Consider the following 121,896-nt stretch of genomic DNA (forward strand, 5'->3'; position numbering starts at 1 on the left):
TGTCTAGTGTCCATTTTATTATTAGTCCAGCCACAAGAACTCAGGAGGGGTGAAGGGGGGATTCCCCCTCCCCCACAGGGGAAGGGTAGGATGGAAAGAAGGCTGGGCCAATACGCAGATAGCAAACATCATGTCCCGGCTCTTCTAAGTACATGTGTGACCCCCACCAGGGTCACTAACTCTGCACACTCTTAATTTCTTCAGAACTCAAGACACAGTATATTAGCTCAAGCACAAAACCTTGAAGCTGACAGATAAAACCTGAAGCTGATGCTCATGACAGGCCTGGCTCTCTTCCAATAAAGAGGTAGTCTGCCCTAGCAAGCTCTCCTTTTCTTGGTAAAGGGATGGCTTAAAGGGATGGCTCAAGCAGACCCTTATCAGGAATGAGGAGAGCTTCCGACTCCCAGTTAATCAGAAAAGACTCACCAACCTTTCCTCTACTCTCTGGCCATAAAAAGAAACAGCCAACTTCCATTGGGGTTGTCCTTCCCTGAACTCCAGAAAGCCATCCCACTGTGCTAGCAGCATTTCTTCAACAAACTCATTTCTCTTCTCACTTGGCTGAGTCCGGAAATTCTTCTTATGACCCTCTCTAGGACCATGACACTGGCTCTTCCAACTGCTTGTGTGACCCCCACCACCAGCTGGGGCACTAACTCTGCACACTCTTAATTTCTATAACTTCACAATTGAGGAAAATGAACAGCATCGTTTAAGAAATTTCTGATGTCACAAGTGCAGCCCTAAAAAGCAAAAAAAGAAAGGGATTTCTAAAATAGAGATAACTGACCCCAGCATCTTCTGACTAAGCGTCAGCTCTTTGGAAAATGGAATGGACCAAAGTTATCCTGCCCCCAGAATAACTGACTCATGACAAAGCCATTGTGTAAGGAGCTAGAGAAGATGATTTCTGCATATTTTCTGGACATCAATTTTGCTGATCATCCTTGTACCTCTCTATACTGTGTTATAAAGTGAAGGTCTTAACAGCAATTTCTTTTCCCTTTCTCTTACTCATTTTGCACCAATACAACCAATTTCATGATCCAGAACTGCCCCCCTGGCTGGGCTAGTCTAGTTTCTTTGGGATCTACTGTATTCTAAACAAAAACAGTATACCTCTACTGTAATTAAGTTTTCATTTTTCTATGCAAAACTAACATTTATTAAAAAACTGCTATAAAAGACCAAGTTCCTATCTGTCCTACCTTCAGAAAATTTTTGCCTTGCTTACATCCTTTTTGTAAGTCACTTTTTACTTTAAATGTTATATCCTGTTTGGAGTCCACAACAAATTCATTTATAAATGTTTGGGGTCTATTTTGCAAGCCTAGTCCATGCATATCACTGCTCAGAGTATACCTCCTAAGTTTTGAAAGGAAATTTCCCCTAAGTTGTGGTTGTCATGCTCTCTATAGGTGAGGCATATACAGAAAATTTTCATTACAGACACATCTATGCATCACTACTAAAAAAACAAACAAAAAAGACTAATTAGTTCATTTGAGACTAAAATAAGTCATTCTAATCAAATATTCCATTAGTTCCTTATATCTGAAAAAAGATGATATTGGATTTACAAAGAATGATTCTCCTTTATCCAAATCTTGGTAAAGAGAAACTAACATTAGAATACACTTATTCATCCCACTCCTCAACACCTGAGGCTTGGAGACTCACTTGAGTGCTTGGGGAAAATACACATCATACAACTCAAGGATGAGCCTGTGCCCCTCTCCTTACATCCCACGAAAAATCTGTGCTTCACATGCTTTGGTTAAGTGCTACTTCACTCGTTTCGATAAAAATAGAGTTTAATTTAGTCTTGAAAACTTGCTTTCTCCCAAGTATTTGTGTGTATGTGTGTTGGGGCCTTGGGTTGCGGGATCCATGGCCACAGTACATGCGGCCATGCAGAAATAAAGGGGGTTCAGCCTTACTCAAAGGCAGGGTGCAAATCTGCATTGCAGTTAATTAATTTAGCCTCCCAATCAAATGCTCAGAACTACAAAGAAGGCTTACCAGTCAGTTTCCAAGAACCACAGGATAAAAAGCTGAATGAAAAGGCTAAGAGATTTAGCAAACAAACTGTTTGCCATTTGGGAGTAACTTAAGGGCTACCCCAAAGCGCGCCTTGATTGAAATCCATTAAAAGGAACCAAACTACTGACCTCCAGGAAGAGAGCTTAGACGTTCCACCTACCCAATAAAGGTCCCAAAGCCCTGGAGGCCTCATGAATATTCTGTGAACTTAACATGCCAAAAGAGGAGGAGAGGGGTCTTTGCTTCTAAATAATAGCAGCTCTCCTGTGGTTATGCCCAGCCTTCCAGGATTCCTTTTCAAGCTCTTTATTGAAATTGCTCAGGTCTTTAGCTGATCTCCCTTGAGGGCTCAAAAGCCTTAAGCTAATTACATTTGGCTGAGATATGCTTGATGAGATGGGAAAAATATAAAGCTTTTGAAAGGGTGAAAAAATCTCTAACCATCTGCTGGTGGTGTTGCTGAAAAGAACAATAGGTGAAAAGAAAGAGGGTGGCTAGCTAGTAGAAAGGTACAGGATTTCTTTAATTACTGGGTCAATGAGGCTATTACTGCTTGGAATGTTGGAGAAGGCTGGCCAAAAAGGCTCAGAGGACTAAGCAAGGCAGGACTTAGTGAAAGACAAAGCCAAACAGCAATGCCAAAAAAAAAAAAGGGATTTTTTTTTTTTTTTTTGAGTGAGAAAGGGGAATTTGGTCATCTTGGTTTAACAAAGCATTTCTAGTTAGAAATCACAGGTAGTTTGTGGAAAGGAGGGAAAGAGATGCTCTTAAATGGGAATGAGGTTTCAGCCCATCATCTGTACTTCTCTTTGGGTTATCTCTCTGTGGTCCTCCAAGGCAGTTTCAGATGCAGCATTCTCTCTGATGCCGTCAGCCAGACACGTGCTTCTGTTTTACTTGGCAATTCAGGTGAGCAGCCTGCGTTGAGCTTTCAAATCAATGCCCCAGGTGTTGATTCAATATGGCAAACAGCTTATGTGTATTGCCCTAAAAGCCCTGTTCAGCTCTACTTTTATTAAAAAAAAAAAAATAACCAATCCCCTCAAATTCAGCCGAGAAAATGTTAGATTTTGGAAGATGAACTGACTTAAATCGGATTGGGGACTGCTAAATCAAAGTTGATTTTTACTTTGTGGACAGTAACTCCTATAAGTTGTGTAGCAGTGGATGCACCAAAAAAATTGTGTTTTTTTCCCCCCAAACTTTACAGAGGGAATGCCATTTTTTTTTCATGTTACTGTCTTGATTCTGTGTGCTGGTAGGTCAAACTGTTACATTAATGGCAAATGTTTTCATTTTCTTCATCATTTCCTTTTTGTCAGAACCAGGAAAGCATGACACTTCCCATAGGAGACACATTTTTCAGATGCCCAATTCACTTGTACTCTCAGGTTGACTTTGGAGTGCCCCAGGTCTGCCCCCCAATGAACAAACTGTCCACTGCTTCTGCACCTTTCTAACCCAGGCACACAGCCTGTGTGTGTTCCCTCTTCCACATTGCCTCCTAGACCTGCCCTGTGGGAGGGAGCCACAGTGTCAGTGGCTGCAAGGATGGCACATGGGGGAAGAAATGCTGAGAGGCACCAATCTCAGACAAACTGGGATTTGAGTTGGGAAGAGGTCTCCATCCATCCAGTGTTCCAGCTGCAGGTCTGGGAGTCTAGGATGCTGCTGAAAGAAAGACCCTTTCCTCTCTCAGTGCCTGAGGTGAGTCAGCTGGTGTGGCTAATGAATAAAGGTTTTGTTAGTGGTTCTCAAAATATTGTACCTGGACTAGCAGCATCAGCACCCTCTGGGAACTTGTTTAAGATGTAGACGCTTAAGATATAAACTCTTGCCTGCCCATCACCAAAGACCTACTGAATCCGAACTTGGGGGATAGATAGGGTTCGGTAATTTTAACAAGGCATTCCGATGATGTGGATCTCCTAAGACTACTATGTTCCCTCCCTCCCTCCCTCCTTTCTTTCTTCCTTCCTTTTTCTTTCTTTCTTTCTTTCTTTCTTTCTTTCTTTCTTGCTTGCTTGCTTGCTTGCTTGCTTGCTTGCTTTGTCTGTCTGTCTGTCTGTCTGTCTGTCTCTCATCACTGCCAGGTTAAACACTTTACCCTCCAACAAAAGTAAGGCAAAGGTCTAAGGGATTTTTCAAAAAGAACTGTCTAAATTTGGATGCAAAATACTGGAGTAGTGGTAAAACTCAAACTGTAGTCCAGAGATCAGTAGCATTACCATCACTCAGGAGCTTGATAGAGGTACAGATCACAGGGAGTTCCTGTTGTGGCTCCACAGAAATGAATCTGACTAGTATCCATGAGTATACAGGTTCGACGATCTCTGGCCTCACTCAGTGGGTTAAGCATCCAGCTTTGCTGTGAGCTGTGGTGGGGGTCACAGAGACTGCTCGGATCCCCAGGTGGCTGTGGCTGTGGCTTTGGCTGACAGCTGCAGCTCTGATTTGACCCCTACGCTGGGAACTTCCGTATGCCACAGGTATGGCCCTAAAAAAAAAAAAAAAGAAAAGAAAAGAAAAAAAAGAAAGAAGAAAAAGAAAAGTACAGATCACAGGCACACCAAGACCCACTGTATCCTACTCTCTGGGGACAGGGTTGAAAAATCTGTATCTTAACAAACACTCTAATTCTTATACACTAAGTTTGAGAGCCATTGTGCTAGAAGACCATCTGAATAAGGCTATTGTCAGTTTGGCTTGAAACTATTAGAAAATATAAGGGACAAGGAGTTCTCTGTTCCAATTCTGTGGTATTAGCCAGGGAGAGCCCAATTAGAACATTTGATGGACATGAATTTTATATCGCCTCCATTTCCAAAAAAGTATTGGTTGGATATTTACTTTAATTATTACTTTTCCCAGGCCAGAAAATAGAAACCAGCTCTTTCTCTTCCTTCCATCCTTTTTCCTTTTCTTTCTTCCTATCTCTTTCATTTCTTCTTCTCTCCTTCCTTTTTTCGTTTTCTTACTGCCTTTAATTCCTTTTTTCCTAATCTAGAAATTCATAACTATTCTACTGGCATTTACTGTGGTCACAGTGCATGTATTTATCTGAATGAAATTTCAGTTGTGCAACCAACACAGACTGATGTTAAAAAGGGATGGGTCATGATCATAAAAAAGCTGCCTATTTTAGCAAAATTATAGAAAAAAGGACAACTTGATGGTAATTCCCAGCTAGAACATGGAAAGATATTGGAGCCTCCCCTTTCTTTGGGGATGTTTTAAGACAAACTTGACTACAGAAACCATGTTGATGGTTAATTAGTTATCTATTCCTCTTGTAAAAAATGACCATAGACTGTGTCTTTTTTTGTCGGGGGCGGGGGGCACACCCAAGGCATATGAGGGTTCCCAGGCTAGGGGTCTAATCATAGCTACAGCTGCCAGCCTACAGCACAGCTCATGGCAACACCAAATCCTTAACCCACTGAGCGAGGCCAGGAATCAAACCCACAACCTCATGGTTCCTAGTTGGATTTGTTTCCACTGTGCCATGAAGGGAACTCTATAGACTGTGTCTTAACATAACACAAATTTATTATCTTATAGTCCTAGAAGCAGGATATCTGAAATGGGTCGGATGGGGCTAAAATCAAGGTGTTAGCAGAGTTACCTTCCTAATGGAGGATCTGGGAAGAATCCACTGCCTTAAATATTCCAGCTTTTAGGAGTTCCTGTCGTGGCGCAGTGGTTAACGAATCCGACTAGGAACCATGAGGTTGCGGGTTCGGTCCCTGCCCTTGCTCAGTGGGTTACCGATCCGGCGTTGCCGTGAGCTGTGGTGTAGGTTGCAGATGCGGCTCGGATCCTGCGTTGCTGTGGCTCTGGCGTAGGCCAGTGGCTACGGCTCCGAGGCTCCGATTAGAGCCCTATCCTGGGAACCTCCATATGCCACGGGAGCGGCCCAAGAAATAGCAAAAAGACCAAAAAAAAAAAAAAATTCCAGTTTTTAGAGGTTACCTGGATTCCTTGTCTCACATGGCCTCCTCATCCATCCTCAAATCCAACAACACAGCACTTACAGCTTTTTTTCTTTAGGGTCACACTCACGGCATATGGAAGTTCCCAGGCTAGGGGTCAAATCAGAGCTATAGCTGCCAGCCTACACCATAGCCACAGGAACATGGAATCTGAGCCATGTCTGTGACCTATACTACAGGTAACATCAGATCCTTAACCTACTGAGTGAGGCCAGGGATTGAACTCACATCCTCAGGGATACTTGGTTGGGTTTGCTACCACTGCCAGACGATGGGAAACTCCATCATAGTGCTTTCAAATCTCAGGTACTCGTGGCTTGCTCACTTTCTCACTCACACACACATTGTATCTGTATTTAACTTGTCTATTATTACCCTATTTAATGATATATAATTACTACATTTTATGCAACTTTTATTTTCTGATTGCTTAAGGTTAATATTTTGCCAATGGGAAAAACAAGAGTAATGTAACAGTATGTAATGTCTATATTCATTTTAAAAAGTGTTCCTTTCCATTGAAATTACATATTCACATCTTAATATATTAAGATACCTATACCTATTGAGCCTGAATATTATTATTTTATGAGCTACGCTCAAAATCATAAGAAAAATGAAGGACTGATGAAATAAATTTTTTGTGTATTTGAGAAACTAAATATGATAAATGGAAAGTAAATATTCTCCTTTGAAACATCTTTAAGAAGAAATGCCCAATTTTTTCTCTTTCCTTCCTATTTCTCCATAGTTATTTTTTCTGTTAGTTTCAGTTAAAATCCAAGACTAGTAAATTATGACATTACTGAAAAATGAACAGACGTGCTTCTATGTCAAAAATGTAAGCTCTAACTATGAGATGATATTTATTGGTTAGAACATAACTGATTCATCTCAACATTTTCTCTGATGGTTCACAACAGAGTAAAGCAATCACGCACAATCAACTCTCACCCCTTGCTATTAAAATGCTTTCCTCCTTTTCTTTTCTTTTTCTTTTTTAAATCAGTGCAGCAGATGCCGTAAAATAAATGTAGTGAAACATTCAAGCAGCAAGCTCCCTGTTTCCATCTTGATTATAAAAACACATTGAAAGGTAAATCCTTACAGTGAAATAAATGAAAAAAATAATTAACATTCAAAGTACTCTTTACACCACCTGTTCTTTACATACTGTGCTGAAATGAAGACACCTAATGTATAAAGCATAATGAAAAGAAACTGAGTTTCATTCTGAAACAGAAAGACAAGGAGCATTTAAATGTGAAATCCAAGTCAGAATGGATGTATCTTCTGTAGAGTCAATGGGGTCTAGAAGTTCCTTCATCTGTTGAGACAAGTAAAGTGGTTATGTCTAAACCCAAGGAACTATTGTATCCAATATATATGACATATATGACATAATAGTTTGTGGCTATTTCTTATTTTAAAAAATATTTTATGTAAATAGGTGTCGGACTTCTATGGTCTTTGAAAGCTGGTACTCCAACTAATATCTGATTTTAAGGTTATATTAGAATTTGGGTTGACAATATTTTGGTCTTGACAAATGTGTAAATGAACATACCGACACATCTGTATTATTATAATCCCTAACTATCCACCCCAGTTCATATATTAAACCTACAATTGTTAGTTCTGTTACCTAATGGCCTTTCCGTGTTCTTCAGGTGAAAAGATATTGATCCCAGATGGTCAAAGATGAAGGAAGGAATTATAAGCAAGGTAAATGGTAAGTACTGGAGGAATCTAAGGGAATAGTGATGGCAAAAATCAATGATCAATTATGATGATTATAATATGAATACTGTATGGTGGGAGTTAAAATATATTTAGAATATACCACAATATGGACTTTATTGGGATGAGGTTAATTAAATATAAGTATGCTAATTTTTTTTTGTTGTCATGGAGAATAAAAATAGTGATTAATATTAAAATTTGGGGAGTTCCCGTCGTGGCGCAGTGGTTAACGAATCTGACTAGGAACCATGAGGTTGTGGGTTCGGTCCCTGCCCTTGCTCAGTGGGTTAACGATCCGGCATTGCCGTGAGCTGTGGTGTAGGTTGCAGATGCGGCTCGGATCCTGCGTTGCTGTGGCTCTGGCGTAGGCCGGTGGCTACAGCTCCGATTCAACCCCTAGCCTGGGAACCTCCATATGTCGCGGGAGCGGCCCAAGAAATAGCAACAACAACAACAACAAAAGACAAAAGACAAAAAAAATATTAAAATTTGGTAAGTCTCAATGATGCCTAAGAGTCAGGAAAAGAGGCGAGCCCTGTGCTGGTCCCCACTGACCGTCTGGAGGGACTTTCTAGACCACTGTGCAGACTGGAGGAAACCAGGCATGACTGAGAGTACTCCCTGAGTTGAGACAGGGCTGTGAGTCCTAGAAGGCCAAAGATCTAGGGTTTGCAGCACAGGGGACTGGAGATTATCTGATTCTGTGTGGGTGTTACTCCTTTGACTTTCTATAACTAGACTATTTTGCACATCTGTATGGATAGAAATTACCTTGTAGAAAACTTGTAATAATAAAAATGAGACTTGTTTATAGCAGTGCAAATGCATTGTTTGGTGGAGTAGTAAGAGTACATTTTATTGCACTACATGATATTAACCAGTCTTCCAAATTTCAGTATTCCTGAATTGTGACAGGTATATTCAGTATTCATGATTGTATGTGTATTATGGAGATTATATATTTCTCTTTTAAACCAGTTTCGCATCTTATAGGTCCCCTCATTAATTAATGATCTAAATAAAATCCTATATGTGTATTCATTTTATATTGGAGAGTCATGATTTTATTTTACTGAAAATTATTTAATATCTTAGAGAAGGAGGTGAATATAATAAATATATCACCAAACATTAACTGTTATACTGTCTTTAGAGGAGGATAATTTTCTGGAATATTTAAGGATCGTACATGTAAAATAATATTATGTTTAGATGCATATAAAAATTACTATTTTAATTAGTTGTGATAAGAATTAAGGTACTTCAGTGTTCTTAGATTGAGAGAATCAGTGTTGTTAAAATGACCATACTATCAAAGGCAACCTATAGATTCAATATAATCCCTATCAAATTACCAATGAAATTTTTCACAGAACTAGAAAAAAAAATTTTAAAATTTGTGTATAAACAGAAAAGACTCTGAATAGCCAAAACAATCTTGAGAAAGAAGAACAGTAAGGAGGAATCACACTCCCTCACTTCAAATTATTCTACAAAGCCACGGTCATCAAGAGAGTATGGTACTGGCATAAAAACAGAAATACAGATAAATGGAACAAGATAGAAAGCCCAGAAATAAACTCATGCTCTTATGATCAATCAATCCATAAAAGAAGGAGGCAAAAATATGCAATGGAAAAAAGACATTCTCTTCAATAAATTGTGCTGGGAAACTGGACAGCTACATGTAGGGGAGAGGGACTGGAACATTCTCTAATATCACACACAAAATTAAACTCAAAATGGGTTAAAGACCTAAATGTAAGACTGGATACTCTAAAAATCTTAGACCAACACTTTTTGACATAAATCTCAGCAATATCTCTGGATCCACCTCCTAGAATAATGGATATAAAAACAAAAATAAACAAATTTAACTTACTTTAAGTCTTGCACAATAAAGGAAACCATGAACAAAACAAAAAGATAACCTATATAATGTGAGAAAATATTTGCAAACAATGCACCAACACTGGATTAATTTTCAAAATATACAAACAATACATGCAGCTCAATGTCAATAAAACAAACAACCCAATCAAAAAATGGGTGGGAGACATAAATAGATATTTCTCCAAAGAAGACCTAGAGATGGCCAACAGGCACATGAAAAGCTGCTCAACATCACTAATTATTAGAGAAATGCAAAACAAAACTAAAATGAAGTGCCATTTCACACCAGTCAGAATGATCTTTATTAAAAAGCCTATGAATGATAAATGCTAGAGAGGGTGCAGAGAAAAGGGAACCATCCTACAGTGTTGGTGGGAATATAAATTGGTGCAGACAGTATGGAAAATAGTGTGGAGGGTCCTTCAAAAACTAAAAAGAGAGCTACCATATAATTCAGCAATCTCATTCCTGGGTATCTATCTCCAGAAAAAATGAAAACCCTCATTAAAAAAGACACATGCATCCCTATATTCATAGCAGTACAATTTATAAGGGCCAAGACATGGAGGCAATCTAAATTTCTACTGACAGATGAGTGGATAAAGATGATGTGGTGTATGTATACAATGGAATCCTATGGAGCCATAAAGAGAATGAGATGATATTTATAGCAACATGGATGGACTTAGAGAACAACGTACTAAGTGAAGTAAGTCAGAAAGAGAAAAACAAATATATGATATCGCTAAATATGTGAAATCTAAAAAGATGATATAAATGAACGTATTTACAAACAGAATAGATGCATAGACATAGAAAACAAACTTATGGTTACCAACGTGGAAATGTTGGGGGAGGGATAAATTAGGAGTTTAGGATTAACACATACACACTACTATGTAGAAAATATATCAACAACAAGGTCTTACTGTATAGCACAGAGAACTATATTCAATATCCTGTAATAACCTATAATGAAAAATATCTGAAAAAGAATATATGTGTGTGGGTATAACTGGATTACTTTGCTCTATAGTTGTAAATCAACTGCACTACAATAAACAGTTGTTTAAAAAAGAGTATTAAAAGTACTTCATGCACAGAGAGTTGCAGAACACTAATGCAGCAGTGAGGTATAAAAAAGTTCAACACCTAGAGATAGAATTCTACTTAAGGGAGAGATCTGTTTCATCTTTGCAAATTACTTTGATAAGCCACAAGGTATAGGCCTTGGGACAAAACCAGACAACTGATACAAAATTAAAAATAAAATTGATACAAAATTAAAACTAAAAAAACAAAGGAGATCCAGGAACCAAGCTGGATGCTAGAGAATTATGAGAAGAGATGGTCTCTCAAAGTTCCTCAAATGGGGTTAGACTAAGAATTACAAATTTTGATCCAAATATTCCCTTGAGTCTATACCTATCCTTGGTTTGTGGTCCTTCCGCCCCAACATGTAATGTGGAGGTTCAGGGCGACGTATTCTAAATCTTAAAAGACAAGATGATCACAACAAGCTGAGGGATTTGGCCACATTTAACAGGCTGGATATATGTTTTCTTCTTGAGAAGCTACATATGAAATTTACACATGTTTAATCTAAATTTATATACATACATATGCATACTACATTATGGGAACCCAAACTATCACTGTAGCAGTGAATATACTTTTCATTCTTCTATGTTTTCAAACTTTAAAATTATAGATCAATTACACTTTTATTGGTGGGAGACATGTGAAGAAAATTAGCACTCAGAATTAATTTTTAAACATGTTAAGTGTTGATATTGTATCTTTGCTTATCTTACACAGTGTAATTTGAATGAATTGGTTCTATATGTATACATGAAATACAAAGAGATATGCAGAAGACAAATAATTTAGCTTAAAAATGTATAATTTTTATATTCAATGTATTAACAAATACAAAGAATTTCATTAAACCTTCACAATATTCATAAAACCAGGCACCGGCATTATTCCTTTATCTTATATTCTAAAATAAAATTGTGGTTGACAAATTCTAGCTACAAAATATGATTAGGAGAAAAGGCCAATAACAGAAGAAACGATTTGAAAATGAAACTGCCCTAAAAACTACATTGTAGGGCTGCCAATGTGAAACATGAAGCATTACTAAAGTTGACTTCATTTTGAAAAGATAAGATACAAAGAATTTCTGAAAAATATTAAGGTCCAGTAAACTAACTATTCAAGATGATGTTTTATATAATATTTTGCATGAATCACAAAGGTGCCTGAACCATGATTCTCTATAACAAAGCACACAGACTGGAGTATGAAAGCCTGAGCGTCAAGGGCATTGTGTGCCATTGTTGGTGTGGAGGCTGATGTTCATGACAGGGGAAAGGGCTCTGTCAGTGATGTAAGAATATAAGAATCCCATCACTCATGGAAAACACCAAGGACTGTGTACTGGTACTTTGTAGACAAAATAAATCCCTAATGGATTTGATAAGTGGGAGCAGAATAGAAAGTGATTCGCCCTGTGTTCACTGAAAGATGAAACAGTGGCCAGAGGAACTACAAGAAAGGAAGTTTATCATGTGCACTAAGAAGGAGGGCGTTGGAAATCTAACCTGGTTCTGAGCAGAGTTTGTGTGTCAACCTAATTTGGGCTAAAGGGCACTTTTATCCCATTTAACATATCTTCAGGGAATAATTAGCTGTCCCATTATTGGTTAAGCCCTGAAATAAAATTAAGTTAATTTGGCTGATCTTTTCGTCTGGTCTAGGGCACCTCTGCATTTTTATCAATAGAGTACAATGAATAAAACTGAATAAAATCTAAGATTTCAGCTTTCTCAGTGTATTGATGACCGTTGGCTTCCACGTCATGACCCCTTGTTTCATTGAGACTGTGTTTCTTCAGAGCCAATCTTCTGAGAAAACTTATAAAGTTGGAGAATCTCATCACTGCATTATTGAGTTCATGCCCCTCATTTTACTGCCTAAAAACTGGAATTTATAGAAGATAAAGAATTGCCAAGAACCATATAACCAAAACCAGAAGCCATGGCACTTTGTGTATTTAGTCCTGCTCCTCAGAGGCCAAAACATGAGCCAAAGGATGATATTTGTTGCTGATTTACTCTCTGCTTTCTACCTGCATACCTGTCAATATTCTTCTTTTTTTTTTTTTTTTTATTTGCCATGCCTGTGGCATGCAGAAGATCCTGAGCTAGGGATCAAACCCATGCCACAGCAGTAACCTGAGCTGCTGCAGTGACAATGCCAGATCCTTAACCCTCAGAGCCACAAGGGCACTCTTGAATATCCATCTTTTTCCAAGAGGACCTTAGACCATAATATACCTTAAATCTCCATCAACATTTTGATCGACTCAAGGTAAACAGATAAAGGATTGCTATTCCGTATTATACTTACTGATTGAAATAATGGAGATGCATTTGGAGAGAAAAGTCCAATATCTTCATAATGAAACATAAGTTAAAATTATGTGATATAATAATGATACAATGTTGGTCCAGTTAAGATTTTTTATCAAGTATTTCTAAATCCAACTAGAAATAAACATCTTTAGGAAAAATATTTCAATGCTGGCTCAATTTATATCTTAGGCTAAAGACTGAGCTCCTTTCTAGAGTAGATGTCCTATAAGGTTACTTTCTTATTTGGTTATTAACCTAAATGATGTTACTTTCCTGGATTTCATATGTGCTGCAGATCCTGCTTGGAAAGCATGAAACCTAGCCTCATTTAGGAAGAGGCAGTGTGGCTATATGAGAGAAGCTGCCATATGTGGAACTCCACTTTATGCCCGTTGAAATTTTTGTATTTCAGGTCTCCTAGGGACATGTCCATTGTGCTATTGTGTAATTTTATCAGCATGAACTTCTGCTGCATATTTTCCCTCCTTTCCAAAGCCTATATTTTCGTAGAGCTAACTTCAAAACTTAATGTTACAACATCTGTGTCCATACTCCTGGGAACCATGGAAGATGTATCCTGAAATTATCACATTTTCTCATGTTACAGAATGCTGTGAAATGATAGAAAAGGCTTATACATTTTTCCTGGTCTGGAATTTTTTGGGAAAGGAACCACTTTGTTTTATTAGAAGGATTCTCAAAAGAGAATCAGTATTTCTAAGGCTGTAAAGAACATCCCTACAAATGTAAAATAATTCTCATTTGTATTTATTTGTAGCTAAGAGTCATTCTTAATGTTTTATGTGCAACTTTGCATTAAGAGACCCTGTGAATATAGGGAGTTCCTGTCATGGTGTAGCTGAAACAAATCCCACTAGGAACCATGAGGTTGTGGGTTCAATCCCTGGCCTCACTCAGTGGGTTAAGGATCTGGCATTTCTGTGAGCAGTGGTGTAGGTTGCAGATGCAGCTCAGATCCTGTGTTGCTGTGGCCATGGCATAGGCCTGCAGCTGTAGCTCTGATTGGACCTGTAGACTGGGAACTTCCATACGCCAATGGTGCAGCCCAAAAAAGCAAAAAAAAAAAAAAAAAAGGAAAAAAGAGGACAATGTACCAGTTGTTTGATGTTTCTCATATGCCTGTCTTGAGGGACAATGGTCAAAGTAAATAATTTCTGCTATAGATAAATTAACCAGGCAGATGCACATCCTGTATTTTACATTTTACAAGTACACCTGAATATGTAACAGAGCAGGACCCCATATCCTCCAGGTAGCTCTTCTCTGAAGTACTCAGATAGTAGCATCTCATGCCTATTTCCTGAGTTTTTCAGATGCTAAAAAACATCATCAAAAGGAAGAAATGAACTACTTGATGACCATGAGTCATAGCCCCAGACCTATTGTCACCTAAAGATAATGTTACCCTTGTGACACTGCCTTGTGACCTCGCCATCAATCAATCAGAGAATTGTGCACAAGTTGATCACATACCCTATGACCTCCTCCCTCACTTGACCTTTAGAAGTGGCTTTGTTAAACCCTTTGGTGAGTTCGGGGATGGGGGGAGGTTATTAAGCCCCAGGGGCCACCTGTCCTTGTATGATCCTGCAATAAACCTTTCACTGTTACCAAACTCTGACATTTCAGTTTGGCCACACTGTGTATTGGGGACAAATGGACTTGTTTTGTTTGGTAACAAAGGGAGCAAGGCCACGTATCTGTACCTCCAGCAAGGGTTGTATCATTTTTCTATTATCATCATCAGACATAAAATTCTCCAATTATATCATTTACTTCACTTGCCAGGAACATGGTGTCATGAGTCTGAACTAGGATTTGCAATTAGAGAAAAGGTCATTAGAGGAATAGATATGGAAGAATACTGTGCTCTAGATATAGTGGAAATTTTAAAAAGATGTCAAAATCACTAACATGACTTTGCAATTAAACTGCATCAAGGCTGCTGCCAAATAAGAGTTCATAACTTGGAAGCTGTTCTTACTACTGACCTGATTTTACAATTGAGATCATGTCTGCCTTTCATCTGGAAACAAAATTGATCACTGTGTTCTATAAACAAGGCCTGTCAAGTTATTACTCTGTCACTACTTTGCAAACATATTTAAGAACAGTATGATTTATGACACAGTACAAGAAATTATTTCCTTTTTTATTTCATATTTCTGCTTCATTTAAGAGATTGCTTTATATTGGAAAATGAAATTCTTTAAGTTCTTTATTAAATAATAAATTTCTTTGATAATTTTGTAAAGATTTTTTTTAATGTCTACTGTTACTCCAATATATTGGCTTCTTGACCAAATGCTGCTTTACAATTTACAAAGTGTACAAGTCCTCCTATGTCATCTGAAATCATTATAATGCTTACTTTTTTTTTAACAGTATTCAATATTATTGTATCATAATATTAGTAGACAAAGCTTATATTTTAGGAGGTTCACACAATGTTCGTATTTTACATAAATTGCTTCCTTACTAACAACCACATGAAGGATGACAGAATGAAATCAATACAAAATGGGTAAGTTCTTTGTTTTAAAGCCATTTCAGATTTTCTAAGCCTTTTATCCATATAATCCATAATTTCCATTATTTAGAGGCTTTCTCAGAACTATGATTTTTAAAAATTGAATCAAAATGAATAATAAAATTATGTTTATACTCTTTGAAAGGACAAGAATGGTTACAAGTACCTTCTTTTGCTATTTGTGGATTTAAGTCTGCTTTCAAAAGTAGGTTTAGGATTAAAAAAAAGTTTATTTTCTACTCTCCCCCCACCCCTGACAGACCACAATTGCATGAGGATAACTTTGATGGTTGAATTCTAGGAAGGAATTCAAGGAAATTCTCTATTTTTGACAGGCTAATTTAAGAGCAGTCCTACCTTTTTCACCTTCTTTTTCTTCTTGGTCGTCTGTTAGTGGAACCACTTCCGGGTGATCCACAATCGTGGCATCTTCTTGGTTTGATAAAAGCTCTAAATAGAATGAAACAGAAGGACACACAAGGATATTTTAGTTGGAATCATGGAGAAAATACAGTGACTAAAGCATAGAGAGTTAAAAGTTCTTTTTTTCCTCTCCAAGTTTCAACAGGCACATGAAACAGAACACAACTGCCATTTTCCAGTAATCACTGCCTAAGGCACACACACACACCCTGCTAACACACACCAGTTTATATAGAAGTCATGGTTCACAGTTTCACCTCATTCTCAGATAACAATATATTCTGGTTTCAATACCTTCTGTTTCCATATATGAGCTCTGGGACTCTGCCTCAATTTTTATTTCATTCTTCATTGAATCATTTTCTTGTCCTGTTAAGAACAGTGATTGAAAAATAAAAGAAATGTGATATGCATGACCATAGCTTTATCCCTGGTTTGAAAAGGCAAAACATTTCAGAAACCAGGCTTTGATCATGCCTGGAGAGGTAGAGAACAGTTTTGAACCAAAGTGGAGGGTAAATATATCATTGTGCAAATCATCAAACTTATATCAATTATTTTATGAAAAATATCCAGATAAGGTAGGCAAACACTGCTTCTTTGAACTAATTGGTATAATTAGTACTTAGCTTATCAATACAATGCATATCAATGGATACAGTCTGGAAGTTTTAAATCTTAATTTCTGGGCTACAAGGGTCAATTACATTCAATTTCCCTTTAATATATAGATACTTCCTATATTTAGGATTCCTAGAAAATTAAAACACAACTTGTATTTTCATTCTTCTATCAACAGAGCATAAAAAAACTTGAGTAATGTGAACACACAGGGATGGATCACCTGACAGCTCAACTGTTCTCATAAAACACGTACTAAATACAGCAAAGGTCAGGAGAGGATTCACAGCAGACTCTTGATTACTCTGAGGTTGATTATCTAGAAATGGTTTTTCTTTCATACCCCCTAGCATCTCTTCCTCCTCTCCCCTGTGGAGTTTAAAACATCTAAGTGCTCACTAAGAGAGGAAATTGAAATCTGTCCACTTTGTATCAGTTTAATGAAAGATTTTATATTAAAGATATTTAACTGTTAAATTAAAAAAAAAAATTCCACAGTTAGAGTTGGTTTCAGGCACAAAGAGGAAGCAGAGGAGCTAGGGCTCTTTGCCTGGGTCCATCCCTGTAGGAGATACATCTTTGTTCCAAGTTGTCTCTACTTCTGTAAGAGGACCTTCTTTCCCTGGCTGTGGCCATGTGACACATGCAGTTGCTCCTGTGGGGCAAGTGTAGTACCCAGTCCATTGACACTAGGCCCATTCATATGACTTGGCTTAAAATGGCATAGCAAAAAAGAAAAAAAAAAAAAGGAAGTGTGCTACATTTGAGGAGAAGCTTCAGATCCACTGGGGGTTTCCTCCAGCTTCCTTGGTCCTAACAGAATGTTTTCTTTCCCCAGTTCAGGCTGTAGGAACACATGTGGAGAAGAAGCAGAGAGACATGACAAACGTTTGCTGTCATAAGTTAATGGGACTTTTAGGGCTGTTATTGCAGCAAAGCTGCCTTATACAACCTTTTTTTTCTCTTTTTTTTTTTCTAGGGCCTCTCCCACAGCATATGGAGATTCCCAGGCTAGGGGTCTAATCGGACCCATAGCCACCAGCCTACACCAGAGCCACAGCAACATGGGATCCTAGCCCTCATCTGCAACCTACACCACAGCTTACGGCAATGCTGGATCCTCAACCCACTGAGCAAGGCCAGGGATCAAAACTGCAACCTCATGGTTCCTAGTAGGATTCATTAACCACTGTGCCACAACGAGAACTCTACAACCTCTCTTTTTTATAGAGTCCTCTTTAATTCAGCTATTCTTAAACTGCCCACTATGTTACTTCCCCTTCGTTCATGAGGTGACCGATACAAAAATTTTTTTTTTATCTATTCCTCTTGAAATCAATTTTAATCAAAAGGATCTGATAAAATAAATGCATAGGCATATTTATATATCTGATCATGGAAACTAAAAATAAATACTAAGGCATATTTATATATATGATCATGAAAGCTAAAAATCTCAAGCTGTGTTCGATGCCTTGTTCTCATCACTCCTAAAATTCAACCAAATGCTTATATTTGATGATTCTGAAAAATATTTCTCTTTTCCCACTGTTCCATCCCTTCCTCTTTTCCTAAGGGATGTATTATATCTCTCTTAGATCTATCGTTTTCTTCTTCTGTAATCTATATTGTGAATTGCTAACAGTGATTTTTTTTTTTTTTTTTTTACTTTTTAGGGCTACACCCATGGCACATGGAAGTTCCCAGGCTAGGGGTCAAGTCGGATTTTAACTTGCCATCCTACGCCACAGCCACAGCAACTCAGGATCTGAGCTGCATCTGGGACCTACACCATGGCTCACGGCAATGCCGGATCCCGACCTACTGAGTGAGGCCAGGGATCAAACCCACATCCTCATGAATAACAGTTGGATTTGTTTCTGCTATACCACAAAGAGCGCTCCCAACAGTAATATCTTTAAAAATATGGATTTAATCAAGATATTTCCCATGACGATAAACCTTACACATTTGCATTTCTCCTTATTTCTACTCAAACTATTGTCCATGGATAAGCAACACTGAAATGGCCTGAGAGTGTTTTTTTTAAATAAAGGATTTCAGGCCTTGTCTCAGACCTACAGAATCAGTCTGCATTTTAACAAAATCTCTAGGAGATCTCTATGTACATTAAAGTTTGAGAACCACTAGTCTATGGGATATAAATATATACACAAATTACTGATCCCATAAAAAATGCTAGACTTTGCCTAGACAATTCATATATATTTTTTCTAATCATCATATCAACCTTGTAAAGTAACTATTTTGATCCTTATTTTGCTTTCAAAAATCGTAACTGGGTTTATCTGACTACAAATCCCTTTGTCCTTTACGTTTTGCCTAGAAATATCTTTATTTTGTCTTTTAATTTTTAATTGACATATACCTTGCATATAATAAAGCACACATCATAATCACATAGCTCGATGAGCTCACCATCCAGATCAAGAACATTTCTAGCACAGTGGCTCCCTCTGTTGGTACCTGTGTATACCCCTTCAGAGGTAAAAGGAAAATTGCCTCTTTTTGAAATTCATATAAACAGAATACAGTATGTGCTCTTTTGTATCTTACTTTTTTATGCTTGTTTTCTGTGAGATTAATCCTAGTCACTGCATGCATCAATTGTCCATTCTTTTTCATTGATGTATACTATTCCACTGCATGAATATAGTATGTTCTATGAATGGTGAATTATTTTCAGTTTGGGACTGTTATGAATAAAAGAGCTAAAAACATTCTTATACATGTATTTTGGTGGACATATGTACTCATGTCATTTGTAATATAAACCCATGAGTGAAATTATTAAGTTACAGGCAACACATCTATTTAGCTGTACTATATCTTGAAAAACAGTATTCTGAGAACAATCTGTTCCCATTTATAGTCCCTCTAGAAATATATGGGAATTCCATTTGTGCCCTTTATTCTTTGGACTTTGTTTTGATATTACTGGTCACAAAAATCTTTATATAGAGGAGAAAGCCATGCAAAATCTTACCCCTCCCAAACCTATTTCTACCCTTTTCACCTTTGGATACCAGACAGAATGATCACATCTTTGCATACTGAGTCCCTTTGCCTATTCACCTAGTTATTATTCCCCTCATCACACTGTAATATAGCTATATCTGTGTTTGTTTCCTTTATCAGGTATGAGCACTGTGAAAATAGAAATTGTTTTATTCATATTTCTCCTCCTAGCATCTGCTAATAAAGAGTGATTGGTATATGTCTATTTAATTGGTCCTCTATTATAGTACTCATCAATGTCTATAAATAGTATTGAGGGACTATAACTTACTTCCTATTGTAACTTTAGCAACAAAGCACTAAGGTTACTAAGCACTTCATACACTGTGTTCATTGCAAAGAAACCTTGCAAGGAGAACTAAATGCCTTAGGCAAATAACAACCTCTTTGGGCTTCAATTTCATTATCGTTAGAAAAAAAGGTCAAAAAACTAGATAATATCTTAGATTCTATCTTTGGTATTATATGAGGATATGTCTCCTGGTGGTTTTTAGTCACCACTGACATTTGTCTACTGGACGGATGATATTAAGGGAAGCATCACTGGTTTTTCTTAAAAAATATTTTGAAATTTATTTTTAATTTTTTAAAGTATTATTGAAGTAGAGTTGATTTACAAGGTTGTGATCATTTATGCTGTAGAACAAAGTGGTTCAGTTATACATGAACACACATCCATTCTAAGATACTTTTCCCACACAGATTATAACAGAATATTGCGTAGAGTTCTCTGTGCTATACAGCAGGTCCCTGTTGGCTGGTCATTCCACACATCTCACTGTGCATATGCCAGTCCCAAACCCCTAGTCCATGCCTCACCACAGCCCCCCACCCCCCAACCCTGTCCCCTTTGGTAATCTTAAACTGGTTTTCAAAGTCTGTGAGTCTGTTTCTGTTCTGCAAGTAAGTTCATTTGTATTCTTTTTCTAGATTCCACATATAAGTGATGTCATATGATGTTTGTCTTTCACTATCTGACTAACTTCACTTAGTATGATACTTCCTGGTTTTTGAAAGAGCCTCATTCTATATCACCATTGATGGGGAACTGATTGTGACATCTCCTCCCAGTCATTGCGGGGAACTTAGCTCATTATTTGTGACCTGGCTTTGTCTGTTCAGTGATGGCAAAGAGCAGAGTGTTCCCAGAGTAGAAGCAGCCACTCTACTGAAGTGTCTCTTTGGTCCCAGGAATCCAGTGGAGCATTTTCAGAGGAAATCCATCAGGAATAGGAAGACTGCAATTCACCAGGACCTGGGGACTGCCTGGATTGGGCAGGGAGGGGAGGCAGGCAGCAGGCTAAGGCTGTGATGAATACCGGGGATTTTTCTTCGTGACTAGTAAAGTCTGGCATGTCTCTTTGAGGAGAAGAGGCCACTGCAAAGCCTTTTTGGAATATTTCTCTCCCTTGCCTTCTTCACTGGTCTCAATCTTAATCTGTTTTCACCAGTGCACTTTTACATATTTTGGAAATCTTCTCTTGAAACAAAAATACGTGTATTTTCTTCTAATTTTTCTAAAATTAAGATGGTGAAAACGGAGGAAAGAAATGAGGTTCTCAGCTCTGAAATCCCAGAATAATCATTACTTGCTCAGGCCAGAGCCACACCAGGATGTTGCATCTTGTACAGGAGGAGGTCTGTGTGAACTCCCTGCCCTGCACCCAGGGCTGCTGTGTGTTAATGACCATTCTGAGGGCTCCAGCCCATCTGCCTTTCTCTTCAGCCACTCAGACACAACACACTGCATCTTGCTTTCTTGACCCCATGGGTGCATGCTTTATGTTTGCCTCTCCACATTCAGTCTGGTTGAATTCTACCCACTGTCCTTTGCCCTAATCCCTCCTGGCAGAGGAAACAAAAGAACATAAAAGATCCCACAGTGTGTGTGTGTGTGTATATATGTTTTATACAGTGAACTCAATCATCCATACTAATGGGAGGGGACCATTAGAACAGATAATCCAAAAATCCATTCACTGCTCTTTAGAAATAGATCACATGATTATTTCTTGGAGCCCTGGTAATTAAGTTTGGCTCAAGCTAATGCTTTAATTAATTTGCATAAAAATTGGTTTGGGAACATCAGTCTCGAATTAAACATTTCTAGAGGATAAACCTAAACTCGCTCATAAATGGACTGCTTTTGAACAATAGCCACAATATAGTTTTATTGTTTGTAGGTTATTAGATGCTCAGATCTTCCTAAGAACAGAAGGAAGACCTTGTTTCTTTGGTTCTTCTCTTAAAGAGAATGGAAATTATGTCCTTTTGTTAAACTTGAAATTTGATTGCTGTTATTATTCAAAATTTAACCTTGACTATATCTAAAAATACAAGATTAATAGTAAAGTTAAACCCAAGTTACTGTGAATTTGACTATTTTCTAGTTACTCTTGGTTTTTTTCTAAGGCCAATAAAATTTAGTTTTCTACTATAAATTATTTCTAAAATTATTATTTTTATAGTTACAAAAGAAAGGCAGTTTTCTTATAGAAACACATATATAAGTGTTGAGAATTATGAATAATTTTAAAATTAAAGGATTACCCCTGTTAATACCATAAACTGCTATAATTCTCTTAATGTATATATACATATATATGCATGTATATATATATGCATACAAATTTATCTGTATATACATATATGTCTTTGTGCATGAATATAAAATATATATACATGCACATATACATATATACACACATACATATATGTGTACATATGTAAATACATAAATTTATCCTGATAGTAAAATGAATTTACACTTTGGTTCTTGCTTTTTTAGTTTACATTTTTATAAGCATTTTACACTGTCATTACACTTTCTTCAGAAATCTTGTTTTTAAGATTCATTATATTCCATGTTATGAATAAATTTTTTCTTTGTTTTTGCCATCAAACACAGTATTGCAATGAACACTTTTGCGAATACATATCTCTATACTTTTGGTGGGTGTTACTTTAAGATAAATTCTTAAAGCATAATTTTTGGATTGAACTGTAAACATTTTACCTTTTATTACATTTTGTCAAAATTGCTGACAAAGAGGTTATGCCCTTTAATCTCCCACCAAGGGTGTGTGAACAAGTTTGGTATCCTCCTCATACCAATTCTGTGTATTTTCAGTGAATACACATCTGATATTCAATAGGAGAAGATACCAAAATAATGTTTTATTACCATTTCTTCAAGAAATGAAGAAATAGGTCATATCTTCATATTTACAATGACTGTATTTCTTCTTTTGTGAATTAAAATTGAATTCTTTGCCCACTTTTCTCTTGGGTTTTTTTTCTTATTGATAGTTGAGGTCTTTATATTTGTAATAAGAAAATCAATTCTTTGTCATTTAGACTTAGAAAACTTTTCTTAGTTTTACTTTAGTATTTGATTATAGCCTTTACTTATCACATCAAAATTTATATGTTCAGACTTAGTCACTTCCCTCTTTTATGACATGCATGGACATATGCACACATACACACACGTTTTATAACACATATGCATACAATTATATGTCTGTATGTATCCACAGTTGAAAAAGCGGTCCTTATTTCAAAACAAAAAGTATACCCTTTGGTCCTTTTAGTGTAGTATTTTTATTTTTACTTATTTTTTTTTATTTTGTGCTTTTTGGAGTTGCACTTGCATCATAGGGAAGTTCCCAGGCTAGGGGTTGAATTGGAGCTACGGCTGCCAGTCTATGCCACAGCCACAGCAATGCCAGATCCAAGCCGTGTCTGAGACCTATACCACAGCTCAGGGCAATGATAGATCCTTAACCCACTGAGCAAGGCCAGGGATCTGACCCACATCCTCATGGTTCTTAGTTGGATTCGTTACTGCTGAGCCACGATGGGAACTCCCTAGTGTAGTATTTTTATAGTTTCATTTTTATGTTTCATCTTTGCCCCTTTTGGAATTTAAGTTGGTATAAGGAATAATATTGGAATTTGGCTTACTTTTCCAAATGGCCAACTAGTTGTCCTAATGCCATTTACAGAGTTATCCATCTTGAAAATGTCAGCCTGAATATATACTGAATCCCAGATCTCCTTGGGTCTATTTCCAAACTCTTTATTCTGTTTCATTGATCAGCCTGTCCATTCCTGGAGTAGGACTACGCTGTAAATCACATTTTTCAAAGATTCCATATCATTTTTAGTCTATTTATTCTGTCATTGACTGATAATATCATATCCGTGAATTCCCCCATCACGTTTCCAATTGAATTTTGTTCATATTGTATCTTTCTATATCTTCTGACACATAAAAACCCATCACTATTATATTTAATCAGGGACTGAAATTTTTATTGATATAAAATGACCAAGTCTCTCACTTGAGACTTTTTGCTAGAATTCTAACTGGCTAGATTTTAAAGTGGTTTTTCATGTTTTCTCCTGATGGTCATTTCACAAATATTTTTTATCTAACTATGTATTTTTAAAGCTTTACTATTTTACTGAAATTAATTCAGTCTGAGTTTACTGCAATTAATTTCAATCTAAGGTTTTTACACTTAATAAAGTAACCTAATTATACTACATTTACTGTCATAATTATTTGCCTTGGTTTCTGTCATTTTTAATATACTGTTTCTATTATATTGCTACTTATTATTTTTATTTGCATTACTGAATATACCCTCATGTTTGATATGATCTTCAAAGGAAATTTAGAAAGTAACATTTATTCCTTTAATCGTATTCACAATTATCATAAAATGTTTTACCCCAAGTCTCAGAGTGTAAACAAGGGATATCTGCATACTCAGTGGGTTGTATTGCAGGGGAGGAACTTTGAGCTTAGAGAATTTGAATCTTTGATAATGGACAGAAACCATGTCTGCTCTTTGATGTGGAAGGAGGCACTATTCCTATCTTCTAAGGCTATATGCAAGCCTGCTCTTTGCTCTAGAGCAAGACAGTGTCTCTGTCTTCCAAGATTGTTCACTCTACACATGTGCCTTATTTATTGTACTTTGTTTACTGTGCTTTGAAAATATTGTGTTTTTTGCAAAGTGAAGATTTGTGGCAACCCTGCATGAAGCAAATTAATTGGCACCATTTTTTTTTTCCTCAAAGCATTTGTTCACTTTAAGCCTCTGTGTCAAGTTCTGGTAATTCTCGAAATATTTCAAAATTTTCTTCATCATTATATTTGTTCTGGTGATTTTTGATTAGTTATCTTTGATGTTACTCTTATCATCGTTTGTAGTACCATGAACTGTGCCTGTATAAAGTGGCACACTTAACTGATGAATGTTGTATGTATTCTGTTTCATAGACTGTTCCCCATCTCTCTCCTTCTACTTGAGTCTCTCTATTCCCTGTGACACAACAATATTTAAAGTAGGACAACCAATAAAAACTAGAAACAATTACACTTAGTGAGGCAGGCATGTCAAAAACTAAGATAGGCCAAAAACTAAGCCTCTCACCTCAAGCAGTTAGCCAAACTGTGAACACAAAGGATGAGTTCTTGAATGAAATTCATGTAAGTACATGAATGATAAGAAAATGAAACAGTCTTATTGCTGATATGGAGAAAGTATTGGTGGTATAGATAGAAGACTACAACATTCCCTTAAACCAAAGCCTAATCCAGAACAAGGTCCCAAATCTCTTCAATTTCATGAAGGCTGAGAGAGATGAGGAAGCCACAGAAGGTTGAAGCTGAAAGAAGTTGGTTCTTGGGGTTTAAGGAAAGAATCCACCTCTATAACATAGAAGTACAAGGTGAAGAGCAAGTGCTGATGTAGAAGCTATAGCAAGTCATCCAGAAGATCTAGCTAAGCTAATAAATGGAACTGGCTACAATGAGCACAGATTTTCAGTGCAGATGAAAAAGGCTTCTACTGGAAGAAGATGCCATCTACGACTTTCATAATTATAGAAGAGAGGTCAATGCTAGCCTTCAAAGCTTCAAAGGACAGGTTGACTCTCTTGTTAGGGGTTAATGCAGCTGGTGACTTTAAGTTGGGGCCAATGTTCATTTATCATTCTGAATTATGTTCAATCTACTCTTTGGGTGCTCAACAAATGGAACAACAAAGCCCGGATGACAGCACATCTGCTTACAACACGCTTTCCTGAATATTTCAAGCCCACTGTTGAGAACTACTGCTCAGAAAAAAGATTCCTTCCAAAATATTACTGCTGACCGACAATGCACCTTGTCATCCACAAGCCCTGATGGAAATCTACAATGTTGTTTAATGCCTTCTAGCATAGCACCCATTCTGCAGCTCGTGGATCAAAGAGTAATTTCAACTCTAAAATCTTATTATTTAATAAGTACAATATATAAGGCTATAGCTGCCATTGACAGTGATTTTTCTTTATTTTTTTCTTTTTCCTTTTGTCTTTTTTTGCCATTTCTTGGGCCGCTCCCACAGCATATGGAGGTTCCTAGGCTAGGGGTCGAATTGGAGCTATAGCCACCCGCCTACACCAGAGCCACAGCAACGTGGGATCTGAGCTGCATCTGCAACCTACACCACAGGTCACGGCAATGCCAGATCCTTGACCCCCTGAGCAAGGCCAGGGATCAAACCCGCAACCTCATGGTTCCTAGTCAGATTCGTTAACCACTGAGCCACAACAGGAACTCCAATAGTGATTTTTCTGATGGGTCTGGGCAAAATAAACTGAAAACCTTCTGAAAAAGATGCACCATTTGAAAAGCTATTAGGAACATTCATGATTCATGGGAAGTGGCCAAAATACAAGCTTAACAGAAGCTTGGAAGAAGTTGATTCCAACCCTCATGGATTACTGTGAGGGGTTCAAGACTCCAGTGGAGGAATAACTGCAGATGTAGAGGAAGTAGCAAGAGAACTAGAATTAGAAGTGGAGGCTGAAAATGTGATTGAATTGCCACAATCTTAGGATAAAATCTCACAGATGAGGAGTTGCTTCTTATGGATGAACACAGAAAGTGATTTCTTAAGCTAGGATCTAATTCTGGTGAAGATGCTGTGAATATTGTTGAAATGACAGCAAAAGGTTTAGAATATTACATAAGCTTAGCTGAGAAAGCAGTGGCAGGGTTTAAGAGGATTGACTTCAATTTTGAAAGAAGTTCTATTTGGGTAAAATGCTATCAAATGGCATTGTATGTTGTAGAGAAACCATTCATGTAAGGAAGAGTCAATTGATGTGGCAAACTTCATTGTTGCCTTATTTTAAGAAATCACCTAGAACCACCATATGATCCAGCAATCCCACCCCTGCACATATATCCGAACAAAACTATAATTCAAAAAGATACCTGCACCACTATGTTCATAGCAGCACTATTCACAATAGCTAAGACATGGAAACAACCTAAATGTCCATTGACAGATGAATGAATTTAAGAAGATGTGGTACATATACACAAAGGAATACTACTCAGGCATAAAAAATAACAAAATAATGTCACTTGCAGCAACATGGATGCAACCAGAGATTATCATACTAAGTGAAGTAAGTCAGAAAGAGAAAGCCAAATACCATATGCTATCACTTATATGTGGAATCTAAAATATGGCACAGGGAGTTCCTGTTGTGGCTCAGTGGTTAATGAATCTGACTGGGAACCATGAGGTTGCGGGTTTGATCCCTGGCCTTGCTCAGTGGGTTAAGACTCCAGCGTTGCCGTGAGCTGTGGTGTAGGTTGCAGATGTGGCTCGGGTCCTGTGTTGCTGTGGCTCTTGTATAGGCGGGCGGCTACAGCTCCAATTCGATCCCTAGCTGGGAACCTCCATATGCCATGGGAGTGGCCCAAGAAATGGCAAAAAAGACAACAACAACAAAAAAATATGGCACAAATGAACCCATCTAAAAACAGAAGCAGACTCACAGACATAGAACAGACTTGTTTATTGCCAAGGCAGAAGAGGGAGGGAGTAGTAGTGGGGTTGGTAGCTACAAACTTCTACATTTAGAATGGATAAAAAAATAAGGTCCTACTGTATAGCTAATCTCCTGGGATAGACCATGATGGAAAATGTATATATGTATAACTGAGTCACTTTACTGTACAGCAGAAATTGGCAAAATACTGTAAATCGACTATACTTCAAAACAAAACAAAAAAGAAACAAAAATGGCCACAGCCCACCAACCTTCAGCAACCATGACCCAATCATTTAGCAGCCATTGGCATTGAGGCAAGACCCTCCACCAGCAAAAACATTACTTGCAAAAGGCTCATGTTATAGCATTTTTTAGCAATAAAGGATTTTTAAATTAAGATATCTGTATTATTTGTTTTAGACATAATTCTATTGCACACTTAATTGACTACAGTATAGTGTAAACATAACTTTTATATGCACCAGGATATCCAAAAATCTGTGGGATTTGCTTTCTTTCGAGATTTGCTTTACTGAAGTGGTCTGGAAGAGAATCCACACTCCTATGTGTGCCTGTACAAACATCCTTGAAAAGACCAACCCAAACAAAGGCAGTCAGGGCCTCTGCTCACAGAATACACAGAGACACAAGCGCTGCATGGAGATTTGTCTTCCAATCCTCCTTTTCATGCCTGGTAATTTTGTCAATTACTCTGTTGGATGCAAGGTGTGTTGCATATAATTGTAAATATTCTGGCGTTTCATTCTAGGATCAGTTAAGTTATTCAGGAACAGTCTGATCCTTTCAAGTCTTGCTTTTAAGCTGGCTTGGGGAGGACAGGAACAGCATGTAGTGCACTGCTAGTTTTGCTCGACTACAGGGGGCAAACCCCTACTGAACCTTCTATACGTTTCAGGGTTTTCCAGTCTGGTTGGTGGGGGTAGGCACTCCTTTCAACCCTGTGGAAGCTCCAGATATCAATTCCCTCAAGTCCTTGAGTGTTCTTTACCCATGTTCTTTACTCTTGTGCATGCACAGGTCAGTACTCCACTGAAGCCTTGAGGGATTCCCTCTGTAGATTTCTAGAGTGTTCCCTGTGTGAACTGTTCTCTCCTCTTCAGTCCTCAGCCCTGCAAACCCTAGATATTTGGCTTTCCAGGACTCTTAGATCCATCTCCTCAACTAAGGGAGTCTTCTGGGCTGTACCTGGGTTTCTCCTCTCTGCACTGTGTCCTAGAAAATCTCTCCAGACATTCAGGAGGAACCACAGCAGGGCTCACCTCATTTCCTGACCCTCAGGCATCACTAAGACCAAATTTCAGCGCTAATCAGTGTTTTTATTCTTGATGACAATGGAAAAATATCAGCATACTTCAATTTACCTCATCCCAATAAATGCCATTATTGTAGTATATTTTAATTCTAAGCATATCTTAACTCCCATGATACAGTATTTTTCTTATTATAATGAACATTATTGATTTGTACCACCTATACTCATTTCCATTTATCCAACAATTACTATTTACCTTGCTTTTAACTCCTTCCTTCCTCTTTGATCTTCTATCTGGGATCAATATCCTCCTCCTTGAGGAACATCAGAATTTTCCTGTGATGAACTTTTCTTCATTTGGTCCAAAATGTTCTTAATGAATCCTTATTTTTGAAACATGCATTTTCCTGGGTTTATAATTCTTCATTGGCAGCTATTCTGTTGTATTGTCTTTTTCTTTCCATCATATCTTTTGAAAAGTCAGCCAGCAGTCCATCTGTTTGATGATAGCTTTTGGATGTTCTGTTTATCTTCGGCTTACAGCAATTTTACTATGATGGGTGTGGCTGTGAATTTATTCTGTTTGTGGAGTTCAATGGACTTTTGGAACATGTGGCCTATTACCCTTCCTCACTGTAGGAAATTTCTCACCATGATTTCTTCGAATATTGCTTCGGCCCAATTCCCTCTCTCCTTTCTGTCCAGGATTCTAATTACATGTGTGATAGGCTTTGTCATTTTTATCCTCCATATCTTTTGCCCTTTTTTTTTTTTTTTTTAAGTTTGCAACTCTGTTTCACTCCTGTTTTTATGTTGGATATATTCTTCTGACCTAACTTCTAGTTCACACATTCTAATAAACCACCAGGGTGGAATCTTTTGCTTCTAAACCTTCCTTTCTTTTTCTGTTTTGAATTTCTGGTTCTCAGCTAAAATTTTCAAACTTGTCTTTATTCCCTTATAGTCTTTGTGTTTTTTTGTTTTTTTGTTTTTTGTTGTTGTTGCTATTTCTTGGGCTGCTCCCGCGGCACATGGAGGTTCCCAGGCTAGGGGTTGAATCGGAGCTGTAGCCACCGGCCTACGCCAGAGCCACAGCAACGCGGGATCCCAGCCGCGTCTCCAACCTACACCACAGCTCACGGCAACGCCGGATCGTCAACCCACTGAGCAAGGGCAGGGACCGAACCCGCAACCTCATGGTTCCTAGTTGGATTCATTAACCACTGCGCCACGACGGGAACTCCGTCTTTGTGTTTTATACTTTGTGTTCATTACACTAAATATTTAGCCACAAAGAACTTGCCACTCTTGACTCCTTTTTTTTATTTCACATTACCTTGTTTCTTGATTTTCTCTGTTTTTTTTTTTTTTTTGTATGCATGAGCTGAACATTGTATTTAACAAATTCTTTATGTAACTGCTTGGAAACCTAACTCTTTTTATTTTTTAATTTTTTTTTGTCTAGTAAATCTTTTACATGTGTTTTGTTCAGGTATCTGAAGGAACTAGCAATCTGAGTTTGATTTGGAGATTGAGATGATTCAAAGCTGGGCTGCAGTCTCTCAGGAGGCTGATCTGCTATTTCATTCTTCCTGTGGGTACATTATGTGTACCCTTTGGGGTTTCAACCCAAAACTCATGGTTTTATCAGGGCCCCTTACCGTTTCGAGCCGTGGGACTTAAGACATCTTTTGCAGAATCAGCAAATGCCCTAAGGTAAAAACAGTTTCAAATTCCATCTCTGTATGTCCATTTTTTCCATATTCTCCTATAACCTAGCCCAACAATTCTCTATCCGTTAGCTCTCTGACGTGTGTGTGTGTGTGTGTGTGTGTGTCCCCAGGTTGTCTAGGGGGAGTTATAGTTTAAATTGTTTAGATTTTAATTGCTAAAAGCAAAAGTGTCTCCTTTTTCTTTCTTATTTAAAAAAATATACTGTAATTTTTGAAGGTAAAAGCAACCATTTAAGTGATTTTAATACTAATTTCAAAACAGTTATTTCAACATTTTCATACATTTAAATGAGTCTCTTATCACATAGTCCTTCCCAACTGTGACTTTCCTAGTCTTGAATTTTCCTTTTATTCTGTATTTATTGTTTTTGCACAGGCCTTTTGTAAACTTATTCAGAAAGGACACTTGGGTGGCATATTTTCTTAATCTTTCCATTCCTGAGAAAATATCACTCTTGACTTCATGCATGAATAATAACTCCACTAAATATAGACACTGTGTCCTTTAAAGCTCTGGAAATGTTATTCCATTTTTTCCTAGGATTTAGATTTGTGGAAGAAGAAGGCTAAGGCTAATCTGACTTTGATGATTTTGCTCATAACCTGATTTTGAATTTCCTAGATGATTTAAAAGCCTCTTTATTATTGATCTTCAGACATTCCATGAGGCTTTGTAGGTTTCTGTTCTCATTTGAGTTTTCATTATCTTTGCCTATAAATATAACATGGACTCTTGTGTTTTGGGTGGAGAAACTCATTTGCATTTGTAAAACTTTTTTTCTGTTCTTTTTCTAAAGACTGCTTCATTTCTGTTTGTTCTATTATGTCTTCTTGGTATTCCAAAGACATGGAGATTTAATTCCCTGAATCACTTCTCTACATATATTCATACATCTGTTCTCACATTTATCCTTACTGGTATTTTACTTTCATTTCAGTAGTTGCAAATCCAGTGCCTATAAAGTTTAGTCAGGTAACAAAAATAAATGAAGCCAGGAGTTCCCATCATGGCTCAGCAGTAAGACAACTAGTATCCATGAGCATATGGGTTCAGTCCCTGGACTGGCTCAGTGGGTTAAGGATCCATTGCTGCCCTGAGCTGTGGTGTAGGTCACAGATGCAGCTTTGATCCTGTGTTGCTGTGGCTACGGTGCAGGCTGGCAGCTTCAGCTCCAATTTGACCCCTAGCCTGCCTGGGAACTACCATATGCCTTGGGTGTGGCCATAAAAAGCCAAAAAAAAAAAAAAAAATGAAGCCAGCTTGGAAACAAATAAGAAAGAAGTAATGAGGATTGTAGAAAGCAAACATCCCTTCTAAATGTGGTGGCTTCCAATCCTAAACAAATATGGCTGACTCTTGAACTACATGGGTTTGATCTATGCAGTCCACTTAGAGGTGGACGTTTTTCAACGAATATGTACTACATGATCTGTGGTTGGTTGAATCTGTGGATGTGGAATTACAGATACACTGGGCTGACAGAAAAGCTTATCACTAATTTTCTACTGTGTCGGGGAATAGGCGCTCCTATCCCCTGAGCTGTTCAAGACTCTAGATTCCATTTTTCCATACAAACTAAAATCTGGGTTTTAGAAAATGCAATATTTGTCAGCAAAAAAACACACAAAAAAACAAACAAAAAACAAAACAAAAAAAAACCCCAAAACAGAAAAGGATCTCATAACTTACCGTTGGAATGATCTTGGTCACTCACTTCACTGTTTTTTGTAATATTGTCATCCTTTGCAGAATCTGACACAACAAACAAGCAAAACTTCTAGTCAGTATTTTTCACCAAGAAAAACGCTAACACTACAAGAGCACTAACAGAACAGATCCATGTTGGGGGGAGTGGGGATGTTATTACTTTTTAAAAAATACTATTAAAATACTTAAATACCTTCATCAGTAAATAAGCATTTTTTAAAGTACTGCATAAGATGTTTACACAAAGTTTACAAGGTAAAAATAGTAAATATTTGGTTGGAACATTTTTTGCAACAAAGAAGAAAATATAAGCAGGCTTTATGCATCAGTGAAAGTCTTAGGAGAATTGTGCAAAAGGATATGAAAGGAAGGCAAATAGAGAAGATTAAAGGAATATAATTTTAATGTTCTTAATGCTTCCATTACTGTAGTTGTTCATATATGGGAGCCTTGAGTCCTTGAAAAATCCAGATGTAAAGCTTTGAAATCCAGTGTAATTAAGTTCACCTTCCTCAGTAACTGCACCAGTAGAACAACAGCAAAGGAGGAATATGAACTTTCTGTTCTATGCAACTTCATCCTTTCTCAAGGATAGCACATTTACACATGGGATCAGCCTAAGGTCATCTTTTTTTTTCTTTTTTTTTTTTTAAATCATATGATGTACTTTGTAGGGAATAATATGGCTAATAGGATTCCAATGACTACAGACTCTTGTAAAGTTAGAAAGGGTCCCTTGTTGGATGTTGGAAAACTCTCTGCAGGCTCTTCAAAAACTACTGGAAAGAGCATGTGAGTAGGTCATTAGGAAGACAGAAAATAGATCTTTCATTCATTCTGCAAATATTTATTAAGGGCCAACTCTATGCCAGACACTGTTCTCAGCCCTGGGGTGTCAAGTGTAAACAAAAGAGCAACTCTCTGCCCATGTAGAGATTGTAATCTAGCAGATATTTTTCATGCAGTTAACAGGGTGGTAATCTGAAAGCATCTAAAAGCCAAGAGCTAATCTTGTATGTATGTGGCTATATGAGGGGATGGCAGACCATACCTTTATCACATACAAATGTGTTTTTAACTGAGCTCACATTGCTCAGTTGAGTTTTAACTCTTGAGCAGAGCTGAATCAGGTGGAATCTAAAATAAATAATTCTTTCTTTGTTTCTCTTACGCATTTTTTATTTGCCACACCCATGGCATGCAGAATTTCCCGGGCCAGGGAGAGAACTCACACCACTGCAGTGTCCAAAGCCATAACAGTGACAACACTGGGTCTTTAACCACTAGGTCATCAGGGAACTCCCCTCTTACCCACTTTCCTTTCCTTTCTCCCTCCTGATCACTTTAAACAATAATATGGTTTGGAATATTATGAGAGAGTTTGTTTCTTAAACTCGCCCACAAGCAACATTTGATAGACAAGTGAGAAACCCAGGTAGTTAACATATGATTCAAATTTAATAACCAGTGAAGCAAGTATACACCCAAAGTGTATAGTTTTAATTAACTGCAAATAATTCCCCCAAGGCAAATGTTTAATTATCTGCACAGCTTCTTATTTCTTTTTAAGACTGACAATAAGTTTCAAAGTCCAAATTTGGAAGCAAAACTGAGAAGAGACACATTTCACAAACTGTTATCTCACTCTAGTCAAATTGTTTTAAACTAGCTCCCATTAAGATATGCCTTTTTAATTTTGACTCTAACATGTGGATTTAAAAAATGTCATTTGAATTTTTTTTCCACCTTAACACTGAAAATTAGCCATTTTTGAAAAAAGGTACTATATGGGTCAGGTTAAATTTTGATTTTGAAGTTTTTAAGTTTACTTGTTTATAGAAAATGGTATCATTTACTATGCAGTCTTGTACAACACTCATTTCTTCCAACATTAAATTTTTAAGATTATGAAAGATTTTTATGACATTAAAAATTTATTCAAGTTAACAATAATTATGTTTTCTAACTTATATAAACATTATGTTTCATGCACCAAATATGACATAAGAAATGTCTTTTGAAAAGTTATTTATATTGAGTTTACAAGTTTACGGTCCAATGAGTCACACAAGAGAGGTGAAAGTATTTAAAAATTAATCACGGAGTTCCCTTCATGGCCCAGTGGTTAATGAACCCAACTAGGATCCATGAGGATTTGGGTTCTATCCCTGGCTTTGCTTAGCAGGTTGAAGATCTGGTGTGGCCGTGAGCTGCTGTGTATTGTGCAGACGTGGCTTGGATCCTGCGTTGCTGTGGCTATGGTGTAGTCTGGTAGCTGTAGCTCCAGTTCAACCCTTAGCCTGGGAACTTCCATATGCCTGGATGTGGCCCTAAAAAGCAAAAAACAAACAAAAATCACTAGACTCTACCTGCTTTGTTACCAAAATCTGTGACTACGGCAATTTAAATGACCCTTAAATTTCAATTGCCTTGAGGAGTTGCTGTAAATTGCTGAAGTACCTCCTGATCTTATGTGCTCTAATATACACAATGTATTTCATTGAATCCAAGAAACCAATAATTGTTATTTGCACTATTGTGTAGTATTAGGGAAAAAATGGCCAAATGAACTATAACACGTTATAATTTCTTTGAATGTGTCTTGATTTTGGAAATAAAAGATATGAAAGACCCTACATCCTAGAAATATGTTTGAGTATATTCTGTATGTACATAAATGCAAGTTTGTGTGAGGACAAGGATTTCATAACAACATGACTCATCAAAAAGGCTACAAGCTCATTCTGTCTTGTATGTGAGCCTCTTCTCCAGAAGTGGTTCCACATTTATACACATAATGGATGTGCAGCAATAAAGCAAGATAAAAAGTATAAGCTCATGACGGCATGTACAAACCAGGTGGCTATGGAAGACTGTTTCCATTATAGTTTCTCTGTTAAAAGGGTAATTTGAATTTCCAGTTTCATGAACGTTAGCAAGACTGGATTTAATCCTAAATGTTTTAAATCATGGACCCCATTACATTACACTTAATTGGGGATTTGAAATGACAGTGGAGCTTTTCCGCTCTGGAGGTGCTGAAAGCTGCACTGTGTATGTATATTAAGTCATTATTCATGATGAGAAAGAGGGAAAATATATCCAGCATATATGGTCATTAAAGGAGATTATTATTTCCATGTAAGTTTTATCAACTACCATGAAAACTATAGTTGTATATACTAAATTCTTTTTAAGTTTTTTTTTTTTTTTGTCTTTTTAGGGCTGCACCTGTGGCATATGGAGGTTCCCAGGCTAGGCCTGATTTGGAGTTGTAGCTGCTGGCCTACACCATAGCCACAGCAATGCTAGATCCAAGCAGTGTCTGCGACCTACACCACAGCTCATGGCAATGCTGGCTCCTTAATCCACTGAGCAATGCCAGGGATGGAACCTGCGTCCTCAAGGATGCTAGTCAGATTTCCTTCCGCTGAGTCATGATGGGAACTCCTATACTAAAAATTCTCGATTTAATTCTAAAAATGGATTCACACTTTATTTAATTCTAAAAATGATTATTTGGTAATGTTCAAAAATGTAAAAGAGTTATCACCTAATTCTGAGGTTCAGTCAATGTTATTTTAATAGCAGAGAATTTGAATTAAATTTTTATGTAGATCCTGACTTTCAAATCTTTAAGGTCAATGTCCTACTAGAGAATTTTTTCAAATGCAAATATTAAATCAATAGTCAAGCCAAAGTTCTAAAGACAGATTTTCTTTTAAGAGTAACAAGGATAAAAAATACTTTCATAAATTACAAAAAAACCCCTGCTTATTTAGAAAGTTGAAGAAGGTTTAAAAGAATATTTAAAGTAGATGAAAAAACATAAAACAGAAATTCTAGGAAGTAGGTCATTTTTAATGTAATTATTATATCTACACAGGATAGCACATGTATAGATTTAAGCTTTTTTAAAGTGATGATAAATGATACTATTGAATTTTTAATAAATATATCTAGACTATAAATCAAAATAAATGCTATTTCTTTTGAAAATGTCCCTTTAGAACAAGTTCTTAACCCTATAATATCATAAATATACTCTAGGGGTCTACAAACCTTTTTGAAATGATATGCAAATGTGTGCATATATTCATGTTATTTTTCTGGAAGGACATAGCTTCTATCATATTCTTGTGGAGATCTGTCACCCCAACAAGGTTAAAAATAATTGTAGAAATGTATATATTCAAATGCCAGAGACTGCCTTTTTACAAAAAAAATTAGTACAATTATTGAGAAGCCAGCTGCAAAACTGGATGCCCAACCATTAATTCATCAATGATGGCAATTCTTGAATTCTCAAGGTAGATCTGTCTTGAGGAAATAGCTCAAAACAATTGCCAGCTGGAAGCTGACACTTGACAACTGCCTCTACAAGGATTAAATCATGAGCTATGGCAGCTGCTGACCTTCAACACCCCCTGAAAAAATTTAAGGTGGAGAGCAGGAGTGACACACTCTGTGCTCTGGGAAAAATGGCAGAACAAGTCTTCAGATAGTCAGATATTTTCAGGAGAAGATTTTATGAGCCCAATACTTCCATTTCATAACTAGAAAAGCACTAAAATCTTTCATGGTGGTGTCTGCTTCTCATGACTAGCAGCAACCTTCTGCAAAATGTCTGCTTCATTGCACATACCTCCCCCCTCACCAAAATCACATATATACTGACCCCCCCCCCCCAACTCTTTGGGGCAGTTTCTCAGAACTATATGAAATGCTACCTCCAGGACTATGATCCTCATTTTGCCCCAAATAAAACTTAACTCACAGCTCTCGCATTGTGCTTTTTTGTTTCCATCAACACAATATAGAGGTATGTTTAATAAATGAGGATGATAATCCAACTGTCAAAAAGCACTTTGCACTAATGTCAGAGGTGACTATACATTAAAAAACTGAATGGATGATCAACTATCTTTGAGGACATTTTCAAGCCAGGAGGTGAACATAATCCATCTAGTCAGAAAGGTAGCCCCTGGCTACTGTTTAGAGCAGCCGCAAGAGGTCATTTGTTATAAAAATTCTAATGGGTCTCAACAAAGCAAATGCTATGCATAAATGCGTGCATAAAATATTCAACTCTATAATGTGTAGACATCCACCTATGAGTACATTAGCTTGATGCAAAAGTTGCACAGAAATATAATCATCTGGATTTCCTTTGATTCTTATAAACTGATTCGATTTAACCAGGCAAAACATTTATCCTGTCCTGTTCATTTGCATAGCTGGTTTACTGTGTGAAGCAAATTGAATAAAGCAGTTTTTCGTCCATCTGAACAGTGTGATTATTCACAACAAACTAGGGTCTCCACAACAGATTAGCATTTCCTTGAAGCTTTGCAATCATGATGGCTCCAAACACATAAGAAAAACACATCCTGCAATACCTTCCTGAGAATGCAGATCTCACTATTCCGAACTGTGCTTATAAAGCTGGATACACTGTATTTACCTGAAAAGGAACATGCTCCACAGGACAGGACATTGCCCTGAGCATCAGGAGGCCTGAATGAGTTATGGTCAGTCATTTGTCATCATTATGCCCTCGTTAATCTCCATTAAAAGGAGGAAAATCATTCCCAGAGCTGTGGAATCTGGGTACCCAGAATCTTTGAAATACGGCTGGCAGAACTACCATCAGGTACCATTAACTTTCTTTCTATTAGGAAACACATTCTAAATTCTAAATAGTACACCTGTGTAAACCAGCTTATTCCAACATTGGGGGTGATTTTCTTCGGCAGGTTATTACTGAAAATACAGGCAAATGAGAAACTCAGTCATGACTGGACAGGCACTGACTTGGGGGTGTGATTCTAGATTTATAGCTACAAGTTTCCTAACTAGGAAAATCTATTCACTTTACATAATCTCAGTTTTAGCACCTAGGACCTGAAGGTGTTGAGGCAGATAATCCCTCTTAAATCCTTTACAATGCCAATCTGCTGATTTGTTCAAATCATCTCTTTGTTCCCTGCAGACCTTCCCACTCTTCCCTCATTATCTGCCTCCTTGAGTTGGACAGTTCTTGCACTGAGGTTTTTACTGTCTATTTTTATATATATATATATATAAAAGGTTAATAGTGGGGGAAGTGGTGCTATGTGACATCAGTGACACCCTGGCCATCTTTAATTCTGCGATTCTATGAAGTACCATCACAAAAGTAAAAGAGAACAGCTGGATATGAAGCCAGGCTGGACCATGATGGAAAAAGAAATGCTTAATTACCCTTTCCATCAAGTTAATTTTTCCCCTTTGGCAATATAATCAAAGGCAAATCTGCTCTTGTTTGGTTGTCTGTGACCTGCTATCCTTGACCCCCATTCTCTGATGCCTTTCTGTTCTTGCATCACTCTTCTTTGCTAAGTCTTGCACCACAGGCTCTCTTGAAATCATTAAAAAAAAAAATCTGACCAGACCACAGGCAAGAAAAGTAGCTATGGTTTTAAATACAAACTGACTTGGAATTCTCTTCAAATGCTCGACTATAAATCAGAGAGAAGACAAGAATTTTATTTACGCTTTGGTTTAACTTGATCTGATATTACACAGTCATTGGGAGGCTACTACTGAGGGGACTGTCTCCTTAGGAGAGATGAGATTTTTTTTTACCTTAACTCTGAGCAGGGTAATAGCTTAGCAGATGGCCACTACTTTTCAGTTATTGTATTTCATGGAGAAGTTGAGGCAGTAGACATTCTGTCTCCAGATTCATAGATGTTTCAATTTGGGGGGTCTAAGTCTTTTCTGCCAGGCACTTAGAGAGAGTAGCTGAGATGCTAAGACCTCATACTGAGTGATCCAGGGATTCCTACAATCCTCAAGGACCCAGTCCTAATCCCCTTGTTGGAGCACAACTTAAGTCTTTTTTTCCCAAGTGATGAGAAGGGACATGTTTGGAAACTAAGATAAACATTTGGATCTTTGGGGGGAGTTATTCATTTTATGTGGGCTCCAAAGACCTGGATGACTTCCCCTTAGCATGTCATTGATCCTCACAACAAAGAAGGATCCACAAACCCATCCAAATGAAAATGGGTGTGCTTACTTCTTTTTTTTTTCCTTCAATTTTCCCACATAATATTGAATATAATTCTATTATCTGGATGGCTACAGAATGATTCATTACATGGATCTACCACAAGCTATTTTACTGTTGCCTCTGTCACTGGACTTCCCAATTGAACCCAATCTTCAACCATTCTAAATAATACTATGTTTTTGTTGTATTGGGTGTCCCAAAGCTGGAATCCCTCCATTCTTCCTCGTACTTCTCCTCAGCCCACTCCCATCTCTGAGATCAAGAGAGGATTGATCTCTTGAGAGCTAGAGTGGCTAGAATAGAAACAACCCAGGTAAGCTGAGCTTTACAGCAGCCCAACCCCGCAACCTTGCCCCACACATACCTTATCTCATTGGACTACCCCTGAGATTGGAACAAATGGTTTCAGGAGATGAATTGCTTTCTGAGACTCTGGCTGAGGGCATTCTTGCCCCAGATGGGCCAGAAATACCCAGGAGCTAAAGCCCAACTCTTGATCTTAAAAGATTCAGAATGTAAAACACTAGTTTCCCTATCCCCAAGGGAGACAAATCTGAATGTTGTCCATACATCATTTAGAAGAATGGACTCCAGTTCCCCTCAGTAGTGATTGCACATTAATGGACCTCTTATGGCTGTTCTCCCATTCCTGTCCCACTCTCCCAAGCCTCACCTATGCTTCCTGGGACTGCCTCCCAAATAAACCATTTGTACCCACATCCTTGTCATAGAATTTGCTTTTGGAGAACCCAAACTAAGCCAACCAAGATAATTAATAACCTTTTTTTAATGATTTAGTAGAAAAATTGTGAATACTCACCCTATTCTACTGACTTATAGCTCTCTCATGCCAGGCTGCCTTTAATTAGGGAGTACTGCAGGAGGTGCCTTTCACCTAACCAGAGAAAGTTGGGTAAAGAAGTTGCTGTGTTTGGTACCATATAACCCTGAGTGCTGGACCACAGGTGATTGGTAAGAGATGACCCCTGGGCAGTTACCTGTAGGTTGGCCTTGTGAACTGAGAATTCTACCTGCCACATCAATAAACAAAGGATGTCACAACTATCAGTGATTGCAGCCACCCCTGATGATGAGCCTTGAAGGACCTCAGAATGGAACAAGGAATGCCTACTATCTAGCAGCCATCGGACACTGCATCCACCCCCAACAGTGCAGCTGGAAGAAACTCAGGATGAGAAAACACAGGGCACTGACCCCAGATAGTTGAAGTACATATAAAAGGAATGGTCTCAGTAAGCTCAGACTCTTGCATCTTCGCATACATAGAAAAGTGCAGAAATTCCTTGAGATAGCTGGTTTTCTCCAATTAAAAATAATCTTTTGGAGTTCCCGTCGTGGCGCAGTGGTTAACGAATCCGACTAGGAACCATGAGGTTGCAGGTTCGATCCCTGCCCTTGCTCAGTGGGTTAACAATCCGGCGTTGCCGTGAGCTGTGGTGTAGGTTGCAGATGCAGCTCGGATCCCGCGTTGCTGTGGCTCCAGCGTAGGCTGGCAGCTACAGCTCCGATTGGACCCCTAGCCTGGGAACCTCCATATGCCGCAGGAGCGGCCCATAGAAATAGCAAAAAAATAAAAATAAAAATAAATAAATAAAAAATAATAATCTTTTGGTGTTCTGACTACCTTCCCTTTGTTGCAAAAATTCCTATATATCCTGGCTTCCCCCTTGCCTCCTTGGAACTATTTTCTCAGCATTATCTTGAGATGCTGTTTCCTGGGCTTGAAGTCCTAAGAACATCTGCTGAATAAAACATAACTCTAAAATTTTAGGTTGTGCATTTTTTCCCCAGCCAATTGACATTAAATGAAGATGGCCTTGTCATGAGAGCTCCACCTGCCACAAGAGAATTCATATTAATGGATGAATGGATGAAAGGAATCTACCAGCTCCTTTGGCTTAGTGTTTTGGGGGAAATCAGACACAGAAAAGCTTCAAAGCATGGAGTGGCATAAAGGCAGGGATACACTGAAGGAGGAGGGAGAAAACATCAGCTATGGAGGGGCAGAAGAAAGAGGCATAGAGAGGCCCTTGGCATTCAGAGAGTGGAAAGAGGATCAGAAGGTAAAGTCTTGGATGCTCCTTGAGTAGATGACTGTTGAAGAGTTGGGTTTCTAGAATTACTACTTGAGGGGCCTCTTGTATGACCCAGTTCTTGAGGCTGATGAAATTTTTTCCTTGCCCTGACTTTCAGAACTAGGGTAAGAGTTTGACCCAATTTTGGTGTGTTCATTCTCTTAATTTTGGTGTGTATCTACACTTTAAACATTTCAAAAGTGCCTTTTTAAAAAACTGATATTATTTTAAGAAGTGTGATAAAGAATTTTAGACTCAGTTTTTTTTCAAGCTCACTTTTCTAGTCATTTCAAATGTACAGCATCCTCATGATGCTTATAAACAGATTGAAATATGCTGGACCAAGACACTTAGAGAAACTTATAAGAGGGGGAACAGCCTGGTCCTGCAGAAAAAATCAAGTTCATCAACTTTCATTTTGAATTAAAATTTTTTTTTTGTCTTTTTGTTGTTGTTGTTGTTGTTGTTGTTGTTGTTGTTGCTATTTCTTGGGCCGCTCCTGCGGCATATGGAGGTTCCCAGGCTAGGGGTTGAATCGGAGCTGTAGCCACCGGCCTACGCCAGAGCCACAGCAACGCGGGATCCAAGCCGCGTCTGCAACCTACACCACAGCTCACGGCAACGCTGGATCGTTACCCACTGAGCAAGGGCAGGGACCGAACCCTCAACCTCATGGTTCCTAGTTGGATTCGTTAACCACTGCGCCACGACGGGAACTCCCTCAACTTTCATTTTGAAAACTGAAAAAAAAAATCAGGCAACATCTGGTATTACAGGAAATGGGGTATATAGAGGCATTTGTACAGGGAGGGCAATGTTTTGTCTCATAAACTGAGAAAAATGTGTTAAAACAAAATACTGTAAGGTGCTATTTTATGAGGACCTTGGGAAATATACTACAGATTAATGTAAAAATATTATTTTCTATTTCCAGGAAGATTTTATTTTAATCTACCACTAGTATAGATTAGGCATAACTAGGAGTTCTAGAAATCATTATATTTTCCTAATGCAATGACTAACTATATTAGTCTGCTAGGGCTGCTATAACAAGATACCATCAACTGAATCAGTTAAACAATAGAAATGTATTTTCTCATAGCTCTGGAGAGGAGCAGGCCAAGAAGAAAGTACTGGCTGATTTGGCTTCTGGTGAGACCCTCTTCCTGGCTTGCAGAAAACTTTCTTGCTGTGTCCCCACATGGGCTTTCCTTCAGTGAGTATGCAGACAGAGATTAAAATCTTTCTTCCTTTTCTTACCAAGGCCACTAATTCCATTATGAGGGCTCCACCCTCATGATCTAATCTAACCCCAGTTACATCCCAAAGATTCCCTCTCCAAATACCATCATGTTGGCCAGGGCACTGATATCTCAAATGTGTTTGTGTATAAGGACACCCTGACATTCTGTCCTTAATAGAGATGTAGGCATTTTTGCTGTTTGGTGATTTGACCATGGAATGTTAGCTCTTCAATTTGGTATACTTGCTGCACATCAGAACAAAAGTCTCCAAATGGATTTGGAAATGGAATCTTCCCTAAATGTAGGTTCCTTTTCCCTCTTCCAATTCTCTGGAGTCAGTTTTCACTGACCTTTAAACCAGATCATGTAGTCAGTGTTTGAATAGCATGGGTAAAGTAGTAATAAGGTAAACTGGGGTGATATTCAAAACATGATAATTGGCACTGGGGTCTCTGATCAGAATGGACATGTCCCCAATGCTGTGGCAAGGTCATGGAGCCCCACAGATATGCTTGGGATAGAAGTAGTGGTGAGGGTTACTTTCAAGGAGGGGAGTTAAGTCACTGTTTGCCAAACACCATGTGCATTTTTCATTATTTTCAACATTTTTGCAGTGCTACTTTGGTGAGTGGCAGAATGTCACTTCTGTTTGTAGTAGAGAATTATGTCAATAAGTTCCTAAAAAAGAATGTACAGGGAGTTCCCGTCGTGGCGCAGTGGTTAACGAATCCGACTAGGAACCATGAGGTTGCGGGTTCGGCCCCTGCCCTTGCTCAGTGGGTTAACGATCCGGTGTTGCCGTGAGCTGTGGTGTAGGTTGCAGACGAGGCTCGGATCCCGCGTTGCTATGGCTCTGGCATAGGCCGGTGGCTACAGCTCCGATTCAACCCCTAGCCTGGGAATCTCCATATGCTGCGGGAGCGGCCCAAGAAATAGCAACAACAACAACAACAACAACAAAAGACAAAAGACAAAAAAAAAAGAATGTACAATGCTTCATCAATATTTTTAATATTGGTTACATGTTGACATAATTATATTTTGGATATATTGGTTAAATACATTATTAAAACTGTTTTCACCCTTTTTCTTCCTCCATGTGGCTATTAACAATTTAAATTTATAGGAGTTCCCATTGTGGGTCAGTGGGATAAGAACCTAACATAGTGTCCATGAGGATGTGGGTTTGGCCCCTGGCCTCATTTAGTGAGTTAAGGATCCAGCATTGCTGCCAGCCATGGCCTAGGTCACAGATGTGGCTCAGGTCCAGCATTACTATGGCTGTGTCATAGGCCTGAACTGCAGCTCTGATTTGAGCTCTAGCCTGGGAGCTTCTTTCTTTCTTTTTTTTTTTTTTTCTTTTTTTCATTTTGCCTTTTCTATGGGACTGCTTCCCACAGCATATGGAGGTTCCAAGGCTAGGAGTCTAATTGGAGCTGTAGCCGCTGGCCTATGCCAGAGCCACAGCAACTTGGGATCCAAGCCGCGTCTGCAACCCACACCACAGCTCATGGCAACACCGGATCCTTAACCCACTGAGCAAGGCCAGGGATTGAACCCGCAACCCCATGGTTCCTAGTCGGATTCGTTAACCACTGAGCCACGACGGGAACTCTGGGGAACTTCTATATACTGCAGGTATGGCCTTAGAAAGAAAAAAAAAAAAAAGAGTTTAAAATGACATATGTGGCTCTCATTGACTTCTATCAGACAGTACTGTTCTAGTGAATTTAGAATTAGGCTGACTTAAACAATTAATTGAAGGCGTGTTTATTTGAAGGTCAGAGTTATGAAGATGGGAAACTGTAGCATGCCAAAGGATGGCTCATCAGATACGAGAAATCCTAACCTGGCCTATAGAGAAGCCTCTACAAATGCTAATGGAGATGGCTGGGAAGAAGAAAATCCTAATTAGTTATAACCAGAAAGGATATTTTGAGAACGAATTTTTCAAAAGAGTACAACACACTTGTAACAACTACCACACTGAAAAACTACTTATACCCAAACTATCCAGTGGTTGAAAAACTTTTGCTTTATGTTGATTTGCAAATATCTTAGCTTGGCATTTAGAGTTCTCCATAAACAGGGCTGTACCTTGACAACTAATTAATAAGTAGATCAATGGACCCATCATTCAAACCAAGTGAGTCTATTCATTGAACCTAAAATGGGTTTTTGATGTCCTCCTTCCAACCTTTCATGGATGCTCTTTGGCCCCACGAGAATAGCTTCTTTCTACCCTACAACATCCGTGCATTTTTCAGATGTTAGCTCAAATATCCTATTTCTCTATCAATACTTCACAGACCACCCCACTCCAGAGATGCTCCCCACACTCGAGATCCTTTAACATGCTCCTATATAATCTCCCCATTGCAGTTGTCACTCCATCAGGTTTGCTAGCTGTCTCACATCTCAGTTGAGTGGCCTTTGGCCATGTGCCTTATTGCTCTGTGCTTCACTTTCCCTGTCTGTAAAGTGGGGTGAAAACTGTATTTATCTCATAGATGAGAGTAGAATGAATGAAAACTATTGCATTTAGAATGAATAAATAATGGGACCCTCCATCATGTTCTATCCAATCTCTTGGGCTAGAACATGATGGAATATGAGAAAAAGAATGTATATATGTATATGCCTGGGTCACTTTTCTGTACAACAGAAGTTGGCACAACATTTTATTTATACTTCAATAAAGAAAGAGAACACATAGAGTTCTTAGAGTAGAAGCTAATGTATAATAAGGATTAGATACATATTAGCTGCTATTATTATTGTTGTTACTGATATTAGCCATGTAACACATGTCTGCCTGTCTCATTTTTCCACCTACACTGTAAATCCCTTGAGGGCCAAGAGCATTATTTTCTTCTTCCTCTTGCAGAGGTCTTACAAAGAGTTGAAATCCAGTAAGTATCTGCTGATGTCCATAACATCATTTTGATTGGTATTTTCTGAAGGCCAGACTTTGTAAGAATCATGAGATAAAACAATGGACAAATACATGCCACCCTTCTCCCCATGAAAAAGTAAGTTATAGTGGAAGGAGATGGATGTAAGGTAAGAATGCAAAAGAGAAGAGAGGTTTACATGGTTGCAGAGAGTTGTGTTATGGAGTAAGGAAAGGGGGCTGGGATGGAGGAGAGACCCTTCTTAAAAAGATGTGATTGAGGGAAAAGAGGGTCTGGTGAAATAAGAATGGAAGGACAGGTACAGTCCATAATGGTACACTTTACATGTTATAGTTATGTGTTTGGATTTCACTTTGAGGGAAACATGCAAGCATTGCAGGAATTCAAGAGGCACTGGGCTGGACATGCTCATTTAGCTTTGCCGGGGAATGCCAGTTAGCCCTAGGAGCTGTCATTTTTTTTTTTATTTGACTTTTGGAATGAGATCATATTCAAGTATGATATATTAATATGACCATGAACTTTGACCTATATAAGCTTAGCCAATTCATATAGGATCCAAATATAAAGACTTGACCTTGGACTCATTAAAACCAGCTGCCTATATAACACATGTGTGTGAAATTCTAGACCAAATGTAATAAGATATCTGCCACTAGGAAAACTCCAAGCAGATTCATGAATCAGAGTTCTATGTGAGTCCCTATTATGATACATTCTTATTTATTAGCTTAAGAAGTAGAGACTCTGTTGTTTATGACAGGTGCCATTTCTGAGGGAACCACTTCAAATATGATTCTGAAATAAGGAAAGATATAAATAATTAAAACAATATAAAAATTACAGAGTGAATCTGTTAATAAAAAGCATGCAAAAAATATAGGCACTATTATTTAGTTTTAGGCACTAATGACTTTAAAAAACAGGAGAAAACTTGAAACATATAATTGTTCTTCAAAAGAGAAATGTGAAAAAATCAAGTATTTACCCCTAATTTTCTTGGGATTAGCTGACATCCCATAAAGACTGTATTTATGGGATGTCATTTCTTGATATAGAGGAGACTCATGGCATAGGGGTAAAAAAATGGGTGATTTTTATTTTTCAAAAAACCTCAAATATATTTTTTAGCCTCAATACATGTATAGCCCTGGGCAAGTTATTCAACCTGAATCTTGGTTCCCTCATTTGTAAGATGAGGGAAATAACAGTGATAATGATAATACCACTCCTCTTTGGAAAATATAGGGTAGCTGTTCAACAAATCTGTTTCTTTTATCTTAGTCCCACATACAAGAGTAACTTGGAGGAATCAGGACGACTTCATTTGCATTCAGGAAGTGCCATGCAACCAAGTTCTGGCTAATGGAAAGTGGATAGAAGTGTTGTGAATCACTTTTAGGTCATAAAAACCTCCTGTGCAACTGCTTCTCTCTCTCTTCATTATTTGCTGTCAAGACTCAGGGCAGCCTTGGGGATTACAGGCTGAAACTCGCATGCTCCCTTCAGCTCCAGTCCCTGAATGACTGTAGGGAACAGGACCTCTCACCGTGGATTTTCTATAAATGAGAAAACAAATTTCTCTTGGGTCAATTTGACGTTTTTGTTACAGCAGCTGGCACTACCTAATTCCTATTCCATCTTAATCACTGAAAGAATTAAGTGAGATAGTACTTGGGTATTATAAACATTTTTAAATCATCATGATTAAAGCCTAACCAATTAGGATCAGGGCATAAAGCTCTTTGGACACATAACTCCTTTATAACTACTGAAAGGATTTTCAAAATAATGGAAGACATTAGCAAAGATAACAACATGGCAGTAAAGGTATTCTGAGATATTTATCTTAAATACCACCTCCTTTTTTTTTTTCTCCTAAAAACTAGCAAAACACTTGTGATGAAAGCACACAAACCTAGTTGCAGGAAGTGATAGTCCATGCTCAGGAAGAAGTTATTTTTCTCTCTTATTTTTTTCCCCTTCCAGAAATTATACTATATGATCTGATAAGAAGATAGAATCTTTGCAGTGAAAATTGTACTTAAAATTCAGGGAATGTAGTCACCATATGAAGCATGAGTTCCAGGTTTCTTTACATTTGATGAAAAAGGGTGATTGTAGAGTATGGTTCAAAGGTGCAGGAGTACCCATCATGGCTCAGTGGTTACCAAATCCGACTAGGAACCATGAGGTTGCGGGTTTTATTCCTGGCCTTGCTCAGTGGGCTAGGGATCTGATGTTGCCGTGAGCTGTGGTGTGGATTACAGATGCGGCTTAGACCCCTCGTCGATGTGGCTCTGGTATAGGCTGGTGGCTACAGCTCCGATTCGACCCCTAGCCTGGGAACCTCCACATGCCACGGGAGTGGCCCAAGAATGGCAAAAAGACAAAAAGACAAAAAAACAAAAAACAAAAAAAAAAAGGTGTAAACCATTAGGTAGAAGGAGAAGAAGGGATGAGCAAAGATGGAAGAATTGGTGCCTCTAAACTCAGGAGACACTGCTTCAGGGACGAAGGTGGGAGAAAAATCTGATGTGCTCTGCTGGTTCAACCTTGGAGGAAGCCCTAGGGAGGACTTTGGGAGGGGCTTTGACCATGGACAAAGAACACTGGCAAGAGGAGGAAGGGTAAGCTGAGCTCCTCCTACTCTTCCTGCTGAGCCTGGTTAACATCAGTGTTAGGTAATAAGTACATAATTGCAGACCCACGTTCTCTAGAGTAGTCTACACCTGGCCTTCTAGTTGGGTGGAGTTTCTAGAAATCAGGAAGCAGGAAACCGAACGATAAGAATAGTTGTGGAGTTCCCCTTGTGGCTCAGCAGAAACGAATCTGACTAGGATCCATGAGGTCATAGGTTTGGTCTTGGCCTTGCTCAGTGGGTTAAGGATCCGGCATTGCGGTAAGCCCTGAGCTGTGGTTTAGGTCACAGACATGGCTCAGATCTGGAATTGCTGTGGCTGTGGTGCAGGCCAGCAGCTACAACTCACATTCAACTCCTAGCCTGGGAACTTCCATATTCCATGGGTGCAGCCCAAAAGGACCAAAAAAAAAAAAAAAAAAAGAAAGAAAGAGAAAAGTTGAGTGAATATTTAGTAGTGATTTTGCTTCAGATTGTGGTTGGTGCAGATAATATTTATGGATGGCTTAAGTAAACTGAAGCAGCTTAATAGCTTTTGAATCATGCCTTTTGAAAGACTTAACTCTTTATGAGTCTCCCAGTAGTACAAAAAACATCATAAATGATAGATAAAGCTGGGAGAAATCTTGTAGATTTGTGTTGGGTCTAACACAATGTCCTGATGTGTATGAGTGTGCTGTTTTGTATAGGCACACGTGTGTAGGTGCTTCTGCCTTTTCTGTCAGAGAAATAAGACTGGTTTCTAAATGAAATAGAAAACTTTCCATTAAGTCCTGTCAATGTTTGTTAGGAAATGTCTGTGTACTTGATTAAAAAAATGTTTCAGTCTTTGCCACTAGCTAGCCAATTATGCCTCTTTCTTTCTTTTGTGAAGGAATGCAGAAGTTTTGAGACATTCTTTGTCTCTCTCTCTCAATAACTATATCCAGCCTAGGAACAGTAGTGGAAAGAATAGATGACAACAAACATTATTAGGAACGAGGCAAGATATACATTTTTGCTTATGGAAATCTGTCAAAACTGATAGGCTAAATCCTTCCTGAAAGTTGGGGAATATTCCCTCAAAAACACTGCGCCATCATGAGTTTAAGAAACTCAGACTGGAGTTCCCATCATGGTGCAGTGGTTAATGAATTCGACTAGGAACCATGAGGTTGTGGGTTCGATCCCTGGCCTTGCTCAGTGGGTGAAGGGTCCGGCGTTGCCGTGAGCTGTGGTGTAGGTCAAAGATGCAGCTCGGATTCTGCATTGCTGTGGCTCTGGCATAGACTGGTGGCTACAGCTCCGATTCGACCCCTAGCCTAGGTACCTCCATGTGCCATGGAAGCGGCCCTAGAAAAGGCAAAAGGACAGAAAAAAAGAAACTCACATTCCATTTTTTATTTTACTATTGCTTATTTTATATTATACTATAATTTTACATTATAATATTTTATATTATATGGTAATAGTGATTTATATCTAATAGCACTTATTTTATATAATATTTATATAATTTTAAATTATTTTATATTTTATAATTATATTTTTATACTAGTGATAATTATTATTTTATATTCTAATAGTGATTATGATTTATTGAAAGCAAAAAATTAAATTACATTTTTTATTTCTGGATAGGATGTGAGATTGTTTCCCAAACTGTAATTTGTTGGGTTAAAAATGTTTTGTATATTTAAAAGTGACAAATGAAACAATTTTAAAAATAAAGTTTGATCAATTAACATGGGAAATACCACATGCTTCAATCTCCCCTGAACTTCTCAATGCATGTCAGCTTGTTGAAGGCTCTGCAAAGTCCCACAATGTAGAAAGTACTTAACATTGTCCAACCTTGTAGTTTCTAAAATGTTTTGACTGCTGAACTGTTTTATAATTTATTAACACAATGTTCTAATGGATGCTATACAATTTTAAGCATGGGAATATGTGAGCAAGAGCCCCATCATGTTTATGGATCTAAAATGAATTCTTTTACATTGCCTTTCTCTAGTGTCTCTGCCTAGTCAAAATATGACCATGTACCATTTTACATGAACCATTGTCATGGACGCTGTTTTTCAGAGAAATCAGATCTTAAGTACTGGCAAAAATACATATCTTCAAAATTAACACTGGAAATCCTTTAAAATGCCTTTAGAGCTTTCAGTTTTTAACTCAAATGTTAATGTGTATTTCATTTCAATGCTCACTAAAGTTTGAGAATGACTGAGTGAATCTGCAAGACACTTTATGGAAAATTAAACTGCTCTTAGCAGATGCTCTGGGTTTATCCAGATTGACTAGGAATACATCTTTTATAGGACTATCTTAAAGAGTTATCCTGAACATTTTTTATATTACTTAACAATAAAATGATAAGGTCAGAAAAAATTATACTCTAAGAACAGCACATTTTTAGGAGTCAAAATTCAACAACCATTCTTGAATGCAAGTGACTAACCCTTTGATTGCGATCTGTAGATAGAAAAGACTTCATGTATTTTTGGAAGGATAAGCATGCATCTTGGTTCCCCTAGTCCCAATGTTATTCATTGTCCTAGGGTGTGTGGGTATATATATATATTTTATGGCTGCACCCATGGCATATGAAAGTTACTAGGCCAGGGGATGCTGTAGCTGTGGCAATTGCAGATCTCTTAACCCACGGCGCCCTGGCCAGGGATCAAACCTGCACCTCCACAGTGTCCCGAGTTTCTGCAGTTGGATTTTTAACCCACTGTACCACGGCAGGAACTCCTGTCCTGGTATAATTATTAATAGCACCGTCAACACTCTCAAAAGTGGTCTTGTTTTAAACACATGTGATTACTGTCATTAAGCCATGCTGACAACAGCATCCTAAAATACAGATACATGGACCTTCATCCTAGGTCTTTTCTATAAGAGAATAAAACACAGAGCAGGTGGAGGGATCTATAGAAGGAACAAAAGGAAAGTCTATTTCTGGTATTCAAGCCAGGCTACTGGTGAATGGGGGCTAGTGAGAGGGTACTGAGTTCTCCTGCTTATCTGTACAGCTTACTCAAGTTGCTTTTCAATACTGGATGCCGGTATGATATATTAGAGTATGTCTACCTTGATGGGCAGATACTGGGCCACAACTGTCGCTACATATTTTGACTATTGCCTGTGACTGAGCTTCTTTAAGTTTATACATGTCAATAGATTTGGTGATGATTCCATGAGATATTGGAATTCTAAGGACAGCACATACATTTAATAACAGTAAGTTAAAAAAAATGTCAACACTTGCTGAAAGTTTACTATGTTCGGGAAGCTGTTATAAGCACTTTTAGTTTTCACAACCCTATGATATAAAGACTGATACAGAAGAGAAACCTGAGGCACAACCTAAAAAAGTTACCCAAGGCCATACAACAGTGGTGATATGACTCCAAAATAAATCGAGACTCACATGTGCTGTATTACTTGCCCCAAAGAACTGAAGAACTAGGTCAGTGAATCTGAAAATAGATTACAGGGATGTTCGTCTTATTTCAGATCTATTAGGAACTAGAGTTAGATCCTAAATTGTGTGTTGGGGAGTTCCCATTGTGGCTCAGGGGAAATGAATCTGACTAGTATCCACAAGGACATGGGTTCGATCCCTGGCCTCACTCAGTGGGTTAAGGACTAGCATTGCTATGAGCTATAGTCTAAGTCATAGATGCAGCTTGGATTTGGTGTTGCTGAGGCTGTGGCGCAGGCTGGCAGGTGTAGCTCTGATTCGACCCCTAGCCTGGGAGCTTCCCTATGCTGCAGGCAAGGCCCTAAAAAAGAGAGAGAGAGAAACAAAAAAAACAAAAAATAAAATTGTGTGTTGGAAGAAGGTTGTCATCCCACTCAGTTAATCCCCATAACCTAGTCTGGGATGATTTTCTTTCCAAGTCTCACTCACCAGATCTTTAGAAATATGCCCCAGACATCATATAACTGAACTGACTGTTACAACTATATAATCACAGTCATACTTAATTGATAAGGAAAAAAATACATATGTGAACATGTGATTTAATGGTGATCACAACTGCCTTCTAATTGCTATATTTTGAACCATACATATATTAAAATATGTGTATAATTTAAGCTATACTAAATGGTAAATATAATTTTAATACTAAAGTGTAAATGATTTTATCTACTTTCATCTAGTTAATTCAATTTTAAACATACTTAGAGTATTTGAAAAACTTATCAGAAATACTGCATCATAAATTAGGCATAAATAACTAGCCTCTGTTATAGAAAAAAATACATATTTAACATTTAGAAAAAGTTTATTTTGGTCTCTTACAGGGCAAGAAAATCCAAGACAAAGAGGGAATTCTGGCTCAAATTTACATCTGTTTTTGTACCAAAGCATTTTGGGGAAAACCCACTTCTGACAGACAAATTTTGAAAGAGAACTTCCTGTAAAATAAGCCTTAATAATAGTAATAAATATTTTGTAAAAGTGGCCATGACATTAAGAGGACTGTTAACTGGCCCATTTTCTATGGTGGATTCTGTATCCAACATTGAGGACCTACTATGCACAAGTCACTGTGTTGGTCTTGAAACATGAAAATGAATGAGATTTGGTATCTGATTATAAGATATTTACATTCTAGTGAGTTAGGTAAGTCACATATACAACTAATATTGATACAGGGCACATTATCATTTCCAACTTTTTAGACCAAATTTAAAAGAAACAAAAGGAAAGACAGTTCACTATTACATAGAATGAAATCTCATAAGGAGAGGAGAAATCAAGAAAGGGGAAAATATGCTTCCCTCCTTCCCACCAACCCCCCACCCCCCCATTATCTAGTATAATTCCTGTCATTGTCATGTTGACTCAGATAATTTGATAGAAGGAAGGGAAGGAGAGGAGGAGGGAAACAATGCAGTAAAAGACTGATGTAAAGGTAAGATATTGGAATTGAATCTTGAATAAAGAGATGTGGCAGAATGATGGCAGCCACTGTAGGCCAGTGGGGTTTGGGAGATGACAAATAAGTGAATTGGGCTATAGAGCAAAGAATATGTGGGGTATGAGGGAGCAGGGAACCAGACTGGACAGAAAGGGGTTTGGGCTTTATATCTGGCAGGGTATATAGTTGGAGGTTTCTACATACTAGCTTCACTGTAGGACTTTCATTGTAGGGTAGGGTCAAGGCTAAGGTTTGGACCAGGTAGGTTGGTCTGTTCTGTTGCCTCTTTCTCACTACCCTACTCACCCAGCTTGGGACTCAGCTTTCTCATGTTGCCCCCTCACTGCATCCTCCAGCCCCCAGCAAGGAATATCCCTTGCTCCAAAAGCATCCAACCAAAGTGCTTGATAAGCACTTTGGTGGGATGGATAAAAGCATGGGTTTGGGGTTTAGGCAGACTGGGTTTACAAATTCTGATTCTATCTTTGGGGTAACGGGACCAGTTTCTCAAATTTTCTGAGCCTCCATTACATGCAAAATTGTGGTAATATTACTGATCTTTTAAAAGTAATGAGAGGAGGAGGCAAGATAGTAGAAGAGTAGGGGGACGCTCTCACCCTCTCCCACAGACACAACAAAAAAACCACATCTACATGTTAACTCACACAGAACAGCAACTGAATGCTGGCAGAAATTAAACCTAAAAAAACCCAGCAAGAATCTCTTGACGTAACTGGGTAAAACAAGAGAAAAGAGGAGAGAGAGAGAGAAGGGGAATCAGGACTGGACTGGTGCTCCTGAGGGGGAACTGTGAAGGAGAAAGGGAACCCACACCCTGGAAAGTCACCTAACCAACGAAAGATCAGCTGAGTCAGAGGGATCTGCAGACACCGAGAAAAACACAGCAATAGGTCTGAGATCTGAAAAGCAGAGTGAGAGCTGTACAGATCATCTGAACCACTAGCACAGACACCAAAAAACAAGATGCTTGGGTGGGGGCTGGGCACAGAGACCTAGGCTCCACAGGTTAGTCCCTGGGAGCTGGCTGGGGTTGGCGGGGTGGAGATAGCCTGAGGGATTAGAAAGCTGTGCATCACGGGTGGAGGGAGCAATACGCCAAGGGCTGGGGAGTGGAAAGCCACAACAGAGGGAACCTGAGAGAGGGTCTGGACCTACAGGAGAAGACAAGTCGCCAGTGTCGGGGAGGGGAGAGGAAGAGGGGCAGACCACCATAGAATACTCCTTGTGCCCCAGCATGCGCGCTTGCCCACCTGCCAGCTAGCAGAGAGCAGAGCTTCCCAGTGCACTCCCTCTCCCCGACCCCGTTCGTGCCTGGCCAGAAGCCGCCTGCCATCCTGGCAGACTGGCCTCACCATCAACATGAAGCCAACCACCTCTCGGCTTTCCCCAGCCCGACCAGCCTGCCCTTGGGAGGGGCCGCACTCCTGCGGAGCAGCCGCCCAGCACCGCCCACCCTTGGAAAGAGCTCCATGGCCCAGGAGGACCAGGACAAGGCCTGCCCAGCCAGGGGAAGTGCGCCTCCCCCATGGTGCGGACCTTCCATCCTGCCTGCCCTCCGGGAGTGCTCCTTGGCCTCTGAGTGAGCTAGCTAGCCCCACCCACCCTCGGGAAACACCTTGCTGCTTCAAAGAAGGCCAGCCAACACCACCAGCCCTCAGGAAGCACTCCACAGCAGCGCCAGGGCAAACCCTGCTCAGCCACAGGGAGTGCACCTCCACTTCACAAAAGAAAAACACAAGCAAGGTGAAGAAGCTCAGAAACCATTCCCAGTTAAACCAACAGGAGAACTCACTTAAAGCAGTCAACAATGAAACAGACCTCTGCAGTCTGACAGACTTGGAGTTCAAAAGGGAGATAGTGAAGACACTGAAGGAATTAAGAGATGATATAAACAGTAATGCAGTCTCCCTCAGAAAGGAACTACAAAATATAAGGAGGAGCCAAGAAAAACTAGAAAATTCATTTGGAGAGATACAAACAGAGCTAAGAGCAGTAAAAACCAGAATGAATAATGCAGAGGAACAAATTAGTGATGTGAAAGATAGAATAATGGAAATCACCCAAACAGGACAGCAGACAGAAAACCAAATGAAAAAAGCATGAAAGCAATATGAGACCTATGGGATAATATAAAGTGGGCCAATCTACGCATAATAGGAATTCCAGATGGTGAAGAAAAAGAAAAGGAGAATGAAAATATATTTGAAGAAATTATTGCTGGAAACTTTCCAAATATTAAGGATACGGATTTCAAGGAAGCACAGAGGACCCCAGACAAGTTGAACCCAAATAGACCTACACAAAGACACATTATAATAAAAATGGCAAAAGTTACTGATAAAGAGAGTATCCTAAAGGCAGCAAGAGAAGAGCAAAGTGTCAATTATAAGGGAACCCCCATAAGGCTACCAGCCGATTTCTCTACAGAAACTCTACAGGCCAGGAGGGAATGGCAAGAGATATTTAAAATGCTGAAAGGAAAAAAATATGCAACCTAGAATATTCTGTCCAGCAAGAACATCATTTAAAATAGAAGGGGAAATAAATTTTTTTCCTCAAAAAACAAAAGCTAAAAGAATACAGCAGTACAAAACCCATTCTAAAAGAAATATTGAAAGGGCTTCTCTAAATTAAAAAAAAAAGAAGGAAGAACTAGGATGGAGGAAACCACAATCAGAGAGCAGTCACTGAAATAATCCAGCATACAGATCTAATCATGAAGATGTTTAAAATAAAATTAAATTTAAAAAGAGACATCAAAATCATAAAATGTGGGCAAGGGAAGTAAGGAAATAAATAGATTATTTTTTTTTCTTTTTTCTTTTTTTACACTCTATTATGGTAATGAAGTGTTTGAACCTACAGGACTATCAGGCTAAAATACACAATTATAGGAAGGGGTTAACATACTTAAAAAAACAGGGCAACCACAAATCAAAACCAAACATTACAAAAGTACTCAAGCAGAAAATAATTGGAGACCATCCAACCAAAAAGAAAGGAAGAATGGAGAATCATAGAATCAACTGGAAAATGAAGTTTAAAATGGCAATAAATAATCATCTATCAATTATCACCTTAAATGTCAATGGACTGAATGCTCCAATCAAAAGGCACAGAGTGGGTGATTGGATAAAAAAGCAAAAACCTTCAAGCTGCTGCCTACAAGAAACTCACCTTAGGACAAAAGACACATGTAGATTGAAAGTGAGGGGGTGGGAAAAGATATTTCATGCCAATGGACAAGACAGGAAAGCAGGAGTTGCAATACTCATATCAGACAAAATAGACTTTAAAATGAAGGCCATAAAGAAAGACAAAGAAGGACACTATTTAATGGTTAAAGAATCCATTCAAGAAGAGGATATTGCAATTGTCAACATATATGCCCCAAATATAGGAGCACCCAGATACATACAACATATATTAACAGATATAAATGGAGAAATTGATGGGAATACAATCATAGTAGGAGACTTAAACACCCTACTCACATCAATGGACGGATCCTCTAGACAGAAAACTAATAAAGTAAAAGAGATCCTAAAGGACACAATAGAAAAGTTAGACTTAATTGACATCTTCAGAACACCACATCCAAAAAAATCAGAATATACTTTCTTCTCAAGTGCACATGGAACATTCTCAAGATTTGATCACATATTGGGACACAAAGCTAACCTCAACAAATTTAAGAGAATAGAAATTATTTCAAGTATTTTCTCTGACCAGAATGGCATGAATCTAGAAATCAACCACAGGAAAAGAAATGAGAAAAAAACCTACTACATGGAGACTAAACAACTTGCTACTAAAAAACCAATGGGTCAATGAGGAAATCAAGAAGGAAATAAAAAAATACCTTGAGACAAATGATAATGAAGACATATCGATTCAAAATCTATGGGATGCCGCAAAAGCAGTGCTCAGATGGAAATTCATAGCAATACAGGCCTTCCTCAAAAAAGAAGAAAGATCTCAAATTGACAACTTAACCCTCCACCTAAATGAATTAGAACAAGAAAAACAAACAAAAAAAACCCCTAAAGTCAGCAGAAGGAAGGAAATCATAAAGATCAAAGAGGAAATCAATAAAATAGAGATTCAAAAAACAATAGAAAACATTAATAAAACCAAGAGCTGCTTTTTTGAAGAGGTAAACAAATTTGACAAACCTCTGGCTAGACTCACTAAGAAGAGGAGAGAAAGAACCCAAATAAACAAAATTAGAAATGAAAAAGGAGAAATCACAATGGACAGGGCAGAAATACAAAAAACCATGCAAGAATACTATGAACAATTATATGCCAACAAATTTGACAATCTAGAATAAATGGACAACTTTCTAGAGTCTTATAGCCTGCCAAAACTGAATCAAGAAGAAATAGACCAACTGAACAGACCAATCACTAGAAATGAAATTGAGTACGTCAATAAAAACACTCTCTATGAATAAAAGTCTAGGACCAGATGGCTTCACAGGAGAATTCTACCAATTCTCAAAGAGGTAGAATAAAGGCTACAAAGAGGATCTGTTGCCCATCCTCCTTAAGCTTTTTCAAAAGGTTGAAGAAGAAGGAACACTCCCAAAGACATTCTATGATGCTACCATCACCCTAATTCCAAAACCAGACAAAGATACCACCAAAAAAGAAAACTATCGGCCAATATCTTTGATGAATATAGACACAAAAATTCTCAACAAAATTTTGGCCAACCGAATCCAACAACATATCAAAAAGATCATACACCATGACCAGGTGGGCTTCATCCCAGGTTCACAAGGATGGTTCAACATACGCAAATCAATCAATGTCATACACCACATGAACAAAAGAAAAGTCAAAAACCACATGATCATCTCAATAGATGCAGAAAAAGCATTTGACAAAGTCCAACATCCATTTATGATAAAAACTCTCATCAAAGTGGGTATAGAGGGAACATTCCTTAACAAAATCAAAGCCATTTATGGCAAACCCACAGCAAATATAATACTCAATGGAGAAAAGCTGAAAGCCTTCCCACTAAAACCTGGAACAAGGCAAGGATGTCCAGTCTCACCACTGTTATTCAACATAATAGTGGAAGTCCTAGCCACAGCAATCAAAACAAACAAAAGAAATAAAAAGCATCCAAATAGGAAGAGAAGAGGTAAAACTGTCACTGTACTCAGATGAAATGATACTATACATAGAAAACCCTAAGGCCTCAACCCCAAAACTACTTGAACTGATCAACAAATACAGCAAAGTAGCGGGATACAAGATGAACATTCAGAAATCAGTCACTTTTCTGTATATCAGCAATGAAATATTAGAAAAGGAATACAAAAATACAATACCTTTTAAAATTGCACCTCACAAAATCAAATGCCTCGGAATACACCTGACCAAGGAGGTAAAGGACTTGTGTGCTGTGAACTATAACATATTAATCAAGAAAATTAAAGAAGATATAAAGAAATGGAAAGATATTCCATAATCATGGGTTGGAAAAATTGATACCGTAAAAATGGCCATACTACCCAAAGCAACCTACAGATTCAATGCAGTCCCTATCAAATTACCCATGACATTTTTCACAGAACTAGAACAAACAATCCAAAAATTTATATGGAACAACAAAAGATCCAGAATCGCCAAAGCAATCCTGAGAAACAAAAATCAAGCAGGAGGCAAAACTCTCCCAGACTTTAGGCAATGTTACAAAGCCACAGTAATCAAGACAGTGTGATACTGGTACCAAAACAGACAGACAGACCAATGGAACAGAATAGAGAACCCAGAAATAAACCCTGACACCTGTGGTTAATTAATCTTTAACAAAGGAGGCAAGAACATAAAATGGGAAAAAGAAAGTCAATTCAGCAAGCATTGCTGGGAAACCTGGACGGCTGGATGCAAATCAATGAAACTAGAACTCACCCTCACACCATGCATGAAAATAAACTCAAAATAGCTGAAAGACATAAATATAAAACAAGACACCATCAAACTCCTGGAAGAGAACATAGGCAAAACATTCTCTGATATTAACCTTACAAATGTTTTCTCAGGTCAGTCTCCCAAAGCAACAAAAATAAAGGCAAAAATAAACCAATGGGACCTAATCAAACTGACAAGCTTTTGCACAGCAAAAGAAACCAAAAAGAAAAGAGACAGCTTACAGAATGGGAAAAAATAGTTTCAAATGATGCAACGGACAAGGGCTTAATCGCTAGGATATACGAACAACTTATACAACTCAACAGCAAAAAAGCCAACAACCCTATGGAAAAATGGGCAAAAGACCTGAATAGACATTTCTCCAAGGAATATATACAGATGGCCAACAAGCACATGAAAAAAAAAACGCTTAATATCCCTGATTATTAGAGAGAAATGCAAATCAAAACTACCATGAGATACCACCTCACACCAGTCAGAATGGCCATCATTAATAAGTCCACAAACAGCAAATGTTGGAGGGGGTGTGGGAACCCTTCTGCACTGTTGGTGGAAATGTAATCTGGTACAGACACTATGGAGAACAGTATGGAGGTACTTTAGAAATCTATGCATAGAACTACCATATGACCCAGCAATCCCACTCTTGGGCATATATCTGGACAAAACTTTCCTTAAAAAAGGAAAAGCACCCACATATTCACTGAAGCTCTATTCGCAATAGCCAAAACATGGAAACAACCCAAATGTGTATTGACAGATGTTTGGATTAGGAAGAGGTGGTACACATACACCATGGAATACTACCCTGCCATAAAAAAGAATGACATAATTCCATTTGTTAGCAACATGGATGGAACTAGAGATTCTCATACTGAGTGAAATAAGTCAGAAAGAGAAAAACAAATACCATATGATATCACTCATATCTGGTATCTAATTTACAGCACAAATGAACCTTTCCACATAAAGGAAAATCATGGACTTGGAGAACAGACTTTTGGTTGCCTGGGGGGAGGGGGAAGGAGTGGGATGGATTGGGAGCTTGGGGTTAATGGATGCAAACTATTGCTCTTGGAATGGATTTACAATGAGATCCTGCTGTGTAGCAATGAGAGCTATGTCTAGATACTTACTTTACAGCACGACAATGGGAAAAAAATTATGTATACACGTATGTGTAACTGGGTCCCTATGCTGTACAGTGGGGAAAAAACAATAAAAAAGAGAAAAAAGAAAAGTAATGAGCTATTACTTTACACCCTTTGGACTGGTGAAAATCTGAAACAAAATAATGATTGCTGATGGAAATATGAGTTGTTATAGTCTTTGCAGAAAGCAGTTTGGCGATATCTATTAAAAACACATATTCCTCAGAGGAGAACTCACACTTCTGGAATATTTCCCATGCAAATAAAAGCACTGCTTGTAAAGATATATGGGCAAAGGCATCTATTGCAGCATTGTTTGTATGACAATAAAGTGGGAAGAAAGGGCTTGCTCATCATAGGATAATCGCTGAATAAATTATAGTGCATTCAAACTATGGCATATAGCTTTGAAATGTACATGAGCTTTAAAATGGGAGAATTAGATCTATACAAAATGGTTTGGAGGGATTTCTACCAAATTTTTCTGTTGTAACAAAACAAGATTCAGAAAAGTGTGTAGAATATAATTTTTATAATATAAACATACACATTTAGCAACGGCTAAAAATTTTGTGCCTTCTACTGTGTAACAAGCAAGCACTCCTTGACATGTTTCATTGGGTAGACTCATTTTAATGTTCAATATCCTGTGATGGAGGTGTTATTATCATTCCTATTTTACATGTGAGGAAACTGAGGTACACAGAGACTAAGGAATTCACCCTAGGTCATGCAGGTGAGAGAGCTGGAATCTGGACTCTAGAAGTTGAGTTCAGAGACTAGATTCTTAATCAGTGAACTTTTCTTTCTGAATAACTGGAAGGTAGGAAGTAGGCAAACAAGAAGGGGAAATTACATTAAAAGCATATATTATATGATGGATTTATATAAAATTTTATGTGGGTGTGTGTATTTAGACAGCGATGCATGAAGTAACAGTCCCTAAATATGAATGGTAGTTATCTCAGGATACTGTGATTGCACATGTGTTTTTAGTGTATTCCTTATACTCTTTACTTATTTGAGTTTTCTACAATGAACATATATTTTTTTGAGGAATCAAAAAGAGAAACTTATGCATTGTAGAAAAAACCAATGATTTGTATGCATTTTTTCACTTATTGTGATTTTCTTTCAGGGATTATCATGGGTATTTGCAAATTTAAAAGCATTTATAGCATTTAAAACTGAAACCAAAGAAACAACTCAAAATGGAAACTAGGTAAGTAAATTATGGGCATTTGGAATGTATAATTAAATGATTTTAGAATATAAAAAGACATGAAAAGAATTTCACAACCTATTGCTATAACTAAAAGACAATTTCAAAATGATACACACTCAAGAATACCCTAAATACACCATCTTGGGTATGTGGCAGGCTAGAAAGAGACTGGAAGTTTATATGCCAGCATCTTATATATGTTTATTTATGGGGATTGTTATTATGAGTCATATTTTTCACTTCTTCTGTTTTTTTTTAATTTAATAAACAAACATTACTTTTAAAATAAGAAATTAATGTGTAAGCAATAAAAATACCTTATTTTTTTCACTAGAAAATCAACCAAAAAATCAGTATTTTATCCTGAGGAACTGATCGCAGATACATATCCAGATTGAACTAAAGTGTATATACCATTTTTCCTTATTATTTATAATAGAGATAAAACTAAGAAAAAACTAATAAAAAATGAGGACACTAGTTGTGTAAATTGTGGGAAAATCGTGATGAAATATTATGCTTCCAATAAAAAGTCTGCCTTCAAGGAATTTTTAAAGACAGGAAAATATTCCTGGTACACTGTTAACTGAAAAAAAAAACAGAAGATTTTTTTTAATGTAATCCTTAAAGGAAAACATGATTGTATGCTTTTACCTTTTATATTTTTCTGCATTTAGAAATGCTTTACAAACATATGCATTATTCTTCCAAGTAGAAAAATAAATGCTATATTAAAATAGCATAAAATACTATTTTTTTGAGGATTATGAAGTTCATGTATTAGCCATGAGAATTAACATTAATAAAGTAGTTCTCCTCTTCCCAAAGCTATTCCCCCACATCTTTCTCTCTTCCTTCCTCAGGTTACCTTTTTGTGAAAAGAAATGTAAAGCACTGAGTATAGGAAACACTCCATCTACCTTAGTTCTTTCCCCTTCACTGAACTACCAGTGGGCAGCAGCTCTCATTCCAGACTTTAGACACTTACAGTCCAAAAGCAATAACCCGTGGTATCACAGTTCATCCAGACACTGCATCAACGCAGATCTAGGGCACAGGACAGCTCTGCTCCACTGTTGGGAGTGGAGGGGAGGATGTTTAGTAGGGGGATAATGAATACCAAGTATAGGGAAAGAACTAAGAAAAATCAGATTAGAGAAGCCTGAGGGGACTTTCATGGGTGGCCCAATGTTTTGTTTCTCTCCAACAATTAATTTATTTATTTGGTCATGCCCATGGCATGAGGAAGTTCAGGAAGTTCCTGGGCCAGGGATCCAATGGAGCCACAGCAGCAACCTGTACCACTACAGTGAAGTGAATAACTATTCTCTCCAATGATTTAGGCAAGGAGTAGAAACAGAACCACTTGCAGCCAACACCGCAGGCCCAGTTTCACAGCTACCTGTGGCTGGGAACTCATCTCTTGCGTACTCCTAAGTCTGCTTCCTCATCCATAACCTCTCCACTTCTTGTCCTTTTTGGCAAGGCTGACTCTTGCTCTTCCCCAGTCCCTATGGTAACTCTGACCTCCAAGAGGTCTGAAACTAGGTTAAGGGTTAAGTTATCCTTTGCCAAGGGCCATCCCCTTTCTTAAACAGCAGACCTTAGAGATATGACTTTCACAGAGCCCCAAAGGAATATGAGCGCAGGTGTGCATGCACCTGAGTGTGAGTTGATTTTGTGTTTAATATTGTAAGCGTATGATTTGGTATCATTGACCTTCAAATCAAATTAGGTACTGATTAAATAATAAGACAGGAGAATCAGGATGCATTTAAACAGAACTCCCCCCCACATACTGCCCCCAAGAAGGTGCCTTGGCCTTGGCTGTGAGTGAGGATGAGGTAATAAGAGTGTTGAGATGACAGAAGAGTTCTTCTTGAATTAAGCAGATTGACTCTATCTTAAATAATAATGATGATGACGATGATGAGGATAAGAATGACTTTGCAGCAGGTTCAACCACAGTACTTGATATTTCTGATAGGAACCCTACTCCTGCGTTTTTACTCCCCTTCATCTGTTGGCTATTTAAGTTAGTGAATATAGAGGCCTTAACGTTTGTACTCTTGGGCTTGTTTTTAAGGATTTAAACTGTAAACTACCGCCAAGTCAATAATTGGAATGTTTTTACAAGTAGAGAAAGAAATCTCTCAATAGGTAAGTGCACGTCCTATTTTTAAGTGACCTCAGCTCTCCTATCAACTTAAAGATATTTTCTCAGGCCAGCTTCACCTTGGAGTTCATTTCAATTCAGTCCTGGCTGCCACATCCTTGGCATGAACCCCCTGTGTGAATGAATTATTCATCAGCATTTCTCCTCCTCTTCTCTCATCCTCTCAACTCAACTCCTGCCCACCCGAGGGTTGTGATGAGTCATTGGGAACAGGTGTCCTCAGTCTGCAGCTCACAATCTCACTCTTGATCCATAAGCCAATCAGCCGTACCTCCTTCTGTTCACAGCTTGCACTGTTAGCAATTATGTGGGGTAAATGGGCAATAAGCATTCATTCAAAATTTCAACAAAATTGCTGGCACCCCAAAGACACTTCCTCTCGAAATTATTCAACTTTTACATGCTTGTTTTAATTTTTTTAAAAACATTGTATCTCCCAAACCAAGTGAACTTAGCCCACTCATTTTCCCATTTGTTTGGTTTTTTAGTCTTGACACCCTAGGAGATGCTAGTTTCTGGTAGGAGCCAAAATTATAACAAATATAAGGTCAGCCAACCAACAAGCAAAACTGAAATAACTGATGAGGCTAAAAATCTTTGGAATTTTAGAATACTAAAAAAAAAAAAAAGAAAAAAAAAGCCAGTCCACAATATTGGTGATTCTAAAACCCAGGAAGAAGATGCTGGGTCAAGATCAAAGTCTGGAAACAGACAAGAGAGCAAGGACTCCTTGAGGACTTTTGGTCAGCAAAAATGTTCTGCCACTTAAACCCAGAGAGTGTAATAATCATTTTATATGCCACCTTATAGCTGCAGAACTCATAAAGAGCCCAGATGTCACCAAGGAGATACATTTCTGCATGCAACTTGTAATGGTGAGTATTTGAAATGAATCCTCAACATATATGAATGCCTTTTAACATCATCATGACCTCAATCTTCAAGGATTTCAATGGCAAATTCATTTCTTTTTCATTCTAAGCTACCTATTAGTCCAGATGGCAGTTCCGTAAGCAAGAGAACACTTGGTCTAAGCTCTAGATTGTTCATTGATTAAAAACTGTGGTCTTCTGTACACACTATTTCAGAAAGAAAAGGCAAAAATCATAACCTGTGTATCCTATTTTTATGGAAACATGATCACATAAATATGTGGGTTTCAAAATCCTTTTCCTTGGATCCAGAAGTTAATGGATATTAACAATTTATTTCCATAAAAATCCTTAAAACTTCACATTTAGTCCTATTAGAAAACTGCATTTGTGATATGTAACAGAACTCATTGGAGTAATCACCATTAAAATTTGTATAGTAAAAAAACACACAAACAAAAAACCCTAAAAGTATTCTGAGCAATTTATCTTGGCATAAGCAATTAATGATGCGAGATCCTAAAAGCATCCAGAAACATCACAAACTGTGTGTTTCTCTAAAAGTGTGATAACTCCAACCAAACAACTCCACAGGAGAAATCTCAGCTTGAAGCACTTAGATCATTTCTCTTTCCTAAACTCTGCCATGCTACTTCGTTTAAAAATATTTTTATTACTGGGTAAATGATAGGGATGTTCAAAATTATCTGCTTAGGATAAAAACCACTGTCTTTTCACACTGAGTTAGGTTTATTTTTCTAAGATGTCCTAGAGTGAGCCAGAATCAGAACCAGAATCTATGTGATCTAAGAGGTTTACCTTTTTTAGATACTCTAAATGATTTTAAAACCAGGGATGTCAGAACACATATATGAGTAGTAAGAAGGGAGTTGCCAAGGGATTACTTTAAAAAATGACAATGAACTAGAAAAAGACCACTCAAGACAACAGTATGATGGATGCAGTGTTGGGCCACTCAGATCCCCACTCAGGAAGGAAGAACTCACTCTCCTGGCAGCCCTCTCCATCTCAAGCTTCCAGGATCACCCCCAACAGAAGAGAGATGCTTCATCCAAAGCCATAATCCTTTTCCAAGGTAACCAACAATAGGTGATTTATCAGTGGGAGGTTTTGTTTGTTTGTTTGTTTTTGTCTTTTTGTCTTTTTCTAGGGTCGCACCTGCAGCATATGTAGGTTCCCAGGCTGGGGGTCTAATCAGAGCTGTAGGTGCTGGCCTACGCCACAGCCACGGCAATGGCAGATCCTTAACCCACTGAGCGAGGCCAGGGATCAAACCCACAACCTCATGGTTCCCAGTCAGATTTGTTAACAACTGAGCCATGATGGGAACTCAGTGGGAGGTTTTAATAGCTCGACTCCCTCATCCCAACTGGATGTCTCAGAATGGTCATGCCATCTTCAGGCCAGTTATGGTTCCTGAGGAGAATGCCTTACAGTTCTATTTCTCTCTTACCCAGTTCTATCTTCTTATTTTTTCCTTTCCTGGTGTTGATTCCAAGAGCATGCCCTAAAAAACGTTAGCTCCCTAATCTCCATCACAGAGTCTGTCCCCCCGGGGCGGCAAGCTGCATAGGTACTAGGTGAAGGGTTTGAGCAACTGACATGTATTATTGCATCCTTTGAGGTAAATACTATTATCTCCCCTTTTCTAGAGAGGAGAAAACTAAAGCACCAAGAAATCAAGTACTTGTCATTATTTGTTAATTCCTTGTTAAGTACTTGAATTCCTGGTCAAAGGTTACATATGTTTCCAATGGTACAGACAGGATTTAAGCCTCAACCATGTGACCTGGGAGTTCAGGATTTTAGCAAGTGCCCTCCCTAAAAGGACACATCATTTAGAAAAACTATTTACAGGCAACCTGAAATGAAGTAAATGAGGCAAACAGCTGAGTATTATTTTGAAGACAACTTTGACTTTTTAACATTCCAGGAGTAGCTAATGTCAAGTATGGATATATTTTCATGTAATTCCAAGCTGAAGAAATGCATTCAGCATATTATCTAAAAGTTCCAAGTAGATCACATGGTTTATCTGATGCTCATTTGTGCACATATAACAATGTCATGTACCATTCACAGAAGGGTTTTTAGTAATTATCAGTGACAGATATAAAATAATATTACTTTGTGTGTGTGTGGACAGTTAATTGAGGAGGGAAAGAAAAGAAAGTGTAACCAAGCAGGGCCCTGTGGGACTCCTGGGCACAAAAGCTTTTCTGTGTCCCCCATTTCTTGCTTTTAGGAAACAGGCTCATTCAGCCTCCATGGCCTTCCCTGAATTCCAAGGGGGCAGGTTCAGACAGTTGCTATTCAGGGGAGGAAGGGGATACAAAGACGAGGGAGGAACAGTCAAGCAACAATAGTATGGTCTCGGGGCAGGATCCCGCTTCCCCGGGCAGGGACACACATAATGACATAGGCATCTTATACACCTAAGAAAAAGTTATATTCCTTATGCTTCTTTTAGAAACGAAGACATAAAAAATCGAACAGCTTAGAGTCCTTCCTTGTGCTTAATTGCACCCTCAACACTATCACCCATAAGCTAAAGATAAGGCACCCTAAGCACAATGGCCTGTGGGTTAAAGATTAGCACATGATGTTTTTCAGGAACAAACTTCTAATCTCTGATCAATATGCGCTTTTCACAAGCAATGTTATTCTGGGCAATAACCCAGAGGACCTCCAGCATGATCATGTCAAGATCTCCTGACACCAGCTTTGATGACTAAGATTCTCCTGAAGAAAGAAGAATGCATGTCTGCCCCATTCCTGAGTCCTATCTAAAAACCTATCTAAAAACATTTTCTTTTTTTTACGGTAAAAATACCTGTACTTCTTCTTAACGGAGGACACAGTCTTTAAGGCATTAGCCTGCTGTGGCCTCCTTTGCCTGGCAAAGCAATAAAAGCTATCATTTTCTCCTTCACCCAAAACTCTATCTCCGCATTTCTGTTTGGCACCAGGGGACAGAGGCCAAGTTTTCGCAACAAGATGACTCTTTCTTTTCCTTTAGATAATAAACATATATCTAAACTCTATTATCTACACATGAATGTCCCCACTATTTCTACTTGAATACATTTTCCTTTTGCTTTTTTCTTCTTCTGAAGACACTTGGGTCAGCAACATTTTCTCATAGTAACTGTCCATTGAATGAGGAATGATGCTCTTGCCAAAGATTTATTTTCAAGGATGCCTTTCAAACATTTCTTCTTTCTTATTCCTTCTAGATAATGGAGGTCTCTGGCAGGTGGTTCTCAAATGAACTCATTCCTAAGGAGGAGCTATAAACAGCCTAATTCTGGTGTTTCAAATAAACATCTTTAAATGTAATTTCTCCAACTATTCTCTTGTTTCATGAACAGTAGCCTTTTGGAGGAACAAACGTAAATGGATATAATAATTCCAAAAAGGGCAGATACAGAATAAAACGGAGTGGGCTGGCTATTTGTGTTGGAAATAGGGATGCTTCAAGAGAATTGGGTAGATTTGCTCACCTCTTCATTTTCTCATACAAACAAAACCCATGTAAATGACTTTATAAGAATTTGCGATTTTTAGATGTAGTACATGGCCTCATACCTTCATCTTTATAGACTTCAGCTTCTTCTGAAGAAGGGCTGGGCACAGGAGCAGCATTGGCACCATCTGTAAAACAGAAGGAGAAACATAGTGTCAGAGTCCACACTATCAGGTTGGAGCTTTCCTGCCCACCGTACCTCCCACCCCACCAAAGGAAGTAGGAGCCTAATTCATGGTCTAACAAACTGAATGGTCTTTGAAGGGGCTAGGGTTTATGACTCTCTTCTACCATGAGTGGAATAAAAACCTCCAGATAAGACAGAGCCCAATGAACCACAAACTATTTTTTTTGGTGAAGAATACTATTTGGCATTTTGCTTCTTCCCTACCTCTAGAAGAATGGTACATGATTTTTCTTAGTGAAAGACTGTGGAAGAAGTTTCCTTGCAAGTTTCTACAAAGTGCTTTTATGTGTGTGTGTTTAAAGTTTGGTTTTCCTTAGCAGAGCACTTCTGTTCCATTATGCCAGGCTGTCAAACTGCAGGGAGCACATCTGATGGCTGTCACTGTGGACGCCCAGGAAAAAGGGATCATCTACAGGAAAGCACCAAAAGCCACTGGCGATTTCATGTCAGCCACGCACAGAGTGGGGACTAAGGAACTTGGAGGTCCCTATCTCCCATCTTAGCAGCAATTAACCTCACTGGACTTGGTCTTTGGCCTCCAGGATTGTAACTAAGCTTTTAACATCAAAATAGTAAATTTAAGACAGAAAGGATTTCAAGGTCATTTGGAATGTTAATACTTGACCAACAGAAAAGGAATATATACAATCTCTTCATGTAGGAACAGGCTTATGGAACTAAAGACAACTCATACAAGCCTGACAGCTAACATATGTAAAGGCAAATGATATATTTTCTACTTTCAGGTCATATCTCTATCAGAATAGAGAATAACATTTTTAGTGGGAAGATAATTGAAGATGAATCGCTTTCTTTTGTTGGATGACAAACTCATTAAAAAAATGAGCAAACTACAAACCATCAATCTTGCCTTGAAATCACACCTTCCCATTTCTCTACCCTTAAAAGGGGGTCTATGTTACTGTTCTAGACACCATCAGCTCACTGTCTCTCCAAAACACACTCCAATTGGCTTCAATCCTCCACAAAGAATTCTCTTAAAAAGGTGCCAATGACCTCACTTTGCCAGATCCAAGGGCCCTTTCTCTTTTGTTAATTTCTCAGCAGCATTTCCAAAAGTCTGCTCTTCTTTCTGAAACATTTTCTTGCTCTGGCTGCTCCTTCTCTGTTGTTGCCACATAATCTAGATACCAGGATGTCCCAGGCTTCACTGTTCTCCTTACTGATACATTTTCCTAGTCAATCTCACCCACCCCTGGTTTTAAGTATCACTTATATGCCAGTGACTCCAAAATCTGTATCTCTGGCCCACGCCTCTCCCTAGAAATCCAGACTCATATATCTGTCTTCTCAGCTTACCATACAGCTAAGAGTCCCCTTGAATTTACCATGGCCAAAACTGAACTCTCTTGATAAAAACTGTGCCTTGTGGCCAGTCTTTCATAAATCCGTAAGTGGCACCATCATCCACATAATTACCAATGCTAAAAACCTAGGATTTAGGCTGGATTCCTCCCCCACCCCCACCCTAATCCAGTCCATCAGCAGAACCTGTTTTCTCTACCTTTGGATTGAAACACATCCATCCATTTTGTCTCCATTTCCAGAAAATGCCAACACTGCTTTCCTGCTATAGTCTTCCAACTGGTCTCACTTTGGCTCTTCTGACTCATTTTCACTCATAGGCAAAGTGAGCTTATTAAAGTAGATTATGTCCCTCCACTGTTTAACACCTTCCGTTGGTTTCTCCTCCTAGTTCTGATAATAATAAATCTTACAGTCAGACATAATCTGGTCCTGTGCTCATCGCAAATTTCCCTAATCCACCACCCTCCAGCCACCCTGAACTTCCCTCTCCAACATCTCAAAACTGGCCTTGAGACATCTCACCAGCTGGACCACTCTTTTGACATTTTCAGCATCAAGATTTCACTTGAATGACTGCTTCTTCCAGGAGCACCCCCAAGTCTAGCCATGGCAAGCTGCCTTCTCAGGATTTCTTCCATATGACTCCTCATTTCTCCAGAAGGCTTGTATTACTGTCATACTTTTAAAAATTGGTTATTTTTGGATCACTGCCACTAGAATATAAGCTTCAAGGAAGCAAGGATATTTATCATTTGCTTCTCTACTTCAGTGCCCAGAACAGTGCCTGGGGCCCAGTAACCCCCAACAGGTATTGGTTAAATGGGTGTTTGAGGAATACGATCTACAACTTTGATTCAATTTGTGATCAAATTCAGTCAGAACTGCTAGATTATGCTTGTTTGAGATTGTGCTCTTTTCATGATACAGGAGAGGCCTGTGGAGTTGAGTCATCAGAAATGAGGCTGGAAATTCTATTGAAGATACTTTTGTTTTGGAAGAAAGGTCAAAAGGACTTATAATGACCAGAACTGCACCTCTTGATTTCTCCATACTTGGGTTAGGGAGGCAGAGTAGATGCAGTGATGTATGCTGACACTGGCCAAGATCACAGATGAATCCTGCCACTGGATTCTTTGCCAGTCAGCGGGCTCACTGGGAAGAGCAAGAGGAGCCCCCTGCCCCCTATTGTCCCCAAAGGGGTGCATTTAAGACTCTTTACACTGAGAGGCACCCATACTGTGGTGAGGACCCTGGGCATCCAAGAAGTGGAGAAGAGGGCTTACATTCTAGCACTCTCTCCTAACAGGTAGGATGATCCCAAATCTAGAAAGAAATTGACTGTTCTCAATTGATTAAGGGAAAAGAAATGAATAAGTAAAATGCAGGTGGAGTTCCCAACGTGGCTCAGCATGTTAAGAACCCGACATAGGCTCCATGAAGATGCAGGATTGATCCCTGGCCTCACTCAGTGGGTTAAGGATTTTGCACTGCTGCAAGCTATGGCATAGGTCACAGATGCGGCTCAGATCCCAAGGAGCTGTGGCTGTGGTGTAGGTTGCAGACATGGTTAGGATCCGGCTTTGCTGGGGCGTAGGCTGGCAGTTGCAGCCTAGATTCAACCCCTAGTCTGGGAATTCTATATGCTGTAGGTGCGGCCCTAAAACAACAACAACAACAAACAAAACAAAAAAACCCCGGCAGATGTGTGTGTGTGTGTGAACCGGGGTGGGAGAAATCTATGTTGATAAAGACAGTTTGGGACAGAGCAGGGAGTGAGTAAAACCTGTGAAACCACAATAGTCAGAGAATGGCCTCAGCTGTCAGCAGTTAGTTGACTAATAATGCTCCTCAGCCCCAAACAGTAAAAATAGTGACAGCTTTTCACAGAAGACTCATCTTCCACAGAGCATAATGATGTGATGGCCAGAAGCTGGGGGCCAGGGTGGTTTGGATAACAACCATTTGCTGTATGAGAAATTCATTCCACTTCAGGGACTACATTTCAGCAAAGGGAGCAGCTGACCCAGTGGCAGGTATGCAAGGTCCCAGCCGCCTTGCTTCAGTGCCTTCTCTGATTGGCCTTCTTCAATTCCATCTTCTAGGCTAATAATAAAAGCTTTCAGTTCTCTAGCAAAAGTTCCAAGGTTAATGTAGGAAATTTTCGGTGAAAAACTTATCACACTACCTGGATTATTTCTAAGAGCCTAGCCTATAGCCTAGGATGTGACTGGCACATGAGCAGAGCTCACTGTTTTAAAAATGCCCCATGTGTTGGGCTCATTAGGACCCAAAGAATGGCTTGAAAAATAGACAGAAAAAGGACATTTTTATTTGGGTGGTTATGTTGACAATTGCATACTTGTGCAGATCATTCTTTTAAAGGAAAGCATGTCTTAGTACAAAAAGGGAGGAAGAAAAGACCTTCTAAGGTGGGGACAATCTCTTTTGAGTCTTAAGTGCTATTTTAGGAAAAATCAGGGGTTTGGGATTAACATATACACACCACTATATAAAAATATATAATCAACAAGGACCTACGATATAGCTCAAGGAACTATACTGAATATTTTGTGATAACCTGTAAGAGAAAAGAATCTCAAAAAGAATATCTATCTATATCTATATACAAATAGATCTATTTATGTCTACATACCTATCTATTTCTACCTCTCTCATATATAAATATATATTTATCTATATAGAGACTCTCTCTCTATAGGAATACCTACACATATATATCTGAACCACTTTGCTGAAACTAACACACCACTGTAAATCAACTATACTTCAGTAAAAAAATGTTCAGGTTACAATATATGGGAGAGGATCTTTAAGCCTCCTATTGGCACATCTGCTCTTCAGTGGACAGAGCTGATGTCAGGAAGGCTCTAGATCTCACTGAGTTCTGGGTGTAGGGGTTAAGTAAGGCACCATCACATCATTGCCTACAATATACAGAGGAATGAGCAGAAGCTTGTCTTTTCAAAAGTCAATGCAAAACTATAAAGGACATTCTATTCGTTATGAAGAGAAAGCCTCTGATACATTTTCTGTATATGTTTTCCATTTCATTTTTTTTCCCCAAACCACATCTACTGCTTTTGACCTGCCCTAAATCAGCCATGCTCTGACTTCATCCTTCCAAAGAGCATCGCTAAGCAAACTGCTATCATCTGGGGGCAAAGTAGAGCTGGCAGTTGAGACAGAGAGGGTACCCTTGCCATTGGAGGCAATGACACTCATAGTTAACAGGGCTGGTGGCTTCCTGAGGGAGGCGTGAATGAACCCTGATGTTACTTGGTGAAAAGGTATCAATATTTTCAGAAAAAAAGCACTAAACAAAGCCATTGTTCACCTCTGTGGATGAGGCCTAGGAGACTCCTCAAAAGAAATCTGAGCCCACCTGCTTCTTGGCTCTGTCCTTCCATTTCTTCCACACTTTGCTTTTCCTCTGGACCGTTCTCATCTTTCAAGAAAACCACAGAGGGGGAAAAAATAAGTTAAGTCAATTTATGAAATATCTCTTTATGGCTAATACGCTGCACTGAAATTAATTGTAACCAATGTAGCATGACTCCCCATAAAGCAGGGCAGAGTGATGAATCAGAGGCGTGAAACAGAAAAATTACCTACATAAATAGGTGCATTTATCCTAGTCCCTTCTCACATGATTTGCTTGGTGGAATGTTGAACCATAGTAAACAAAATTCACGCAGCAGTTCCAGTAACACCTCTCTCCTTGCACAGCATTTCCCAAAATGCAATGATTTTTATTCCAATCTGCTTTTTTACCCCTTGACTCAAGCAATATGCACTGTGTAAGGAAACTTTGTTGGATACATCCCTATGCTCTTTATTTTCCTATTTGATATAGGTTACAAAAAAATATTTTTACTTAAGGTTTTACAAATTTTAGTTTTTTAATCCATTTATGTACATATTTCATATGACAGTATAACATATATCTATGCTATGAAATATTATGCTGGTCAAATTTATGCTGTAGTATATATAATAAATAACTGGGTGGGTGTAATGGAGGCTATACATTAGAAACTGGCTAAAATTTTTTCTTTGGCTTAAAACATATAATATATACCTGTGGATTTATGTGTAGAAAAAAATAAACTTTTCCTTTTTTTTTCTTTTTCTTTTTAGGGCTGCAGTCACGGCATATGGAGGTTTCCAGGCTAGGGGTCTAATTGGAGCTGTAGCCACCCGCCTCCACCAGAGCCACAGCAATGCATCTGCTACCTACACCACAGCTCACGGCAATGCCAGATCCTTGATCCATTGAGCAAGGCCAGGGATAGAACCCACAACCTCACGGTTCCTAGTCAGATTTGTTTCTGCTGCGCCATGACGGGAACACGGAAAAAATAAACTTTTCAAAGGCAAATAAAGGCATCATTTTACAACTCATTGATGGGAGGGTTTCCAAATCTATTTGTTTGGAAAAAAATTTAATGATAAATTTATATAAAGACATAGACGTAACATGTAAGATAAGTAGTTACAATACAGAAAACATAAAGCAGAATTCACCTGCACATAATACCATGGATTAAAGATGGTGAGAGACTGTATCTCAAGATGTAGAAGCTATTTTTTTCTCTCCTTAAATTTGGACTGGCTCTGTGGCTTGTTTAGACCAGTGAAGTGTGGAAATGATGTTCTGGGCCCTCCAAGTCAAGGCCTCAGAAGACTAGCAGTTTCCTCTGTCTCCCACTGGGAGGCCAACTGCCCTACTGTAAAGACACTCAGGCTGGTGCCCCAATGGGGAGGGGTCCAAGGAAAGACGGAAGTGCAGAGGCATGTGGGCGAAGCCTTCTTGCACCTTTCAACCCAATCCAGCTGCCAGCTGAATGCATCCAACTCATGACCTCAGCCCACACAGAGGAGAAGAAGAATCGCCCTGCTGAGCCCTTTGAAAAGTTGTGACCCATAGCCAGGCTCAGATGACTTAAACTTGTTCTGCTGTAGTGCTTTGACCTATCATCTGCTACAATAACCAGCTCTTAATCCAGGGGCAAGAGGATGGGGAAGCCTCTCTGGAGGAAGACTCAACTAGCAGAGCTAGAACAAGAGCCTGGGAGGCAATGGGGTAACCTTCTCCTAAGGAGCTCTGAAAAATAACCTACTGACGAGAGTTGCAGATGGGAAAACATTTGGAATTTACCTGAATGAATGAAAAAGTTTCTAATAGAATGATGAAAACAAACAAATAAATGAGAATGACACTCTGACATGGGGAAGGGATCCTCTCAGTGAATAAATATATAAGTAGGAATAAAATTCCCTCTGCCCAGCACTGTGTCATTTGTCATGAGGGCAAAATATCATTTTTAATATGACCGCCTGGGGTGGCTCTGTAGTTCCCAAGGTTCTCAATGGCACATTTATTTATTTTTTATTTTTTTGTTTGTCTTTTTGCTATTTCTTTGGGCCACTCCTGCGGCATATGGAGGTTCCCAGGCTAGGGGTCGAATTGGAGCTGTAGCCACTGGCCTACGCCAGAGCCACAGCAACGCGGGATCCGAGCCGCATCTGCAACCTACACCACAGCTCACAGCAACACCGGATCGTTAACCCACTGAGCAGGGGCAGGGACCAAACCTGCAACCTCATGGTTCCTCGTCGGATTTGTTAACCACTGCACCACGATGGAAACTCCCTCAATGGCACATTTATAAGGAACACTCTGACATCTCTGTCCTGGTTCTCGGAGGAGGTGCCAACACTGGCTTCGGCTGTAGGGAAGAACTAGCCATCACTGCTGCTTCTGCTCCCTTTACAAGGTCAAGCTGGTACAGGTGCACATGTCCAAAACACAGTATTCCCCCCCCTCCATCAAACAGATTCACACTCAAGCAGGAAAAATCTGCCAGCTTTCCTGTATCCACCCCTCTCCCCAACAGACAGACCTCTTAACACAGATTTCACAGTAGGCTTGAAGTCTGCAGTGACAGGATGCTTTTAAAATTAGTCTGGTGACTACATCTCCTCTGGAGCAGGGTAAAAGCTTTCTTGTGAAGGGAGATAAGGAAGGAAAGAGTAACAAGTTACAGGGAGGTGAAGAATTGGTTCCAGCAGTTCTAAATGCATGAAAAGGGAATTCATGGTCAGACCCCTGAGTGTGACTCCAAGTCCAGTTTTAGAATAATAACCAGTCTGGCTCTTTATCTAATCTACTGCTACTGGGTTTTTACCCTTAATCCATGTGTCAGGTGTCCCAATCCCTAACACAGTCATCCACGTGGTGTGTTCTGTTTTCCACTTCGAGTCTTGGCTGTGTGGTGTTCTAGCTGCAGTATTCCTGCCCTTGCAAAGCAAATTCAAGAAACCCTTGGCATGTTTATCAAAGAGCAAGTGCATCCTAGAAGAATGCTGGATTTGGCATTTAAATAACTTGCCCTCCAATGAAAAGGTTTGAGTATCTTGCTTTCATCAGTTTCCAAAGACAGTGCACCCCAAATCCAGCAGGGGGAACCAGCGCAGAAGCCTTGCTTTCAAAACCTGGTTTATGCATTCTCAGGCAATTAGATTAGCATTTGTTTCATTCTTTTAAAAGGACAGTTTGGCTAACTTATAACTTGCCATCCATTTAAAATGCCCCAAATGGGTGAGTTCTTAGTGAAACAGTGGGCTTCCTCCAATAGGAAAGAAAAAAATCCTATTACACAGTTACTGGTAAGTATTTGATAAGGACAAGCTTTCCTTTTATCAGTCTTGTCTGTCTAGCTATCTTCGCAGGAAGCACATAAACAATAAAAAGTTAAGTAGAGTGGGGAATGTAAACTTGTGATTTTTAGAAGGGATTTAAAAGGCTTACAATAAATGTGAAGAAATATAGTGAAGTGACAGGCTATTTTGTGAGCTTAAAAACTGTCACACAGCAGCTAAATTTTCTTAGTTAATATACCTGCGGAATCCCATATTTGCTTCAGATAATACATTTCCATAGTACTCATGTTCATTGTCACAGAACACCACTTTCCCACATCCAAATCACATGACTTGTGAGGATTCTAATGGATGAATCATTTTTGCTTCTCCAGTATTAGGATTTTGCCCTCCAGTTTTTCGACCCATATTTATTGAGCATGTATTGTATGCAAAGATATTTCAGGAGTTTTATAGAAATAAAAAATAGAGACTCCTACTGTAAAGTGAATTCATGTAAGTAGAAGGAATGCACCATTGGTTGGATGACGACAGGAATGCAGTTCATGTTTAATTGTAGATGGAATTAGCTTTATAAGGGCAAAATTTCAATGTCATGGCTGTAAATTGCTATCCTGATATTTGCAGTTCCCTTTTTATGGCTGTGCCCACAGCATGTAGAAGTTCCTGGACCAGGGATCAAACCCACAAGAAAGCAGAGACAAAGCTGGATCTTGAAACTGCTGAGCCACCAGGGAGCTCCTGCAGTTCCTTTTGTGAACTGTGTACAGGGATTGGAATAGAAAGGGGAGGTAGGAGTTCCCATTGTGGCTCAATGGTGAAGAACCTATTATCCATGAAGATGCAGGTTTGATCCTGACCTCACTCAGTGGGTTAAGGATCTGGCATTGCTGCAGGCTGCAGGATAGGCTGCAGGTGCCTCTTGGATCCCACATTACTGTGGCTGTGGCATAGGCCGGCAGCTGCAGCTCCAATTCAACCCCTAGCCTGGGAACTTTCATATTCTGCCAGTGTGGCCCTAAAAACCAAAAAGAAAAACAAAAGAAAAAAATAAAGGGGAGGTAAGTCAGAACAAATTCATCCTTGCTACTCGGGAAACAAATTGACATGTACTGCCTGCTGGTATTCTATTACTTTTTCTCCTAGAAGCCCAAGATTTCTGGATACAGAGAGAGCATAGGCAATTCAAATGCAATTGTTTACAGACTGGATTATTGGTTGAACTGATTCTTCAGTTACCTGTAATGTAATAAATATCCCAGACTCCTTCCACTGATGTTGGACTTGACCAAGAGACTTGATATGGATAGTGAAATGTTAGTGTGCATGATGGGAGCTCAGAGCTTGGATGTATTGCCTAATTGGACTTGGTGCTTGTGCTTCTGATATTTGCCATGTCAAGAAGATGCCTCTGCAGCTGCTGGGTTAACAAGGATCAGAGATACCTGGAACAGACTTGACCCCAAGTCATGGTCTGGAGGCAAGACCAGAAAACTCACAGCTTGAAATAGAAATGTCCTGCTGAGCCCAGCCTACACCAACTTAACCACATTTGGCTTGTAAATCTGTGAGCATGAAAAGAAATCTTTCTTGTTGTAAGATGCTGCATTATGGGATGGTTTGTTACACAGCTACCTGTAACAATAGCTGATGAATACAAATGGCATATTCATTTTATTCAGATCAGGAAGACTCAAAGTTATTTATAATTTATTTTTTAAACTCTTCACTCCTTCATTTATAAGGAATTCAGTCTTTAATTTTGTGTTTTGCAAGCCAGCTGCATTCTCATCTTACACATTCCAAAACTCTCTAGAAGGCACATATTCAAAAGATAAATTCAGCTTATAGAAAGGATGCTCTCAAAGAGTCTGCAAAGCCATCAGTGTTCATGTTTTATTTAATAGATCTCTGTGGGCAGCAGGATAATACTAGTTAGTACCAGGAAACTATGCATTGAATACAGGCCATGTTCTGCTCAGTATTTAAGTGTTCTGCATAGATTGTCAAATTTAATTCTCATAACAACCCAGTGAGGTAGGTATTTTTATTATTGTCCACATTTCATGGATGGGGAAACTGAAAAACAGAGATATTAAGCAATTTCCCTGAGATCCCACAGTGATGTCAGCAGGGTTTCAACCCAGTCATCTCAGACCAGAGCTCACTAGCAACTCCTCGGAAATGTAACTAATAATTGTTAACTGGGTCAGACAGTTATATTATGAATCAGTAAAAATGTGGGAAAATGATTCTTAATAATAGCTGAAGAATTCAACTATAATCTCATATACATTTTGAGAATGCTAAGAACATGGAGAAACTAGCTCTTCTGACACTTAAGCCAGAGTGGTACAGAGCTACAGCTCCAAATATATTTTTTATACTAAAGACATTTTTCTTTTGAAACAATGTTAAGCAATGGAGAGTTACAAGAACAGTACAAGAAATTTTCCTTTTTTTTCCCCTGAACCGTTGGGGACATAATCACCCTCTTACCGCCCCTGTCAGCTCTGTATACTTTAGTCTGTATTTTCTACAAACACATTCTCCTCCATGACCACAATGCAACCGCCGCGATCAGGAGATGAGCAGTGATAACATTCCTACCATGTAAGTCACAGACCACAGTCAAGCTTTTCTGATTTTTTCTTTATTATGATTTTTTTAAATTGAAGTATAGTTAATTTTCAAGGCTGTGATAATTTCTGCTATACAAAAAAGTGACCAAGTCATACATATATATATGTGTATGCATATATATGTATATATATATGCATACACACATATACATATATAAACACATATATCCATTCTCTCAGATTCTTTTCCCACATAGATGATCGCAGAATACTGGGTTGAGTTCCCTGTGCTCTATAGCAGGTATATCATTCCATATACCTCAGTGTGCATATGCCAGTCCCAAGGTAACCTATGCCCTTTGGTAATCATATGTTTTCAAAGTCTGTGAGTCTGTTTCTGGTTCTGCACATAAGTTCGTTAGTATCCTTTCTTTTTAGATTTCACATATAGGTGATAGCATATGATGTTTGTCTTTCATGGTCTGCCCAACTTCGCTTAGTATGATGGTTTCAATTTTCTAAGGTTACCTTTCACAGGATCACACACTGTCTTTTGTCGTCCTGTCTCTTTAGGCTCCTTCAACCTAAGACCAAGATACCCTTCTGACCTCACCTGTATTGTGCGCAGCTGGGAGTGGGGTTGCCACACCTGCTTCAGTGGTAATGCTCACCTCGCTCAGCCCTGCTTATTGGCTTTAGGATGAAAGAAAAGAGAGAATGAAAGAAGAGAGAGGAGTTCCAAACATTTAAACATTGGCTGATTGATCTATCTTTTTCTTTTCTTTTTCTTTTTTTGTCTTTTTAGGGCTGCACCTACAGCATATGGAGGTTCCCAGGCTAGGGGTCAAATCAGAGCTGTAGCTGCTGGCCTACGCCACAGCCACAGCCACAGCCACACCAGATCCAAGCCATGTCTGTGACCTACACCATAGCTCACGGCAACCCCGGATCCTTAACCCACTGAGTGGGGAAAGGGATCGAACCGTATCCTCAGATTCGTTTCTGCTGAGCCACAATGGGAACTCCACAATTCCCAAGTTGACTGCCTCACTATCTTAATGAGAAGCCTCATGTATGTCTTCCAGGGCGGATGAAAGAGGTGTACAGCTGGGTGGTCGCAACCTGACTTAAGCAGTAGCTGCTGCCTCCTAAGCACCAGGCACTTATTTGCCTCCAAACCATTACCATGAATCCCTGGACAGTCCTACTGAGTTAGACTTCCATCTACATTTTTACAGATCAAGATTTCAAGGTTTTGGGAGGTCAAATAACTCCCCTGATGACCCATAATTAGTGTCAGAACTGAGCCATAAACTTAGGTACAGGTTATGCCAAACCCTGAGATATTTCTTGCATTGCAGATCTGGGTGACTTCTTCTGACCCCTGAGAACTAAAAATTGCGAGGTCTCTACTGAGTATGATGCCCTTGCTGCTCCTAGGGTGTCCTCAGCACCCAGCACATCGCCTACCATCCAGGAGGGGCCCCATAAACACTTGTCAAAGATGAAGAAGGAAATTTCTCTTTCCTCAAAGCAGTAATTCTTATTTTTTTTGTTGTTCAAACTATAATTCAGTTCTCATTGTAAGAAAGGTATGGTATCTATCTGAGCCTCTGGTCGGACCTCATTAAATTATGGACTAGTTTTAAAGTGTCACATCTCTTTGATCACAAGTAATGGTTGTGAAAAATCAAGCGTGGTACTAAGTAGGGAGCACTGGTCATTAAGAGCACATCAGCTTTCATGATCACCCTAGTCCAGCTTCCATCCCTCTCCTGGATTGGGGCAAGGAAATCTTATTCTCAATCTAGAAGCCAAACGATGTGCTTTAAAATGTTTAAGTTAGATCATCCCATTCCCCTGCTCACATGCCCCCCTTATACTCAAAGGCAGCACAGCTCTACGCCAGAGACCCTACTGTTTTTCTGCCCTGACTTCCTTCTCATCTCCTCCTTACTCCCTCCCTCCAGCCACACAGGCCCCTGTGCTTCTCCTCCAGCACACGAGGGTGTCTTTGCCCCATGTCTTTGTACTGCCCATCCCATCCCCTCTGCCTGGAGTGGTTTTCCCTGAGGTCCTTCAAGTCTTTGCCCAAATGTCCACTTTTTCTTTTTTCTTTTTAGGGCCATACCTGCAGCATATGGAAGTTTCCAGGCTAGGGGTCAAGTCAGAACTGCACCTTCAGGCCTATACCACAGCCACAGCAGTGTGGGATTTGAGCTGCATCTGCGACCTATGCCACAGCTCACAGCAACACCACATCCTGAACCCACTGAACAAGGCCAGGGATCGAACTTGCATCCTCATGGACACTGTGTCAGTCTCTTAACCCACTAAGCCATATTGGAAACTCCCCAAATGACTACTTTTTAATCTGTGCTGAATACTCCACTTAAACTTGCATCATCTCCCCAGCCCCACACATTCTGTCCTCCTTTTCCTGATCTGCTTTTAATTTTTGCTTTTTTTCAATTATCTATCATCTTCTAATAGGTAATTGAGGTGGGTGTTATATTCACTGCTTATGCATGTCAGCCCCTAAGTAAGTGTAAGACCCACCAAGGCAGGAATCTCTGCTTCATTGCCTACTTTCTCCTAAGAACCCAGAATGAGCACATGATGGTCAATAAACATGAATTAATAAAATATGCTCACTCTCTACCTGGCCTTGCATGGCTACTTCACAGATTAATCAGGAAAAGGGGGGAAATTATTTTCTGTTCCATGATTGCCAGGTTACTTATGAAATATGAGGTTGCTACATCATGTGAAGCAGACTTTTTTAAGTAAGGTGGTCCAGACACAGAACCCAGGCTCAAGGTTCAATACACCTATCACCCTTTTGTTTTTTTACTGGAGCAGTTACCTTCAAGAAGGAATCCTTTCCCCAGGCCAGAGGAAGTGCTGTGTGGAAGTTGTTATAGTGCAATGATTCAGATTCATGGCTTTGAACCTCCTGGGGAGGGGGAGGGGAACAAATAGTCCCTGACTGCCTGCCAGGACCACTTCTACTGAAAACAACCTCAAATAGTATTACAACCATACCCCATTCAGATGGTGTGTAAGACCCACAACTGCTCTTCAATTATAGAACAGAGAAGACTGTCCTCTCGGTCCTACCTCTTTCTAAGAATGTCCCCAAACAGTATATCTGTGCAGGTAGGGGGAGGGGAAAGAACTAAACCATTATTTTTACAGCATAGGTATCTGTTAAGGGAAATGTACATGTGACATATGTTTAAGGAAAGGAAGCTCTTGAGACTGAAGCACGCAACTCTCCCTTCCATAGATTTGGTAGGATGGTAAAGAGTGTCAAATGTACAACAAAAAACTGCTAGAGCATTGAATTTTATAGAATTTCCATAATGGAGGTATGACCCTGGTGTACCAAAACTTGCTGTGGCATATCCTGGTATAAAAAGAACACAAGGCACTACACAGAGAGCTATTCAATATCTCACATACCCTCTTAATAGGGAACATATGGTTCTCCCATATGGCTTGTTAGTACAAATACTTTTACTCTGATATGGTTTGTTTTTAATCCAAGGATTTCCAAGTACTTTACAAACACTATTCATTAGCACAGTCTTCCCTGGGGAAGTTGCAGCCCTCACAGAGATACAAAGCACGATCAATAACCATTAAGGAACAACCATAATAAGAAACATATTAATGTGGCATTTTTTTTTAAAGAATAGGAAACCAACAAATGGGAATTAAGCAACTTCCGCAAAGTCTTCTGATATATGCATTGTATAGCTAGGGGTAGAAATCAACTTACGGGGTGCCATGACTCTGAGTTACACTGGTTTTCAGGTATAAACATAATCTGGTGTCTATACCATAATCAGGAAAAGTATGACCAGAATAAAGCTTAGCATTACAATGGGATTCTTTAGCTCTCTCTTAAAACATCAATTGTACTTTTTCGTTGACTTTAAGACCTCAGATCAAATTTCTTTCTAAAAATTACAGGTCTCACTGTTGTCATTTACATTTCTGAACTGAGATAACTGTGTGCCTACACATTTTGCTTAAAACCAGCACATACTGTGCTCTGTGCAGATGTTAATGCAGAACTGGCAAGACAAAAACTCTGTTTTGCTTCTTTGTTGAAGAATATAAAGTATATAAAGATGTTCTTTGAATAGAAGGATCATCCCATGAATAAATTTAAAAGATGTTAGGTATCTTTGTCATGAATTAATGTCTACTGAGTGCCTACAAAGTTCAAGATGGTGGAGAGGGGATAAATTAGGTTATTTGAAAGACAAAAGACTTTCCTTCCAGGAGCTGACAAAAGAAAGATGGATGGAGTGGTTTCTTGAGAGGTACCTGCCCGCACAAGGCAAAATTTGCTCTTGAGACAATTATCCAGAGAGAAACAAAACACTTTATCTCAAATATGTATATCTGAATAAATGTTGGGCATTTGAGCAGAATTAAATAAGAAATATCTGAATAAGTGCTTCACTTCTCCACGTTGCTTTGTCCACATGGCTCTTTGGGAAATCACTGACTAAAGATATACACTTGCTGAGTGCAAGTGTCCCTTGAGGAGGTGACAGTGCAATACATGTGTATTTGAAGTTGCACCCAGTCCACATTACTATAGGGAGTAAAAACTTTCATTTTCGTGTTTCCATTCTTTTTCCCCTTTAAAATAGTTCTTCCCTCAGTATTGATACATACAATTTTAAGCAGTGAAAATAAAATTCTTAAGAGGCTGATTTGGCATTTTGAGCTTTAAGGTGAAAGCAATGTATGGGCTTTTGACAATTCAATATAAACTTATTACAAAAATGTGCCCTCACTCAAAAATAATCCTATAGATGATAAAACTTGATAACCACTCCTGAGATTCCTATCAACTATAAAAACAACAGTGCCTTTTACATGTATTTTTTTCTCTCTTTAAAAATGGCAGAATTCTAGTAATGGTTTTAACCTTTTTTTTTTTTTTTTCCTTTTTAGGGACATACCTGCAGCATATGGAAGTTCCCAGGCTAGGGACTGAATTGGAGCTGCAGATGCTGGCCTATGCCACAGCCACAGGAACACATGGATCTGAGCTACATCTGGGATCTACACCACAGCTCAAAACAATGCCAGATCCTTAACCCACTGAGCAGGGCCAGGGATCGAACCCACATCCTTATGGATACTAGTTGGGTTTGAGAGACACTGAGCCACAGTGGGAACTCTTAACCTAATATTTATTTAGTAGATACTATGCTAATTAACAGCTACTGGGCAATCCAAATGTGGTATTTCCAAATTGAGATGTGCTGTAAATTGCTATACATCTGATTTAGAAGACAGTACAAAAATATAAAATATCTTTGTTGACAATTTTTGTATTGATTACCTGTTGAAATAACAATTCTTTGGCTATATTGAACAAATAAAATATAGAGTTAAAATTAATGTTGCCTATCTCTCTTACTTTTTAAAAAATTCATTATCAAAATTTAAAACAAACAAACAAACAAAAACATTAGTTCCTGTTGTGACTTAGCAGGTTAAGAACCAAACATAATGTTCATGAGAAAGCAGTTCAATGAGGTTCAATTCCTGGCCTTGCTCAGTGGGTTAAGGACCTGGCGTTGCCGTGAGCTTTAGTGCACGTTTGCAGATGCAGCTCTGATTCAGTGTTGCTGTGGCTGTGGTGTAGGCCGGCAGATTCAGCTGTGATTTGACCCCTAGCTGGGGAACTTCCATATGCCCTAGGTGCAGCCCTAAAAAAAATAAAAAATAAAAAAAAATAAAAAATAAAAAAAATTTACATATACATTTATGACTCACTTTATATTTCTCTCAGAAGGCACTACTCCAGATATTTAGTGAGGAAAGGAGCCATGGAGCAGAGTCCAGCAGAACAGACAGATACAGTCACCGGGGCTGTCAAACACTGTCCCTGGGTGCTCACCTCTGATCTCTGCACCCTCCCTTGGCTGTGGCTTCTCCTCATGACCCACTGTGCCACTCTGCCCTGGGTTTTTTTTTTTTTTTTCCCCTGGAATCAACAGGATGATCGTCCTGTGCAGTTAGTTTGGAAGTCGCCCTAAACTGGTGATGGAGAGGAGTAGGTAAGTAGCACCTGCTTTCACGCCCCTGGAGTGGGCCAACTTTGAGGCATCCCACACTGCCTCCCAGCTTCTCCTGCAGGACCCAGTCTTGTAATTACTTCCTTCCTTTCCTGTCTCGCATCCTTATTTCTTGGAATCGTTCACCCAATCAACTGCTTGCCCTTAAATCCTTTACTTAGGGTAGACTTCTAGGGTACCCGAGTTAAGAAATTTTTTTTAAGATTTTTATTTTATATATATATTTCAGTGGATTTGTAGTGTTCTGTCAATTTCTGCTATACAGCAAAGTGCCCCAGTCATACATATATATGCACGTTCTTTTTCTCACATTATCCCCCATCATGTTGCAACACAAGTGGCTAGATATAGTTTCCTGTGCTATACAGCAGAATCTCATTGCTTATTCACTTCAAATGCAATAGTTTGCATCTACTAACCCTAAAACCCGGTCCCTCCCACTCCCTCCCCTTTCCTTTGGGAACCACAAGTCTGTTCTCCAAGTCCATGAGTTTGTTTCTGTTCTGTAGATAGGTTCATTCATTTGGGCTGTTGAGCTAAGATATTTTTAAGCCAAATAATGACACAACGTCATCCCTTAGTATGACGAGTGCTAACAGAGGCACATGCACGTTGCCAAGAGGGCTTCTAAGAAAGTCATCATGCCCTGTGGAAAGGGCATTTGAGCTGACAAGTTAAGGCGTTTCTTATGTGAAATCAATCGGTAGAAATTCATAAGGCAAAAAGGATGGATGAGTGTTCCAGATGGAGTGAAGAGCACATCCAAAGGCCCTTATATGGGAAAGACTGTGAAAACTTGGGGCAGCCAATGAGGCTGAAGCACAGATGGTGAGGGCCACGAGCTGTGCCTAAATGAAAGAGATCCAGGCAAATGGAGGGTAAGGATCTAGGGGAGAGGGCGTGTTTCAAATATGGGGAACGAGATCTAGAGGTGAGAATGAGCATGCATGTCTGGGGGTCACAGGGACTTAGCACTGCTGATTACTTCCAGCAAGAGGAGTGGAGCCCAGACAAAAATCCAGATAAAGAATTACTGGTCATATTACAAAGGGCTCTGTACCCTTTGCTAAGGAGGGAGATGCTTCCATGGAGGGGTTCTCTGCCACAAGGCTGCGTTGGGGGTATGGATTGAGGGGGGCAGCCAGAACAGGTAGGGGATCCATGTGGAATGGGTTAAAGTACTCCAGACAAGAGATAATGGAAGGCTGAGATAAAGGGGTGGCAGGCGAAGAGAGAGAGGGAACAGGATGGACTGAGATAGGCAAGGGTAGAATCAGAGGGCTTTGGTGAGCAATGAGAGAGCAGTGAGGGGAATGAAGGATGAGGACTGGTCCAGCCTCTACTGTAACAGCTCTAAGTTATCCCATTTAATACTCCTAACTTCCTGATACATATGCAATAAATATTATATTTTACAGGTGAAGAAATTATGTTTAGACAGTTTAAGTAACTATTCTAAAAGTCCTATGGTTGATAGGGAGTGAAAACAGGATTTGAGCCTTGATCATCCCTTTCCGAGTGAAATATGATAGTCACCATGCTATAATGCTACCTGGAATCCCACCCAAGCATATGGCCTGGGAAGTTGGAGGTTGGGGAACTGCTGCTGAGCCTGGGAACAAAGAGGGACGTGTTGGTGTAAGGTGCCCATGAAATATGCTATGGAAATGTTTCAGTAGAAAGGAAGTAGAGGGAGAGGAAAAAGAGCCCAGTAGGAATCTTTGTAAAGTAATAACCTAGAAAATTTGTATAACACTGTCACAAAAAATCAAGTGGTTATTCTTTTTTTTTAGGGCTGCACCTGAGGCATATGGAAGTTCCTAGGCTAGGGGTCGAATCAGAGCTGCAGCTGCTGGCCTTCGCCACAGCCATAGCAACAATGGATCTGAGCTGCATCTGCAACCTACACTGCAGCTCGCAACAATGCCAGATCCTTAACCCACTAAGCGAGACTCGAGATAGGACCCACATTCTAATGGCACTGCGTTGGGTTCTTAACCCACTGAGCCATGAGGGAAACTCCTCAAATGGTCATTTTAAAATATAGTTATTCTACTGGTTGAAATTCCTGGTTAGCTGTTTTTTTTTTTTTTTTTTCTCTTGTGACTTTGTCTGGGTTGTATGTTTTGACTGATAGCCTGAAACAGTTGCTTCTAATACCTGCTCTTTTTATGTCACAAATAGGAATGTACTGAACTGTAACCCTCCCAGGAGGAACATCTAGCTTCCTTTATCCCCACTTCGGCATACACTCTATGGTTTCTAGACCTACTGTAATTTCTCCTTTTTTTTACATGTGTCCAATATCTTCATGTTTTCTTTCCCATCAACCATGCTTTAAGAAGGCATTAGCTGTCATTTTTCAATTTAGCGTAAATTATTTTCATTTAGTAATTAACCCATTGCCTCTCCTAAGTCTACTGCTAACACTCTAATTATTTAGTATTCCTAACTATAACTCTAGTACTATAATTACTACAGTGAGCATCAAGATCTTCTGGTCTTGAATTTAAATATCCCCAAATTACTAAGAGGCATATTCCAAAAAGAGTTATCAGGGTCTTAGTTCACTTTGAACAAATACAATTATACATATTTTTTTCCTTAATGTTCATTTCCCAATGGTATCTCTATTTCAAAGGTGCCAGGGCATCTGTTGCCAATGGATCATTTCCTTGACATGATAACCACATTTACATTTTTTTTTCTTTTTAGGGCTACACCTGCAACATATGGAAGTTCCTGGGCTAGGGGTCAAATTGGAGTTGCAGCTGCCAGCCTACCCTGCAGCCACAGCAATGCAGGGATGCGAGCCGCATCTGTGACCTCTGATTCACCTTGTGGCAACTCTGGATCCTTTTCCCACTGAGTGAGGCCAGGTATTGAACCTGCATCCTTATGGATACTAGTTGGATTCTTAACCTGCTGAACCATGATGGGAACTCCTTAAAAATTTTTTAAAATACATTTTAGTGGAGAATAGCTGACTTAGAAAGTTGTGTTAGCTTCAGGTGTATAGCAAAGTAAATCAGTTATACATATTCATTTATCTGTTCCTTTTCAGATTCTTTTCCTGATAATCAGTCTTAATAGCCACCTGAAACAATTAGTCAACAGACTCAAGGACTAGGCAAACATTGTCTAGGGTGGCTGATGTTATTTTAGACAAGCCAATGTCAATATCACAAGCCACATCAAAAGACAAATGGGAACATCTGTTTCTTCCCTTCCAGTGGCAGAGGAGGCCACAGACAATTAAGAATTGCCAGTACATACGATGCTATAGACATAAAACGACACATGAATCTCTAGCTGTACAGCGCTCTGCCGTGGGCTTTGTTCTTTTTTGCCAAATTGGTCAATTTGCAGACGTCTGCCTTTATCTAATGCCCTTTTAGGGATAACTCTAAAGGAATTCCAGCTGTCTCTTCTCCACAGAAATATGTTTGGTAAAAACGAATAGCAGGCAGCCTGTGATCAAGGGGAAAAGAACCCTCTGCAAGTGATCACATGCATTTGAAATGGGAATCAGTCTGCCTAGAGGCCATTGGTCTCTTCCCTCATGTGCATCTAGGGACAGTCATTTAACATGCAGAACCTCTCCCCAAGTAAACAGATGGGACCCCACGAGGAGGCAGTGGTTGTAGCAGGGAGCCCTAGACAGAAGCAGTTCTCTGTAGAGACATGACACTACCCATCAGGAAGACCACAGGAGAACACACGTATAGCAAGCAGCAGCTTGAGAAAGGGTTTTACGACTTGCTAACTTCTTGGCAGTTTGTTTATAAGAATAAATTACTCTACTTCTCCCAGTTCACATTACAAATGACAGAGGATTCTGGATTTGGTGGCACTGATTTCCCTGTTTTATCACAGAAAATCTGTATCTTCTAGAAGTATCAGAATGGCCTTGAGTGTTTCACACATGCTGTGAAAACCCCCAAAGAACAGTATTGTAATGCAGGCTGCCTTGTGCCTGTGTCAATCAAAACCACGTGGAATTAGATCAAACGTTTTTTGGGATCACATGATAGTGTCTGGACAAATACTCAAAAACGGGCATTAATCATTTGAACCATTCAAGCGAATGGCAAATGAGTAATTTCCTCTAAAACTGGCTATTAAATTTATGATTGGAATAATTTACAGGAACAAATAATTACAGGAAGAAATATTATGTATTCCAAAATGAATGATGACTCTTCAAAGTCTGTCCTATTAAAACAAATTAAATTTTGGTCAGTTTTAATTACAACTAATAAGTCCTACCAGGTAAGCTTTTTTCTTTTTCTTTCTTTCTTTTTTTTTTTTTTTTGGTGTGTGTGTGTCTTTTTAGGGCCGTACCCATGGCATATGGAAGTTCCCAGGCTAGGAGTTGAATCAGAGTTGCAACTGCCAGCCTACACCATAGCCACAGCAACACCAGATCTGAGCGGCATCTGTGACCTACCCCACAGCTCACTGCAACGGCATTCTTAACTCACTGAGCATGGATACTAGGCAGATTTGTTTCTGCTGAGCCACGACGGGAACTCCAGTTCTACCAGGTAAGCTTTAAGGGGGCTAAACAAAGCCTTAAGACTGTGGTTGTTATGATTATGAGATCATAACTTCCTTTTCACAATTTCAGAGATTTACTGACCACTTAAATAACTTCCTTTATCATACCCAAACTCCCCATTCTTTCAAGAGTTTGCCAGGTTTCTATGTATGATTTTCATATAGCATCTCAATTTAGCAATTTTGTAGTGCCACAAGTTTGGGCATAGTTATAAAATACGAAGGCAGCACTACTTAGCTGGACTACCTAAAACATTAAATATGGTGAACAGCTTTTAATGTCTCCCTTTAGTTTTTTATTTATTTCTGCATCTTATTTTTATGAATTCATTGATCACATTTACATGCTAACATTATCTTTTGTTGACTCATGGGATAAATCATACATTTTTACTAAGGCTCCAGTAAAATTAGAATGTAGACTTTCTGTAAAATAAAAAAGAATTCTCATTCAAGGATTTTTCTTTTCTTTCCTTTTTTTTTTTTTGGTGTGTTCAACTTCATTTATAAGGCATGCTGATATTAGAGAAAACAATGGAGACTTAAAGTATGAGACTGCATTATTTTTCCCCATTAAAAGCCTGATCCAACAAATTCCCTACACGTCATCATTGCTGTATGAAGTCTTTGTGGTGACAATATTTAGTGAACAGTAAGGGGTACTTACTGGCAGTCCATACATTCTTCACTCCACTTCTTGGAGAAGGTTATTGTTATTCACGTGATGGATAGAAACGAAGAATGAGTTCTCCGAGAGACCATAACCCTGCAGGTCCATAACTCTTTTCTGACAGTACCACATTAATCATTTTAGTGACTTAATTTTTGAACATGGTTCTGTCTCCCTGAAGGAATGAGAAAAGTCCTAGGTAAAATGTATTCAACTTGAAAAGAGGATGCTTAGCTCTACCTCCAGCAAGATAAACCAGAAACACTGAAAGAAGACTCTGTTATCATGGCCAGGGGTGTGGAGGAGAAGCATATCTAACTCTTTCCCAAGGACACAGGGAGCATCTTCCTATGATTCTTTTAGAGCAAGAGGTTGGCAACCCCCAACGCACAGGCCTGTTTTTGTGCAGCCTGCACGCCAAGAATGGTTTTTACATTTTTAAAGGGCTGTAATAAAAACAAAGAAAAATATGCGACAGAGACCATATGGGGCATGTGAAGCCCAAAATATTTCCCATCTGGTCCTTTACAGAAGTGTGCTGACTCCTGATTTAGAGCAACCTGATGAAACAGTGGGAGGTGACTTAGCCTACAAAAACCACGCATCTGAACACCTTGTGGAGGGGCGATTATCCATGTGGCAGAGGAATTAGCTTGATCCACTGTGAAGATAACCTCCAGCCACCCCCAGTCCACCAGAAACATCACTTTGTACAAGGCAGCAAAGCCCCTGTTTCGGACATCTTCTCACTGATTCCAAGACCTCTGGTGTTTTGAAAATGACTTCTGAGTAAACCTAAGCTTAAATCAAAAGATGATTTAAGACCTGATAGGGTCCCAAAGAATCCAAGGGGAGAGACCAAAGAGGATGTAGAAAGCTGTGGAATAGGAAGCTAGAAAACCATTTGAGATTATGGTGGCTTTAAGAAATATGCTCACAAATTACTCATTCCTTCAAGAGGTGGAGCTTAATTTGGTAAGGACTTGCTTTTAATTAATAGAATACAGCAGAAGTGATGGTGGTTCACCTTTGAGATTAGGTTATAAAAGGACTGCCACTTTCTGTCTTGAATGTGCTCTCATTCTTCTGGGTCACGTGCTCTGCAGGAAGTCAGCTTCCTGTGGACAGAACATGAGCCAGTCTCCTAATGTCAAGAGGATACAGATGAGCTTCAATCAGCATGGATGTGAAGGGCCCACCAGGGTTGAGTCACTTTTAATGTACTTTTGCCCTTTTCCTTCTGCAGTCTGCTTTTACCTTCACAGATTACAGCTCTTCTTGATCCAGCCCCATCCACCAAATCCTTCCTCTTTTGTCAAAACTGACATTTAGTTTCTAAGTCCAGAACAGCGGGTTTCAAGAAATCCCAATTTTCCCTCAGGGAATTACCTCCTAGCAATTTAAGCTGCTCAACTCCAGAATTTTTCTCCCTTTCTGCCACCTCTGCTCCATCCTTACCTCCCTTTTCTTCTACTTTACCATCCTTCTTCTACCCATTCCCTATTCCCCCTGCCTTGTGCACTTTGGGACATCGCTGCCAGCAGACAGCATTCCCTTCTGCCTCCCTCCCACCCCCAACCCCTGCACCTTTAGTTCAAAGAGCCATCGATGAAAGGTCATTCTTCCTGATCTGATCTAGCCCTCTCCTGTATACAATGGAGAGAACCAGACTTAAGTAAGAAAAATTTCAGGAAAAAGCCCTGTTGACACTTGGCATCAATACGTATAAAGGCTGGTTTGGTCATCATTTTTTTTCCATTTATTGAACATTTAATATGGCTCAGAGTGATACTGTGAAATATGTGAAATATGTATTTGGTCTTCATCTCCAGTTCTTGGCACAGGGCTCCTAAAACTCCTGAGTAATTGCCTGAGTGTTAAGAGGTAATAGGAGTAAATTTTTTTATTCATAAGAAACCATACCTGAGCTTATGCTAATGAGGTGACTCTTGGTGAGTTTCCATATAGATTTAAGATTGAAGCTGATGGCAAGAGGACTCAACCATGTGAGTAGAGGCTTGGCACTTTCAGTCCCACCCCAAGCTCTGGGGAGGGTAGAGGTGCTAGAGATTGAGTTGATCATGAATGGCCAATGATTTGATCAACCAAGTATGCAATGGAACCTCCATGAAACCCCTTGACAGTAAGGTCAAGAGCTGCCAAGTTGGTGGACTCAACCACATGCTAGGAGGTGGCACACTGCAACTCCACAGAACCGTCTGTCCTTGGGACCCTTCTGGACCTCACCTTGGACCTCACTCTTTACTTGCATCCTTTACAATAAACTGGTATTTGTAAGCAACCTGTTTTCCATAAGTTCTGTGAGCTGTTCTAGCAAATAATCCAACACAAGCAGGAGGCAGTAAAGATATCTCCATTTGAGAGCTGGTCAGTCAGAAGTACAAGTGACCCAGACCTGAAGTTTGCATCTAAAGTACAAGTTGTCTTGTAGGACTGAGCCCTTAACATGTGTGGTCTGTTCCTCACTATGGATAGTTGGTGTAAGAATTGAATGGTGGGACACCCAGTGGAGGAAGTTGGAGAGCTGGAGAAATGGTTCGTCCAAGGGAAAAGCCTACACATTTGGTGGCTGACGTGTTGTGAGTAGAAAGAGATCAGAATGGTGGTACTTCGGCATTGTGTTAAATGCTAAACGTGGGTTATCCCACTTAATCCTCACCCACACTACTGTGAGGTGGATTTCATCCTCACTTCATTTTTTAGATAAGGCAATTGAGGCTTCCAATTAAGAAATGCACCTAAATTCCCACCGACCAAGTGAGATTTAGATCCTGTCCAACTACTCTTAAGATTATGTTCATACTGTGATTTCCACCACCTCTTTAGCATTTGGAAAACTCTCTAACAAATTCATTGCTGATTAGCTTTGAAAGGCCCTTCACCTCTCAAAGTTCTTTGATGATAAGGATAACAGAAGTTGCTCTGGGGTAGATTTAGCTGTTGTCAAATAACCACAGGTCTGATATTCTGTGGGCTATTCTCTGCCCAGGAAAAGGAGGATTTCAAAACTTAAATTACACACAAGGCAGGCAATCCTAGAAAAGAAAGGGATTAATAGGCTTCCTGTAACAGTTCTGCTTTGGGAAGCAATGTTTTATTACCATGTTCACTGCTTTTTTCATCCCTAAAGAACTCTTTCAATGGTGATTTATCTTAATTTAACTTTTTTTTCCCCAGGAAAGCAAGCAGTACACTTCATTCAAGAGCAATGATTTGCAGTCATAGCAAATTCCCCTTGTTCATTCGTTTATCTGTTTGTTCACTCATGGTCACTTACAAATATTTACGGAGTGCCTGCTATTAAAAAAAAGTCATTTCTTTAAAACACTATAAGCCTTTCACTTTTAGAGGTAAATACATATGAGACTTTATGGCTGCATTTGTGCTCAGTTATGTTTTTTAAATATAATGCACTGTCTGCTTTGACCAGAGTTGAAGTTTTATAGTAGAAATCTATTAGCTTGAAGAAGATACAGTAACAAATAGTCAGTAATAATTGAGAGTTTTTCAATATAGAGAGCAAAGAGTGTTCTATAAACTAAAAAAGAAAGACACAAACAAACAAGTACAGTCCAAGCTTATGTATGTTACAGTTTTCAGGAAACTGCTTTTTATTTCTTTTCTTGGTTGAAACTTCACTGTTAGTTCATAAGGGCTTATGACTCTTTTTGCTGGCACCTGTTGAGAAAATAATGGCAGGCTTACTGAAGGGCTAACAACAGATAAATGGTCAGGAATGTTCTACACAGAGGAAAGTCAAGTCAGACATCTTTTTTAGGAAAAGAATACACATGGCAGGAAAAAAAAATAATTTGTACTTTTTTTTTCTAGGAAGCTAGCAAGACTTCCTCCCTGCCCTGGATATGATCTTACTGGACTGAGCCAATTTTCAATTCTACATTCAAGGTACTTAATAAAGTATTTTTGTTTTCTGGATTTCTTCCCATGGAGAGAAAAAAATGGGTATCTATCACCTAAAGAATTAATAATAATAATAGTGATACCAGTTATCATGTTTGAGTGCCTACTGCATATGTAGTTACACGTCAGATTTTAGACTTACTCTTTTTAAAAAATGTTTATTAAAGCATAGTTGGTTTACAATGTTGTGCCAATTTTGCTGCACAGCAAAGTGACCCAGTTATTTGTGCGTGTGTGTGTGTGCATAATATATACATATTACCTTTCTTGCATTATTTTCCATCATGTCTAGGTCGAGACATGATGCTATAGTTCCCTGTGCTATAGAGTAGGAACTCATTCCTTATCCATTCTCAATGTAATGGTTTGCATCTACTAATTCCAAACTTCCAGTCCATCCCACTCCCTCCCACCTCTGTCCTGGCAATGACAAGTCTGTTTTCTATGTCTGTGAGTCTGTTTCTGCTTTGTAGGTTGGTACATTTGTGCCATGTTTTAGATTCCACATGTAAGTGGAAACCGTGAGTTGCAGAAACAATACTGAAGGACACTCACTATTAAAACACGGAGCTGGAAAAGCGATTAGAAAGCTAAGCAGACGATGAGAACCAACTTTCCTTATTTGAATGGGTGGTAGATAAGGAAATCCACAGCAGTCCAGCAGCAAGAGGGAAGCAATTCCCTGTGGTTGCTGACACATAAACATCAGGCTTCTAAAGGCAAGGTTAACAGACCAGCCAAGGAATTTCTGGGTGTAAACAGAAGCTCAAATTTTGCCTCTGCCTGCAGCTGCCATTTAAAATAAAGCCCCTCATAAACATTACTTCTGGCATTCCTTTGACCCACTGTCAAACAACTTGGAAATGTAGAATGACATTTGAACAGTGAACATACAAATTTTAAAAGTCTGATTCCACACTGCCTTACAAGTCACTCTCATTGTTTACTTTCTCCTAGTCCTATTCTTGGCAGTCACAGCATCTCTTTCCCCAAGTTTCCCTCAGACACATCCCAGCCACAGAGCCAAGCACCACATGTCTGTCCTTTTTTTCCTTTATTTCTCCTTCTGATGTTTATCCCGTCCCCCTCTGCACTGATGTTCATTTTCTGTATCTTTGCTCCATTTACGTTCACACCCCACAATTCTTTCTCACTCTTGGTGTGTGTCTCTGGTTGGGTATACCTTCGCTACAGCTTCTTTCCTCACCTCCAGGGTTCCAGGTGGGACTTTCAGCAACCACAATACTTCCCTGAAAATTCACTTTATCTTTCATAATGAAGCAAGAGTGGAAAGAAGGGAATCGATAACAAAGTATATCATTAGTCATGACATTATACCCCCTTAGCTGTCACTGCCTATCTTAGAAAACAAAGACCCAACCATTTCTCAATCATTAGCATTTCCCAACATTGGACTATGGCAGAATGATCACCATTCTTTCTTCCCATTGGTGCCTCCCAGTTTTCTTCTGGGAAACCTCCCTGCTCCTGCTCCAGGCCCATGAGTTTTAAGCATAACTGACTGCTTCCCTCCCTAGCCCCTCTGGTCCTAGAGTCGTCATGTGACCTAGGCTTAGAGCTTTGTTTGTCCCTGGACATAGCGATGGACCCAAGGCCAGCCAATCAGAGGCAGTGAAGCTCGGTTCCAGATCTTTGTTGGTGTGGTTGAGAAGGAAGCACATTTTTACCCCCTCTGGGGTTGTTGACAAGAGGCTAGTTGGTGGCAACACAGAGGGAGGCAGAGCACAGAGATAAGGAAAGGGACCCAGTTCTAAATACAACTAATTCTCTGATCCAGTGTTGCCTGGGCTTTTTAGATACAGGTTTGCTTAAATGGGTTTGATTTGACTTTCTGTCCCTCCATCTGAAAGTCTTGGTCTGGGCAAACTATGTGGTGAGTTGCTTGTGGTTCACATAAAGCAACACTGGGAGTCTTAAAAATCACTGACTTAAGAAACACCAACGGGAGTTCCCTCGTGATACAATGGGTTAAGGATCTGTCACTGTCACTGTAGTGGCTTGGGTCGCTGCTATGGTGCAGGTTTGATCCCTGGTCCGGGAACTTCTGCACCCAAAAAAAAAAAAAGGAAAAAGAAAAAAAGAAAAAAGAATCCAAGGGCTGATTTGTGCAACCTCATAATATACACAGCACTCACCATTTCAGGGTCTGGGTCGTGCTGGGCTCTGCTGTGATCATCATCAGAAAGTGCCTACTGAGTGTTTCATTGCAAGCGAAGATACTTTCCCTAAAGACAGTTCTGTGATAGTTTTTTAGTCAATTTCCCATTTCTTTTATGTCCCCACTCTTTGGATTTGGTGCTCTTATGCCCTCACCTAACATCAAAACTGTCTCTTAGAGGAGAAGAACAAGGCTAATTTTCTATATGTATATATACTTCCCGTGACTTGGCTGCAGTACAATCCCCAGTTTCCTCTTACTCCTTTGATGGCACACATTCAAAATGCAAATTTTCAAGCACAAAGGAAGAATAACTCTTGAAATAACACTTGGTGCCATTGAAGACGTGAAGCTTACACTTGATTTAGGAGAGCTGCACAGACAGTGGAGTGTGGCTGTCTGCTCAGCAAAAGCAAGAGAATTTAGAGTCAGCAAATTTTGTAGGAGAGTCATTTTTAAACCAGAAACAGAAATGGTGAGTAGATGATGGTGTCACTGAACTTGAATCTTTCATAGAACCAGGAACTTAGGCAGAGACCATCAAGATTATATAGATTAAACCCTTAACTTGACAGAGGTCAGAAACTGGCTAAGGTCAATTATCATGGACAAGAATCCAGGATTTTTACCCCAATGGCCCCCACTCTTGATCTCCCCACTCTTTTTTTTTTTTTTGTCTTTTGTCCATTTTTAGGGCTGCACCTGCAACATATGGAGGTTACCAGGCTAGGGGTCAAATCGGAGCTATAGCTGAAGGCCTATGCCACAGCCACAGCAATACCAGATCCAAATTGTGTCTGCGACCTACACCACAGCTCACGGCAACCCTGGATCCTTAACCCACTGAGTAAGGCCAGGGATCAAACATGCATCCTCATGGACACTGAGGGTTCGTTACCACTGAGCCATGACAGGAACTCCCTTCACCTCCCCAGTCTTGAATCCTAAGTCCCATGATTACATAAAATAGACATTAAGACTTGCATATGCTTGGAGTTCCTGTCATGGCTCAGTGGAAACGAATCTGACTAGTAACCATGAGGATGTAGGTTCAATCCCCGGCCTTGTTCAGTGGGTTAAGGATCCAGTGTTGCCATGAGCTGTGGTGTAGGTTGAAGACAAGGAGGCTCAGATCCTGAATTGCTGTGGTTGTTGTGTAGGCCAGCAACTACAGCTCCAATTCCACCCCTAGCATGGGAACCTCTGTATGGCGAAGGTATGGCCCTAAAAAGACAAAAAAATATCTTATCCTATCTCTGCTTGTTTTCCACTAGCAGTCACCAGTATTTTCTTCAGAATCTCAATCAACAAGGTCTTAAGCGTTAAGTTACACATGCAAGTATGTATAATTGAAACATTGTGTCTTCACAGAGTGGCTGCAATGATACATCTCTCATTCCACATTTTTTTTTCTTTTTTTGTCTGTACCTGTGGCATACAGTAGTTCCAGGGCCAGGGACTGAATCTGTGCCACAGCAGTGAAAATGCTGGATCCTTAACACCTACATGTGCTCCCCTCCCACTTTTAAAGTTTTATTAAAGTATGGGTGATTTACAATCTTGTGATAATTTCTGCTGTATAGCAAAATGGTTCAGTTATATATGTACACACATCCATTCTTCCAGATCCCTTCTGCATATAGATTATCACAGAATACTGGGTAGAGTACTCTGTGCTATATAGCAGTGCCCATTGGCCAATTATTCCGTACACTTTGGTGTGCTCATGCCAGTCCCAACCCCCTTGTCCCTCCCTCCCTCCAACCTTTCTGCTTTGGTAACCATAAGTTTGTTTTCAAAGTCTATGAGTCTGTTTCTATTTTGCAGATAGTTTCGTGTGTATCCTTTTTTTTTAGATTCCACTTAAAAGTGGTATCATATATTTGTCTTTCACTGTCTGACTTCACTTAGTATGATAATCACTAGGTCCATTCATGTTGCTGCAAATGACATTACTTCATTCTTTTTTATGGCTAATATTCCATTATCAATATGTACCATATCTCCTTTATACCTCTGTCGATGGACATTTAGTTTGTTTCAATGTCATGGCTATTTTAAGTAGTGCTACAATGAATATGGGGATGCATGCATCTTTTTTCTTTTTTTGTCTTTTTAGGGCCATATCCATGGTATACAGAGGGTCCCAGGCTAGGGTCCAATCAGAGCTGTAGCCGCCGGCCTACACCACAGCCACAACAATGCCAGATCCAAGCTGTGTCTGCGACCTACTGTACAGCTCATGGCAATGCTGGATCCTTAACCCTCTAAGCGAGGCCAGGGATTGAACCCACAACCTCTTGGATCCTAGTCAGGTTTGTTAACTTCTGAGCCATGAAGGGAACTCCACTGTAACTTGTTAAATTTAAAAAATGTTGTGGTAAAACATTCCATCATGTCTATGTTTTGGGAGGTAGCTTTAATACAGAGAGCATCACTTTTTGTTTTATACTAAGGTCATACAAGGAGCACTGTGTCACTGTGTTGGTGAAAAAAAAAAAAAAACCTGCATGGCATTCAGTAAATCAAGTGTTCAAACTCTGCTGCCTGTTTTCAAAGTCCTTCCTCATAGAGCCCCCAATCCATATCCGCCCTTAACTTCAGCTACCCTGCAACTTGGGCCTTTGCTTCTTTCCTATCTGCCAAACTCCTCAGTCTCATTCCTTTCCCCTCTTTTGCAGATTCCTTGTTCTGTGGAGAACCACTTGAGACTTTGGTAAAAATCTAATGGCCCAGTCCCTATCCTGCTTCAATAAGCCTGGGCCTCAGTGTTCTTTCTATACTCCCCAAGTGATTCTGAGACCAAAAACCCCAAAGTTTGAGAATCCAAAGTGCTTCAGGTTCTAAAACCTAAAGCACTAACCTAGGGTCTGGCATCAAATTGTCTTATTTCTAGACCTGACTTTACAGAATTCCTAGCCATGAGACATTCTGCAAAGTTTTTACTTCTCTATGCCTCAGTTTCCTCTCCTGTAAAATGGGGATATTATGGCACATGCTCAATAGGATGAATATTAAATGAGTTAATCAATGTTAAGTGCTTATAACAATGTCTGGCACAGAATAAGGGAGCAATAAGTGTTAGCTAATTGGCCCCTGAGTACCTGGAAGTGTTCAGGTTGCTGCCTCTAGTGCCAATTCAATACAGGTGAAATGGGGTTGAAGGAATTAGTGGTACTGAGCCAAATTCTCAGAAAACAAGATGTGATTCTCAACCTTGACTGCCCAGTGGGTTCACCCAAGGTGCTTAAGCATTGTTGCCTAGGTTCTACCCCCAGAATTTGTACTTAACTGGTCTGGGGGTGGGACACCGGAATAGGCATTTAAAAAAAAAATAGCCCCAGATGATTGTGATGTATAACCAGAGGTGTTCAGGTAGTTGATCAATAATTAGCTTGAAACAGTTGTCTTTTGTAGTATCGTGGTCAGCCATCGCCTCCGGCTTTTTAAAAATACTAGCTACTAGCTAATTAGCCAATAGTCTATCCATGCTGATTTATACTCTGGACTGTTTAACCAAAGTCAGGCAATTTCTTCTCTTGGCCAGAGTTTTAACAGAAGGTCTACGGGAAGACCCTTCTGGTAATTGGAGGAAGTTGCTGAGGAAGTTTCAGCTGTATCCTGCCAGCTAGTAATCTCACATGTAACCATCAAGATCACCTGCTCACTCCATTTTAGATTATGTTTCTCAAGAAGTGGTCCACATGTCTACCACCCAGCTCTGTTTTTTTTTTTTCTCAAAGCTATTTCCCACTTAACGGAGTGATAAGCTCTGTGAAAAAGTGGTTGCTGCCAGGGTTGAGGCAGGGGAACTATAAAGCATCTGGTTAAGCCAGAAAGCAAGGAAGAGCTCAAAGATGATGGGAACATGGCAAAAGGACACTGAAGCTACCCTTAAGGGGTCTTTGATAGTAATTGATCATAACCCATTGAATAGAAGAGAAAACCATGAGTCCATAATGATACAAATAAAGAAATGAATACTTAGCAAGACTGATGAACAATGGGATATTTACATAGTTTCAACCTATCCCTGACTCCCCACACAATATAGGCATTAATTACAAAGGGAGAAAAGGGTAGCTGTACAGTTGAGGCATCACTAGAGACACCTAGAGACACCACTTTCATCAAATAACGTGAATGTTACTGGAAATGGGCCAAATGGACATCATGGATGCCTGTTACTAAATCATACCATGAGAACACAATACTGCCTCTGTGACAGCTCTGCAAAGATGCATAAACTATATATGATCATGAAAAAAAAAATCGTCAAACCCAAATTAGAAATATTCTACAACATAACTGGTCTGCAAACACCAAAAACATCAAGGTTCGAGAAGATGCAGGAAGGCTGTGGAGTTCTTCCAAACCAGGCAAGTTGGGACATGAAAACAGAATGAAACATAAAGGACATTATTGAGGAAATAGGTAACACTGAAATGGGGTCTGAAAATGAAAGGTAGTAATGTGTCAATATTCATTTTCTGATTTTAGTCTTTTTATTGGGCTCATATAGGATGACCAGCACGTCTGTAGCAAATACACGGTGAAATTGCGGGAGGGGATTGCACCAGATCTGCAACTTTCAAGTGTTTCAGGAAAGAAATGGTTCTTTTTACTATACTTGCAAACCTGCTTTAAGTATGAGATTTTTCAAAATAAAAACCAAGTACCTAAGAAAATAGTGCTCCAAAGAGGCATTACTTCAGGGTGAAGTGCAGCGTTCTGATTTGGTGGCGGGCTGGGAATGGAGCAAAAATCCACATTTTTAGCATTCACCATAAGTGGCAGCTTTAGAATGAGGGAATAAGCAGTTCCCTTGAGAGTGTACTGTAACTATTCACCAAGCACCCAGCAAAATCACCCCTCTCATCCCTTCTCCACCCTGGTTTCTAGAACCAGCCTCCCCATCTCTATGCCCCTTTCCTCCCAAACCCTGTATCTACTTTCTTTCTGCCAGCAGCAAAGATTGTCAGACACCAGGGGTGAATTCTCAGCCTACAGAACAGAAATGATTTGAGGGATCTGTAGCATTTTTATCTATGGAGGATAGAGTACCCCGGTTTTCTGTGTATCATTCCTCAAGCAGGGTGATCCCTGGAGGTGACATCATTTCCTAAGACTATCTCTGTTGGCTCCAGAATGACAGGGGTTAGGAAAGAATAGGCAAGCTCAAGCAAGGCAGTAGGGGAGCACGGCATATGTCCAGGTGATTCTAGTGTAGGTGGACTGTTTTAAGGCTCTCTCTGGTATAGTAGGAAAGCACAACTTAGGTACACCAGAAAACTGAAATTTTGAAATATAATGGCAAAATCCCAATATGAAAATCCGGTACTGTTCAAAGAGCAATACTTCTCCTTAAAGGCAAAACCAAACCAAACCTTTCTCTGCTGAAAAATTGGTATCTAATATTATAAACTGTCAATATCCTATTGGTGTGGTACCAGAACTGAAAATCCCTCTAATGTTATAACTCTATAAACCCAGGGACTGAGCATTTAACAAAAGGAAGATCAATGCACCCAAATGATGCATTCTTTATCCACAGTTTTGGAAATCAAAACAGACAAATAGTTAAACACATTTGGTCTGAATTATAGTCACCTGTAAGACTTAGAGATACATTTAAAGTATTATTAAAAGGCTCACTGAATATGCCCTGATAAACTGCTCTTTTCTTTTTTTTTTTTTTTCATAGCTAACTTAGGATTACCTTTCATATGAGTACTCTAGACAATTTCAGAGGACACTGAAAAGAAAATTTCCTCATCTGTGAAATGAAAGGGTTGCCTTAGCTTTTCTCAGAGACCCATTTGGCTATTACAAGCCACGATTCTGATATTTCCATCTAAGGATGGAAATATTTACTGGCTAAGAAGGAAAGAGCTCACAAAGTATCAATTTTCATGAATTTGATGCTTATGGAGAATAATAGAATTTGATATCTAGATGGGGCCTGATACTAGGTGAAGGATTTGATCATGTGCCTAAGAGATGAAAATGGAATTCAGGTGTACTGACTCCCAGTTAAGGCTTCTTCCACCAGCTGGCAACTGTATTTTCCATTTTTATGTTTCCCTCCCTCCCTACTTTCCTTTTCTTCTTTCTTTCCTTTTTCCCTTCCTTCCTGACTTCCATTCTTCCCTCCTGGGTTTGGCAATAATAAATGACAGCAATTTCATGATAATCCATTTACCTGGGAAAGAGTTGATTGAAAATATACAAAATAATTACATGAGGATACAGGTTCAATCACTTGCTTGATAGATTAAGGATCTGGGTTGCTGCAAGCTGTAGCATAGGTCACAGACGCAGCTTAGATCCCAAGTTGCTGTGGTGTAGGCCAGTAGCTCCAGCTCCAATTTGACCCCTAGCCTGAGAACTTCCATATGCTACAGGTGTGGCCCTAAAAAAAATAATAATAAAATAAATTAATAAATAAGCACCTCCTGGGAAGAGAACATACCGGAAGCCATGGTATCTAAATCATCTAACATAATCTTCTGTGAGTTTTCTTCTTCACTAATGCTTGTGTTTTCTCTTTTTGTTGTTATTTACAAGAATGTTCTTCAGGCCTGAGTATTTGGCTTTTGCTTAATTGGATATTTAGCTTCAGGATGGGCTGACGAGGCTTTCCTAGGGTGGGGTGAACAAGAACTACCTGGACAGACATGACAGAGGTCAGGGATGGGAAGATTTCCTTTTCCTGGAAAGTATGAATTAAGTATAAAGCATGTTGTGACTTCTGTTCTAGATTCAGTAGTTGTAGATAAAATAAGAAGACATATCCGCAACTTCCCTCTTTCTCTCAGATCCCACATCAAAGTCAGTGAATTCTGTTGCTTTTACCTTTCAAATATGTCTAGAATCAGAGCAAGTCTCTCTCCAGCCCTTCCCTGCTACTTGGAACAAGCCACCAGTAACTCTCACTCCAGTCAATTTTCCCTGTTTCTGCCCTTCATCCCCTACCGTCCATTATCAACAAGACAATCAGATAATTACTTTAAAAAGGTAATATCATATCCCTTCGCTGAGTAAATATGCTATCACTTATATGTGGAATCTAAACTATGGCACAGATGAATCTATCTATGAAACAGAGACAGATTCACAGACATAGAGAACAGACTTAGGACTGCCAAGGGGAGGGGGAAGGAGTGGGATGGATGGGGAGCTTGGGGTTAGTAGATGCAAACAATTTATAGTGGATAAACAATGAGGTCTTACTGTACGGCACAGGGAACTACATCCAGTCTCTTGGGATAGAACATGATGGAAGACAGTATGAGTAAAAGTATGAGTATGTGACTGGGTCTCAATGCTATACAGCAGAAATTGACATAACACTGTAAATCAACTACACTCACTGCAACACTGTAAATCAAATCAAATAGGAGTTGCCATTGTCGCTCAGCAGGTTATGAACCCGACTAGCATCCATGAGGATGCAGGTTCAATCCTTGGCCTCGCTAGTGGGTCAAGAATCTGGCGATGTCATGAGCTGTGGCGTAGGTTGCAGATGCAGCTCAAATCTCGTATTGTTATGGCTGTGGTATAGGCTGGCAGCTGCAGCTCCAATTCAACCCCTAGCCTGGGAACTTCCATATGCCACAGGTATGGCCCTAAAAAGAAAAATTAAAAAAATCTATTCTCACTTCACTCAGAGGAAAAGCCAACATCCTTACAATGACCCACAGTGCCTCAGGCAGTGATTATCAAAGTGGAGTCCTGGCCTAGGGCACCAGCATCACCTGGGAAATTACTAGAAATGCAAATTCTTGGGCACCCCAGATGCCCTGAATCAGAGATTGGGTTTTTAACATGTCCTGAGGTAACTCTGATGCACACTCAAGTGTGAGAGCCACTCCTCTCTGGGCCAGCCCTCCCACCCCCTCCCCCCACATTTCCTCTGCTGGAGCACTCTTTCCCCAGATATCTGCTAAGCTCACTCTTTTAGGTTCTTCAGGTTTCTTCTCAAATATCAACTTAATAATCGGTGATATCCACCATATTTGAAACCTTAACCCATCTTTCTCCCAAGTCTCCCTACTACTACCAATTTATACATACCTGGAGTCCCCTATTTCCTCTTTCCTTCTGGGTTTTTCTGCATGGCACATGGCTTGGGGTCTCCCATGAAGTTGTTATTAAGATATCAGCCAGATCTGCAATCATCTGAAGGCTTGCCTGGGGCTGGAGGAGCTGATTCCATCCAGGAGGCCTTCTCCCATAACATGTAGATGGATGCTTGCTGTTGGCAGAAAGCCTCAGTTCCTTGCCACGTAGATCCCTCCACAATGCTGCTGGGGCATCCCCAGGACATGGTCCCTGCCCTATCCCAGAGGCACATGATCCACAAAACAGTCAAGCAGAAGCCACACTCTCTTATGACCTAGACTTTATGATCTAGATTGTCATACACAACCATGGGAATATTTGGACCCAGGACCATCAAGGTAAGCGACTCTCAAATTCCTAAACTGTAGCAAGTCTGAGATACTAAATGCTATTGTGGTTTTAAGTTGCTATGTTTTGGGAATAAAATTGCAGGCAGCAATAGATAAATAATATTTCCTGTGCTACCAATGACTTGCTATATATTCCAGTTAATGTGTTAAAAATCTATCAATTGCCATCTGGGTTCTTCTTGAACTTTCCAGAGTTCTAATCTTATAGATACTGATTTAGTATGTCTCTAATGGAAGCTGGAAATGTGTGTTTTTACTAAATATCCCACGTGGTTCTGATGCCGGTGATCTACAAACAACAGTCCAAAGGATATTTCAATAATTGGTAATATTGGTCATTACTCTGTAGGCACTAGAGAAAATGGTTAAATTTCTTTATGGAATATTATTGAATGCATTAACACAGTAGAGCAGTGCTATCATTTGTTATGTATATCATCTATATCGCTTTGGGACTACAGTATTTGTAAAAAAAAATAGACAAATGTACATAACACCATTTGTGATGTTTTTTTTAAAAAATCTATCAATTGCCACACACCCCTCCTTCCTCTAGAATATAAGTCCTAAGAAAGAAGGTTGTATATGTGTGTGTCTTCAGTACCTAGAACAGTACCTATATTGTCAAATAGTAGGTGTTTAACAAAGTATATGGGAAGAATGCTTAGGAAATCTGTATCAGGGTGGTGAGAGCTCTGTGGATGTGGTTGGAGGAAAGATGCTATGGGACATCTCTGTGGTACCACGACTTTGCAGAACTCTGGGAGACACCATTCACACTGTATTTCATGTGAAGGGAGTCTTCAGAGAATACAGCTCTATGTGAAATTCATTTTGACTTTGTGGATCCCCTGAATGGTCACTGGGAAGCACCATGGGGTTCCACTGGCCACAGTTTGAGAAGCACTCATCTAGGAGATTAAGACCACAGGCAGTGGGAACAATACCCAGACTCAAAAGAGAGATCCTCATTCCCAGCATCTTACAGAAAAAGCAGTCACCAAACTTCAGGTGACCATGGGGGCTAGACAGAGAATGTCTCAGTGGCAGGTCTGAACTAACAGCCAATCTTGTTTGAATCATCTTGTTTAAATCTTCCCACACAGTGCCACAAACCCACAAGGTGGGTTTTCTCCTTCCATTTAATATGAGGAAGGTGACTTTTAGGTTAACAAAACTGCCCAAGTAGGAAGCTGATAATGTACTAAGGACAACAGGCACAAACAGGGTCAGTTTGGGTCACACAGGACCTATAGTTTCTGTGCAGGTAGGTTATGCCTTTCTCACGGTAAGAAATACCTCAATACATTCCCTAAGCCCCATTCAAAATCCTAAAGTTGACTGTGAAACAGGACTCCGTAATTATAACCATAGCTCTGTTTAATGGGTAAATGTGGAGTCTGATTGAAAATGAAATAGACTCTTGGGTCCTTGCACTAATTTCTGGCAGTGGGATTGCTCAGAGGGGCCCTGAACCAAGCAGAACGTTAAGAGCATAATTAAAGCAAGATGGCGACACAGGCTTTTCTTGGATTCTGATTTTCACCATGGAAATGTACATTTTGCTTCAGTTCTTGGTATTTTAAGGTCTAGAGGATAAACAGCTTTTCCTCATGAGAAATCTGCTTTTCCTCATTCTTGATTTTTTTTTCCTTTTCTTTTCTTTTCTTTTTTTTTTTTTTGAAAGCTGGTCAATCACCAAGCTTATCTGAGTGATGGCAAAGTCAAAATTATGACGGCCTGATTTTACCCTTCAGTGCACTTGTCAAAAAAATTAAATATCATGCTTATGAATATAATGCATGAACTGCTGCATGGCATCCTGAAAGACTGAAGGTCCCTTCTGTCCAGCCACTCACAAAACAGCATGTTACATGATACTTTAATATGCAGAGAAAATAATTGGGCAGAGAGAAAATTCTGCATCTCAGGACATACAAAGTATATTCCAGCAATGGTTCATTTATTCAGAAAAAATGTATTTCAGTTAAAAACAATAATAATACTTCTAATAGCAACATTAGATCCTTCAAACTTGTATAGTGCTTTCTAGTTTCCAAAATGTTTCCACATATAATTTCATCTGACAAAATAGATCATTAATATTTTAAAGCACAGTATAGGGCTGCTTGATTTAGCAGGACAAGGGCTTAGTTGCCTGAAGAATGAACATCACGTGTAGGCTTGTTGAATATTCTATGTAGAGGAAATTGTACAGCAAGAGTCAAAGTGCTAGTGTTTGCTGTAAAAATATGATGGAAAAATAGCATTCATTATCCCAAACCACTGAAGGCTTTGGAGATGAATGTATGGAGAAAATTATTGTTCTCAACTTGCTCTGAATTTTAGAAGCATAAAGATTCTTTCATTTTTTTAAATGAAAATGTTTTCATTTATATAAATAATTCTTGCATATATATATTTCAATTACACATAAATTTAGAAAGTTGAATATTAAACTCTCCAAAGTCTACTCTGCCTGTGCCGTCTCCACTCCTCTAAGGTAATTTTTGAGGTCACTCTGATATATATCTGTCCAAATTACATATTATATATGTAGGATATTTATGTACACACATACATAAATATGTATATACATATCATATATACATATTTTATGGGTAATATTATCTACCATTTATGTATTCTTCCTATCTTTATATTTATCTATCCATCCATTACCATCATCATCTAATCTATTTATCATCCTGCTTATCCATCTGATTCTTGAATACATGGCTGAGCTAGTGCTTTTATAATGAATGTCTAAGAAGCCAACAATGATGGATGACAAGGAATCAAAATTGTAAGCAAGCACTGAAACTATTGTTTGCTTTATAGGCATGTGCCAATCTCAGATGGTCCAGACCCTAGAAGAGAGTTTCTCAGACTTGAGCATATGTCCAAATGCTAAGAAGGCTTTTAAAAACACAGATTACTGGGTCCTACCTCAGAGTTTCTGATTCAGTAGGGCTGGCCTAGAATTTGTAGGTCTAACAAGTTCCCAGGTGATGTTGGTGATACAGATACAAGAATAATTATGGAGAAATTCTCGCGATAACTTGGGTTTGAGTGAGAGGGGCAATGCTTTGGTTCTAAAAATAGTGAGAAATTTGCCCGACTAAGTTTTAGCATTCATTGGTCAGAGAAAAAAAAAAAAAAAAGGTCTTTCCTGATTTTATACAGGCACCAACATGGGCTTAAGGACAAACAGCAAACAAAACTAAAAATAAAACTTTATGATATTCCTGAATTGACAGTATCTCCAAGTATTTCAGAAAACAAAATATAAATGAGCTTTTAATCCAACTTCAAAAAATTCCCACAAATGAAAATCCAACAAATACGACAATAAAAAAGACAAAATATACAAGGAAATAACCACAAACATTAGTCTGCAGAAAAAATAAACTTCAGAATTTGACATACAGAGTGGAGATATTTAAATTTTAGATATGAATTATTTTAAAAAGGTATTTTATGGGTTATTTAAAGAATGACCAGGGGTATTTGAAAAAGAACCAAAAAAATCTTAAAAAAAGGAAAACTGAAGTGAGAATCTCAGTAAAGAGTTAAACATCAGATTAAATAAAGTTGCACAGAAATTAGCAAATTGAATGACAAGTTTGGAAAAAAAAATAACAAGAAAGCATCAAAGTGAGACGGTACCACGGGGCGGGGGGGGGGAAGCTGTGTAGGCTTAGAGTCATGAGGACAGAGAGAGAAAGCCTAGAAGGTAGCAGAAAACTAACATTTGATAAGGTAATAGGCAAACATTTTTCAGAACTAATGAGAGATGCCCACTTGCATATCTAAGAAGCACAGCAGATCCCAAGAAGGGGAAAGAGAAACCCATACGGAGCGACATCACAGTGAAACTGAGGGACAGTAAAGACAAAGAACACATTAAGACAGCAGAAAGAAAACCCAGATAACCTAAAAAGATACACAAATTAGGCTGAGAGATTATGTAACAACCACAGAATTGACAGGACTGTGGGAAAGTATCTTTAAAATGTTGAGAGAAAATGATCATCAACCTTGAATATTTATGCAGCAAAACTGCCTTTCTAAAAGAAGCAAACTCACATCTTTTCAAAGTCTGAAAGACTTTCACTAATGCAACTTTAAGAGGATCTACCTGTGAAGGACAGAGGCAAGAGTTTGGGAAAATCATGTTTTATTAAATGTGCTAAGTTTTTGTCATGATATTCTTTCAATTAAATATTTTATAAGAAATAAAACTGGTCTAAACTATTGGGAGTTGGGATTGTTGGCATGGTTATTAACTAAGCTTTTTTTTCAGACAATTATGCCTATGATTTGCTAGTTTATGGATTGCATTGCCATTTGTATCAGATGCCAGACAAACAATTAGTGGTCTGAAATTGCTTATCATTTTATTATTGGCGCTGCATTGCAGTGGGTCAAATCAAAGCATACTTAGTGCATGGAATTTCAATCAAAATAATGAATATAAACCTCTAAACACAATGGAATATTACTCAGCCAACAAAGAATGAAATAATGCCATTTGCAGCAACTCAGATGGACCTAGAGATTATCATACTAAGTGAACTCAGAAAGAGAAAGACAAATAACATATGATAGAACTTATAAGAGAAATCTAATAAAAATAATACAAAAGAACTTATTTATAAAACAGAAACAAACTCACGGACTTCAAAATCAAACTTACGGTTACCATAGGGGAACCTGCAGGTGGGGGAGGGATAAATTGGGATTTACATATACACACTCCTGTATATAAAATAGATAATTAACAAGGACCTACTGTACAGCACAGGGAAATCTACTCAACACTCTTTAATAACCTATACAGGAAAAAAGAATGGATATATGCATATATATAACTGATTCACTTTGCTATGCACCTGAAACTAATACAACATTGTAAATCAACTTTAATAAAAATTTAAAAACTCTATATCCCCAAATCTGCAGATAAATCATTTTAGAAATTTCTCTTTTTCATTTATAATAATTTTTATGTTTTCCATTATCGCTGGTTTACAGTGTTCTTTCAATTTTCTACTATACAGCAAGGTGACCCAGTTACTCATACATGTACACATTCTTTTTTCTCACATTATCATGCTCCATCATAAGTGATTAGACATAGTTCCCAGTGCTATACAGCAGGATCTCATTGCCCACCCACTCCAAAGGCTACAGTTTGCATCTATTAACCCCAAATTCCCAATTCATTCCACCCATTGATGGAGGAAATGTTTCCATCCTTACAGCTTTGACTTTCTTTGATCTTTTAAATCTTATGTTCAGTACTTTACTTAAATATTTACTAACATAATAATGCTTTCAGTCAAAACTGTAACGATGGAAACATTTCCTCTGTCTACAAAACTAGTTTTAATTTTCAGAAGAGAGAAGGGGGAAAAGATTAGAGAAACTGTGTTGTTTCCAGAAAAAAAGAAGAGATTCTGACATTAACAAACTGCATGGACTTGGGCAAGTTAAAGAACCTCTTGCAGTTTATTTTAAAAACATTTTTGCAGAATGAGAAAATTTGACCATATGCTCTCAACATTCTTCTAGATCAAAATGCAGCTGTTATGGTTATATAAGTTGGAAAATCCACATGAATTTGTGTTTCAACTCCACCCTCCATGATCCTGAAAATGTATATTATAGGGTGAACTGAGTCATCAGTTGTACCTATAAGGGTTGGAAGCAGGGCAGGGAACCCAAAGGTAGGAGAGAAATTAGATGAGGTCAAGTGATGGGGAATTAAGCAGAGTGTTCTCTAAATAAAAATACCAGAAGCTTCTCTCACTAGCAAAAATATATTAGAGAGATGGCCTGGTTGGCAAAGGATTGATAACTCTAAAGTGAGAAGACTGCAGAAAAGGGTCACAACCCACATACCCCTTCTACCCAGTGGGACACTAGTCCGTTTGCATATCCAGCAGGAAAGACTGTTTGGGACTCTTTGGATTATGAGAGGAAGTGAGAAGTATGCAACAACATAACACCTGAATTCAGAAGCTAGTTTATTTTGTCAAAAGAGAAATACTGGTAAGTATTGAGTATCCCATCATGGAACCATCTATCACTGGCATGCCAGATTCTACTCCTTTTTCACTCCTATCCCAGCAATTTTCACTTAAAAAAAAAAATCTTTGAAGGCATCTTAGAAACAAATGCACGATTCCCATGTTTCTGTAGAGTGACTAACATTCCCATGTCACCATAATGCCATAGACCAAATGCCCCTGGTAACAAGCCCAGTAATGGTGTTTTTGTGACTCAGAGCAGACTCTGAGATGACATATTTGGGTGAGGTGAAGCCATACTATTTAGTCATATTAGGATTATGCAATGATGTTCCTAAACAAAGGAAATTATCGAAGAAGAAAAGAAGTTTTCACACTTTTGAAGGAAAAACTCGAAAGAATTCCTTTGTTCCTTAAGGTGATGGAACTGCTGCAATTTATGATCAAATAACTCTCTTCTCCAGGCGATACTTGGAAATGGCAGCAGACTCAGGCTCTGGAAAACAGCCTTTTACGTGGGTCATGCACGTGATGGGAACACCTCAGTGAGGTGGAGCTTATCCAGGGAAAAGGCAATTGTTGTTTTGCCCCTAATCCATTTCTCAATCATGGTTTTAAGAGATTGTCCAGGAAATGACCTAATTCTAGTAGGAAATGGAACCCTGGCTACTGTCCCTATCAGATACTAACAAAGCTTACCACCCTGGGCCAGGCAGAGTTGCTGGCCTTCTCCACAGTTCTGAGTGTTCTTCTTTGAATGACTCTGAACATTCAAGCACATTTCAATGAATTAGAACAACGGGCACTCTGTCATCGTTCTGTGATAGTACTTAAAATAGCTGACCTGTGCCAGGCACTTCACACATATTGTTTCTTTCTTTTTTCTTTTTATAGCCACACCTGTGGCATATGGAAGTTGCTGGGCTAGAGGTCCAATCAGAGGAGCTGTAGCTGCAGGCCTATGCCACAGCCACAGCAACACCAGATCCGAGATGCATCTGTGACCTACACTGAAGCTTGTGGCAACACCAGATACTTAACCCACTGAGCGAGGCCAGGGATTGAATTCGCCTCCTTATGGACAATATGTCAGGTTCTTACCCCACTGAGCCACAGCAGGAACTCCAAACACATAATATATTTCTATTATTCACTGTTAGTTGGAAATGTTCCTTCTTTGCTCTTCACCCAGAGGGCAGAGGACATTTACTGCCATGCCTGTCTCCACATCCCCTCATCTATGGCGAGCCTGGGAAAAGAAACAGCCCCATGCTGAGTCTCTCTCAGGTCCACCTGCCTAGCGATGACATGTCCTGGTTTATCCTTCCCCACACAATAACATAAGATCTCCAGGGCCGCCTCTGCCCAGGCAGCTGAGGGTACCAAGGACAGTAGTATTGGCTAGTAAGGAAACACAGCATTAGGGAGCTCAACTGGGGGCAGCAGAACCAGATGCTCTGGTCCAGCCTCATGAGCAATGAAGCTAATGTTTTAGATTTCAATTTCCTTACAGTTTTGCCTTCTCAACTGATTCTGAACCCAGGCAAGGGCAAAGACAGTGTCAAGACTTACCATGTAGAACCTGAAACACAGATGCCATGTAGATATGGAGGGGAGCTGCTCAAGAGCTGTTTTGAGAGAGAACCCTGTGTTGGGACTCGGGTTGGTTGACAGCATCCAGTAGCCACACTTTGGGGACTTGTGGCAGTATTCTGTTATGCCACTTTCTCCCCAAGCTGCTCGGAACCAGCGAGCCAGCAGGGGAAGGGGATCCTGAAGCTCAGCCATAGCACCCAAAGCACAAGTCTTATAATGTCCAGTCCTTGCTCTGGGCCTCCCCAAACTCTTTCAGACTGCACAGCAGATTGAGACTCATCCCAGATCCTCTGCCTCCCTCCCTTCATTCCTTCACCTCCTACTGCTCCCTACCTTCATCCTTCACAGGTTTCACCAAATAATGTCCTACGATTCTAATTCATCTTATCATCTTCTTTCCCAAAGACCCAAGCTGACACCTTCAGCAGCACTGTACTCTCCATCCTGTAGCAGATGATGCGGGGCTCCGAGCAAGACAGTAGAAGGTATACAGATGTTCCAATATTAGAACATGCTCTTAAGTTAGAGGCTCACTTTTCAAAATACCTAAAAATACCATTTCGAATGAAAAATCTGCTTATCTTGCAGGTGTACTAGTATTGTAAGTCAGAGAGGAACATGTCATTTCTCCATAAAACTGAGCCCAGTTGGGCATGCTCACTCAATGCATCAATGCAAAGATACACTGGCTTCTGAAAAAGGGAACCCATTCCTGAGGTTCAATTCTGGACTCAGAATGTGTTCAATGAGAAGAACAAATGATCCCAATGAAACAACAGCTATCAGGCAACACATCACATATAGAGCTGGACTTTCACTATGCGATTTCAGGGCACCCAGCTTGGTAAGCACTACCTGCAGCTTCAACTTTTCATTTGCAGGAATGGAAAATACATCACACTCAGAAAATGATTTTTTTACATTTGGTTTTTACCTTAACAAACTAAACCTGGATCTGATATTTCATTCTCACATTCAGAAGAGAGTAAACATTTTAAGAAAGAATAAAGCAGTGCCAGGTGATGCTTGAACCCTGAGAAATATCTGAACATGAGAGCATAAACATACTTTAAAAATTAAACAGAAGTTCTTTTCACAGCCACTTTCTAAAGAAAGTAGGAACTGGACTTACCCTCACTAGAGTCTTTGGAGCCTTCTGGCTTCTTTGCTTTGCTCTTCTTGTGGGGTGGAGAGTGGTCTTTTGGCTCTAACCCCTCTGGAAGTACAAAGATTTAACATATTTAAATATTTAACAGTAGGGGTTCAAAATTATGCTGATGGTTTCTCAGTAGACCAATACATACAGTGACGCTTAACTGTGGCTTCATCTGTCATTATGGCTGAGATAAATTTTTGCAAGGACCGATGCTTCTCCAATGAACATAGTCTCACATTCAGAACTTAAGCATAAACATTTTGTTGTTGTTGCCAGCATTAATGAGTCACACAAATGTGAAATCTTCAGTGCTTTTTCAAAATTTAAAAAGTTCTCCATCAAGCAATCCCAAATAATTCTTCTTCTTCTTTTCTTTTTATGGCTGTGCCTATGGCATATGGAAGTTCCTAGGCTAGGGGTCAAATAAGAACTACAGCTGAGGGCTATGCCACAGCCACAGCAACACTGGATCTGAGCCATGTCTGTGACCTACACCACAGCTTGCAGCAATGTTGGATCCTTAACCCACTAGGCCTGGCCAGGAATTGAACCCGCAACCTCATGGAGACTATGTTGGGTCCCTAATCTGCTGAGCCATGATGGGAACTTCCTAAATTATCATTATTATTTTTTTTTCTCTAGGAGAGTTTGATTTAAAACTTTATGGATTAATTGACAATTGTCATTGTATAATTTCATCTTAGCCCTCAAACTAGGGCTAGATCACCTGCAAAGTCATCTCTTTTCGGGAGAATGGGGGTGAGGCTTGAAATGATCCCATTTAATAGATTTCTTCAGTGATCCAGATTCTAAACATCTATATGCCCCCAAATAATGATCCCAACTTCCCACTTTTATCAATGCTCCCCCCTACTCCTGTCTATCCAAGGAGGCTAATAATTCAAATTCTGAAGACAGTTTTAGGAAAACTATCTCTGAATTCATCCCATTTGGCTATCAGATACTTTGTTCGGCATTGATTTATATCTCCAGTTCTAGTCTCTCTACTTTTCAGCACTTGTGACTTCAATTGTCCATGTGGCATCTTGTCTTGCTTTTGGATGGATGTCTTCTGCTTGCCCCTCCAGAACTTTCCATTCTTCATCCCCATCCCCCCTATGTTATGGGAGACTGGTCTCTATGGACTGTACCAATGAACCCCTACCCACCCTCTCTCTCTGGGTTCCTATTAGATTCAGCCAATGGGGAGCCCAGGGCATTTATTTCCTAGGCTACCAGTAGTTCTCAAGGGCTGATTGTCTCCCTCCATCTCAAGTCACTGCTTCTATCGGTTGGCTTTCTCCTCACAGCCCCTCTATTCTCCTAGGTCCTGTTACTACTGCTAATCCTTTAAGCCTGGGATTTAACTGTATACCACTCCTCCAAGCCCTAGTGGTTCCCCTTTACTCAGCTCCCATCAGACATTTCAAACTTATGTAAATAATCCCATTAGGCATTTCCAACAATACAGCCAAAACAATGCTCTTGATGTCTGCAAACCTATTCTCTCTATAGTATTCCATACCTCAGGGGATGGTAGGACTTATTAACCCAGGAATAATATTTCTCTTTCATTACTTTTCCAGTAAAATAATTCTATGATAATAAGTTCTATTAGCTTATATTAAATATATCCCATATTCATCTATCATGCTTATTCTTTGCAATCATAACCTAGTGCAAGCCAGCAGCATCTCTTACCTGGATTACTATGACAACCTTCTCAATTCTAACTTCTAGCTTTCTAACCTCCCTACAATCTATCCTCCATGTAGCAGCCAGAGTTGTCTTTTGAACATAAGCCAGATCATGTGGGGTCCTATTTAAAAACTGCTCTTAGCTTAAGATCCAAATCCAATTCTATGGCCTAGGACAACATATCACCTGAGCTCCACCTACCACACTAGCCTCAGCTCCCACTTGCTCTTTCTTTGATAAGTTTTTTTTTCTTTTTTCTTTTCTTTCTTTTTTTTTTTTTGGTGTTTTTTTAGGGCCGCACATGCAGCATATGGAGGTTCCCAGTCTAGGGGCCAAATAGGAGCTACAGCTGCCAGCCTACACCACAGCTATAGCAATACCAGATCTAAGCCCTGTCTGTGACATACACCACAGCTCACAGAAACACTGGATCCTTAACCCACTGAGTAAGGCCTGGGATTGAACCCACATCTTCATAGATACTAGTCGTGTTCACTACCAATGAGCCACAAGGGGATCTCCTTCCACTTGCTCTTTGGCTTCCGATATACTGGCTCTCTTCAATTGTTTCTAGGCTGGCTCCTGCCTCAGGACCTTTCCACCTGCTACTATTCCTTTTCCCTGACACACATATCCATATGCGTACCTCCTTCCCATCTTTTAATCCCAGATCAAATTCAGCACCCCAGAAAGGCCTTCCCTATTTTATCTGAAGGGTCCTTGCAAGGACAGTCTCTCTCAAACACATCACCTGATATATCTGAAATTCTCTTGTCCCCTTTGTTATTTCTTTATGTTTCCCTCCTTGACCTCCCCCTACCCTGAGAATGTAAGTTCCATGAGAAAAGGGCATTTGTCTTTCCTGCTTTCTCTTATGTCACTGAAGTATAGTGGAGCCTTTAGAATTTCATCTAAAATTCTGTTTTACATCCCCTTCACTCAGGCTATTCTTTAAGGCCAAACTATAATGAGGCTTGTGCCAAGTCTCACTCTCTTAACAGCTGTTACCTGTGCCAGGATTTCTATAACCACACTCCAGAATTACAGCGACTCATTTTTTCTTTTCCCATTTATTATAAAAAGAGCAGAATGAAACAAGTGTATTTGATAGATGTGCTATTAAAAATAGTGGCATTATGGACTGCAAAAGGTTTTAGGCACTAGGTTAGGTTTTCTGTGGTGGCAAGTCAGTCATATCCAAGGTCATTAACAAGATCAGGGTGAAAAATGTTGCCAACAACTACATTAGCGAGTCCCCCAAATTTCTGTCACTAGGTGTGAGATGGATGTTGACCCTTTAGAATGGGTTCAGCGAAAGCAGAAATGAGATACTTGGAACAGCTCGCTGAGATGCTGGGCTCAAGGGGATTCATAAAATGAGCAGAGTCACACTTGCATTATCTTTGGGAGAAGATGTGAACCCTTCCAGGCCCTGAAAGGCATCATCTGGAAGCAAGAAGAGAGTCTCCCTGGCTGGGAGTCCAGCTCCAAACCAACTTTCCTTGAAAGTGAGCTCTTGAGAGTTAATTCAAGTCTTAATTCTTGATTTCCCACCTAAATAGGAATTCTTGGGGAAAGGGTGAGATTTAAAAAGACACCTGGAGTTCCTGTTGTGGCTCAGTGGGTTAAGAACCCAATATCATGTTCATGAGGATGCGGGTCTGATCCCTGGCCTCGCTCAGTGGGTTAAGGATCTGGTGTTGCTGCAAAGTGCAGCATAGCTCCCAGATGAGACTTAGACCTGGTGTTGCTGTGGTTGTAGTGTTGGCTGGCAGATGCAGCTCTGATCTGACCCCAGCCCAGGAACTTCCATATGTCACAGGTGCATCTGTAGAAATAAAATAAAATGGCATCTATTTGTTCACATTTTGAACTATTCATGTACCCCAAAACTACTAGTATTTCATTTCTGAAACTGGGATGCACTCCTGGAGGGGGAGGGTCATGGACACATGATAATTATGAGCATTTGTCTATGACACAGCTAATGGGACATTCCTCAAAAGCACCCCATGCTTCTCTTGACATAGATTCATAGTGTCTCTGATGTCTCTGTTTCTGGCAGAAGATGGAACACTGGAGGTTTGCCATGAGCATGGCTTTGTCCCCCAAGGAACTCCACTGTGTGCTGGCTCTCAAGTGGCTAACATGCCATGGGTGGTGGCTGGTTTTCTGTCCCTGGGGCACAGATTAGGGTCCATTTCAAGAATGCATGGTCTTGGAAGTGGAAGAACATGGGGAAACATTTACTATGCTAGGATTGAAGAAAATAATTATAGGACTTAAAAGGATCCTGGGCATTTAAGTCACTTGGTTTCTACCACGGGGGCAGAGCTTCTCCTTAGGATGACTCTATCTGACACCAACTGCCTCTCCATACCATCGGGCTGGAGACAGGAGCACCACAATTAAGAATATGAGCTTTGGGGGTGAGAACTAGACACTTGGATTCTGTCTCCACTATATAAGCAAGGGACTAATCCCTCTTCAGCCTTGGTCAGTAATAGCCCCTGCCTCTTAGAGTCGTTGCCCACCTAAAGCCAGGCCAGGTATGTTGAGTGACTGGCACAAGAGAGGTTCTCGATTAAAATCTGGTATAGCTGACTATACCTATCTCTCCTCAACTTCCCCATGCATTGACCTCATGCTTGGTAGCTTGAACAATGATACATGTAATTATACCAAGGCAATCTACAAACTCTTCAAACTGGGGTTCCCCCCACCCAGAGGTTCCCCAGCACTTCACTGGTTTTTGGTATTCAAGTTAGTATTCACCTAATTTCATGAGAATTTTTTGGTTGGTTGATTCAGCCAAGCAGCCCTTCGCTAGTGTCAGTTGTACTTTTAAAAATTCTTCCAGCATTTCTACTCATATGACAAGAAGAGGTGATGCAGGGCAAAGGGAAATCTAGCGGTTAATGGTCTTAGGAGGCTAGATCAGACTCTTCTGAGATCAGCATACGGGAGCATGAGACTGAACAGAAGCCAGCCTGTTCACTAATATTTGGCAAGGCCAGCTGGCCCTCCATGGACCTATACTGTACAGAATCCCCCATGCTTTCAGCACTCAGATACTAGGAAACAGAGAGCAGCTTCCCAAGCCCATTCTGCCTGAGTGACCTGGCATCCTTGGGCCATTGTATATGACAGGAACAGCTGATCCAGCTGCTAGAGGCCAAACCCCCAGGACACTTGGTGGGACTCAAATCAGAAATGATGATCCCATTAAGGTTCCCAAACCTCAAATGCTGACTCCCACCTTGTGGGCTCTGCCTTAGCATTGAGAGCTACTTCCTTGAAATCGCTCAGTGCCTCTCATTAAGAAGTCAACTCCCTTTGCCTAGAAATGTATACTTATGTCATTTTGGGTAAATGATCCTTAGCAAGATAAGATCCTTACACTGTCTGGCTGAAAGGGCAGTGCTCCCCGTGGCTGAAGGATATCTCAAGGATACTTAAAATGAATAGGATGCACACAGACTGTAAGCATTCATATTAAATTCATGGAATTTAATCTAAGGCGGGGAATCACTTAAAGTATTTTTTCAACACATGGTTCTTTTAAATAATAAAATACCCTACCGGTATAGGGATTGATATTTTAATTGAAATTTTGCCTTGGGCTTTATGTTTTACAAAAAGGCTGGGAGAGTCCTTGTCTTCTGTTGAATTTTCTCAGAAGACTCAGAGACAAAGTTTGAGTGCAAGGATACTTGCAATGTGAATAGTCTGACTTAAAACGTGAGTGTGAAATAGACACAAATTTCCAAAACTTCATATGGAAAAAAAAAGAATGGAAAATTTCTAATATAATTTTTATATTAATTCTACATTGAAATGATAATGTCTTTGAGATATTATATGAACTATAAAGTTAATTTCACTTGTTTCTTTTTACCTTTTCCAATATGGCTATTAGAAACTCTGAAATTACACATCAGGCTCATATTCGAGGCTGCCATTATTTCAACCGGGCAGCACTGGTCTAGAAGATGCCTCAGATGTGTCCTGCAGGGGTGCTGATTAACCAACTCCTGTCCAGTATTGGTTGAGTACTGCTCCAGAGAAATTAACTCCTTGGTACTTTGAGTTTTCTTTCATGAACAGAGAAAAGCACTCTGCTGAGAGTCCCAGGCGCTTCCCTTAGAAAGCAGTTGGTGGTGAGGGGGTACAGGGAGAGAACCCACAGCTGCTATGCCATCCCTCCTCCACATCCACCTTTCCTGCCAATGATTTGCTTGCCCTCTGAATCCACAGCCCCTGGGAACAAAACCAGACAGGCTTGGACTGGGCAAGAGTGGAGAGAATGTACAATCAGTGTTCCAGTGAACTGTTATGGAGGAAAGGAATGGGTGTTATTGCTGCATGACGATGCAAGGGAGTGGTCAGATAAGGGAGAGAGGTTCTTTTTTTTTTTCTTTTTATAGCCCTGCACCATATAGAAGTTCTCAGGCTAGGAGTAGAATAGGAGATGCAGGTTTGGGCTACACCACAGCTTGTGGCAATGCTGGATTCTTAACCCACTGAGTGAGGCCAGGGATCAAACCCACATTTTCACAGAGACATCAGTGGATCCTTAACCCACAATGGGAACTCCCAAGGAGAGAGATTTAACTTCACAAGGAAAAGGATGATCTCAAGGAAATCTTGCCCAAACCATCTACTTCACAATTTAAAGGGCTCCCTGTTCATGGAGCAGTTTAGATCCAGGTCAGCAGTGATTTGGGGGGAGTTCTGGTGGTGAATAAGGGGTTACACAACATGAGGACCTCTAAGATATCTATTTCAGTTTTTCAAACTGGCCTCATTTCATGTTTGGAGCAGTGTGGTTGTCAAAATGAGGAATATGGAGCTCTCAATCCATAGACTTAAGCTCCATTCCTTCTAGTACCTTTGAGATACATAGAGTAAAAAAAGGTGACCATCCTCTGTGTTTACTATGATCCAAGCAACATTTCAGGTGCGATATCTTATTTAGTCCCCCAAACAAAACTGTATGGTAAGAGTTATTGCCCCCTGAAAATGTAAACTGAGGCTTATAAAGAAAACTCTAACCAAGGTCAATAAGTGGAAGAGCTGGGATCGAATCCAGGCCTATTGATTCATGCATTCATTATCAAGCTCATACTGACCTTCAGCCAGAGCCAATGCTTTTAACCACTAGATTTCCCTCATCAAACACTGGTCCTTCCTGAGGAGTAGGTGGGCATCTTACTTTCTGATAATGAGAGCAATATATCATAGGTACAAAATGCATTTTCCAAAGATGGCCTCAGCCATTTTTCAGGCCCTACATGCTGTACAGAACCTCCCTGCTCCCCATCAGTAAAGTTTATTCTCTTCTCCTCTGAGCCTGGGTGGGTTTGTGAATAACCATTTCAAGGAAAAGAGTTTGGTGAAAGTTAAGTCTATGGGATTCCTGAGGATGCACTTAAAACCTGTAGGAGTCCAGCTGGCTCACTCTCTCTGGAGGAACTACTTTGGAACCTGGCCACTAGGAGGAAGTCCAGGTCACAGAAGGGGGCCATGGACAGGTGCTTCAGAAAACTGCCCCAGCTAAGGCCCTGTCAATCACCAGCCAGACATATGAGTAAACAAATCTTCAGATGATTCTAACCCCAGCTGCCGAGTCTTCCTGCAGAGGCCTCAGATTTTGTGGAGCAGTATTATCAAATCAGCCCTGCTGTGTTCAGTCTGAATTCTTGACCCACAGAATATTTCAGTGTGTAAGTGGGTGTTTTAACCACCAAGTTTTGGGGGTGATTTGTTACACATTTTTATTAACTATGACATTATGTCCATTTTTACCTTAGCTGTCAGGAATCTCAAAGTCAAGTTTAATGATTAAATACTGTAACTGTGTTCATTTTCAGTTAGCATGACTACTCCTTATTTTATGACCTTGAGTGTGCATTTCTATTATATTACCTTATTTTGTCTTTCTTTGAAAAATGTGAGGTGTATGTAAACAACAAAATGATCCTTGCTTATCCTCTAAGAATAAAAGCATAAATTTAATACCTGAATCTTCTTTCATGTCAATGTCTTCTTCTTCTTTATTATCATCTATTAAAAAAATAAGACACAGAAAAGCTCATATGAAAACCAGAAACACCAGAAATCTCGAATTTGACTAATAAAAAAAATTTGAAGAAAAGGAAAATCTCAGTAGAAAACAGAAACACAAGTTTCTATCACCTAATGTTATCATGCAAAATTAGGAAGAAAGTGTGTATGTTAGAACACAATTTAACACCTAAAGTTTATGTTTCCATTAAGAATTTATTACATATTTATAACAAACTATATATGCAATAATTTATTTCACACATAAAATATTATATATGGTTACTTTGGTCATTTCAGTTCCTAAAAAATTAAAAGTCACAGATTTTAAATGCCACATTTTTCTGTATTCATTGAAGGTGTATATGCTAACCTCGAGTATCTGAGAAACGAAGGCATAGACGTTTGGCTGTAGGCTGTCGCAATGACCAATCCCTGCCCTGCCCAGAGAAAAGTGCTCTTTTGCTATACACACAAATCCACACCTTTAACAATGTACCTTTGAGTGCCCCCATCAGCTGCACCAT

The 121,896-nt window shown here is 39.4% G+C and overlaps 1 protein-coding gene across 1 annotated transcript; it reads right to left on the reverse strand.

Moving 5' to 3' along the window:
• Positions 1-15,926: 15,926 nt before the first annotated feature.
• LOC125122838 (ADP-ribose glycohydrolase MACROD2-like) lies at positions 15,927-121,364 on the reverse strand. The gene is made up of 7 exons (XM_047771653.1): positions 121,325-121,364; positions 113,582-113,665; positions 73,021-73,083; positions 68,164-68,229; positions 32,272-32,334; positions 16,362-16,436; positions 15,927-16,094 (listed from the first exon to the last, which is right to left on the reverse strand). The coding sequence occupies exons 1-7, from the start codon at positions 121,338-121,340 to the stop codon at positions 15,967-15,969; spliced, it is 495 nt and encodes a 164-aa protein (XP_047627609.1). The 5' UTR covers positions 121,341-121,364; the 3' UTR covers positions 15,927-15,966.
• Between the last annotated feature and the right edge of the window lie 532 nt (positions 121,365-121,896).

This window comes from Phacochoerus africanus, chromosome 3 (assembly GCF_016906955.1).
Source record: "Phacochoerus africanus isolate WHEZ1 chromosome 3, ROS_Pafr_v1, whole genome shotgun sequence".
NCBI lineage: Eukaryota > Metazoa > Chordata > Mammalia > Artiodactyla > Suidae > Phacochoerus > Phacochoerus africanus.

Excerpts from the sequence above, each read along its gene's own strand:
- LOC125122838 (XM_047771653.1), bottom strand. Across the intron at positions 32,335-68,163 it reads TGAAGTCTATAAAGATGAAG|ATTCTGCAAAGGATGACAAT; the intron begins GTATGAGGCCAT and ends TTGTTGTGTCAG. Across the intron at positions 16,095-16,361 it reads CTCATATATGGAAACAGAAG|AGCTTTTATCAAACCAAGAA; the intron begins GTATTGAAACCA and ends CATTCTATTTAG.